At 47.8% G+C, this 121,896-nt stretch overlaps 17 protein-coding genes, 1 long non-coding RNA gene and 1 other non-coding gene across 25 annotated transcripts; 9 read left to right on the top strand and 10 right to left on the bottom strand.

The window, feature by feature from the left end:
- The first annotated feature begins 1,458 nt into the window (after window positions 1-1,458).
- Window positions 1,459-3,590, top strand: LOC112881650 (transcription factor MYB2-like). The gene is made up of 2 exons (XM_025946440.1): window positions 1,459-2,057; window positions 2,194-3,590. Exons 1-2 carry the CDS (start codon window positions 1,895-1,897, stop codon window positions 2,937-2,939), a joined length of 909 nt encoding a protein of 302 aa, XP_025802225.1. The 5' UTR covers window positions 1,459-1,894; the 3' UTR covers window positions 2,940-3,590.
- A 1,788-nt stretch (window positions 3,591-5,378) lies between these two features.
- On the bottom strand, window positions 5,379-9,678 carry LOC112882825 (importin subunit alpha-1b-like). 2 transcript variants are annotated; one of them, XM_025947974.1, is made up of 10 exons: window positions 9,303-9,676; window positions 8,677-8,773; window positions 8,509-8,600; window positions 8,303-8,428; window positions 8,038-8,220; window positions 7,772-7,935; window positions 7,585-7,663; window positions 6,372-6,500; window positions 6,087-6,214; window positions 5,379-5,990 (listed from the first exon to the last, which is right to left on the bottom strand). In XM_025947974.1, exons 1-10 carry the CDS (start codon window positions 9,597-9,599, stop codon window positions 5,588-5,590), a joined length of 1,698 nt encoding a protein of 565 aa, XP_025803759.1. In that variant the 5' UTR covers window positions 9,600-9,676; the 3' UTR covers window positions 5,379-5,587. The 2 variants fall into 2 exon arrangements, with proteins under 2 accessions (XP_025803759.1, XP_025803760.1); XM_025947975.1 differs by having other exon boundaries at window positions 5,758-5,990; window positions 6,077-6,214; window positions 9,303-9,678.
- Window positions 9,679-10,217: 539 nt separating this feature from the next.
- On the top strand, window positions 10,218-10,289 carry TRNAG-UCC. The gene has a single exon. It is a non-coding gene; the product is annotated as a tRNA-Gly (tRNA).
- Window positions 10,290-11,945: 1,656 nt separating this feature from the next.
- LOC112882826 (nuclear poly(A) polymerase 3-like) lies at window positions 11,946-16,702 on the top strand. Its single transcript, XM_025947976.1, has 10 exons — window positions 11,946-12,380; window positions 12,472-12,549; window positions 12,645-12,743; window positions 13,365-13,427; window positions 13,515-13,676; window positions 14,261-14,374; window positions 14,687-14,749; window positions 14,860-15,156; window positions 15,695-15,859; window positions 15,992-16,702. Exons 1-10 carry the CDS (start codon window positions 12,135-12,137, stop codon window positions 16,331-16,333), a joined length of 1,629 nt encoding a protein of 542 aa, XP_025803761.1. The 5' UTR covers window positions 11,946-12,134; the 3' UTR covers window positions 16,334-16,702.
- Window positions 16,703-16,968: 266 nt separating this feature from the next.
- On the bottom strand, window positions 16,969-19,251 carry LOC112881366 (subtilisin-like protease SBT4.13). Its single transcript, XM_025946024.1, has one exon. The coding sequence runs from the start codon at window positions 19,249-19,251 to the stop codon at window positions 16,969-16,971; it is 2,283 nt and encodes a 760-aa protein (XP_025801809.1).
- Window positions 19,252-19,620: 369 nt separating this feature from the next.
- Window positions 19,621-21,444, bottom strand: LOC112882901 (late embryogenesis abundant protein 1-like). Its single transcript, XM_025948091.1, has 3 exons — window positions 21,169-21,444; window positions 20,050-21,102; window positions 19,621-19,944 (listed from the first exon to the last, which is right to left on the bottom strand). The coding sequence occupies exons 1-3, from the start codon at window positions 21,442-21,444 to the stop codon at window positions 19,834-19,836; spliced, it is 1,440 nt and encodes a 479-aa protein (XP_025803876.1). The 3' UTR covers window positions 19,621-19,833.
- A 432-nt stretch (window positions 21,445-21,876) lies between these two features.
- On the bottom strand, window positions 21,877-25,153 carry LOC112882189 (short-chain dehydrogenase/reductase 2b-like). 2 transcript variants are annotated; one of them, XM_025947183.1, is made up of 6 exons: window positions 24,898-25,153; window positions 23,709-23,750; window positions 23,386-23,632; window positions 23,211-23,288; window positions 22,766-22,951; window positions 21,877-22,633 (listed from the first exon to the last, which is right to left on the bottom strand). In XM_025947183.1, the coding sequence occupies exons 1-6, from the start codon at window positions 25,062-25,064 to the stop codon at window positions 22,253-22,255; spliced, it is 1,101 nt and encodes a 366-aa protein (XP_025802968.1). In that variant the 5' UTR covers window positions 25,065-25,153; the 3' UTR covers window positions 21,877-22,252. The 2 variants fall into 2 exon arrangements, with proteins under 2 accessions (XP_025802968.1, XP_025802969.1); XM_025947184.1 differs by lacking the exon at window positions 23,709-23,750.
- An 830-nt stretch (window positions 25,154-25,983) lies between these two features.
- Window positions 25,984-28,524, bottom strand: LOC112881789 ((+)-neomenthol dehydrogenase-like). Of its 2 annotated transcripts, XM_025946655.1 has the most exons (7): window positions 28,168-28,524; window positions 27,939-27,983; window positions 27,608-27,854; window positions 27,442-27,519; window positions 26,879-26,911; window positions 26,726-26,782; window positions 25,984-26,605 (listed from the first exon to the last, which is right to left on the bottom strand). In XM_025946655.1, exons 1-7 carry the CDS (start codon window positions 28,221-28,223, stop codon window positions 26,330-26,332), a joined length of 792 nt encoding a protein of 263 aa, XP_025802440.1. In that variant the 5' UTR covers window positions 28,224-28,524; the 3' UTR covers window positions 25,984-26,329. The 2 variants fall into 2 exon arrangements, with proteins under 2 accessions (XP_025802440.1, XP_025802439.1); XM_025946654.1 differs by having other exon boundaries at window positions 26,726-26,911.
- A 2,437-nt stretch (window positions 28,525-30,961) lies between these two features.
- Window positions 30,962-33,134, top strand: LOC112881788 (ETHYLENE INSENSITIVE 3-like 1 protein). The gene has a single exon (XM_025946653.1). It carries the CDS (start codon window positions 31,122-31,124, stop codon window positions 32,937-32,939), a length of 1,818 nt encoding a protein of 605 aa, XP_025802438.1. The 5' UTR covers window positions 30,962-31,121; the 3' UTR covers window positions 32,940-33,134.
- Window positions 33,135-35,524: 2,390 nt separating this feature from the next.
- On the bottom strand, window positions 35,525-45,500 carry LOC112880153. Of its 3 annotated transcripts, none has more exons than XM_025944646.1 (6): window positions 45,033-45,500; window positions 44,683-44,805; window positions 38,189-38,881; window positions 38,034-38,087; window positions 37,730-37,914; window positions 35,525-36,219 (listed from the first exon to the last, which is right to left on the bottom strand). In XM_025944646.1, exons 3-6 carry the CDS (start codon window positions 38,856-38,858, stop codon window positions 36,133-36,135), a joined length of 996 nt encoding a protein of 331 aa, XP_025800431.1. In that variant the 5' UTR covers window positions 38,859-38,881; window positions 44,683-44,805; window positions 45,033-45,500; the 3' UTR covers window positions 35,525-36,132. The 3 variants fall into 3 exon arrangements, with proteins under 3 accessions (XP_025800431.1, XP_025800430.1, XP_025800429.1); XM_025944645.1 differs by having other exon boundaries at window positions 38,189-38,885; window positions 45,033-45,499; XM_025944644.1 differs by lacking the exons at window positions 44,683-44,805; window positions 45,033-45,500 and adding an exon at window positions 41,093-41,217 and having other exon boundaries at window positions 38,189-38,885.
- LOC112880154 (L10-interacting MYB domain-containing protein-like) lies at window positions 41,234-43,793 on the top strand. Its single transcript, XM_025944647.1, has 2 exons — window positions 41,234-41,796; window positions 41,878-43,793. Exons 1-2 carry the CDS (start codon window positions 41,506-41,508, stop codon window positions 42,388-42,390), a joined length of 804 nt encoding a protein of 267 aa, XP_025800432.1. The 5' UTR covers window positions 41,234-41,505; the 3' UTR covers window positions 42,391-43,793.
- A 1,059-nt stretch (window positions 45,501-46,559) lies between the features above and the next one.
- LOC112880151 (kinesin-like protein KIN-7J) lies at window positions 46,560-50,881 on the top strand. Its single transcript, XM_025944642.1, has 15 exons — window positions 46,560-46,725; window positions 46,816-46,905; window positions 46,993-47,093; window positions 47,260-47,373; window positions 47,477-47,558; window positions 47,658-47,725; window positions 47,815-47,880; window positions 47,961-48,085; window positions 48,243-48,576; window positions 48,710-48,826; window positions 48,914-49,006; window positions 49,106-49,625; window positions 49,677-49,784; window positions 50,100-50,373; window positions 50,460-50,881. Exons 1-15 carry the CDS (start codon window positions 46,560-46,562, stop codon window positions 50,770-50,772), a joined length of 2,571 nt encoding a protein of 856 aa, XP_025800427.1. The 3' UTR covers window positions 50,773-50,881.
- An 828-nt stretch (window positions 50,882-51,709) lies between these two features.
- On the bottom strand, window positions 51,710-53,594 carry LOC112880152 (probable lysophospholipase BODYGUARD 4). Its single transcript, XM_025944643.1, has 4 exons — window positions 53,091-53,594; window positions 52,696-53,030; window positions 52,403-52,602; window positions 51,710-52,296 (listed from the first exon to the last, which is right to left on the bottom strand). Exons 1-4 carry the CDS (start codon window positions 53,515-53,517, stop codon window positions 51,972-51,974), a joined length of 1,287 nt encoding a protein of 428 aa, XP_025800428.1. The 5' UTR covers window positions 53,518-53,594; the 3' UTR covers window positions 51,710-51,971.
- Window positions 53,595-55,214: 1,620 nt separating this feature from the next.
- LOC112882991 (nuclear pore complex protein NUP214) lies at window positions 55,215-66,749 on the top strand. The gene is made up of 18 exons (XM_025948193.1): window positions 55,215-55,581; window positions 55,669-55,886; window positions 56,019-56,187; window positions 56,805-56,954; window positions 57,493-57,617; window positions 58,078-58,190; window positions 59,251-59,393; window positions 59,491-59,653; window positions 59,779-59,954; window positions 60,040-60,806; window positions 61,005-61,157; window positions 61,278-61,335; window positions 61,955-62,088; window positions 62,168-62,292; window positions 62,534-62,852; window positions 63,075-63,282; window positions 63,404-65,386; window positions 66,264-66,749. The coding sequence occupies exons 1-18, from the start codon at window positions 55,371-55,373 to the stop codon at window positions 66,371-66,373; spliced, it is 5,325 nt and encodes a 1,774-aa protein (XP_025803978.1). The 5' UTR covers window positions 55,215-55,370; the 3' UTR covers window positions 66,374-66,749.
- On the bottom strand, window positions 56,900-59,244 carry LOC112882994. The gene is made up of 3 exons (XR_003226743.1): window positions 58,566-59,244; window positions 57,134-57,243; window positions 56,900-56,998 (listed from the first exon to the last, which is right to left on the bottom strand). It is a non-coding gene; the product is annotated as an uncharacterized LOC112882994 (long non-coding RNA).
- Window positions 66,750-69,195: 2,446 nt separating the features above from the next.
- LOC112882992 (myb-related protein 1-like) lies at window positions 69,196-72,684 on the top strand. 2 transcript variants are annotated; one of them, XM_025948194.1, is made up of 7 exons: window positions 69,196-69,377; window positions 69,499-69,700; window positions 69,790-69,866; window positions 69,957-70,013; window positions 70,098-70,186; window positions 70,269-70,338; window positions 71,891-72,684. In XM_025948194.1, exons 2-7 carry the CDS (start codon window positions 69,499-69,501, stop codon window positions 72,413-72,415), a joined length of 1,020 nt encoding a protein of 339 aa, XP_025803979.1. In that variant the 5' UTR covers window positions 69,196-69,377; the 3' UTR covers window positions 72,416-72,684. The 2 variants fall into 2 exon arrangements, with proteins under 2 accessions (XP_025803979.1, XP_025803980.1); XM_025948195.1 differs by having other exon boundaries at window positions 69,197-69,377; window positions 69,957-70,014; window positions 70,105-70,186.
- Window positions 72,685-91,121: 18,437 nt separating this feature from the next.
- LOC112880439 (cyclic dof factor 2-like) lies at window positions 91,122-94,626 on the top strand. Its single transcript, XM_025945070.1, has 2 exons — window positions 91,122-91,281; window positions 92,865-94,626. Exons 1-2 carry the CDS (start codon window positions 91,198-91,200, stop codon window positions 94,230-94,232), a joined length of 1,452 nt encoding a protein of 483 aa, XP_025800855.1. The 5' UTR covers window positions 91,122-91,197; the 3' UTR covers window positions 94,233-94,626.
- A 1,293-nt stretch (window positions 94,627-95,919) lies between these two features.
- On the bottom strand, window positions 95,920-98,047 carry LOC112882033 (WUSCHEL-related homeobox 11-like). The gene is made up of 3 exons (XM_025946993.1): window positions 97,233-98,047; window positions 96,273-96,448; window positions 95,920-96,150 (listed from the first exon to the last, which is right to left on the bottom strand). Exons 1-3 carry the CDS (start codon window positions 97,792-97,794, stop codon window positions 96,136-96,138), a joined length of 753 nt encoding a protein of 250 aa, XP_025802778.1. The 5' UTR covers window positions 97,795-98,047; the 3' UTR covers window positions 95,920-96,135.
- A 20,886-nt stretch (window positions 98,048-118,933) lies between these two features.
- Window positions 118,934-120,698, bottom strand: LOC112883413 (thioredoxin-like 1-1, chloroplastic). Its single transcript, XM_025948709.1, has 4 exons — window positions 120,315-120,698; window positions 119,836-120,012; window positions 119,563-119,727; window positions 118,934-119,465 (listed from the first exon to the last, which is right to left on the bottom strand). Exons 1-4 carry the CDS (start codon window positions 120,525-120,527, stop codon window positions 119,196-119,198), a joined length of 825 nt encoding a protein of 274 aa, XP_025804494.1. The 5' UTR covers window positions 120,528-120,698; the 3' UTR covers window positions 118,934-119,195.
- Between the last annotated feature and the right edge of the window lie 1,198 nt (window positions 120,699-121,896).

Here is a 121,896-nt window from a genome sequence, read left to right as displayed (position 1 = left end):
TGCTGCCGTTGGGCACCATGCATCTGCAAGAACAGGACAAGTGAGTGACGAATGGCCCATTCCCATGCCGTGTAGATTCCCACCCATGCCCCGGTCCCGGTGACAGACACACACACACACACACACACACACATGAAGACAGAGGCAGACATCGTCGGCGACGACCCCTTAGCCTGCTTGTGGTCAACGAGCGCGGATCTATATACGTGCATACATACAGCCATCAGCAACGTATGCACATATATGAAGGTCCAGGGAATAATTTGACCTTTGCCACCCATTTCATGGACGATGGAGCAGGCGTTCGTGTCGTGTGCACACATCTCAATTCATACTAGCTAGCAGTAGCAGGCTCGACGATCTAGGCTAGGCATGATGCAGCAGCCGGAAGAAGACGTACAGATCTAGAGAGATAAACAATGGCGGGGACAAGCTGGCGCCGGCGACCTAGCTCCGCCACACCGGCCGGCCGGTTGGATGCGATGCGATGCGATCCAATACCATCGACGACGGATCCAGGTCAGGGTGAAGCAGCACAGCAGCTCTGAATTTCTAAAGGAGGACGGACAGCACGCACTTGGGTTGGTTGGACGACGATCGGCATCAGAGGGAAGACCCGAGTCTGCGCCTTTGACAAACAGGGCACCCATCCAGCATTCTGATTTCAACCCCCGGTGTGGAAGCGAGCGGACCACACCCCACCCCACCCCTATTTTATATATACATCCATCCATCAGTTTGATGGCAACTTGATGATGCTGGCATCTAAAGTAAATGGCTTCGTACGTGGATAATCCTCCAAAATCTACTACGCAGGGTTTAGCTGCAGCAGCATCTCAACGACAGATCCAACCAGACCTAAATAGCCAAGGATTTTTTTTATCTAGGCGTATGGGTGGCGGTCTGATCTACGGATTGATAGTCATCAGAGGCACGGTCTGTTTTCTCTCTTTTTTGAAAGGTTGTGGGTCGGAATTTTTTCGAGCATTGTCGATGTAACTATACTTAAATTTAATAAATTTTCCCTTTCAAAAAAATTGCTACAGTGACCACGCCGAGCAGAAAATCAGTCTCTGCTGCTTATTTGCTCGAGCGAGTTGACTGATTGCTAATAATTGAGGGCCGGCTAGCTAATCTCTGAATATATACCTACAGTAGTAGCTAGCTATCTTCAGTAGCTTCATGACAAAATTTAAGTTTGGTGCGGATATATATGCTCATCCAATTAGATCACGAATCTAATAATCTAAGGAATGAGAATACAGTAGGAAATTAAACCCCATTTTTATTATAGTGCATAGGTTCATTGTAAGTTTGGGATCATTGTTAACACCCTGATGCTCAAAAAGTAATCAGCACCATCTGACAGCAAGGTATTTGTACAGGCATGGCTGGCAGTAATAGGAGAGCACATACTGGTTTCTTCAGAATTTCAGATACAGAGATGTTTAGCAGCAGCCAGGCAGGCAGGAGATGAGAGGTGAGTCAAAGCACCCGTCAAAGTTGACGTGTTCGCGAGGATTAGCATCGCTAATTAATCTCGCCTGTGCTTTTGGCTTTTGGAATCAGTTCAATGATCAACAGCGATATGATGGCATAAACAATTTCTCCACAGTTGCGGCGTGCTCCCTCACATGCTGCTGCTTCTTCAGTTCTTCCTCTCTCCAAGTCCACGGCACAAGCCAACCCAACCAAACCCATCACCTCTCTCTATAAAAGCCTCTCCCGCCCTTTTCACCACAATCCTCCAAACTCCTCCTCTTCCATACTCGATTCTCGGCTACCTAGTCGCTTACCCAGGAGCTCATAGCTACTAGCTCGCAGGAAGCTTGAAGCTGCCACTTCGCCGTCCTGCTTGCTGCCAGATTATTGGCGAGCTAGTCGATTGGTGAAGATGGCGGCGCGTGATCAGCGAGAGATGAGCAGCGACGAGGAGTCGTCGGTGGCGCCGGGGGACCTCCGCCGCGGGCCGTGGACGGTGGAGGAGGACCTGCTGCTCGTCAACTACATCGCCGCGCACGGCGAGGGACGCTGGAACGCGCTGGCACGATGCGCAGGTATGCATCTACCGCTAGCCATGATCGATCAGTCGCAAGCACAGGCTTCATCAATCTTACTGTATTACCGATCGATCAACTCTTTGTCTGACCAGATATTAATTGAATTGACTCCTTATGATCGATTATATTGCAGGGCTTCGTCGGACGGGCAAGAGCTGCCGCCTGCGGTGGCTCAACTACCTCCGGCCGGACCTCCGGCGCGGCAACATCACGGCGCAGGAGCAGCTGCTCATCCTGGATCTGCACTCGCGCTGGGGCAACCGCTGGTCTAAGATCGCGCAGCACCTGCCCGGCCGCACCGACAACGAGATCAAGAACTACTGGCGCACGCGGGTGCAGAAGCACGCCAGGCAGCTCAACTGCGACGTCAACAGCCAGCAGTTCAAGGATCTCATGAGATACCTCTGGATGCCGCGCCTCCTCGAGCGCATCAGCTCCGGGGACGACGGCCGCGGCGTCGCCACGCCGCAGCTCCCGGCGTGGCCCGTCGACGACGTGGAGCTGTCCTGCACCACCGCCGCGTCGTCGTCCTCCGTGTCGACGGACGGCACGCAGCAGCAGCTCGTGTCGCCGCCGGCGCCACCGGCGACCTCCGCCTTTGGCGAGAGCGCGCCCAGCGGCAACGACGGATCCTATTCCTACAGCAACAACAGCAACACTGCTGCCATGTGGGGCACGTTGTGCCAGCCACCACAAACAGACTACCACTTATTAGTGGCGGGCGCCGAGGCTGCTTGCAGCTGGTCCGACGAGTCGCTGCTGGCCCCGGGTCTCTCCGGCGTCTACGGCGACATGGGGATGGGGTTGCCGGAGCTGGGCGACACCATGTGGGGCGCCGGTGCCGACGACCTGTGGTACACGCAGATAATGGGGTTGTGAAATATAAAGCAAGTCCGCCGCTTGGATCGGATTTGATTTGACCCCTGCTATCTAGTAGGCCGGCCGGTGCAGACGATGGCGAACGTCCACCGTGCGGGACGGGCACCGAGACCTTGAAATTAGTTAAGATCACAGGCAGGGAACGTACTCAGGACGGGCTAGAGGAAGGAGAAGGTTATTATTGGGGGGCTTGGGTTTGAAGATTAAAAAAATCATCTTCATATTCCACTTTGCCCGCCAATAATTTGTTCCCCAGTTCTTGCCCATCATCGCATCTCTGTGTCTCTTATACTACTCCACACCTGTGCTTTCTACTCTTAGTATGTATGTATATGTATATGTATGTATGTATGTATGTATGTATGTATATATATATATATGGAGTAGCAGTAGCGCACTAGCTAGCTAGCTTACCAATTACCATGAGGTTAACTATCTACACTACTAGTAGCTTGGTTGTTGTTTTCTACTTTTTATTAGTTACTACTGTACTGCTTTCCTCCATTAATTCTTTGTGGGTAAATACGGAGTGGTTGGTTATTGGTTTGTAACTTGGCGTCGTGCCTGGTGATCCTGGAAGACGATGGAAATAAAAAAGTTGAAGTGCCCCGGCCCCGCACTGCATGGGGCGTTGCTGGTTAGCACTAGCAATCTGAATCTGCTGAGTGCTGGAAATAAGCTTTGTTTGTTTGTCCTGAAAATGGTGATGATGGGCTGATGGCGACTGACGCACAAACTAAATATGTTTATTTATTACGACCAGTTGGTTCTGCAGTCTGCTGCACACCATGATGAAGAACGATTAGCATCATCAGACTCTGCGTACAATCATATATATTTTTCAAGGATATATGTGCTACTACTTATGTACCAAGTGGAAATAAACACAGCATATATATATATATACACGTATTTTGTGAGGAATAATAATCGATCTGATCGCATAATAAGCAGCAGTAGTAAGATACTAGGAAGATGCATGATTGCTGTTCGCTCGTACATGGCATGGGAAAAGGGAGGAGCAAAGAATGAAAAAGGAGAAGCCTTGCCTTTTTCTCTGTCAGGCCAGGCGGGTCTCGAGATGAGGGAGGGAGGGAATCTGGCTTATCAATTCTCATGGTATTCTCTTCCCCGCGGCGTCGTGTTCGTGCTCCTCGGTTCGCCACTGCTGCTATTGCTGCTGGCGCTGCTCCTGCGATGGCGACGGGCCCGGCCATCCACCGGTCGATCAGGCAGGCAGGGGTCACCTGAGGAAAGGGCAAGCGAGCGCAGCGCAGGCAGCGATGAACTGATTCCCTCTCCCTCGTTGGGTTTCGTGGGCGGGCCGACATGCGATGCAAACGAGATGAACAGAGAAGAAGAGTGGTGGCGCCCGGCCGCAACTGTCAATTCCCCGGCCTGCCAATCATTGCATTTGCATCCTCCATCATGTAGCTAGGGGATGGATAGGAAGAAACGAGTCCAAAGTTTCGTGCAGCTGCAGTTTGTGTGATGGCGAAGCGCATTAGCCGACTACGTACCTACACGTCTATCTAATCTAATCATCATCTGCCTTTCTCCACATTAATATCTGCTACCACCATACATGCCACAGGTGTCAGTCTTGCTGATTTAATTTTCCATACATCTAGCTGCAGATTCATCATGTGAATGGACCCAAATAAATCAAAGTGGGAATGAAGAGACCTTAGCTATCTAGTTACGATCAGAACAGAAGTAGTCAGTCTGCTTGTTTGTTGCTCGATCGGCGCGGCGGCAACAGCGACCGGCGCACAGAGACACAGGTCAGGTCGCCACCACCACGCCCACGCACATGACTGACGATGCATGACGGTGACTTGTGAACGCGCCGCGTGCGCTGCGCACACCTATCCCGATCCCGTCACCTTTTCTTTTCTGCCTTCGTTCCCACTGATGGCTGGATGCACAAGGCTGGCACGTACGGGCTTCACACTGGCGACTGGAGTGCTCTGAATTCTGATCGTCCTCTGACGATCCTAGCTAATCATCTGCTTGCGCTTGAAACATCAGTCGAGTTCTGGGTCGTCCATTAGCTAGGAAACTTGCTTTTGCTAATCAATATATTTCTTCTACACTACCAGTGCATTGTTTTCTTCTCTTGAGGGAGGCTAGCAGTGCTTCTGCACGTCATGCATGCATTCTCATCCTTTCATTTCAGACCCCAGCAGTAGTAACTGCATCTATCCCTGCTGCTATATCCATCACCAACGATTATCTCCGCTACATCTTTTGTAAAGAGAGAAGCGCATTGCATTGGCAAAGTCAAGCAAAAGCGGCCCTGGACGAGTTGAAAAGCGCAGAAAAAGGAAAAAGAGTTGCAAGCTAGCAACCTGTGCACCTCTCACTTGCGATCACGTACGCATGCTTTATTTGCTTTCTGAATGTGTACTATGTATATATGTCTGTGTGCTTGCTAGCTTAGTCCTGAATGATCAGTTCCTGATCGGTGGCTGCTTAAGTTGGTTGCAAATTGCAATACACCACCCAGATACAGGCAGGAACGTAATGAGGAAATTCCGCACATCACTACCGGACCTTCACACATTTCTCTCCACATCAACCTGTCCACAGCAATAAGAAAAGGATTCTGGATCTATCTGCGCCGATACAATAAAATGTGTCTGCCATCATTCAGCGTCATCTGCGCCGGAAGCCGGTTCTGGTGGCTGTGCGGCGTCTTCAGGTTTAGTTTCCACGGTATCTGCTGAGTCATTTGAACCTGGGACATCCGGATCATCTTCATGGGGCATCCCGCTTACTTCCTCCTCCCAGTAACTCTGTAACAGCTTCATGGCCAACTTGTAGATTCTGTCGCTGTTGACGTCCTGCAGATCCTCCAGTTTATCTAAACCCCCGCACTCTAGAATGAACTGTGCATACGGGTTTGTCCCAGATTCCTCGCCCTTCTTCCCCGCCTCGCCTGCCTGGAGTATATTCTCAAGACCTTCCAGACACGTATATACTAGGTCGTGATCTTTGCAGGAGAGGACGCTGCAGAGGGGCTCTAGGCATCCCCGGCTCACCAAATACCTGCACCCAGATGGTAAGCATACATTGCAAAGGATCAGGTGTAATGTCGTGAACCAAAGTACTGAATATACATTATGAACACAGGCCAGAACATACTGAATTTGTTCACTTGAAGCACTGGACGCAGCATTTGATAAAGCCCAAGCAGCTTCCTCTTTTATATCTGACTCTGATGTCTTTAGGAGGACAACAAGAGGACTAATAATGCTTGCGTCAATTACTGCCTGTTGGAAGGATTACGAGCCAAAAGATAACAATGAGATCAGGTACAGGATTTAGTTGACATGGGACAACATTGATGATGCTACATAGTATGTACATCCCTTTGATGGGACGAAGAGCATTTGTATAGGAAATGCAAAAGGATTCAGATTACAATACCTGAATCTGTTCCTTGTTGCCAGTGGTGATATTAGAAACAATTAAACAAGCTTGTTTCTTGATGTTCTTTGGGTAATTTCGCGCGAGCATTTGGGCTAAGCAATTGAGAATGCCATTTTCTATTAGGACCTGCATAACATTGTTGCATTTGTGTTCAGTATGACTTGCAGAGGTTAGGGCAAATCAAAGCAGAATATAGAACTAATTGCCTATGTATTAGACGAAGTATAAGAACTTTCTGATAGGCATGCAAACTTTTATCTCCCCCTTTAACAGCTATACTCCAGATACACAAATATTTTACAGTCAAGGCGTGTGGAGCCCCTCAGAGAGTTCATCAGACTAAGGATAACACACAAAGGAATAATAAGGTAAACCTGAGAAGTACAAAAGCAGTTACACTATTGAAAAATAGTCTGAAGAGGATAAAGCTGGCATAGTAACGGGTGTGATAAAAACTGATGAGCTTTATTGGCGGCATCAAATGAGGCCTATAACCTAATGTTATGGTAGTGGGACCAGCGCGGCACAGAAGAGTACGGCCATACTTTCGCTTGGTTATTGCGGATTTGATTAGTTGGTCTGTTAGTTTAGTCTTGGCTGCTATAAATACCTAGCCGCATCATCAGTTGTTAATCAAGCAAGAAGAACCCTAAAAGCAGTCAGAGCCTACAGAGAGGGAGGGTGACTAGCCAGTTCTTCTTGCTATCCCTAGTCCTACCATATCACATTAGTAGTGCAATAATAGCTGCAGTTGTAGCTATGAAATGTGAATGCAGAACATACAAGCTTTGGGTCATAAAAGACCAAAGCATTATCACTGCAGCCAGCAATTCCACAATGAACTTTTTTTATCATTGCATTCCTGGTTTTCGTAGTTGTCCTTGGATAGGAGCAGCACATGAAAATCAGCTATTAAAATGCCCGAACTAAAAAACAGGCTTTAGATCCCCTAATAATATCACTACTATTGATGCCTTACAACAACAACAACTTAGCCTTTTGTCCCAAGCAAGTTGGGGTAGGCTACATATATTATTTTCTTTTTTCTCTTTCTTTTCCATTTTTGTTGGTGGCTCGTGTTGGGTTACAGCTCTAGCCTACCCAACTTGCTCGGGAGTTGGGACTAAAAGTCTTTGTTACAGATCACCAGGAATTTGTATTTGTGAAGTAAAGGGCATGACACACAACAACGAAATAGCTATAAAGCTACCTGAACTTGAGCATCATCTCCAGCAGAAATTCTTGCGAGTGCCATAATGACAGGAAGAAGAACACTAGCTGATGCATGCCTAAAATCAGGAGAAAAGAAAGAGACCAGTTATTAATTATAAGGAATATCAGGTAATAACTTTACAAAACGTACAAATTTCACAATGAGAATGAATCTGGCAACTTACATCAAGAGATTTACAAGTTGAGGGCAGACCCCAGCATCTAATACATCTTGAATGGCATCATCTACACCACCACATATATAGTATACAGTCCAGCATGCATCTGCCAGTATCTTCTCATCAGCAGAATGAATCAGCTGGCTGACAATTTCCAGTATTGGTTTCACCTGCGATAAGCCAAAACATATGTCAGTAAACCCCTACCCTTTCTTCAAAAAAAAAATAACAAGGAAAAGTTCAGAAGATAAACAGCAGTAACAAAACCCTACTTGCACTTCGGCTGGCAATTTTCCAAAACAAATATTTGACAGGGCCCACATAGCAGTTCTCAGAACTGGAATTTTCATGTCATCTCTAAATTGAGAAAGTAATGGCGTAACAACACCATGATCAAAAAGAATGTCTCTGCAGCTAGGCAAGTCTGCAGCTATATTTCCAAGACACCATATAGCCTGTTTCACATGTCAAAGCCAAGAATATCAGACCAAACCGTTACACACAAATAATGGTCGAGTAAAAGTAAAACTGCTTCACCTGATGCCTGATGTTTGCATTTGGTGACCTTAAGAGTTCCACCAACCTTGGAACAGCACCACATTCTGCAACCAGCAGTGTATAATCAGATGCAGCTATGTTGGTAAGCACCCAGGCCGCCTCCATCTGCAAAAGGTACACGAGGTAAACCACAGAAGAAAACAAAGAAAAGTGAAAAATGAGGAGACAAAAACCAAGGAACATACTTGGAGCTGAGGAAGCCCATGTCTTGAAAGAAACTCAGCAAATCTGGGAAGGACATCCGCTCTAATGATTCTTATCACAGTTGAATTCTTCTCTACAGACATAGCTAAGATCAGATATATATAACAAAAAAGAAAGGAGTTGCATCTAGCATTAAACATGTCAAGTACCATCTGAAAGAAGTTTCCTGAACTGGACTGTGGCTTCCAGCTGACTGGTGGTGTCATCTGAACATACTTTGTCCACCAATTCTGACAGGCCTTCAAGCTAACTGGATACAAAAGACAGACTAACGAAATTTGAAAAGAAACACAAGAAGTTCTAGAAAAAAGCATTATGTTTTTCTCACACCTCCAAATACCAAAACACCATACTCCTCACATGCTATTCACCAATTCCGAAGTCATATAAGAAACATGGAAGTAGTACATAATTTCAAAAAGCAGTAAAATATAACTTTTTTTCTGCATCTGTCTACTAAGTGTTAACCTACTGACATGGTAGTGTAAACAAGGTTTTGCCATCTAATTATTTTCAGAATTTCTTTTGCCCATGAATCATGGGCTTCAAGAAATTATGAATGTTTCAGCTTCAAAGTATATTCACCATCTGAGTTTGAATTTGCTGGTTTCGAAACCTCGTGGAGGTATGACATGACTTACTAGTTGCACAAGAGAACGAGAATTGTATTGGCATCACTCAGGTCAACACGAGCTTTCGCTTTATGTAACTTGTTCTGAAGTTATTAAAAGTGCGAGAACACTCGAAATAAGTAGAAGGAACCCTAGGCACGAACCTCTGACTCGGCGGCATTCCGGGGAGCCGCTGGGTCCGGCGGCAAGGAGGAACCGGGCGGCGGACGAGCGTTGGATGCGGGTGGGGCTTCTTCGTCGGATGTAGGAGCGGTATCGGAGGCGTGAACGGCGGGAGCGGTTTCGTCGCGGCGGCGCTTGAAGAGGCCGGCGTCGCGATCGAGGCGGCGGAGTGCGAGGAGGCCGTCCTCGCGGCGGCGGCGCGAGCGGCTGAAGTCAACACGCGGCTTGTAGGCCCCGCGGCGCGCCTCGTCGGACGGCCGGCGCGGGGCGCGCGGCATGCCGGTCGCCGGAGCCCGGAGAGAGAGGGGTGAGCTCTGTTCCGGTTCAGGAGCAGAGAGCAGCCGCGGTTGCAAATTCGGGAGCGGACGGAGGGCAGTTTGGTCACAACTTCAAGTTTTTTTTTCTTTTTGGACATGCACAACTTCACAAGTTGGTTGGTTTAAGGCCGGTCTCAATTGGATTTCATCAAGATTTCTGTGCGCATTAAAAATATATTACATCGGCATTTTGCTAATATAGTAAGATAATTAAGAGGATAGATGCGAAAATATTTATATCATCACCATAAAACCTTTCTAACACAGTTACCAAACTTTTAGTTCTTGCACCGAGACTGACCCAACCATTCTAGCTACGAGCACTTAAACTAAATGTAGGGGCTGTATACTGCCGACCACTTTGCCGTTGCTAATCAACGGGCCTAGAGTGCTTGAACACTTTTCCCTTTTTTACAGAAATATTAGCAATTTGTGGCTTGCAACCGGAAGAATCACCACATCCATCTTTTCATGACACCAGGTCGAGTTATAATCCACTTCATTGCTGGATGGCTATTCCAGTAACCATCAGATTTTGCTTTAGCTCCGATATAAAACGAAGAAAAAAAATTCCAACAAGCGTTTGTAGTCCAACGGTTAGGATAATTGCCTTCCAAGCAATAGACCCGGGTTCGACTCCCGGCAAACGCAATTTTTGTTTTTATTTTCTTTTTTTACAAAAATACGACTGCTAGGATGCTCTTCGTAATCGTTTTTTAACAATGTTGATCTGCTAAGATGTCTTCTGTCCTATTTGGAATCGTGTGGCTGGATTTGATCGGATTGATTTGTGTGTGATCAACTTTGGTGAAGCCTGTCTAGAATCTTGGTTCTTGAACAGCCGCCATAACTCCCGAAACAGACAACCGGAGCAGAGAATGAAAAGAGATACAGTATTTCCCTCGCGTCTCGCGTTTCCAACCACGCTGTTGAAATCTCGTGTTTTCTATATTATTTGTTCGGGGCAAGTGAAAAATAAAATGCGATGATCGGTGAGATTATTTTAACTTCCCGCGTATAATAATTAAAACGAACGTGGGAACAAACAGGATCTAAAGTGGATTTGGGAATGTGGATTCTATTGCAACATCTGAAAAATATATGACTGTTTGGATGGTGTATGATTTCTAATTTTGGAATGGAGAGGAGAAAGTTCGTTTGAAATTTATACATTTTTATGGACATAGCTAACCGTAAGAAAGGCAAATAGAATCAGCAAATACTACCTTCTATATATAAAATCACTCCAGTCAATACAACAACAGCGAGCAATTTTCCTTTTAGAACCAGACCCGCCGCCGCCGCTCCTAATCCGATCATTTATGTACATTTCTACTCCAATAATACTACCAATTCAACTTAATGGTTATACAATGAAGCAACTTTTTGGGACCTCACAAGCAAAGTTAAAGAAGAGCATGTACAAAGGTACTTTTCACCAATCTAAACATTTAGACAATGACACAAAGCAAGTCTTCAAACCTCATTCTCTAGCACAAAAAATATGGACTGGCACCATCATCGGATTGTGTGAGCCTGCTATGGCACCAAAATAAAGAATTGAATCAAAGAGGGCATATAATCAGAATATGAGATGCTAAAGTAAGAATAATTTTTTGCTTGAAGTTGTTCAGCAGACCAAAATAGTAAAATTCACCATAATATGAAAAGATTACTAGAACCAGAACACAAAAGTGTTAAACCCCAGTGGATAAATTGCTTGTTGATGTAACATAAGTTGCCTAATTTAGTAGCACGTTTTTGCCTAATGAATAATAAAAGAACTGCTACTATTCCTATTACTGGATCTAAAATAAAAGGAATTGGGCATCCTATTACAAATGCATTTTAAATTGCCTACACAATCTTACTCCTACGCCTGTAGCTACCTCATCAGGTTAGCGGTGCCCACAGCTATATCATCTCGTCCTAATCTACAACTTGCTTCTATGCATGGTATTTCAATACAAAAATAGAATCTACCCAGATTAGTAGGTAGAGGATAAAGAAAATAAAGAAGATACACTAATAGAATATGGATTCTGTCGCCACATCTGAAAAATATATGATCTGTCTGATTTTGACTGTTGGACTATGATTTCTAATTTTGGAATCGAGAGGAGAAAGTTCGTAGAAATTTATATATTTCCTCTTTTATAATAGTCGTGGTAAACTTAGATGATTGGACAGCAACATTCATTCCTGTGGGTACATGCAACTTTATGGAAGGCCGTCTCCAAGTCCGCATCCCCGCCGCCGCACTGCCGAAGCCGGCAGCCGGCAGGCCCAGGAAAGAGAGCATCGAGCACGGACACGGGCCAGCCACCCACACGCAGCGGCCGACGTATATAACTGCCGCCTCGCTAGCTCTCGTCGCCTCCCCTCCCTCATCGGTCCTCGCTGCTCTCGGTTTTCCGCAAGAAAAGGGCCCGCCGGAGATACCTCTGCCTTCCTCCGCGCCCGCCGCGGCCATCGCCGGCGACGAGCGCGCTCGCCATGCCGTACATGGCAGCCGTGGGACCCGCCACCTGGTGGCCTTCCTCGGCACTGGCGCCTGCGGGGCTCCTCGCCGCGACCTCCCCATCCAGCAATCCCGAGCCCCAAACCCTACCGTTCTTGCTACCGCCGCCGCCAGCGGGGTACCCGCTCCTTCCTCCCCGGGGCACGATCGTCCTCCAGCTCCACCCCCACCCCGGCTTCCTCGCCGAGGTGGATCGCCGCCGCAGCTGTTCCCTCTTGCAGGTGAGACCCGGAGGTTCAATCTTGGTTGGTTGCGCTCACAATTCCGGCCGGCTTCTTTCGAGTAATATGTGTGCTTTCTACCGTGATGCAGCTCTTGAAGGATGAGGGGGCCGCCCCGTCGCCAGAGGATGAAAAGAGGAGGGAGCAGGTCATCCGAGAGCTCAAGAAGGTAATGGGGCTCGGGATGTTTGGTCAAAGAAAGAATCTTGCGAATTTGGTGCCCTGCCTGGATTCTGACATGCTCTGTTTCCGCGCTTCTCTCAGATAGTGATGCATTGGGCGAAGGTGGTGGCGCGTGAGCAGAGTGTGCCCCAGAGGCTAGCCACGGCTACGGTCTTAACATACGGTTCTTACTCATTAGGGGTAAGCGACAGATACGCAACTTTGGACTTCTGATTTTTATGAATTGTTGCGCGTCTTATGCTTCTAGTTCACGTTGTTGACATACATACGGTTCTTACACATGGGGTGGGTGTGGGAGAGAGAGAGGAGATTTTGGAGCTTTGGTGTGTCTGAATGTCACGCGGTTTATGCTTCAAATGTTTTGGCTGTTAAGCGGGCCTACTTTATAATTGAAGTGCATCCCTTGGTCACTACTTGTATAAAATGATCGTAGATGATCTGAACTCTTTTCCAAACAGCTTTACTGTGGCCACTGCATTGTACAAGTTACTGCTTAGCATATTTCTATTTTACCTTCTATTTCGACATAGTTTCTGCTTATAATGCATATTAAGTCCATGAACCGGAATAAATGAAAAGCACAAACAGTTTCAATCCCCCCACATTGTTCTTTTCCTTTTGAACGAATATACATTGCCCTTTTCTAGACTTGTGTCGCAATGTTTATAGAGGAAATGAGTTGCCATCATTGGTCTTCAAGCTTAGGACCTACGGATGGTAATTGTTACCTGCTTATATAAAGTAGAATCTGAGATGACACATCTCCACTGGGTTTGCTAATCCTTCTTACTCCTTTTCAAGGCTCATGGACCTGAATCTGACGTTGATGCACTTTGTGTCGGGCCTTGTATTGCAACACTGCAGGTGGGTATTGTTCTTTCTGTTTCATATCTTTATTCTGACTTGATATTATTCGGAATGCCAACACAATAACTTCTGTGTATTTTGTAGTACCATTTCTTTGTTGTTTTGAGACAAATTCTTGAGGGCAGGCCAGAAGTATCAGGAGTGCAAACTATTGAGAGTGCTAAGGTTCCGTTGATGCGATTTAGATTCTCTGGTGTTGCAATTGATTTCACATATGCTCAGCTTCCTGTTATTGATGCATCAAAGGCAAGTAGATTCCGCTGACGACATAACTTGTTGCATTTTCTTTTTGGTAACGCTTATACTATCATCCCATGTTATCTGTGTTTTCTAGTTCTCTTGGGGTATGATGTTGTGTGGTATTGAACATAGAAATATTGTTACATACCTTCTAAAGGACATAGAATGTGCTCAACCTAATGACTAAACTTTTATGTTTGTTAGCAATGTTGAATGGATTAACCTTTTAACTTTATGATTTCACTGTTACTGCACCTTGCCCTGATTGTTGATACAACTTTGTTTCTTATACATAAGAGGTATATCAGTTAACCACCATATGAACTTCATAGTATCCCCATCTGAATGTTCCAGTTACCGTAGTAGGTCGTAACCATTTGCAGTACTTCTGCATTTCTACTGGATTCTACACCCATGTGATTTACTTGATATTCTACATAAAAAAACTATGGTCTCTCCAACTGTTTCATGTTATAGTGTGCTTATACAGACTTAGAATCATATGTAAGTATCATGATGCCTCTTCTAGTTTGACATGTTCTCTAGCCAATACACAGTCCAAGTCTTAATGACTTTACTTGCTCCTGCAGGCTATAAATATGTTTAGCCCTCGGTTACTACAGAAAATTGATAAACGGAGCTGGAGGAGTCTATCTGGAGTTCGCGTTAATGAGAAAATTGTTCAGCTAGTACCAAATTCTGAGGTTAAAAACTAATCCAATTAATTTACTTGCATTGCTTTTTATCTGGTTCATTGAATCTATTGCGGGGTCAACATCCAGTTAGTCATGTTCTTGTGATATCCAGCCCATGACAGTTCTACAATTTGCTAATTCATTTTTCTTGGACTGATATTGTTGCCCTTCTAAGACCTGCCATTTTATTTCATTTGTTGTCTTGAATTGATCGATGACCATGACGACTTGCTCATTATGTATATCTGGCAGATGCTTTAAATTTTTTTTTCTCTCAAATTTTGTTCTTTTTTACCATACTTTCCCAAAAATGCAATGCAGAAGTTTCAAGTTCTGTTGCGATGTGTCAAACTATGGGCTAGGAAGAGAGGACTTCATTGTCATGTATGTGGTTTAATTTTCAATGCCAACTGTTCAGTTCTAGTGCAGCTATGTGAACACCATATCATCATTTGGTCTAACAATGGGATTCTTACTTGTGCCATGACATTCAGCATCTTGGCTTCTTTGCCGGGATTCATTTAGCGATCCTTGCGGCTTACATCTGTCAGAGATATCCAAATGCCAGTGTCAATGGTTTGTTCACAGTGTTCTTTCAGACTTTCGCTCACTGGCCTTGGCAAGTTCCAGTAAGTCTGCATGATGAGCCAACTGATTGCCTGCACCCAGAGGGGCGTCTGATGCCCATAGTGATGCCTTGTACCCCGCCAGAGTTTTGTGTGTCAAATGTGACGAAAAGCACCTTCAAGAAAATAAGAGAGGAACTTACACGTGGTTATGCTTTGACCAAGGTGAGTGAAATCTACATAACTTTTCGTTTTTTCCTTGATGTTCATGAACAAATCCTTGAAGTATCATCAATGATGCTTCTTATGGCTCTTAGTATTTCCTAAGTCAAGAGAAGTCCATTTTTTACCAGTTCGTTGGAGTCTGAATTCCAAACTGGAGGCATTTTTATTATTTGTTCCCATCCAGATCTAAATTAGAATATCTGTTTTAGTCTGGATGTTTACTAAAGATCACAGGGAATTGTTGCTTCTCAGTGTCGGCTTAAACCATTTTTTGTAGTCCATTCAAATTTAGTCACGTGATCATTTTCATGGACGTAAGATTACATTTTTAATTTTGTGAAATTTATTGTGGCCAGGGTATCCAATATCCTGCTTTAACGGTTGCAACTCGCATTAAAATATTTTCTATTGTGGTGCCGTGATGTCTTTTTCCTTTTCATGATTGGCACCCTTGTGCATTGTTGTGCACTAATGTTCACTGCTTGAATACTTGGGTGTTAATATGTGATCTTTTAATAAGTCTTTATCTTTATTTCAGGATCCATTGAGGCATGATTTTGAGTGGACTTGGCTTTTTGAATCCTTCCCATATGCTGAGAAACATCAACAATTTCTTCGCATTGCTTTACGTGCGCCAACATTTGCAGAGCTGCGTGACTGGGCTGGATGGGTGAAATCTCGCTTCCGTTTCCTTATTCTGAAGGTACTATTGGTGCAACTTTTTTGTTGTTTCTTCACGCTCTTGCTGCACAAATCGTACGGTTCTTTATTAATTTTTAGGAATCTTGAACAAAAAAAACATACAAACTCAGTCAAGTCTGCTTTGGTTCTGCAGTTGGAAAGGGCTGGAATTGGGTGTGACCCGTGCCCCTCAGAGGAGGTTGATCATACAGTCAAGGAGCCAAACATGGTCTTCTACTGGGGCCTCATCCCTGAAAAAATCATTCATGTGGACACTAGCTCTCTGAAAGAAGATTTCATGAAAGATGTCACCAATGATGTTTACGGCAAGGTGAAATGCACGCGTTCGGATGTGACAATATCTGTGGTTGGTCTGTCACAGCTGCCAAAGAGTATGTGCACCCATTCTGTTCACTGGCAATACTTGCAGCATTGCATGCTGGGCTACCAGTCCACGAGTGAAGACCAGAGTGCAGGTTGGCTAGGACTTGGTTAGGTCATCTAATCTGGGAGGGGCATGTTCCTGTCTTTCACGGCAATTGTGTACAGAATTGGTGAGGTGTTTTCTGCCCCTAGCGCAGGGATTCAGGATCCTGGGCTGCATGAGTGCTTGTGTGCTCATGAAAATCGGACCACTGACCAGTAGAAGAACAAAGAGTAGATAATATTAGCGGCATGTATAGAAAAAACATAGGTTTGTTGCGCTCGTCGGCAAAAGTGTAAAATTCTTCTGTGTTCTTAAATCGTAACTGCTGCTGGACCCTGATTCATTCTAATTTTGTAATGGCCAAATGTATATATAACTGGTTCTCTTGACTCGGTGGATGTAAAAAATTTTGAGTAGCATGTGTGGTTACTGTTGTTAGCTGTGAGCAGAATACTCCTTGACTTTTGACTTTGAGCATCCGTTTGTAACTGTAACTTGCTTGATTGTCTTGGTGCCTAGAGTTCGGATCTACGGCAGTAAATGTGCGCTTAGCTGGATTTCCTATCATGTAATTATACGCCTATTTTACTGTACTAGATGATGGTAGTTTAATGACAGTATCAAATAGTCCAATGCGATGGGATTCATTTATTGTGCAATATTTTCTTAAGCTGAACTAGACTGCTACAAAATCTACGCGTCGATCACCGTTCAGGACGACGTCCGGCGGCGGCGATGATCGGGCTTCTGACGACATGCTGCCCTGACACCCAGCTCAGGCTGCCTTCTAACACGCCGCCGCCTTGGCCGCTCACCGTCACGCTGAACGTCTTCTCCTCGCCGGCCTTGGTGAACACCAGCTTCCCGGGCGAAACGCGCACCGTCAGGGACTTGGGCGCCTCTACCTTCACCGTGTACGTCGACGCCGCCGGCCCCACGTTCGTCACCGTCCGCGTCACCGTGAACGGCGCCGGCTGCAGCGGCACCTTGATCGTCGGGTAGTTCAGCTCCGCCTCCGGCGTCTTGGGAAGCTTCCCGCAGCTCAGGCTCGAGTCGCGCGCGATCACCGCCAGCGCGGCCTCGCCCAGGAGCGCGCAGATGTAGCTGGCGTAGTCGGCGGCGCCGAGGTCGTACACCAGACCGGGGTCGGTGGCCCTGGCGGGGTTGACATGACCGGCGCCGGTCGCGTACGCGTTCGCATTCCTGTGCTGCTCGTCCAAGATCGGGCCGCCGTTCCTGTCGACGGCGTCGGAGGTCGTCATGATGGCCGACTTGATGGCCGCCGCCGACCAGTCGGGGTGCACGCTCTTGATGAGCGCGACGACGCCGCTGATGTGCGGCGTGGACATCGACGTGCCGGACAGGACGTCGAAAGGTCCGGCTCCGAGAAGGGTCTTCGGCGGGTACGCGGCGAGGATGTTGAGCCCCGGAGCCAGGACGTCTGGCTTGAGCACGCCCGGAGTGATGGTGCTTGGACCACGCGACGAGAACGAGGCCACGGTAGGAGATGGGCGGACGCCTAGCACCGTCCTGTGGTTGAACCTGACCGCGGTCGCGGAGTTCGACGGCGACGACGCCGCGTACTTGGTGACTTTGGCTCCGTCGGCTGCCGTCAACTGGACCACGTCGGAGCCGTAGTCGTAGAGAACGGTGGTGTACCCGTCAGCCTTGGTGTTGATCAGCACAACGCCGGCGGCGCCGGCGCTCTTAATGTCACGGAGGATGGACTTCTCCGACGTGTTGTAGGGTAGAAGGTTGTCGACGGCCTCGCAGATCACGATCTTGCCGGCGACGACTTTGCGTTCCTCGCCACGGTAGATGCAGTTGCGCCGCTCCTCGGAGTAGAGGACGGGAAACGGAGGCTTCGTGCTCGAGTTCGTCGCCTGGTTAATCGCCTCGCCGGCGACGCTGACGCCCTTGTCGAGCTGAACCTCCGCGAGGAGGCTCCGGTCCACCGAGCTTGCAGCGACGGTGATCAACCACGGAGCGTCGTTGACGACGGACGCTGGCTTGGGGCCGTTATTGCCGGCCGCGCACACCACGGTGATGCCCTTGGCCACCGCGCTGAACGCGCCGATGGCGATGGGATCGTGATCGAATGGGAACGTCGCGTTGCCACCGAGGGGCAGGGAGATCAAGTCCACCCCATCCTTGATCGCCGCGTCCATCCCGGCCAGCACGGCCGAGTCGGAGCACCCCTTGCCAGTGCACACCTTGTACATGGCGACGTGCGCGCCGGGGGCGACCCCGGCCGCGGTGCCGGCGGCCATGCCGTCTCTCGAGGCGCCGGCGATGAAGTTCCCCGCGGCCGTGGACGAGGTGTGCGTCCCGTGCCCGAAGTCGTCCCTAGCGTCGTCCCCGACAAGGGACTTGACGCCGATGAGCTTGCTGTTGCATCGGGACGCGGAGCCTGCGCACGTGCCCTTCCACTTCGGCGGCGGCGGCGCGAGGCCGTGGTCAGCGAAGGAAGGGTGCGCCCCGTAGATGCCGACGTCGAGGAGGCCGACGATGGCGCCCTTCCCGTACCCGGCGCCGTCTCTCCAGAACCCGGGGCCCTGCCTGAGCCCAAGAAACTCCGGCGTGTGCGTGGTCGTGAGCTGGAGCGTGCGGTCCGGGAACGCGCGCACGAACCCAGGTTTCCTGGCGACCGCGTCGAGCTCGGCGTCGGTGAGCCTTGCCGCGAAGCCGGTGAACGCCTCGGTGTAGGAATGCACGAGCCGCGGCTCGCCGGATTCGGTGAGGGAGGTGGGCAGGAAGGACTCGTGCCACAGCCGGTGGGTGAATTCGTCAGCAGCTGCTCCGGCGCCCGACGACGGTGGCCGGACGAGCACAATGTGCGTACGATAGGCCGAAGCATTCCCCTGATCGTCCTGCTCCTGCAGGTGGAGGTTTCCTCCCGGGTTGACATAGCACGTCGCGGGCGCAGGGGAGAGGCCGGCGACGGCGGCGATGAGGAATGGCAGCAAGGCATGCGCAAAGGATGCCATTGGGTTTGTGTGATGTTTGTAGCCACGAGATGGAGGTGAAGATGATGATGGCGATGCATTGCAGACAGAGGTGCTTTTTATACACCATGATGATTGTGCTGTTCTTGGTCAAGCTGTGAACGTACCCGGATGTTGAGCAGCAAAGATATACTAACTTGCTGCTAATTTTAGAAAGCATGCATTCAATTGTAGCCAAGGTTTTGATGGTACGCTTTCATGGTAGGGTGCGAGACAGCCAGCCAGAGCCACCCAGGGACATCACTTCGACAGATCGAATCGTGGCTGCAGCTTCCCGATCCAACGGTTCCAAATACTTCAGACCTGGACGTGCCCTTCAGCGGAAAGAGAGAGCACCTCCAACACGGTTTTTCTTTCTGCGGAAAGAGCAAGGCTAGATAAACAAGCTCAAATCTACGAGAGTCTAGAGACGACGCGTCTGGCCTATCTAGCTTAGTATGCATGCCCTCCATGGATCGGACTAGCGCAGAGCCATCACGTCGCGTGCGGTCGTCTTCTACTCTGCCTGCTACGGCTAACGCGCTCCTGTCCGCCGCTGCCGGCTGCACCGGCACGGCCCTTCCTTCACTTGCCATCCTTCCCGCGCCGCTCGCCCTCTGCCACCACCTGCTCCGTCCGCTCCCTCGTCGCTTCCAGCTCCTGCCGCGACAGTTCCTCCGTCGCGTCCGTGCTCGCCTGCAACATCATATATCGTCACCCCATTTTCAGGTCCATTATTCGATCCGGCAGTAAATTAAAAGCATCCAAGATCCACTACCGCCGTGCTGCTGCTGCGCTCACCTTGCTCGCGCCGGACTGCTCGTCGACCTCCTCCGTACGCAAGATCAGGTACTCCATGGCCTTGCGGGCCGCGTCGGCGGGCGACTGCTTGTACTCCTCGAGCTTCTCCTCCGGGGGTGGTCTCGTCGTGCCCTCCAGGGTCTCGTCGTCTCTCGCCGCCTTGCTCAACTCCTCCGAGCTGGAGCTCTGCTTCGTCTTCGACGCGGCGGCCTCCTTCGTCTCCCGTGCCTTCTCCGCGGTGGTGCCTTTCGCGTTCTTGGCCTTCTCCGCCGCAGCGTCGCGGTACTCCCCTACCTTGGCCTTGCCGGCACCCGCCGCCTGGCTCGCCTTCTCTGCCGTCACGTCCTTCGTCTCCTTCGCTGGCTGGGCGGCGCTGTCCCTGTACTCCCCGAGCCTGTTCGTCGCCGCCTCCGCTGTCTCGCCGGCCTTCTGTGCGGTGGCATCCTTCATCGCCGCAGCCTTGTCCTTGGTCGCCTCCGCCGTCTCGCTTGCCTTCTGTGCGGTGGCGTCCTTCATTGCCACAGCCTTGTCCTTGGTCGCCTCGGCTGTTTCACTTGCCTTCTGCGCGGCGGCGTCCTTCATCGCCACAGCCTTGTCCTTGGTTGCCTCCGCCGTCTCGCCAGCCTTCTGCGCCGCGGCGTCCCTCATCGCCACAGCCTTGTCCTTGGTTGCCTCCGCCGTCTCGCCAGCCTTCTGCGCCGCGGCGTCCCTCATCGCCACAGCCTTGTCCTTGGCTACCTCCGCCGTCTCGCTAGCCTTCTGCGCCGCGGTGTCCTTCATCCCTGTGGCCTTGTTCGCGGCGTAATCCTTGCACTCTCCAAGCTTGCCTTCCGTCGCCTCTGCCGCCTCGCTGGCCTTCTGGACGGCGGCGTCCTTCGCCCCCGTCGCCTTGTCGGCGGCGTAGTCCTTATACTCGCCGAGCTTGTCCTTGGTCGCCCCCGCCGGCTCGCTCGACTTCTGCGCGGTGGTGTCGCCCGCCTGGCTTGCCTTGTCGGCGGCGTAGTCCTTGTACTCGCCGAGCTTGTCCTTGGTTGCCTCCGCCGTCTCGCTCGCCTTCTGCGCGGTGGCGTCGCCCGCCTGGCTGGCCTTGTCTGCGGAGGAGTCCTTGTACTCGCCCACCTTGTCCTTTGTGGTGTCCCTGGCGACGCCGAGCGTGCGGCCGACGGCGTTCACCAGGGACCTGGCGCCCTGCTGCACGGTCTCCAGGATCCCGGCGCGGTGGCGCTCCTCGTGCCCGCCGGCGCCGACCACGCGTGCGCGCTCGGTGCGCTCGTGCGCGATCTCACGCGCCGCCTCGCGGGCGTGCGCCTCGGCGCGCGCCAACTGCTCGCCGGCGCGCTCCGCTTGCGCCTCGCCCTCAGCGCTCGCCACTCGCTGCTCCTGCCTCGACGACATGCTTGTCTTGCTCCACTCACTATCTGCGCTCGATCGTGTAGCTGGAATGAATTGCTCTCTCGTGTCGACAGGTAGCACCGGTGATTCGTGAACAGAAGGGACTGGTCGAGCCTGGAGCATATATACATTGGTGAAGAAATGGTCTCCGGTCGACACGTAGTTCTCAACGCAGGGACACGTATGGACCTGTGTGGATAACGTCACAGGGACAGCGGCACGTATACCTGTGACTCGACACGACGCTCTTCAACTTCTGACATGTAGATTTTCTTTTTTTTCCTTCTGATGAAGGCTCTGGCAATGCTGGAATACCAGCTCATTGTTTTGAGGTCAAAAGATGACCACTCTCTAGGAAAGTAAAAAAAAAACCTGTAAATATTGTTCAGAAACAGCACAGCACAACAACAATGCACAACTAGTTTTCCAAAAAAATAAGAAAAGAAGAAGAAGATACATGCTGCAATCGTTTCAGGGCCTGTTCAACAACTGAAACAGCTACCAGCTGTATCGGATATGTGACAGGCTCAAAGCATCTTATTACGGCCTGTCTGCCTCCCCAGTACAGTGCGTGGTATAACCAAGTTTTTAATGGACAATGTGCTGCACTTCACGGCAAAAAATTGTTACGAGCAGTCGTGTAGGGCAAAACAAAACTTAAGCTGAATCGATCGTCTCACACGGTCTAGCGGACGGCCAGGAATCAAAGCAGACCATGGGCGCTACGCCCAGAAGAAAAGCTCAGGCGGCCACTTCTCTGCGGGAAGGACGAACAAGCCCACAGCACCGAAAGGTCTCTCTCGGTCGTCGGTCACCAAGCAACCCCCAGTTCTGTCTGATCGTAGTAGCACCCGGTCGGGCCGTCGTCCGGGAGCAGCGCCAGCTTGACGGCACCCCTGGCGCCTTCCTCCGGCGGGATGACGCCAGTGTTCCAGTTGATCTCCGTCTTGACGAAGCCCGGGTGCACGCAGTTGATGCGCATCTCCCGGTGACGCCGCGCCAGGATCCGGGTGTAGAGGTTCACCACCATCTTGGACATGCTGTACGCCGGCAGCATCGTCGGCCACCCCTCCTCCTCAAGCCGCCCGTGTTTCAGGGCCTCAAGGAACTCGTCCAGCATGGCTTCGATCTGCTTTTCGTCCCAGGCATTGGCGTCGCGCAGCTCCTCACGCAGCTTCTCGTTCGGCATTCTCTGATGTTGCAGGGTTGTGCACAGAAATTAGGGTGTGTTTGGGGCCAACCAGACACATACGTGTTATCTCCTTTACAACTGCTGTAGAACTGGTTTTATATATATATATATATATATGCATGTGTCATGTACCTTCAGCTCAGACCGAAGGGAGGTGGTGTTCACAATCCTTGCTCCTGATGTGGATCGTTTGAGCAAAGGGAGGAGACCTTCTGTCACCCATTTGATTCCGTAGTAGTTGGTATTCAGACATTTTACTGCTTCATCATAGGTTTGAACGACCACACGTTCCAGCAGGGTGGCGGCTTTACCCGATAGCTGCAATCATAAAGGCATTGAACGACTGAGAAGCCCATCGCTGATTTGTTTCGGCACTTGTGACTACAGACCATTCTTAGGTCTTGAACACGAAACAAATGAAAGTTCGCATAAAGTATCAAAAATAATATATGGATACTCTGACATAAATTCATAAAACTATAGAGTAAAGATACATCTTAACGTTACACTGTCCAAGTCAGAGAAAGGCCATCTGAAGCCAAGCAAATATGTTTAAAGTCATGAAGAGTCTACATACCCATGTGTCAGGATCAATGTTGAGAGCTCTCAGGGCATCCTGGTCTACAACAACTCCTCCAACACCTGCATTGTTCACCTGCATCACCAGGTCCACATTCATTCACAGATTCTCAAACCAGTAGGATGGTGAGCTCAATAAGAACTAGGTTACTAGAAGAAAGACTTCATTTTACCAAGATGTCAAGCTTCCCATATCTGCTCTCAATATGTTTAGCTAACAAGGCAACACTATCACCATCTAAGATATCGAGAGGATGGTAGATAACCCTTGAGAGGTTACATTCATGGCGAAGGTATTCGACTGCATCTTTTCCTCTCTTCTCATTCCTTGCTGTAAGAATGACCGTTACACCGTGCACAGCAAGCTGCCGGCATACCTCCAGGCCAATTCCTCTGTTTCCACCAGTAACCACTGCAAGCCTGAATTGGCTACAATTTAACATCCTTTTTCATCTAAAGGAGAAGGGCATGGCATTTGGAGCACATGGTAAATCACCTTTCCAGTATCGTTTCATGGTCACGTTTCACTGCCTCAAGCCTGTGAAGCAATGAGTTTTTTTTTCTTTTGCATCAGATAAATAAAATAATAAAGGCTCATAAAACTACTATTAGGTAAGGAATGTAGTGTTACAAAAATACAAAAAAAAGGACAATCAAGAACCCAAGAATTATGTACTTTTCTCTCGCATAGGGGAGCTGCGTGTCATTCCATTAAAGAAGACGAGAGTACGACATACATTACCAAACACACAACCAGTACTTTGAGTTACATTTGCGCCATTGAACAATTTTAGAGCAACCTATGGGGGAACTATGGATCAACCACTCCTAGTTTATCCTGTTAGAAGGCTGTGGAGGTGTTGGTCTCCAACAAGAACCATATACTTAACACAGAAAGTCCTAGCAGAAAAGAAGGTGCATAGGCAAATATCTACTCGCACAGGGGTTTATAAATAGGAAAAAGTTTTAACGATGCAGTGCTTATTCATCACAGCTGCATGGGATATAAAACAACTCCAAGCCATAAAAGAAAATAAAGCCTGTTTTGCATTAAGAAAGAAAAAATTTAAAAACTAAGAAGAAAATAAAACTTAAGAGTACTCTAAATTAGTACCCAATGTCTGTGTTTACTGTTTACAAATTTAAAAGCAAATAAAGGTAAAAGTTACTCTAATTTGTAATAATTTAAAAAGGTACTCTAGTTTGTGCCCAATGTCTGAACGCTTACAGAAAACCATTGTCAAATCACAAAGATCATATTTTTTCCCCCATTGAGGGGAGTGGGATAACTCAAAATAATTTGGCGAAGAATACATGAAAAGTAATGGACACCACTGAGAAATGAGTCCTTTTAGGTTCAGTTTAACTAATGGTGCCTAGCCTGCTATACATGTGGCAGTATATGTATTGACAAATTAGGCAAGAAAGTACATTTATGTGGAATAATATGTTGGAAAAAGGATGAATGTACAAAACAGTTTCCCTTATTCATATCTCCAAACTACCCACCGCAATTGAAATCTAAACTTGCAAATTAACTTATCCAAAAACTGCGTTCAGAGTTCAGACATCTATACAGCATCATCTTGCTCAAACGAAAAGCAGACGCTCGCAGAGATATATCCATGGAGAGTTTAACAAGAGGAGAAGCCGCGCCTCGCGCGCGCACGGGGAGAGGACGAGACCTGTGGTGTGGAGGCGATGCCCGCGTCGCCCCCGCGGCTGCACGCGCGTGCACCATGCTAGCGGCAGGGAAGGTGACTCGCGGCTGGAGACGGGCGGGGGGTGATGGTGCCGCGGCGCAGGGTCGGACCCTAGAAGGCGAGCTCGGGGACGCCCCGAGGTGGCGCATCTCGGGGTCGTCGTCTTCTACCTCTTGTCTTGCTTTCGGGTGGGACGAGAGGGTGGCGGCCGCGTGTGAGGGCGTGGTAGGGTAGGCAATGAGCAGCGGGTTTAGCCGCCCCAGTGTCTAATGCACTGTTTAGTAACTTTACGGTTATATCGACGTCTGACACTGATTAGATGATTAGAAGTATTAAATATAATTTAATTATAAAATTAATTGTATGAATGGAGACTAATTCGCTATACGAATCCATTAAATCTACCTGTCTAATTAGTTTATGATTTGATCTTATACTAAATATATGATAATGGTGGATTAAGTAGACTTAATAGATTCATTTAGCACCAACTTATGCAATTAATTTTATAATTAGCTACGTTTAATTATTTTATCTAGCCTCCAAACATCTAATTTGAAAATTAATATCGGATCCAAACACCCCTAAGTACCCTGGCTTCCTTTTTAGCTCTCTACAAATCTACAATGCGCACGCCGGCGCCGGGGCTGTGGGCTCCGTGCGCAGCCACGTGCCGCCGCCGGCGTCCGAGGCGAGCAGCGCTGTGGACGGCAACAGATCAGGGGCCCACAAGGCAGTGAACCAAGGGAGGAGGAGCTTTGGCGAAGGTTGGTCGACTTTCCAGTGGAATAGAACAGGTAATTGGCGTTGAACCGTCAATGTTCAGGGTTCTAAGAGTCACCGTTCCTGTATCTTTCCTTTTTCTATCCTTTTCCAGACTAAATTACAATGACAAAATACCCAAAAAGGCACAAATACGATAACCAGAGAAGTGCGACATCTACGAAGCAACTACGGATTCCCTCTTATTGGCTTTTCGATTAGCTCAACTCTTATTGGTGTTTTACAATACAAATTACAAACATAGGAAAAATTTAATCCAAGTGAGAACTGGAGAGAGGAACAGCAAAGACCAAGAGCAAACAACATAGACTGCTCCAACGAATCATAACATACCCGCAATTTTGTGTTTATTTGATCATGATGCCACAATCGGATCTGAAGATGTTGTTATCAGTTTCCTATGCAATCAACTGATCAAACTATTGTAAGACTTGACTCGCCCTTTCTTAAATAATATAGCAATGCTCCTGCTTTTATTTATTTTCAAAAAAGAACATCACACAAACTGGGAAACAATGGGCCATCCATCCGTTGATCACCAACGTTCACCATTTCTGTCTGATCAAAATAGCACCCAGTTGGTCCATCGTCAGGGAGCAGAGCTAGCATGACTGGCGCTCTTGCACCTTGTTCAGGTGTGAAAACCCCAGCTGATGTCAGTCTTGACGAAGCCAGGTCGCACACAATTGATGCGCATCTTCGGATACCTTCTTGCCATGATCCTAGTGTACAGATTGATGAACATTTTCAATACAGTGTAGGTTGGTAGCATCATGAGCCATCCGGCCTCTTCAAGCCGCCCATTCTTCAGGTCCTCCAAGAATGTGTTCAGCACTGCTTCTATTCGGTCCTCGTCCCAGATGCTGATGTTGCTCAAATCATTTCGAAGCTTCTCATTTGGCATTCTCTGGTAACAAAATCAAATACATGGGCTACGGTGAGTGCTGGTAATATCACTAGCTTCTCAGTTTGTGTGGAAATCTAGGGATTTTAGGGGTGAAAAAAAAAGAAAATACAGATGATGCACCTTCAGCTCTGACACAAGGGAGGAGGCATTAACAATCCTTGCACCTGATGTAGATAGCTTCAAAAGTGGGAGAAGAGCCTCTGTTACCCGTTTGCATCCATAGTAATTGGTATTGAGACAGTTGAATGACTCATCATAGGTATTCTGGAATACCTCTTTGAGAAGTTTAGCGGCCCTGCCAGATGTCTGAAACACAAATATTAATGGGTGACTGAAGCACATACCATTGGTTGTAACAACAACAGGTTATTCATAGCCATACCCAAAAAGGAAAAAAAACTGTCATAAAAAAAACTACAGACATCAATACAAAAGTTCCCTCAAAACATGAAGTAGTTAAATCATGCATTGAGATTCTGGCTCCAAAAGACTGCAGATGCATTGTGTGTTAGAATTGATCTTGTTGTCTAGTGTAAGTGTGGACTTGAGGAGAGTGCCCTTTCACATGCATAAGTTACTTGAAGAGTCGGGTAGTAGATCGAGGTCAATGAGAACTCCAGAAACAAGCTGATTGCGTGAAGAAGATGCTATAGTGTGAAATCAGCTAGATGTTCACCTATATATAGCTATGTAAGTTGCTTTGTAAATATGAGAAACACACAGAGAAAGTGGTGGCAGTTGTGCTGCACCACAAAGTAAACACTCTGAAGTCTGAACCTGTAGTAAACAGCACAAATAGATAAGCTGCCGAAAGTTAACGAACAATCTTTAAGTACCCATGTCTCTGCATCCATGTTGAGAGCTTTCAGGCCTTCCTCATATGCTACAATTCCTGAAACGGCTGCATTGTTCACCTGTATCAACCATTGTATCGTCATTTATTTATCCTCAAAGACACAAGGTGATGTCATTTAATACTAGGAATAATAGACTGCAACTTACCAAGATATCAAGCTTCCCGTATGTGCTTTCGATATACTGGGCCAATGAGGTAACACTATTATCATCTCTGACATCAAGCTGATGGAAGATTATGTTGGGGAGTTTGGATTCAGAGCGAAGGAACTCAGCAGCATCTTTTTCTCGTTTCTCATCCCTCGCTGTAAGGATAACCGTGACACCCTGACAAGCAAGCTGGCGGCATACTTCCAGGCCAACTCCTTTGTTTCCGCCTGTGATCACCGCAAGTCTGCGTATTTACCAAATATTAGCATCAATATTCATCGACGGAAGAACTCAAGAAGAGCATTGCTTTGGAAACTATGAAAAACACCTTTCAGGAATCACTTCAGCACGGCCATGTCTTGCTGCATCAAGCCTGTGGAGGAACGTGAGTTTTGCTGCATCAGGTAAAGCAGTAGAAGCGCCTAAACATGCAAAAATGGGAAGTAGGAACAGAAATCTTGATCTGTGACCTGTTAATCCATCTACAGCATCAACAGATGCGCCCTTTGAAGGGACCAGGCGGATCGATCAGGCAGAAGGGGGAGGGGGCGCTAAACCTGTGCTGAGGTGAGTCCTGCGTCTCGCCGGTGGCAGCAAGTGCGGCTTTCTCCATGAGGTGGGATCGGATCGGACACGCGGTTGTTGTGAGGGGAGACGAGTGGAGTTCAGCGGGGTCGGACACTGCAAGAAGATACGCTGACCAGTGGGCGACATTCCCGCGTGGTGAAGCGCAGATTAACCCTAATCACTGTAGTAATGTACCAAACTTCACTGACCTTAGCTTTTCCCCGTACAGCTAGTGCGGCCCTCTCCTGCTCCTGCTTGCAGATTTCGTCTCCCGCTCGCCGCTCGGGCGTGCCATTGCTCCGCCGTGGCCCATGGCCAGCGTCGGCGGCGGAGGACGGTTGCTTGGTTTTGGTTGGGATGGTGGCAGGGCCCAGCAGGCGGTGAGAGAAGAAAGGGCTGATGCGTCTCTCTCTCTCTCTCTCCCTCACTTTCCCAGCGGGGAAAGGGCCGAACGGCTGTTTAGCCCGTTGACGTTGTATGGGCTGAGACGATATACTTCGGGCCCATATAACGGCCCAGTATGACACCACCACGCATGCTTAGCACAGCCCAGCCTCTTCCTTATCTTATCGTGTATTATCGTATGTATCTCGCTCCCATCTGCTCATTTTGCTACCACCAACCGTGCGAATTTGATGCGCAAGTCAAGTGCACTACTGCTTTGGACCAAGGGACCAAAGACCTGCATATTGATTTTAGCCTAAACCGTTCTTCTTCAGTGTCTTCAGTTCACTGCAGAAGATTTCATATCATTCGGCAGGCAAAGAGCTCATGAACCCGAACAGCATACAGGTGCTTATTGTATCAGGCCATTCAGAAAAGCTCACCACAAGCTATCTGAACATGGACAGACAGGAGATCATTTGCCACAGAATCCAAGCAACTTCTAACTCCGACGCTTGCACGCCTGGCCATTGGTCGTTCAGCCGGCCCCGTGCAGTGAACTGAAGTTGCGAAGCAAGCGACTGAACACGACGAGCTCCCAATGCAAAGATGTGCTCCTCATATCATATCGATCTCCCCACAGGATCCACGCAGATCCTCGCTTGTCTGACGCCAAGGGAGCACGTCCCTGTCACTGCCAATCATTTGCAGCCCTTGTGATCCGCTTTGCCGCTGTCTGCGCCATCCTACACATGCCCGTTCCTCCGTTGTTCAGAGAACCTGTGCGTTTTGGGGAGGAAGAAGGCGCCATGTGCCCGGCGAATAAGCTTATCTGTGCTTGGAGCACCGAGCTGAAGTTTACTGAACTGCATCGGCCAGCGGCCTACATACATGCATTCAGTGATCCCTCCCCGGAAACAGGGTGAATTATATTCATTCGTTGACAATAATGCTAATAAGAAATGATAGATAGAGCATCAAGTTGTACTAATAAACAAAACAAATTTTGTGGTACACATGTTTACAGTAGAATATCGATGGGAGGAGAGATCAACGAGAAGACTAATAAGTAAAGCATTGACCTGATCATTGCTGCCATGTATTTATGCTTACAGGTTGGGGCAAGTTGCTGGATAGTTGACTTGCACATAGTATAAAGGATGAGCAGACCACGTTGGTGCAAATCTTCTCCCTTCTCTCTCCTCTGATCTTGCAGAGTATTTTTATGCAGTTGCATGACAGCATTGTTCATCTCATGTTCTCATGTTTTGTTTTCTAAGCCCTGAGGTTAGCACTTGTGCTGCATCCAGTGCTTCAGGCAACTGATGGCTGGCTCCTGAAAGGGATGTTACTTCTGCGTTGCGTATGCCCAGCACAGCTGGCTGACCTGCCGACACCTAGACTTTGAGGAGCATGTCCACGTCGAAATGGTAATAACGAGGAGATGGAGGTATTATTAGGTTAGTGGGCCTGCACTGCACTGGAAAACAACCGAATAATAGCCGTGGCCGTCAGAGATTAAGCCGAGTTAATGACGCGTGTGGCCTACCTGGATGGAGGTCGGCCTCCTCCCCCAACCAATCCTGCAGGCCATGAGACGCATGTGGGTAGGACCTGCCTAGCTAGCTGCTGCTCATTTTGGACCCAGAAGAGAAAAAAAAATAGTAGTAACACTTCTTGCAAGCCATGAGTGATAGCTCTCTGCCACGTGTACGCGCTCTGATCAGGAGCAGGTCATCAAAGTGCGCATGGCATGTTCTTCATGTAAAGATTTTTTAGAAGGTCTTCTTTCATGTAATGTTACAAGGAGAAAATGGTGTCCATGATAAATTTCATCGTAGGATAAGGGCTTCTCCACTGTTGATTCCTCTGAATCCATCCATGCTTTGGCACTGTTCTGCAGATCGAAGTTTGGACAGAACAGTTGAGCAGTGCATGTTCAGTCACTTCAGGAGAAAAGAAAAGGCTTCCATTTCTGTTGCTGAACATTTCCTCCCTTTTTTCTGTGTGTGTGAGCATGGTCTTGTCCAAGGAGATGGAGATCTTTGGGCGGCCGGTTGTCTTCTAACAATTCGAGTTCCTGCCCAATTGCGATGTCTGTCGGTATTTGCACCAAATTGTAATCTTCCTTTTTTTTTCCTTCCCTTGTTTTGTCCTTTCTCTATGACTTTGGTCCAATTTTCCAGTGGTACATGGGTGCGTGTTCATATGCCACCACCTCTACTCTACTCTACTCTACATTCTCGTAGGAACTACTCCTACAACGAAATAGTACTAATGCGAAATTTACATGCAAATTCAGGAACGTCAGTTACTTCACACGGTCCTTGCAAAGCTGTCCGGCAAGCTTGAGCTCACGGCTCACGTACTGGGTTTGCGCGTCCTGCTCTGCTTCCCCCTGCAAGCAGCTGGACAGGTATATAGCAGCCACCTCTCACTCTCTCAGCCGGCGATACTACTAGTCACACTAGCTAGCGTCTTGCGAGGGGTGGGTGGGTTGCTCCTGCCTCCTGCTCTCTTCGCTTGCCACCTCCCGTCTGCCTGCCTCTACGCCGCCGGGATGATGGGAGGAGGGGCGCTGGTGCTGGATCAGCGCATGCCGGCGGACGACAAGGCCCTCTTCGGCTTCGGGCCGGGCGAGTGCTTCCTCGGCGAGGGCGACCTCGTCAACCCGGCGCCGGCGCGCGACGACACGATGAGCTTCCCCGACGGCGACGAGAGCGACGACGACGACGTGGGCGGCATCGAGGAGCTGGAGCGCCGCATGTGGCGCGACCGCCTGCGCCTCAGGCGCCTCAAGGAGCAGCAGCAGCAGCAGGGCGGCCGCGGGGGCAAGGAGGCGCCGCCGCGGCCGCGGCAGTCGCAGGAGCACGCGCGCCGCAAGAAGATGTCGCGCGCGCAGGACGTCATCCTCAAGTACATGCTCAAGATGATGGAGGTCTGCAACGCGCAGGGCTTCGTCTACGGCATCATCCCGGAGAACGGCAAGCCCGTCACCGGCGCCTCCGACAACCTCCGCGCCTGGTGGAAGGAGAAGGTTCGCTTCGACCGCAACGGCCCCGCGGCCGTCGCCAGGTACCAGGCCGACAACGCCGCGCCGGGCGGGGGCGGCGCCGGTGGTGCCGCCGTGGCCGCCGCGCCGGCGGGGCCGCACTCCCTGCACGAGCTGCAGGACACCACGCTGGGCTCGCTGCTCTCGGCGCTCATGCAGCACTGCGACCCGCCGCAGCGCCGCTTCCCGCTCGAGAAGGGCGTGCCGCCGCCGTGGTGGCCGCAAGGCGCCGAGCCGTGGTGGCCCGAGGCCGGCGTGCCCGGGGAGCTGGGCCCGCCGCCGTACAAGAAGCCGCACGACCTCAAGAAGGCCTGGAAGGTGGCCGTGCTCACCGCCGTCATCAAGCACATGTCCCCCGACGTCGACAAGGTCCGACGCCTCGTGCGCCAGTCCAAGTGCTTGCAGGACAAGATGACCGCCAGGGAGATCGTCACCTGGCTCGCCGTGCTCAAGCAGGAGGAGGACCTGTACCTCATGCAGCACCCGGGCGCCCTCCCCCCGCCGTCCTCCAACGCCGCCGCCGCCGCCGCCGCGCTCCCGTTCAGCGCCAGCTCCGGCGAGTACGACGTGGAGGGTGCCGACGACGGCGAAGAGACCGGCCGGAACCCGAAGCCGGCCTCCAACGATGCACCAGCGTTCGTGGACCTTTCGTCGTCCATGGATGCTACGGGCAATAGCAGGTTCCTCATGCCGGCGGCGCTGATGAAGGAGGAGACCGCCGACGCCGAGTACTTGCATAAGAGGAGCGCGCCGGCCGGCGTGGAGCCGGAGCTGATGCTGAGCAACAGCTTCCGCGCGTACACCTGCGGCAACGCGCAGTGCCCGCACAGCAGCAGCGTGCACGGGTTCCTCGACCGAGGCGCGCGCAACGCCCACCAGTACACCTGCAAGTTCAACACCCCCGCCGATAACAGCAAGCTGGCACCGTCCGTCTTCCCGCCGCCAGGTCAGGCGGTCGGCTTCGACTTGCCCGTCGACGGCCAAAGGTCGCTGGCCGAGCTGATGGACATGTACGAGGCCAACGTGGGCGCGCCCCGTAGCCTGAGCGGCATCGACACGGCCGCCCCCGGCGGCGTGCGGGTGTCCGGCCCATTTCTGACGCCGTGGCTATTTGGCGGTGCCACCACCGGCGTGATGCAGCAGCAGCAGAGCGCGGGGTTCTACGTCCGTGACGATGCACTGCCGTTCGGAGGCGACATCGCCGCCGCGTCGCCGGAGTTGAGGTTCAGTTCAGGTCTGAACGTGCCAGGAAGCACTGCACATTACGGTGGTGCATCGCAGCTGCAGCAACCGCACAAGCCCGCGGGATCCAATTGGTTCTACTGAGTACTGACTGCTGCATTAGAATCATGGACATGGTGGAGCTTGTTAGTTTCTTTTGGCATTATTAGAATCCAAGATCGTTCTGGGTTTTCAGCCTGCCTGTATAAGGTTTTGGTACTGATGAGGATGTAGCTGCAGACGGCTCATGCCATCCAGCCATATGCCTTTCTTAATGGGAACTTCCATCCATCTTGTCTAGCAGTTTCCCCCGCCCCGAAGAGACTCTATCCAGACCATCAACTTTTCACAAATCGGTAAAACCTACCGAGAGGGGTTCGAAATATCATCACCATCAGTACATGATAAGTAGTGCATGGGATTTCTCCATTGGAAACGAGCCGAGCTTAACCAAGCAAAGGTTGGGGATTTCAAAGCCAAGCTCCGAAGACTGGTTTTGGAGCCGCGCCAACTGGCATCTTCGTCAGTGAGCTACTGTGATATAAAAATTCCTGTGCAGCAGCTCAATGATTGATGAAGTAATACTTGTTTTTATAATTCCTCCAGCTCGTGAAAGGTGCCTTTCCCTGATCTAAAAAAGTAAGGTTGCCCTGCCCTTTCATAAGCACAAAAGGCTTCCGTTCCTCTTCTAATGTGCTGGGTCGCCGGGGCTAGTCGGGACCTAGCCTCGCCTCCCCACTATCAGAGAACAGCGAGGTGGCGGTGGACCGGTGACGAGGACCCTTTAACCGACCTGACTGACAGGCCGTGCGTTTGGTTCAGCTTTGTTTCTCAACCTACTTTTACTTTCAGAAAATAGGAGCTCAACTAAATATGTTCAGCTTTTCTGTAGCTGTTTTGAAAAAGCTATTTTTCTGTAGTAAAAATTTGAAAGCAGGTTGAACCCTGCTTTTGCAGTTTTTTTAAATTTGTGAAAACTACACATCTAATATTGATCACATATATACTCTTTCAATTCTTTTATATATATAAGAAAATAAAGATTTTTATATATAGAAAAATAAAAATAAAAAAGAATAAAAAAAAGTTAACTCCAAATATTTTCATATATATATAAAAATAAAGATTTAAACGAAAAAGAATTTGGTCATCACCAAAAAAATATTGTATACTGTCAATTTGCATAAAAATAATATATAACTTTTTCACAGTCAACAACTCACAGCAGTTTGAACCAAACGACTTTTAATTTTTTCACAATATGCATCTCACAATAGTTTTTTCACAGCATACATCTGACAGCAGCTTTTTCACAGCTGAACCAAACGCACCCTTAGGCTGAGTCCAGTGGCGGGGGAGATATCTCCCCGCCACGTCAGGTCTCACCCTCACTCTCACCCCACTCTCACCACACCCTTCCGATGCATAGGCTATAGTGCCAGCTCTCACTTCTCTTTCCTCCACGTCAGCTTTTTTTCAGATTTAATTATTTCAACCTCCGTGTGGACCAATAGAAACGCGTCACGTCACTCCTGCCCCACCCCTCTCGCCCAACGCCAGCGCGCCGCCTCACTCCCGTCCGCCTTCCGCCCCTGCACGCCTGCCAACGCGGGCGAGAGCGGGACGATACTCGTCCTGCGGGATTGCTCCCGCCTTCTCTCTCCCTCCCGTCCGCCTCTCGCCTCGCTCCCGCCTGAGCCGGGCCGACAGGGGGCGGTACCGCCGCCCATTGGCACTAGCCTTAGCATCACAGTGGCGCCGCAAAGAAAGATGGGATGGGGCATGACACGCTCAGAGATACCTAGATGCTTGCTAAATTCCAGAACAAACCTAGTAGGCTCGGCTGCATGATGCATCGTACTATTTTCAATTGGAACTGCATGACGCATCATGCATAAATAAAAACAAGATATAAACAGCTTCAGTGGAAAGCTTTTGAAGAAGGCAGACGCAGAATTCTTTTGATGGAACAAAGCATCTACAAATTCAATCACATCATCCTTAAATGCACATGAAGATCAAGAAAAAAAATCTAGAGCTGAAGGCGCATAAAAAACTCGTGGCACATCTCCACAAGCACCAGCACACTACTCCGACACTAGCAGCAGCAGTTTGACACGGAACACCGCCAGGAGCCAAGGACAAGGGCTGGACCAACTCCGGAGGGGGTGCGGCGGGCTGCTCCCTGAAAGCAACGGCCGCGCGGCTTGGAGATCTCGGCCTTGCTTTGATCATAAACAAATTCTAACTTTTTACACTCTCTCTCCATTACATCAATTTTGAGATATATGAATGAAGCAGTAAATATATGTAAAAAAAACTAATTGCACAGTTTAATTGTACATCACGAGACGAATCTTTTGAGCCTAGTTAGTCCATAATTAAATAAAATTTGTCAAATACAAACGAAAACGCTACAGTCGCACTGTTGCAAATTTCTTGCAATCTAAACGGGGCCCTCATCCACCGTGCGCCGCCGGTGGGTGGCTGCACACCCTGCAAGTCCTTGACCGGTGGTCCTTGCAGAGCTCCACACGGCACGTCTCCAGCCTGTGATTGGCCACGACCGGCCACCCCACGCTGCGTTCACACCCTGTGCTATGTGCCTTATGGAATCGGAACAAAAGCTGGATTGATTGATTGATTGATCCCGACCACTGTTCTGTTTCTGTCTGAACATGCCATGGTACTACAGTATAAGTGCCAACACGTTGCCATAGTTCGACGAAGAATTCAGAAAGGCATGCAATCGGCGATGTAAGTAGAACGCAGCTTAATAGTCCCAGAGTGCATGATTTCAGAATTAGGTGAACGATTTCAGCTCAAAACTAGCTCAGTCGACCCTTGAAGTTCGAACAGTGATCGATGACTGGTCGAAAGCAAACACCTTGGCACCTCATCCTGACTCCTGAGCAGTCTGGAACTCTCACCTCACTCAACCTATTTGGCGATGTCGAATTTCCTGAGAAACGTACTCACAGAGTGCACGCAGCACAAGCCCCTTGCCTTTTCCAGTGCACAAACTCTCCAACATATAAAACGTCACTCAACCATCAGAACCAAGTAGATGCCTACGTCTCTATGAGACAAAACATACAGTTCCTAACTCACCATGGAGATTTTTACATCAGCTACAGACATTCTGGAACAATGCTCTATGATAGGAGTAATCACTACAGCCAAAGTCACAAAGCGATGGTAACCACCACAATTCCTAAGTAGACACTTGACAGCCTATGTCAATGCACACCTGATCAAACCGAGCCAGTTCAGCAACCGCAACGCCACCATGAAGTGCTCATTTTCCCAATGAAGAACTGCTTATCATTTCAAGATCTTTCTTGCAGTTCTCTCTCAATTCCTTTAACTTCACAAAAGCTGAATGCTGAATAAAAGGAATTTTTACTATTAGGACACGGCCACTGATTGAAAATGCAAGTTAGTGCTGTAACATAAGCATGTCACAGGCAATGTAAAGCATGCAACAGGCAATGTATTGAGTGCACCATAATCTGGACCCTGTTGGCACATCTCCAACTCCAAGAATTTTTGGACAGTAAATTGCCCCATGGGTAGCACAAACTTGCACAGTGGGCAATTTTGTCATAGATTTTTGGGTGCGATTAAGTAATCCATGCACCAGCCTAAGCAACCAAGCCCACGTATTGGGCTGCCAGCGTGGCGGCGTAAGCACCTTGACCAACATCTAGTTTGGGATCTAATCAATGGAAAGCTCAAACCTAGACTTCCAGACAAGAAAGGGGGAAAAATATCTTTACTAGCCACCATCACAAACTCCAGCAGTATACCCCAGAATAGAAATGTCTCTTTATAGCATAGAGCAACCAAATAGGACCAGTATACTACATAATGGAAATGTGTCTTTATAGAAATGTACAGAGCAACCAAATAGGACCAAAGCAAGCGCTCAAAAACAAAAATGGCTATATTAACCATTCGCACAACTCCATTTCAAAGACTATGGACAGGTTCTCAGACAATTGAAAGGCACAACAATGGTCAAGTAATTTACTATCCAATACTATAGTTTAGAAAACAAAGGTAGCATATAAAAAAAGGTCACATAGTATGTCATACCACTTTCCCAACTAACAAAGACAACAATTATGATTTAACAAGCACAGGAGCTTGGCAGCAGAACCCTGAAGTGGATAACACAAGATTACTAAAAGAACTAAATTCTTTAGGTACCCCCTACAGATTCCACCAACATAGGCATTTTCATCTTCAAGTATTGAGCTAGTATTCCCATCTTATAGGACGAATACGTTTTTCACTTTTTCTAGCTGACTGCACAGTAAATTTGCAGGGAGGAACTTAGAGCATTTCTAGCAGTCACCCTTTTCCCGATAAACTGTCACTATTGGGAAAAGATATCCTCCAGAAGTCCCCTAATACTTCTCCCGTTTCCCAATAATTATTGGTGTGTCCCAATATTTTAGGGGGAGTTTCTGCTCTCCCAATACAGTAGTTGTATTAGGATGAGATTATTGATCAACTATAAAAACACCTCCCACAGGCCACAATAACCCAAAAAAGTAGTGTTGGAACATCCCCATAACACCTTATTGGGAAAGGTTTATTGGGAGGCTGTTGGAGATGCTTTTATTTGCATAGTCTTAGCCCCAAATAAAATGATTTAAAGACCTAAAATGGACAAAACATGAGTTCAAATTCTTATAAATCGCCCTCACAAAGCAATGATCCTTCCAGCAATCCATTTGTATCAACATGTGCAAACAGATGCATCTATGCTGAAGAAACTGTGCCACAAATTTTCTTTTTTCACATATAACCACCAGCATAAATCCATGGCAATACACGAGCCACACAATTTTTTAGTAAGGAGGGTAAAGATGGATAAAACAACTTACAAGCTGCGTTGACTCGCGAACAAGGGCATTCTCTGTATAAAGAAAGAGTGATCTCCGTTGTTGAGATAGTTCAAACTCCATCTCCACAGCTCGTTTTGACTTGTAGCCGGCTACATTGGCAGCATATTCATTGCCTTTGCTTTTTGCCTCCAACGACCTAGCAAACTTTATGCTTTTCTTCAATACTAAGGAATCAGAAAAGATTAATTGGCATCAGTAAAATGATCAGTAGTCACATAAAATCAGAAGGTACTTATCCTTTCTCTTATGAATAAGATAAAAGGAGTTGAGTTTGCGGTCATACCAGAAAGTCGGCTTCTTGCATCTTGATAATGGAGATCTGTCCACATAGAGGCAGCTATTTGGGGGGCAAGGAAACAGAAGTAAGGTATATGTTTACATGCCATCAAGCTGATATAAACAGATACATCAGAAAGGAACAAATGCACATGATCATACCCTTAAGACAGAACGAACAAGCACAAGACTTTGTGGGGACAGCTGCTTCTGAGCCACTGGTTCTCATTGAAGCGTGCTGAACACTAGAACTTGGCATGTCACCGCCTGTCGTAAAGTCCAATGAACACAGAGGCTTCTGATTTCCTGATGATCCAACTATTTCCTCTTGAGTCAGGCACTCGCTGTCATTAGCAGCTGTTTTATTAGCTAGCTCTGAGCTGATAAAATGGCCTGGCAATTCACCATCCATCTCATCATCATCTTCATCATAGTCACCTTCAGATTCCAGCGAAGAATCCTGCTCCTTATCACTGAGATCACATGGATATATTGATGCACGACGGTTCCGCAAGTCAAGGTCCTCCTTGGATAACAGCCCAGCTGCTTCAGCAGCCATGTGCTGGACCTTAGAGTTCCGAAAAATAGAAGGCCCTTCGAAGTTCTCTTTGGCAACACCATCAAACAAATGCCCATATACAATTCCTTTCCCTCTACTACTGTTTTTCGCATATTCGTCAAACTCTTCCCAAGTCCCAGCGTCCTTTTCAATCCGTCTAATCTTTATTCCACCCATACTCTTCTCCAGGTCTGATGGGGCTGGTCGCTTGCAAAGGACATTTGTCAAGTCCCCAAACACATGGCGACCACTACCATGAGTGCTTTCCGCCATTACTAGGTCCACAACTTCACCAACTGGCTATATTAATTGTGCACAAACCCCAGACCAAAATGTACCGGCCAATCCACAAACAAAAGACACAGTAAGCAACATGTTCACATGTGTTTAGGTAACAGTAAAAGTATAACTCCGGCAGCATGATGTCGACTCAAACAAAGGGGTGGGTTTTGCAGATCGTGGAAACAATTGGATCTGGCCTACATAGGAGGCAAAACAAGTACATGCACAGGGTGCTAATTGACATTTTGAGCAAATCCAAGTGCCCTTGCAGCATACAGTGTAAGACACGAACATACAAAAAATCGAAGGTCATCTAAGACAGTAAGACATGATCCTTCCAATTTTCACCCAAGAAAAATGAAAGATCAATGCACAGTCAATTTTGTTGCAGTCAATGGGCCTGTTTGGCGCCGCTTATAGGGCAGCTTCTGGACAAGTTTAAGCTGCGGGGTGGCCAAACGGTCCGCTTCCGGCCCAGCTTCCGCGAGCAGCGCTTCTGCACGGCCCTTCTATCCGCGCTTCCTCCCGCAGCAGGACCGGACCAGCTTATCGCGCTTATCCTCCATCCGTGTCTTCCTCGATCCCCAATCCTCCCGTACCCGCCCCCGCGACGCCGCCCCCGCGCCGGCCGGCGCCCCCCGCGCCGGCCCCCGCGCGACGCCCCAGCGCCGCCTCCCGCCGGCCCCCGCGACGCCGGCCCCCGCCGGCCCCGCGCGACGCCCCAGCGCCGCCCCCCGCGACGCCCCAGCGCCGGCCCCCGCGGCGCCGCCCAGCGCCGCCCCCCGCCGGCCCCCGCGACGCCGCCCCACGCCGGCCCACGCGACGCCCCAGCGCCGCCCCCGCCGGCCCCCACGACGCCGCCCCGCGCCGGCCCCCGCGACGCCCCCGCGCGACGCCCCAGCGCCGGCCCCCGCGGCGCCGCCTAGCGCCGCCCCCCGCCGGCCCCCGCGACGCCCCCACGCGACGCCCCAGCGCCGCCCAGCGCCGCCCCCCGCGACGCCCCCGCGCGACGCCCCAGCGCCGGCCCCCGCGGCGCCGCCCAGCGCCGCCCCCCGCCGCGGTAAGAATTCCTTACAAATGGCAATCTTAATTCGTAAAACCACTTCCAAATATTTTGGTGTTTAGTCATATTTTGGTGAGAGGTTTGCTGAATGATTTCAGAGAGGGAGGTGTTGTGTCTCTGCAATATGCAGATTGATGATGCTTATTTGAGGAGGGATAAGGAAGCATAAATATCACTTAGTGAATTGGCCTTCTGTGACTATGTGCAAGGAGTTTGGGGGGCTAGGAATTCCAAACTTAAAAGAGATTTGAATATATATGTCTTTTGGCTTCTTGGGTGAAAAGATACAATCTTGATAAAGACAAGTTGTGGAGACAGCTGATTGACTATATAAGTACCATATAGATAGACCACGTATCTTGTGCTCTAGGGATGTAGGTGCCTCTGAATTCTTCAAAGGAGTTATAGGGAAACCCTTCATGTAGACAAACTTTCAGGCATTTGCATTGTATATGACAAATGGCAATCTTAATTGGTAAAACCACTTCCAAATATTTTGGTGTTTAGTCATATTTGTCTAAAGCATGTTGCAACAGGAAATATTGTTCCGTTTCCAATAGCAGAAAATATGGCAAGGTCACATAGAAGAAAATAGGAAAGGATCAACCATTAGACAATAAATTTGTAAAGCAACAGTCTGATCTGCTTAAAAAATGCTAGATTTTCACAACTCCTTTTTCTGTTCAAAGAAATGAACATGCAAAGAATTTAGATAATTTGACTGGTGCCACAACATAACAATTAGCCGATAAAAAACGACAGATAAGTATTTGCGTGTATATTCAAATTCAAAAGGTTAGTGTATGCATTTGGTTTCTTTCAAAGAAGTGCTTTAACTTATACTGGTACATGTAAACACGAGGTAACTATATGTGATTCTTTCTAGAACCAGTAGAAACTATATATATAGAGTATCCTTTTCAGTGAAGAGGGAAAGTATAGTAGATATCCCCACTGATTTACCAAGTCAAGTCAGGCAATTCACAAGGTGTAGAGGGTATTGATAGTTATATTGTATAAAAATTGCTAGCGATACAATCCACAAAGGGAAGAAAAGGGAATAAATTTATAACGCAAGCGTATAGACACTGCTACTGGATTCAGCATGTCACACTATTTTATCTGGGCAGGAAGCAAGCAGCATTTACATGTCACACTGTACCTGCAGGGCTTCCTGATATACTGCTCTCTCATCAGAATCCAAAATAGGTGTGGTCTCAGTTGTTCCATCCACAGAACAGACAATTTCTAGTCTTAAAATGCTTAGCCACATCACCAATTTTACCACTGCAAGAGTAGCAATAGAGAAAGAAATTCTCTTTAAACTGTGTTCTTATGGAAATGTTTGCTGGTTGTTGTTGTTTATAAATGTTGTTTTGTTACTAGCTCACCAATTGAATGTTATTACCTCCTAGCGAACATAATTAAATGACAACCTATGGATACGCACCATGTAATCCTAATCTCAATCAATTTTTATGTTTCGCGAACTTGAGAGTGAATTCCTTTGTTCAATTTGATGAATGCATAGATGGAGAATTTGCCAATAACAAAGACTAGGAAACCCAATGCACAATGGGATTCAAATGCCGCAAAAATTTTAATGAGATATGTGTGGAACAAGTCTTGGCAAATAACAGACCACAAGGTTGTTTGAACAACAAAGGCTACGCCAACCTTATTAGCCAATTCAATGAACGGACGGGTAGGAATTACACCCGTGTTCAAATGAAAAACCGATGGGATGCATTGAAAGCTGATTTTACCACATGGAAGACACTACTTCTTAGTGCGTCTGGACTGGGAAGAGACCCGAAGACCGGTACAATTGCGGCTAGCAATGAATGGTGGGAAGAAAAAATTGAGGTACCTTGTGTTTGATTTTGTTGTGTATCTCTTTATGTTGTTGTATGATAAATATAAACTTGTAGAGTTTTTGTGTTTCAGGCCATGCCGTTGTGCAAAAAATTTAGATTTGCCCCTTTGGAAAATGAAGAAGATGTTGAAATCATGTTCAGTGGTGCGTCCTGCACCAATGCAAATGTTGTGGCTCCAGGTGCAAGAGAGGGGTCAGCAGATAATGGTAGTGAGGATGTCCAAGAGGTGCATCCAAGTTCTGCTGAAAAACAACCTGCGAAAAGAGGTGCTGCTTATAAATCTCCAAAGAAGCCAAAGAAAAATTTTAGAGATATGCAGTTCAAGCGTTTTGTGGACTCATTTGTGGAGAAAGCTAGTTCAAGCTCTGCAACTTCTGCACCCACTGATCATGTTAGGCAAGAGATAGCAGAAATGTTGCAATCAGTCATTGAAGCTGGGGCATGTGAAGGAAGTGATGAACATTTTTATGCCACCCAACTCCTGATCAAAAAGGAATTTAGAGATGTGTTTGTCACTCTTAGAACCCCTGAAGGGAAGCTTGGATGGCTTAAGAGGACTTGGGAGGAGAGGAAGAAACGTTAGAGATTACTACTGTATTGTATTGTACCTTTAATTTAGTTTAATTTGTATTGTACCTTTAATTTAGTTTAATTTAGTGTGTTGTATGCTGAACCAGTTTTTAATTTCGAATCTATTGACATATGGTTTTCAGTTATCTGTACAGATGGCTTTCACTTCAAGTGAGTCTAATGATTCTGAAATGGCAAGTAATTCAAGTGAATCAAGTGGTTGGATGTATGAAGCAGCAGCAATAGCAGCTTATGCAATGCTTGATTCTGGGATATCTTCATCCGAAAAGAAGCCAAGAAAAGTGCCAGAAGAATCAGGTTATCAATTTGTTCAGAGACAACTTAGAAATGAAGAGAGCTGCTATACCATGTTCAGAATGGGAAGGTTAGTGTTCTATAACTTGCATGAGGAATTAGTTAACAATTATGGTTTGACATCCTCGGATGAGATGTGCTCGATCGAAGCACTTGGTATGTTCTTATGGATGTGCGGTGCACCTCAATCAGTTCGGCAAGCAAAGCATATTTTTATACATTCATTAGAAACTGTGAGTAGGAGGTTCAATGATGTCTTAGAAGCTGTGAATCTTTTGGCTGCCAAAACTATCAAACCCGTAGATGAGACCTTTGCTGTGGTGCATCCGAAAATCCGAGAGCATAGATCCTGGCCTCATTTCATAAATTGCATAGGTGCAATAGATGGAAACACATATTGAAGTCATTGTTCCACCATCTGAGCAGGCAGTGCATATGAATCGACATGGTTATTGCAGTCAGAATGTTATGGCTGTTTGTGATTTTGATATGAGGTTCACATTTGTGGTAGTGGGATGGCCTGGGTCCGCTCATGATACTCGCATATGGAGGGATACTGTGTTCAATAAATACAAAAATAATTTTCCACATCCTCCCGACGGGAAGTACTATCTTGTTGACTCAGGTTACCCAAATAGAAAGGGCTATCTAGCATCTTATAAAGGTCAAAGGTACCACATCACAGAATTTCAAAATGCTGGCCAACCAATTGGGTTGAAGGAGTTGTTCAACCATGCTCACTCATCGCTTAGAAATGTTATTGAGCGTTCATTTGGGGTGCTCAAAATGAAATGGCGCATTCTTTTAAAAATGCCGAGCTACCCAATGGAGAAGCAATCAAAGATTATAATTGCTTGCATGGCGTTGCACAACTTTATTAGAGATAGCAATTTGAGTGATAATGACTTTGATACACTTGCATCTGATGAGACATATGTTGATGGGGATACGGGAACTAGTACTAGTAATGTTGGTGATGAACAAGATATGGGAGATGTACGAGATGCTATTGCGCAAGCATTGGCTGGAGGATATTGATAATGTAATTTGCGCAAAAAAATGATGTAATGACACTCTATTATCTAATTTATAATTATGTTATCTAATTTATCATTTAGTTATCATTATCTTATTTAAGAGTAATTTATGATTAATTGTTTCATATATTTATGTTCTTAATAATTCTATTGTTATTCTGTTATAAAAATAAATAAATATATATCTGTACATAAGAAATACATGTATTCAGTAAACAGCAAGGGTATTTCAGTCATTTCTAACTTCATACAGGATTTCAGCCCATTCAATAAGCAGTCTGTCAAACAGATAACTTCTCAGACCAGCTGCTTCTTTAACAAGCTGCTTCTCAGGCCAGCTAGCCACCAGCTGGCTTCAGAATAAGTTTCAGCTGTGCCAAACAGGCCCAATGTCATAGCATGCATAAAAAAGGAATGCCCTATGTCTGTGTTTTAAATATGAAAAAAATACAATTATTAAGTATCCCATGCTGGCTACAACACATTGTGTATTCAAACAAAAAACAAAGGTTGCAGCGCAGTAGAACCTACATATCGTATCGTTCCAGTGCAGTGTGGCATAACTAGTACTGTGATTCAAAGGTGAATAATAGTTATCGCTTATCGCACATTATCTGTTGCATTGTTTTGGGTACAAGAACAAACACTGCAAGTTCATACAGCCATTACAGTGGGTGATTAAGTGCTGACAGTAATTAAAATACAACTCATACAACATCACAGATATGAGATATGTATATCGGATACAACCATTTCAAGCGTAGAGCAACACTAGCATGCATAGTCACCAGATCGACACAACTAGCAATACATGGTACTACCACTACTACCACATCAAATATTCCAATTCATTCGATACGTTTCGACCACAACAACCCACAATAAGCAACCAGCATCCTTAAACTTGAAAGGCAGTGCACGGCATTTGGAGTAAACGAGGAAGGCTTTATTACCTCAGTTGGATTTGAAAGCAGGCAGCGCAGGGGAGCGTCGGGCAGGCTCCTCCAAGGGTCGGTGTCTCCTCCGGCTCTGGGGTCACGAGCAGTGGCGGACCCAGGATTGAAACTAGGGTAGGTCTGTCAAAAAAAAAATTAAAGTGCAATCCGGTGTAATCTAATAGCACTTCAATAACAATACGGAATATAGTAACCAAATTTACAATAACATAACTAAAAAGGTCCCATATACAAATGGATGCATCAATTATTCAATTAATCACTCAATTTCTGAATTCAAAAGTGAAATCGAGATGCAATCATGAAATGGAATGAGAGAGAAAGCAGTACACATCAGAGGGAATTACAATCGGGCAATGGATGCTGTAGGGCTGGTGCCCGTGCCCACTGCCGCTCGCGTCGGGGCGGCCGGGCGGGAGGCCGCGGGTGCGGGCCGGTGCGGGGCTGCGGGCCGCGGAGGTGGTGCGCCGCGCCAGTGTCAGGGCGTGGCAGCGTGGGGCGCCGGCACCCGGCGGGAGGCGCTCGCCCGCCCAGAGACCAGAGCAGGCCAGCACCAGAAGGGCTGCGGGAGTCGAAGGGGGCGGGCGGCGACGCGGCCGCACGCGAAGGCGCAGGAGTCGGGCTTGTGGTGGAACTGGCGGCTAACTGGACTACCCTTTAGACCCGCCACTGGACTCACGGGCTCCTCCAGCTCCGGCAGGAAGCACAGACGGGAGCCAGCGACATGGATGGGGTGGGTTGGGGGCAGCTCGACTTGGGGGGGCGGCGGCGCGGGATTAGGGCGGCGATTGGCGTTGGCCGGTGCGTGGGGGCGGGTGCAGAAGTTTTTTGGGGGTTTTTTTTCTCCTTTTCTTAGCGCCGTTTTTGGTCACGCGCGCGGCAGGCGGGCCGAGGGCGGCTACTTTTCGCCCGCGCAGGCCTGCGACGTGCGCGCGCGGCAAATAGCAGCGATCCAGCGCCAAAACTTAATGGCGCGGAAGAAGAAAAATAAAACTAACACCACTCACGACTCACACATCATTTCGTAATTTTTGATGATGTAAAAGAGATCAAAATGTGGGTGAAAAAAATCTAAAGTCCAAATAACAACTTTAAAATATTTATAGGATTTTAAAACAATAGTAAAAAAATGCTTTGAAGGTTTTCATATCTAAAGTCCGAACAACCACTTTAAAATATTTAAAAGATTTTAAGGTAACTGTAAGAATTATTTGAAGGCTTTCATATATAAAGTCCGAATAACCGCTTTAAGATATTGATGGTGTAGTCTTCAAACTATTTTTTGATAAGATTTTGTAGGTCAAAAAATTGCTTTTGAAGATTTTCATATTTCAAAATATGCCTTACTTTTGGACGAAGCAAGATCCACAATTCGAATTCAAATTGAGATATGATCAATTGATGTTTGCGCTTATTTTTGTTGGAAATTTAATTATATTTCTTGAAAGAACTTGAAAGAATTGGTTAACGGTTATCCAGATGTTAATCAAATTCGATGCAAAAGGAAAAAATTTTGGCTTATCAAACCCACGTTCTCCTCCCTGAACGCGACGCGACGGCCGGCGACTCCACCATGGAGGACAAGACACCAGCTGCCTGCACCATTGCTGATTTAGCCTGCCATCCTTTTTTGACTGCAAAGAGGCCACCGCACGGTTGAAACAGTTATATTTAGCGGTTGCATGTCCTCGCACCGGTAGCTAGCTCTTCCACCGTCCATGAAGGGGAATATCGCATTACATTCGGCCACCGCCACCGCGTCGCCGCACATAGGGGACATGCGGTGCTGACCGTCGGCGCGCCGCTTTTGGCCCCGCGCTGCACGGCCGCCGCCGCAGCCTCCGCGCGCGCCGCGGCCATCACCGGTAGTAGCAATGGCGGAGGAGGAGCGGATCCTGGTGTCGGTGCGGCTGCGGCCGGTGAACGCCCGGGAGGCGGAGCGCGGCGACGGCTCCGACTGGGAGTGCGCCGGTCCGACCACGCTCATGTTCCGCGGCAACATCCCCGAGCGTGCCATGTTCCCCGCCACCTACACCTACGGTGAGCACTCTGCCAGCTGCATGCATGTTCTTGAGTTCTTCTCGCCCTCATGTCAATCAAATTGCTCTTGCTTCTCGCCCTCATCTTCAGACAGGGTGTTCAATCCGGAGTGCAACACGCGGCAGGTGTACGAAGAAGGGGCCAAGCAGGTGGCCCTATCGGGGCTCAGCGGCATCAACTGTATGTACGCCCGCATTCAAGTAGCAGCACCAATTTTCTTTTCACGACACTAAAATGCAAATTTATTATTTTCTGTATGTGTTGCAGCAAGCATATTTGCGTATGGTCAGACGAGCAGTGGGAAGACGTATACAATGGTCGGCATCACGGAGCATAGCATGTCAGACATCTACGACCACATTGACGAGGTTGATAGATAGATAGATAGATAGATAGATAGATAGATAGATAGATAGATAGATAGATAGATAGTCCCTGGCTGAATTTGTCTTTAAAGCTATCCATTCATCAGATTTTGTCTGAATTCATGCAACACCTCTTCAAGCTCTAATCTATCATGATCCCTGCCTGCAGCATCCCGAGAGGGAGTTCGTCTTGAAATTTTCAGCGATGGAGATATACAATGAAGCAGTGAGGGATCTCTTGAGCCCCGACGCAACACAACTAAGACTTCTTGACGATCCAGAGGTCAGCAATTGTTGATGGTCAATTGAATACATAATATTTGTTTTTCTCTCTCATTTTCCGTACAGTTCTTGTTTATTCATTGCCATTTGTTTTATCTGATCAGAAAGGAACTGTGGTAGAGAAACTCACGGAGGAAACTCTTAGGGACAAAGGTCATCTCTTGGAGCTCCTTGCAGTTTGTGAAGGTATGGAAACTGAATTTTGTTTTTTGATTGCAAGAAATAGGCAGCACCTATTGGTTTGCTTTTCTTCTAGTGCGCTAATCCTTTTGGTTTGCGGCACAGCTCAAAGACAGATTGGGGAAACTGCTTTGAATGAAACAAGCTCCAGATCTCATCAGATACTCAGACTGGTTGGCACTTTTGCAATACTGAATGACGTGCAAATCTTTCGCCAAGAATTATTTTTTGTTCTTAGCCTAGACATGTATGCACACTGCAGACCATAGAGAGTTCGGCAAAGCAGTTCATGGGACGAGGCAACTCAAGCACACTTATGGCTTGTGTGGTAGGGAAATCTCTGCTGTGTTTTATCTCATTTCAAGCATTACATTGCTCCTTTGATTTTTTCAAATTTGTTCTGGGCAGAATTTTGTTGATTTAGCCGGAAGTGAGCGCGCCTCTCAGACGCAGTCAGCTGGTATGAGGCTAAAGGAGGGCAGCCATATTAATAGAAGTCTGCTTACACTTGGAAAGGTCATTCGGCAACTCAGGTCCGTTCAACTGATCCTGTCATCTATCTTTGGCATTGGAGAATTAGACTTCAATAATCAAATTACTTATGCAATGCTGCAATTTCTCTTGATTTAAACGCCCTTTAACGTTGTCGATGCGGGATCTCTGAATTTGGACAACTCACTCCTGCTGCAGCAAGGGGGGAAATGGCCATATACCTTACAGAGATTCAAAGCTCACTCGAATCCTACAGTCATCTTTGGGCGGCAACGCAAGAACTGCCATTATCTGCACGATGAGCCCAGCACAATGCCACATCGAGCAATCTAGGAACACACTTCTGTTCGCAAACTGTGCAAAAAACGTAGTTACTAATGCAAAAGTTAACGTGGTGATGTCAGACAAGGTGTTGGTGAAGCATCTTCAGAGAGAACTTGCAAGGTTAGAGAACGAGCTGAAATTACCTGGATCAGTCTCTTGCAGCACTCACGCTGAGATTTTGAGAGAGAAGGATGAACTGATTAAACAGGTACTGTTACTCCTAGTGAGTCCGTTGCTTTAATTTACTCATTTATGATCATCGTACTGCTATATCCTTTGTGCATTTTCAACATTGTATATTGTCCTGTGATCTGAAAAACATAACTGTTATGGATGTTAAGCTGGAAGAACAGTTGAAGGAATTGATGGAGCAAAGAGACACCGTTCAATCTCAACTTGACAATTTTCGCAGGGTTGCAAGTGAGGGAAATATCAGTGACCGCACAACAAGGCGATGGGTATTGATTCTTATATATTGCTGGAGTCCTCCTAAACATCATGCAACTATCTTCTTAATGTCCAACTAATTATCCAACTTCTGACAGGATGAACATAACCGGTCTTCAGACTCCCTTCCACGTAATGTGTCTGAAGACTTGCTTTCTTCTTCTGATACTTATGATGCAATCTATGAAGATCAAGACGATATTGGCTCAAAAGCACTTGATGCGTCGCATGTTTGCAACGATCATCATCATGACCCAGAGATCCCCAAAGGAACAACAGAGCCACATCAACAAACGATGGATGAACATTCAGTGCCTAATTTGCATCAACCAAGAGGCCACATTTCTAATAGCATAGAAACATTTCAAGCAAACATCATGCCTTCATCTGAGCTAACTGAGGAGCATTGCAAAGAAGTCCAGCACATCGAGACAAATGAGCTCATGAGGAGTCAAGCATTCTTTCCTGCTGATCATGATGGCACAAACAATGATGAAGGGAAGCATGGTGAAAGCATGGTAGACACAACAGACAGTGCCATCAAACTCTATACATGTGATTCTGACCCATCTTCTGATACTGATACTGAAAAACCTAACAATGACGAATCTTTGGCCCTGAAGAGGTGTGTTATAAGCTCCAGGGACAGTGTACTGACTAGAAGTAAAAGTTGCAGAGCTAGTTTCATGGTCATTCCAAATAGTTGGTTTGATGATTCAATGGATATGAAAATAACAACACCAGGTGACATTTTCAAATATGCTCCTATAAGGCCAGAGAAGGTAAGGAGGAGCTTGTATCCTGAAAACGGTGACTGCCGAAGTGATCTTTCATCAGACTGTTCTATGGCCTCTGGAAGAGTTGCATCTGACACAGTTGTAGACAAGAACACTTGCAATGACGAAGAGGAAGGCTCCATAAATGACATCAGCTGCATTCCAGAAGTGAAAGAGAAGATAGAAGAGTGCCGTACATCCCAACTTGAGGGGAATCAGGTACAGGTAGTTTCTTTATAGCAATGGTCTCTCCATAGGCTCTCTGCTCGTCAGTCTAAAACCTACAATTTTTCGTTACACGACCAGCAAATTCTACTTACTAGAAATAGGAAAAAAAGCATCCGGTTCAGTTACTTGAATGGAAATCAGCACAAGAAAATGACTAGAGCTGTACTATGTGTACATAAGACGCAAATATCTTTCCTAATACCCCACCCTTTTTACTCCATCAATCTGAATGCTTCTGATGTCTGTATATAATTGTTTAAGCAGTATATCACTACTGAAGATTTTTCGGACATGAAAAACGCCGAAGATGTTGGCATCGCAAGCACTGTTGACTCTCCTTCACGGTGGCCTATTAATTTTGAGAAAAAACAGAAGGAAATCATTGAGTTATGGCATGAATGCAATGTCTCTATAGTACACAGGACATATTTCTTCCTCCTCTTCAAGGGCGACAACGCAGATAGTATCTACTTGGAAGTGGAGCATAGAAGATTGTCCTTCATTAAAGGTTCTTTCAGAGCTGGGTTTGAGGATAGTGCTACCGTTGCATCAAGGTAATTACTCAAACCAACCAGTTTCAGCTCCTTTTGTGAAGGTTTTGTATATAATGATGAACTGCGTGCATCCCTGTTGTTGGCAGCCTAAGAAATGTCCGGCATGAAAGAGACATGCTCTACAGGCAAATGCTAAAGAAACTGCATCTTCTAGAAAGAGAGAGCCTTTACACCAAGTGGGGGATTGATCTGAATTCTAAGCAGCGAAGGCTGCAGCTATCGCGTCGCGTCTGGACACAGACTGACATGGAACATGTGAGGGAAAGCGCAGGTCTTGTCGCAAAGCTGGTAGATCATCTGGAGAAGGGGCAGGTCATCAAGGAGATGTTTGGGTTGAGCTTCACACTGAACCCACGATCTGACCGGAGATCTTTCAGCTGGGTTGGTGCACGCTCCTAAGTCCTAACTGAGCATTGCTGCAATGATGATGATGATGATACGATGACTCGATGTCCGCATAGTGGATAATATCTCTTATCAGGAGAGGAGATGAATGAACTCAACCCAGCATTGATTTTCACTGATGCCCATGTGCGTGTGTGTGCTTCTCTTTACAGCTAAGCTGGTGAATTATCAAAATGAGACGACGTGATGAGATACCAAGTCCTTCGCGCCTACTACGTGATGTATATATCGCTGTTCTGAAATTTTCTTTACATTACATCAGTGTACATCTAATTTACCTGATTTTTGCTAACTGATGCTCCGAATGCAAGCCTTTTTTTGTATGCCCGGTTCGTTCCCTCTTCTTCTACTGTACCTGCAAGGGGCGCATCATGCTAACCTCTGACCAAAATCACTCAAAAAGCTTCGGTTATGATCGATTCAACTAAAAATGGGGAATATCCAGCCTGTTTCAGCCCCATCCAGGAACCTGTCAGCTACTGGATTCAAACATTTTTAATCGACTCGGAAAACACTTCCAATACTCGAACCTTTTGATAGATAGATTGCCGGGCGAACACTACAGCCGCGCGCACCACCACATCCCACCCCAGGCTGCAGGTAGTCGTATCCGGATCGAATCGCAGCAAGGATTGAGTGGATCGAAAAACAACAGATTTCTATCCTTTTTTTGGTTTGGTGGTCGCGCGCGCGCCATGGGTGGCAAATTGGAGGAGGGATCGTGGTCCTCCTCTTCCTCATCTAAGCGGCGGCGGCGGTCGAACGACGACTGCGGAAAGCTGTGTACCTGCTGCGGACATCGGCGAAAGCAGCACCTGTATCTGGCGCTGGATCGATGACTGGAATGGCGGATACAGCATTTACAAGCTTGACGTCGACGACATCCTGCACCAAGAACCCGCTGCTGCTGCTGCTGCACGAAGAGGAGACATTTGCTGCAAAGGCCTTCATCATATAAAGTATGGATACATTTGCTGCTGCCCAGTTGCGTCCCGCAGCAGCGCCACCACACGGCCGCCGGAGTGCATGATGCTCATGGAGAAGCTGTTCCGTTCCGCCGCAAGGAGGAGGACCCAAAGCACTGACCCTTACTGAGGGGCGTATTCCAGTTTTGGCTAGCTGAACAATGTACATGTTACAATCGACAATCGAGTCTTAGTTGTGCTAACAAACTAGTAGTCAGAACATGTAAATCAGCATCCTCCATGAACCCGCCAGAACGCCGCGAGCTCCTCAGCGAATCCCCTTTCCCTACCCGAGACCACGGTCGCGTGGTCACACCCGGCCATGAGGCGGAGCTCCGCGTGAGGGAGCTTAGCTTTCAGATGACGGCTGCACTCGACCGGAACCACCGGGTCCCTGCCGCCGTGGATCACCATCACCGGGATGCCGGCCGCCTCGACGGCCTCCAGGTTCCTGTCCTGCAGCCTCGCCCCCCCGCAGATGACGTTGTGCATCGTGTGCCACGCGGAGTGGTGGGTGTGCCTCGTCAGATCCCTCAACCGGAAATCCACATCCCTGCACGCACGCACACGACAAGCAGATTATAAGACTCTAGAGCGCTTCGGCATTTTTCAGTGTCTGATCGAAACTAAACTCTGAACCGTGAATCCGTGATTATTACCTGTTTCCGCTTGTGAGGAGCCTGACGAGCCACTCCCACAGCAGGTGGTTCCTGCAGAGGAGGAAGCAGACCGTCCTCCCGATGTGCTCGTACCACGACATCACCGCCGAACCGAACAGCAATGGCGGCCACAGCTTCTTCTCGGCCAGCCTGCTCAGCGCGACCTGGCTCGCCTTCTGCTCGCACGGCAGGAAGTACGGCTGCAAGCAACCAATTAACGGAGGAGGTCATCAGCATCAACTGACGGATCGGCAATCCCAATTCAGAGCTGCGGAGTATCTCTGCTTGCTTACTGGTGCGACCAATGTGATCGATTTCACCCGGGTTGGGTGCTTGGCAGCCAGCGCGAGGGCGATGATGCAGCCCATGGAGTGGGCGACCAGGTGAAAGGAGCTCAGGTTCTGCGGCTCGATAAGGCTTGTCTCGATCGCCTCGACGTGGTCTTTCAGTCGGTACATGCAGTTCGCCGGCTTGGGGCTCTGGCCGAAGCCCAGGAGATCCACCGCGAACAGCCTGCCGTTGAGGATGGAGGATTCGCGGAACACCGTCTCGGCCCAGAAGGAAGACGACGACGTGAAGCCGTGCACGAAGGTGGCATTCTCGGTACCATCAGTTGCTCCTGCTGTATCTGCAAACCTACAAGCGTTAAGAATTATTGCAGAAACCGCATGCTATGCTACTAATTAACCTTTGGGCTCCTTGACGACGACGTGCAGCCGGCCGCCGCCTTGGCTGCCCCGCCACGCGACGCACGACTTGCACCCGCAGTCCGACCACCTGGGGCTGCGCCACTTGCACGGCCCCTTGTCCGGCGCCGCTCTCCTCCTGACGACGAGCCCCAGGAGCCCCAGCAGCGCGCCCCTGACGGCGCTCCTCCGCGCGTACAGCGTGTCGGAGACCTCCTCCTCGTCGGCGTCCGCTGCCCCGCCGCCGTGGCTCCTGTGGCAGTAGCAGCGCACGGGGCTCTCCTCCAGGATGCCGTCGAGGAGGGCGTACACGAGGCAGAGGAGCACGTCGACGACGTCCAGGAGCGCGAAGACGGCGGCGGCGAGCGCCGTAGACGCCGCGCCGGCGGCCCGTGTGGACCACCGGCGGGGGCTCGCAAACGTTGGCATGGTTGTAGGCCGGGTCGAGAGGCGAGGGGCTGGATGGATGCGATGCGATGCGAGGGGTGAGAGGCTGGAGGATGAAGAACGTGCGCCGATGGGGTTGGCGCATGTGCTGGCCGTTGCTCCACGTCACGACGTCGGTCGGTGGGGTGGGCAAATGGCCGCAGGATCCGCGTCCGGTTCTCCATGGCCTGTTCGGTACATTCGAAACTTGTTGGAAGCCAGCCGGTGGTGGGCTGGTCAGACAAGCAGCTTGTTAAAAATAAGCAGCTTGTTAAAAAAGCAGCTGGTCACAGAAGTTAAATATTTGGCAGACTGCTTATTGAATGGGCTGAAATCCTGTCTGAGGTGAGAAATAACTGAAATACCCTTACTGAATACATATATTTCTTATGAATACATATATTTCTTATGTACAGATATATATTTATTTATTTTTATAACAGAATAACAATAGAATTACTAACAACGCAAATATATCAAACAATTAATCATAAATTACTCTTAAATAAGATAATGATAACTTAATTATAAATTAGATAATATAATTATAAATTAGATAATAGAGTGTCATTATATCATTTTTTTACGCAAATTACATTATCAATATCCTCCAGCCAATGCTTGCGCAATAACATCTCGTGAAAATTATTCGTGAAAAGGGGCAGAGACAAGACGACGTCGTCCTCGGACGGCGCGGCCAGCACCCACGGTGGCAGCTCGCCGGAGCTTCGCCGGAGTGGCGCTCCCGGCCTCCGTTCTCGGAGCCGAGGGTACGGGAAGAGAGAGGAGGGTGAGGGGATTCAGTTCTGGGGACTCCGGGCATGGGAAACGGGGTGGAAGGTTGTCCGCCCCGAGCAGCCATGGTTGCAGCTCTGGGAGCTCGTGGGGAGCTCTACTCCGGTAGGGAAAGGGAAGGCCGGGGGTTGGGGATGGTAGAGGATGGTGTGGAGGTGCTCACCACGAAAGTAATTGGACCAAGATGGTCTGGTGGGGGAGATCGACGAGCGGTACGTTCTTGACGAAGAACAGAGAAGCTGGCTACCATTCGATGGCTAGAGCATGGGGATGGAGAGCTTCCGGAGCTGCGCGGCTCGGGGAGCTGGAGATGGCGTTGGAGTTGCGCGGCTCGGCGAGCTAGAGATGGCGCTGGGCGGCGCGGGGGCCGGCGCGGGGGGCGCCGGTGGGGGGGCGGCGCCGGCCGGCGCGTGGGGCGGCGCAGGGGGTCGGGCCGCTTAGCTCGTCGCCATCTTCGGTCACGGGTACGGGAGGAATTGGATTGGGGAAGAGAGATGGGTGGAGAGGGAGGCTGACCGCATAAGCTGCGCGGAAGCTGGTCCGCTCCCGCTGTTCGTTCCAGCGCGTTTCCTCGGGCCTGTCCGTAAGCGCTGGTGGGGAAGCTGGCCCAGAAGCGGAGCGTTTGGCCAGCCTGCGGTTTAAAATTGTTCAGAAGCTGGTCCATAAGCTGTCCCAAACAAGCCGCATGTGTCGAGATCGAGCGGCTTCCATGACAATACTCCAGGTGCTGTACATACAAATTTCAGAACAATAAATTCTCCTTTTTACATTTGCGATGCAGATGGGCCAAATACAAGGCCCATGGGCTACTGGCCTGGCTAAAGCGCAGCAGAAGGCCCGCATCAGAAAGCCCAGCTCAAATGGTCCGTTATTTCGTGGCCCAAAGCCAGTTCAACCCACCACCATCATCGCCGCCGGGGGGATCGATCATCCTTCCTCCGCCGCGGCGGTCACTCTGCTTACAGACCACGCCAAATCCAGCTACGAAATCCGTCGCGTTCCCCTCCCGCTTCCCGCCCAAAAAACCCTAAGCCACGACCGCCTCCACGCGCACGCCGGTCATGGGGGCGCCGCGGGAGCTGGACCTCTCCGACGAGGTCGAGGGCGACCAGGACGGCACCACCGACTTCGTCTTCCGCCTCGCCGGCGAACCCATCCCGCTCCTCCCGACCGACTCCTCCCCCCTCCCGCTCTTCGACCTCCAGTCCCCTCCCGCGCGCCCGCTCGCCGTCTCCGACCGCCACGCCGCCGTCTTCCTCGCCCACCCAAACGGTATATTCACCGAGCCGAAGGGTTGCCCCGCTCGGCATTCCCGCCTCTATCTCACCGACTAACTGGGGTTTCTCGCTCGATCCCCAGGGTTCATGGCCTCAAGGACCAAGGAGTTGATCGAAGCCAGCAAGGAGGCGCGCGACAAGGGCAAGGCCAGCACCCGCTGCGCGGAGGACTGCTGCATCGCCGACGTGCCCCTCCCCGGTGTCTCCCTCCTCGCGCTCTCCCATGACGACTCCGTGCTAGCCGCCTGCACGGACACTGAGATCCACTTCTTCTCCTTGGCGTCTCTGCTCACTCACAAGGCCTGTATTGTGCTGTTTACTGATCTGATTTCTTTTTAGTTCATTAGCATGTTTGCATGTTTATATGTCAGAGAAAGTGTTATTGCTTTTGTCATCAAGATTATAACGATTCTTTGTAATTGTGCAATACAGGATGTGGTACCTTCCTCATCATGTAGCCTGGGGCGAGCTGGCACTGTGAAAGATTTCAAGTGGTTAAATCATGCCTCCGCAGCATATGTTGTACTATCGAATGGTGGTTTGCTGTGTCATGGGAGTTTGGGCGAAGGTCTCAAGGATGTGATGGAAAATGTTGATGCAGGTTCATGTCTTTTTCTCTAATATTATTCCTACTACATTTATATTTGAGGCATGCATCCTGAATTCTACTGGAATATTCTTAATGTGTGAAATATGGCGTACACCGGCATTCTAATATCTACACCATATAACATACTAATTAGTTCCATTTAAACTCAGAAGTATGAATTGCTCCTGTTTTTTGACTGGAGAGAATGTTCTATGATGATTACAGTTGATACGGGCAAATTAAAACACGTCCATTACTTCCACATACTACATTCCAAGGATCAAAATAAAGAAAATTGCAATCACCGCCAATAGAGTAATCCCCTGATATATTTTCTCTAATGGTTACTCTTAACAGTGCTTCAACAACAACAAAAAAAAAGCCTCTGCTCTTAGCAAGACTGACTACATTAAATTTATCAGAGGTCTGTACATCAATAGTGATGCACAATGTTATATTAATCTTGAATGCATTGCTAATTCCAAGGTCATTATGCATTCTCCTTTGAAGCTTTAGCTTTATTGTTAAGTTAGTTCTTTAACAAACCATCATTGATAGGATGCTGTAACTGAAGTTAATCATTACTGTTTCGGTTCTCAATCTGAAATATCTGTTTTAAATTTATATAGTTGACTGTTGCAAGGAAGGAAATCATATTGCCGTTGCAAGAGAGAACAAACTTACCATATTATCATCAGATTTTAAGGAAACATGTTGCATGCCCCTCTTGTTCCAGTTGTGGTCTGATGAAAGTGATTCAGAGGGCACTACCATCAAAGGTAACCATACACCTTTTTCTTGTGTAGTCTATATTGTAAAATCCCTAGATACAGAATGAAATGCTCTAATTAGTGGAACTGTTATTTTCTGAACAAAATCCCTAAATACAGAATAAAATGCTCTAATTAGTGGAACTGTTATTTTCTGAATATATATTTTTCCACATAGCCTACCCAACCTGCTCGGGACTAAAAGGCTTCATTGTTGTATATTTTTCCTCAGTCATCCTGTACAAATATCGAAGAACCAATGATAAAATTTTGGAGCCTTAGGAAACTGTGAGACATCCTGTACAATTACACACAATCATCATTTTCAGATTGTACAATCATTCGAAGAACCAATGATGTTGGAAAACTGAGTTTGTACACTTGCTCCATGACCATTGAGATGTATACATGGGACATAGAGTCATCATTTTGTTTTTTACATTACCGGTTTTACTTGCAGCTGCATGATTGAACTATATGAAATCGTGTTTAGTATGTAGTATGTACTATTATTGTTCATTGTTGATGATTTTCCATTTTTTACCAGTGGATTCCATTGGCTGGATACGTGATGATAGTATTGTTATCGGTTGTGTTCGATTGAATGAAGACGACAACGAAGAAGGCTATCTTGTTCAAGTTATAAGGAGTGAAGAAAACACATTTTGTGAGGTTAATTGGTCCTCTAGATGCCTTCTTTTCTCTCATGGGATTCATATCACATGTTATGCTTTTTTAGCAAAAGTTTCATTTGCAAATTTTAAGAACATGCTCGTATGAAGTTGCTTCAATAGCTAGAGATATGGTTTGGCCATGACCGTATGCATATGTCGCGGCAAATGGCAAATCATGTTCCTAGGGTATATTTTGAGTGTTGTAGTCTTGTCATTCATCAAAGTTAATATGCTTGGTTGGAATTTCTGCAAGTTAAGACCTTTTCTGTGCTTTGGTCTTGATAACCCATATGTTAACTCCAAGAACTTGGATAACAAAACATAAACTCTAAAATTGGTTGATTCTCATATCATTTATTGGCAAGGGTTACAGAATGTATTTATGCAATTTTTGTATTCCTAACAAATATATCACTGTTGGTTGAACTGAGCGATTTACTTTTGCAATGCGCTTATAGAGCCCAGGCAAGCCAGTTGTTTATACCTATGTGGATTTATTCAACGGCATGCTGGATGATGTTTTACCATCTGGAGTTGGACCTAATCTGTTATTGGGTTGTCTGCATCGCTGGTATGTGAACCTAGGCCTTGAAAATCTCTATTGAATATTTCGGAATGTATGTTTGAACTTGGAAGGCAATTATTTGGACAGGATTTTATCAATACTGATATGGGAAAATAATTTCCTGCATGTATTTGTTGTGGTATTAAACAATATTTACACCAAAAATCTTGTTACGCCTACACTCTATCATGAAGGGGATTGGTTCCAGGAAGGAAATCCTTGATCCGTACATTCATCCATTTAGATGAAGTTACTGTTTGTTGGCCATTTATGGCAGCTCTTTACATGAAGTTAATGGTGTATGCTAACTTTATTGTTGTCCATAACATGAGGCGAAAGGATATATAAGTTGTTCAAACAAATCTTGTAGAATGCACCGACCTCTGCTGTTCCTATATGAACATAAAAGCACAATGGCTATGCCTTTTACACCCTCCCACTTTAGTGCACATGGTCCAACTCCAACTCCATCCCATCCTGTCGATTGTATCTTATGGATCCTAATTTCTTTATACTTTCTCTTCCTCCTTCCAACAGTTGATAATTAATACCAATGATGTGGTCCCAATCACCAACAGCTCACCTAATTAAAGGCATGCAGCTGTACACAGTACTAGTCATGTTATTGGCCCCCATTTACCGCGTGATTTTTCAACTTCCATTAGATAAATCCCCTGCAGAAATCAAGGGGGAGCATATAATGAGTATTTTTCCATCTACTACCCCTATAGCAATAGATAAGCATGATGACATGAAACAATTAAATGTATATGTTAGTAGGGTTTAGCCATGCAACCTTTGTCTTCTCTTACCTTGATTAGACACTTCCTTAATATGTGTCGAAAGTGCAATGGGGCCTTAGAGTATTAGCCTTTCCTTCTTCTTATGCTGGTGTCGCTTCTGCCGTTGGACTTCGGTATCACTAATACATTAGACACTGTCGGGTAAGGTCCTCCCCTTTGCGCCTATCTGCTGTAACATGGTGATATTTATTTACTTGCTAGGTTCTGTTTGCATTTCGTTTCTGTGATTGAAACATGTGTGTGTGGATTTTCGCAATTTATAGGGATCTCGTGGTGGCTTCGAATAGAAAGAGCATTGATGAACACATTTCCCTTCTAAAGTGGCCGTCCACACATGATGAGGAAAAAACTGTAAAACTTCTTGAAATGTTGGAGGATAAATACAGTCCTAGGATTGATTTGCAAGGTGAATCCTATACCAGAAAACGATGGCTTTTAGAACCCACTGCGCTTTTCTTTGAAAATGAAGTCTAAACTGGTTTGGTCCTCTTTTATGATTTCAGAGAATGGCGATGACAATGTCATACTAGGGTTTGGTGTTGAGAATGTTTCATTATTTCAAAAGATCACTGTAACAGTTGGACCTGAACAAAAGGAGGTTGCCCCTCAACATATTCTACTCTGTTTGACTGGTGAAGGCAAACTAGTTCTATATTATCTTGCCAGGTAAGTATTTTTTATTGATTTTGCGTTGCTATATAGTTAAATATTTGGTCACTTTAACTACTTTAACTTCTGAATATTGAACTTCTGTTGGGGACACATTTTTGTATTGACACTATATTGTTTAGGATTTCGGACCCTTCTGATTTACCTCATACTACTCTGTCTACCAATGAGGACTGTGGTGAAAAACAGATTTCACCTGCAACTGTATCGGAAAAGGAGTTGACTCCAAGTGTTACAGGTTCGGTATCTAAGAGTATTCCTACAGAACATGGTGCTGAACCCTCTAGTGCACAAACAGGTAAAAGGCTGCTACCCAAGAGGTTCTAAGTTGCACTTTGCTTTGGAAACTAAAGTACCCTTCTATACTTGTTTATACCTTGCAGGTAGCAACCAGCAGGAATCAATGGATGTGAAAAATAGTTCCTTAGTTTCAAAAGAACAGGAAACAACTGGCAATTCGTTGCTTACTTCTTCCGATAAGAAGCCATTAGACACCAAGCAACTGAATGTGACTGCCGCACTCACAACCGCACCTAGTTTAGCACTAACAGGAAACACAAAACCTGCAATGTCTTTCAGCTTTTCTACTGTCAACAATGAAGGCAAGAATCCAACAGGAAGCAAGGCACCTAGTGGATTAGCTCCTTTCTTCCGACCAGGCAGCAGCAGTTTTGGAAACAGCCAAAGTGGTAAAGGAGGCCTGGATTCAACCCAATCAGTGGGAACATTTGGTGGATCTCAGAACTCCAATAAAGATGGTGGTGGCTATAGTTTCAAATCATCATTTATCGCCTCTAGTGGATCAGTCCCTGCCAAGATCGGAGAAAGAAATGAAGCTTGTTTTGGAAATCCTTCGCCGCAAACCAGCTACACTGCTGATGGGAAAGTATTTGGTCCTCCAGTTGCCTTAAGTCCTGGACCTTTACCATCCATATCACCAGCTAAACCTTCCCTAATTGGATCTTCATCAAGTGGGTATCGGGCAGGAAACTCTGAAGCACCTCACTTGTTGCATGGATCACCTCTGTCACAGCAAACTATGGGCAAATCACATAACAGCAGGACGCAAGCACCAGTAGACTATGCTAGAAACTCCAAGATGAGCGCAATATTCGATTCTCAAGAAGACGTGTCTAAAAAGTTTTACAGTGTAAGATCACTGAACGCGTTTAATTATTATTTATTTTTCTCTTTTACTTGTACCTACGAAATATTATCATCAGTGCAAGGAAAATTTCAAGTAATGAATGCACCTATATTTTGTTGCCTCTTGGAGCATCACCCTAACATCTTTACATACTTTGGCATCTTCTTTCTTGGAGACTAAAGTTTTTCCCCTTCATTACAGATAAATGAAATGACGAAGGAACTAGATGCCCTACTAGCATACATAGAAAAGGATGGTGGTTTCAGAGATGCCTGCATAACCTTCCAGCAGCGTCCTCTTTCTATGTTTGAGGATGGTTTGCAGAACTTTTTGGAGTTGTTGCAGGTCTTCAAGGTATATCATAATTGCGAGCGCTCCCTACTCTTCCTCCCTCAATGGTCTCTTTGTTGTGTTGTCTGTTATTCTGTTTCAAAAATTGTTACTAAATGTGTATGTGCTTGTTTCAATCCCCAGAACAAAGTAGAGGGACAATGTTCAAAACTTGAAGATCTGAGGAACAAGATGTTTCAAGGTGAGCCTTTCATATGTTTTTTTTGCTAGTTTTGAGTAAGTAGTTAGAACAAGCTACATGATTTCACTTATTTGTTTTCTTTCATACCTTCACATGTTAAAGAATTATTTGATCAAATAGTATGCTTTTGCAGGATAGATAGTTTATATCATTTTTAAAGTTGTTTGTAGTATATAATCAGCAAAAATACATTTGCAAATGATTTGCCTACATGATCTACACGATTTTACCTGTTGCTCTCTTTCATACCTTCACACGGTAAAGAATTATTTGATCATAATAGTATGCTTTTGCAGGATAGATAGTTTATATCATTTTTTAAGTTGTTTGTAGTATATAATCAGCAAAAATACATTTACAAATGATTTGCCTACATGATCTGACCATAATATTGAAGAAATATAAGTGATTATTCTTGATTAATAACCAAGTTTAATTTGCTGTATTGGTTCATTTGCAAATGAGTAAGCTACATTTCCTTGTGGTAGACTGGTAGAGAAATCGATGTGTTGATTATCTCTAGATCTTTCCACCAGAAAAAAGACTTGCCTTCAAGTTATGTATATTTTTAGAAAAAAAAGGTGTGCTGATATTTTACCTTATTCTTTGTTCTCTTCAGTTTCTGCTAGGCAAGCTTACATGAAAGGAATTGTCAGCCAATCTTCAGATACTCAGTACTGGGATATATGGAACCGTCAGAAATTGAGTCCAGAATTTGAAGTAAAGAGGCAAAATATTCTCAAAGCTAACCAGGTATCAACATCTGACATTCTGACCTACTTCGTTTGTTTCTATGATATCGGAGGAGAATAATAGATTCTTTGTCATACAGAATTTGACAAATCAGCTAGTCGAGCTAGAGAGGCACTTCAATAATCTGGAGATGAACGGATCAAGTGAAACAGGAAGATTGGCTTCTGGTCGTAGAGCCATTTATTCTAATAAGTCAAGGTCGAGGTATTCGACTGTTATACCATCTTGCTACAAATTTCATATGTACTTTGTGAGTATCGTCAAATGGATGGCAAACAAATAGCCTTTTAATGCTTTGTTCCAATCAAAGGGATTACGTAGAATCCCTTTTCTTTACATACCCTATATTCCAATCATATATGTGTTTCGTGTACCTTTTCTTTTTCTTTTTGGATCCTTTTATGAGTATGATGTTTTAACTGATATTTTGCTTTTACTTTTTCAGTTATACACAATTATCCAGTGTGTACAATGCACTGAACTCGCAATTGGCAGCAGCTGAGCAACTATCTGAATGCCTCTCAAAACAGATATCTGCATTAAATATAGGTTCTCCTACTACGAAGCGAGGGGCAGTGACCAAAGAGTTGTTTGAATCAATTGGTTTAGCCCACACAACTGATGCGACCAAATTTTTAGGCAGCACTCCTTCTAAGTCAATTAAGCGGTTTCCGTCAGTGAATGTGCATTCAAAGGGAGTATTAGGGCCTTCCAAGAGTGTTGAACCTGAGACTGCACGAAGGAGGAGAGAATCACTGGATATGGTAAATTACTGAACCTAGTAGACCAAAAACATTACATTTGTCATGTAACATGCATGTGACTTGGAAAGAAGATGGGGGTCTTTGTTTTTTTATTACATACTATGCTTTCCTGCATCCCCCCGCCCCCTCCCCCTCCCCCTCCATCTTATTTTCTTGTTTTCTTGTTCTTCATTTGGCGGATAAGCAGTAAATCTGACTACAAATTATTTGTCAATTTTTTAGAGCCTGGCTAGTTTGGAACCTCAGAAAACTACTGTTAAAAGAATAGCACAACAACAACGCCTCAAGATCAGCAGTGATCTGCCATTCAGGTCAAACAAGAAAATATTTGATTCTCAAATGGCAGCTATATCGCAGGAAAAGTCAAGCGGTAGCTCCAATTCCTCTATAGTAGAATCATATGCAAGCAGACTGCGTTCTCCGAGTGAAGGTAAGTTTTTACATGTCGACTTCAATTTCTGCGCTTTTTATTAGTATCATGGAGATTCTTATTAAATCATCAGTCTTCGTTACGACTTTCTAACTTCGAACATTTTTTTTGATGATTTCAGATGTAAAAGCAAAACCATCAGGATCCCAACAGAACCCGTTGTTCAAATGGGTAAAGGAATCAACTGGGCCATCTCAAAGCTTAGAGCAAAAACAATTTGAGTTACCAGGGCAAATGAAAAGCACTGCTCAATCTTCAAAACTGGCACCATCTTCACCAGCATTTGGTTACACACATAAGGGTGCACAAGATGGTATCAGTTCATCCAATGTTTCATCTTTTGGAGCAACACATACTGTGCCTAAGTCAAATACTTTAACCTTCAAAACCACTATAACCCCTAAAAGCAATGCCAACACGGAGGCTCCATCGATGGCGACTGCGAAAGCACCTCAGAGTCCACTGTCTGTGAAAACTCTAACTGGGGAGTCTGGAGATTTGTCTACATTAACTATGAAGAACAGACAGGATAATCAGGCAATGCCATCTTTGGGGAACATAAAAGGATTGGGTCCTTCTCCACAGAGCAAGGGTGACATGTTTAGAGATCTTAGCAAATCATCTTTCACTTCTGAAAATTCCAAGCCTGCTGTATTACATGAGAAGAGTGGCCAGCTTAATGGGGTTAGTGATGCTGTGCATAACACTGTGAAAGAAACACCCAAGGTGGCATCTCAACCTCCTGCATTCTCTCCAGTGTCTGTTACACAAACCAATTTATATTCCATAAAGCCGACTGTTTCCTCTTCAGCTACATCATCCTCATCAGTTATGCAAGCATCAGCTGCAAAGACTTCGGATATTTTATCTAGCTCAGTGCAAAAATCAACGCCAAAAGTTTCTTCATTAGTAACTGGGGATAATTTGTCTAGCTCCGTACCATCAATCCCAACACCTGTTAAGGATTTGTCGTCTGGCTTGTGTAAAAATGCGGCCAAACCTGAAACGGTTACATCAGAGGTAACTAGTACCATAGTTTCTGCGAGTAGTTCAGTCATATCGACCACTGAAGGCAAACCTTCACCGCCTCCAACAACTGGTTCCAGTTTGCCTTCTACTCCAGTCTCTGCTCCTAAAACAGCTCCAACAACAGCAGAATCAGCTGTCACTTCTACAGGAAAAGATGTAGGACCAAACAACATCTCAACCGATGAAGATGATATGGAAGAGGAGGTGCCTTCCGCAAGTGCCGAACTCAATTTGGGAGCCCTTTGTGGGTTCGGTCTCGGGTCTCAGCCTTCTTCAAGTCCTCAAAAGTCTAATCCTTTTGGGACCTCCTTTGGTACATCTGACAATAAAAGTTCAGGCACACCATTTACTTTGACAACCAGTCCAGGACAGCTTTTCCGGCCAGCATCGCTGAGCATTCCTTCAGCCCAGCCAGCCCAGCCATCTCAGTCAACTAGCTCCAGTGCCTTTTCCAGTACATTCTCAAGTGGGCTTACTGGATTTGGACAGCCTGCTCAACTTGGATCTGTCCAGCAGTCAGGATTTGGGAAGCCTGCACAGATTGGAGCTGGATTTGGGCAGCCAGCACAAATTCAGTCCGGTTTTGGTCAGCCAGCACAAATTGGATCTGGGCAGCAGTCAGGATTTGGGCAGCCTGCACAAATTGGGGCTGGCCAGCAGTCAGGGTTTGGGCAGCCTGCACAGTTTGGTGTTCAACAAGCGCTTGGATCAGTGCTGGGTTCTTTTGGACAGTCGCGCCAGCTAGGAGGTGCAGGTTCTGGAGGATTTGGTGGATTTGCTAGTGCTTCTACATCTGGGGGCTTTGGTTCTTTATCTTCAAGTAATGCTGGATTTGCTGGTGCTGCAGCAGGTGGGGGCTTTCCGGTGCCTGCTCCCTCTGCAGGTGGCGGTTTGCCTGCTGCTGCTACTGGTGGAGGTTTTGCTGCTCTTGCCTCCAAAAGTGGCGGTTTTGCTGCTGCAGCTTCATCTGGTGGCGGTTTTGCTGCTGCTGCTTCATCTGGTGGTGGTTTTGCTGCTGCAGCTTCATCTGGTGGTGGCTTTGGAGGTGCCACCCAGGGCGGTGGCTTTGGCAGTGGTAAGATATCTGATGTTTTATACTTAATTTTGGAAGTTTTGGATAAATGCTAATGTGTGATAGCGTGTATATCTATGTTTTGCACTCGTGCCTTTGTGTTGAGACACGTCACCGAGACACTAATTAATTTTTTAACCTGTGGTCTTCAATTTTAAGTTTCATTAGATGTTGGCAGTTAAATAGACCTAGACTCATTTCATTGTTCAGTTGACTATTTGTATTTGGATTTGAACTGCTAGGTTGTGTTACGTTTCTTCTAGAAAGAAAATGCTAGCATATAATGGCTATGCTCCTCCAGGCTTTCAAACAATTTTGTGCTCACTTGTCAGGAATAATGGTCTACTCATTTTGGCTATCCAAAAAAATATAATAAGGTCTTTAGCTTTAGGAATACTATGTTGATTTCAAGTCTCCTAGGCAATTTTTCAAGCAGTAATCCTTAAACCCGTTTCAATCAGTTTGTAGTATTCATTACCCGTTTCAATCAGTTTGTAGTATTCATTGTGTAGAGTACTAAATACTAATTATCAATCAGTCTCCATGACCTTCCTTTGGAATATGTTCTAACTCAAATGTTAGGTTTGTGATCTGCAAGTACACTCTGATGTAGTCTTGGAGCTCAGGAAGAGAATGTCTTAACATTCTTTTACAGATGCTTTTGTGTTTCTGTTGGAATTGTATTTAAACTGAAAAAAATTATCTTTCTTGGTGATATTTTGAAGCTTTGCCATTCTTGATGTTATTTCAATTTTCTCTGCAGCCACTTTCCTTAATTTACTTGCGCACACTCCTTTTTTTCCCTTCTGTCTTGGAGGCTGATGCTGTCAGCTGCACGTTTCTGGCAACTAACACTACCTGTTTGGTTTGAACTTTGAAGGTGGTGGATTCGGATCCTTTGGTGGTAATCAAGGGGCTGGGTTCTTGGCGTTTGGAGCAAGTGGACCTGGAAGACCGCCAGCTGATCTTTTGACACAGATGAGAAAGTAGGCCCCAAGCAACCCCCAAATTCCTTGTCTTCAGCAGAAGATTCAAAACATTTGTGGCGCATAGTGTATGACTAGTTTTTGTGGCCCGATTATGATGTCGGAAAGTGAATTGTATTGTATGTACCTGTATAGACATTTTAGTTACTCCGCCAGTCCTGCCCGTGTATCCCTGAAGCGTTTTGTCAGTATAGCCTAGTAGGCACAGCCATTAGAGCTACAGGCCTCAGCTTAAGCGCGTGACGGCATGATGCTCTGGATGTGGCATGTCTTTGCTCATTTGCAGTTGGTGGCTACGATTTGGGACCTTGTCTTGGTTAGGCTCTTTAATTTGTTCGCTGTTGCACGGTCCTGGTATCGTTCCCATGGCTCATTCTGCATCTGCTGGCAACTATTAAGATTTTTGATTCGTCTTAGCGCTGCTTTATTTTTGCAGCCCATAGGCATTTGAGCATCAAGATAAAAACGGAATACAGTTTGTGCTGCTCACCTGCAGCATGCCGGTTTCTGTCCAGCAGCTAATACTAGCTCATTCCCTCCATGAAGCGCACGCATGCACATTCCATCTCATCTCATCTTTACAAAGGCGCGCGATTCTGATTCCTCCTCCCTCTAGCTTTGTCAATACCCGGCCGCTTTCCCATATTCCTTGTCACGAGAGCCTGCCCGGCCGCCTCCCCTGCCCTGCACAGGATGATGATGCATCAAAGCGAGCTTAGCTTTCCAGACTCGTGAGCTTTGCTTGCAAAGAGACGGGGGAGAAACAAAAGCATACGATACCAAACACTTAACAAGTAACAGCCGAATGTGTCCGTGCAAACTGCACCGTGCCCAATAATATGCAACGGAACCCGGGAAAAAAAAAGGGAGAGCAAAAGTTACGGTACCAAATCATAATTTTTTTTTCTATTCTCTCGCTCGCCCGCGAACCAATGCCCAAGGAATATATACGTGGTTTCAGTTTCTTGCTATGATCATTCATGATCTTTGCTGACAGCTGAGAGCCAATGCTAGCTCGAGGAATCCTGCAGCTATTCGGAACGGAACAGATGCAGCGCACACCTCGCTTCAATTCTTGTATTCTACAGTGAGGTACAGGCATGGTATAGATGCCGCCATCTCACTCAACTCAGGGGCTCCTTCACCTTGCTTACCAACTTTGAGCAGAGTTCAATGGGTCCACGTAATAACAGAGCAACGAGAGCATAATTCGAAGAAAGCGCAGGCCAGCCACACCTCCTCCTTTTTGCCTATGCAAGCTCGTCAAGCTTTTTCAGTACTCGAGTGCAATGTGCAATATGGAGTTGGTTATCATCCTTGGTGCACGTGTCGCCTCTTTAACTTCAAACCTGGAGCAGCCGTGATGCAACAGTTTCAGTTATCAGTTATCACACCAGGTTCACTGCTGGATGCATATCATTATATTAAGGTATGAAAAGAAGTTAAACAGGTACGGAATAAACCCAAGAAGAACAAAAGAATCAAGGAAAAACAAAATGATAACGATAAATCAGGCACATCGTACTATTATCATCAAAGATAGAAACAGATTACTAAGTTCCGAGAAACATCAGAGCCTAGAGATGCCGCAGCATGCAGCTAACCCTTTTCCTTTTCTTCTTCGATGATCTGGTCTTTAGGAGGACTAGAAATTACGCTGATGCAATCATGCGTCCTCACGACGTATGCATCATAACTAGGTAGTTCTGTGGGGGCACAGCCATCTGGAAGGCAAAGGCGATGCAGTTTCTCATGTAAGAAGCAATCTCTGCATGGAGGACGACAAATCATGGTCAGAACAAGTGCAAGCATAAAGCAAAAGGAGGATACATACAGCGCATTCCGAGAACTAGGGCTTCATTTTAAGCTGGCTTTTGGATGCCGTATGTAGAACAGTGAAGTTGCAGCACCGGCTTCAAAGTTCACAAGGGATACAGCCTATGAGATTGCCTTACCATCCCTTTGCCCTAGTAGCTCAACAGGTGCCAAACTTACCAAAGGAGACAAAGGGGAATTCTATGCTTATTCCGTTATTCCATTCGTTGCCTTTGTGCAGTCCCAAGAAGGCATCAAAGAGTGTTACACAATGGCCACCTTCGCTTTATCTCTATGCAAAGCTTTATGCAATTCTTCTTCGCGATGCCTGCAGTCAAAAGAAGGGAAGTTAAGCTTTGTCCACATAACCGATATCCTTAGGCCGTACTGTGTCTCTCGCTTCAATTCTGATGAATACATACAACCCAACAGTGCAGGACGAAACAATATAATTCGTGTGATCACAGACGATAAGCAGGGATCCTAGCAAGTACTGATTGACCACCAATGTTGCCCTTTCATTTCAGCAAACTAGAGGCAGGGAACGCATGCAGTGGAAACTGGAATTGGTTCTGCACAACTAAGATATATCATTGAGGAATCTGAGAGAAGAGGCTGGCGAGTTCTAAGACATCAGATTGCAGACCACAGCCCAAAAGGTTCTCATGAGAATAAGGTGCTCCATTCCCTCCAGTTTTTCAAAAGAAAAGAGAAGAAAAGAAAAGATTGTGCTTCGCTTTCGCCCTTCTCATGTGGCAAGTAATTTCAACCAAAAGCTGGTACAAGTGTGTATATGATCAGAAGAGAAGAGAACTGCTGGAATTGACAAAGAAAAAGACTGGTGGGGATAGGGTCCACGGGTACCCCAAGGGAATAAGGATAATATCTCTTTTCAGTTGCTGCAAAGATTGGGCAGCCAGGCTTGAGTGCTTGTTCAGATGATTCGACATTCTCCGTCTGCCTTATAAGACGGGACTCGGCGTGAGATCTTGGCAAGAGGAGAGGACAGGAGGTAGGTAGTTTAGTTTGAGAAGCCAAAGGTTGTCTCATTCCCGGAAGACCACAGAACAACTCCTTGGTTACTAGAAATAGAGGCACTGAGACTGAATACCGGTAAAGCTGCCAAGGATCCCAGCAGTCAGGAATGTGCAGCCTGCAAGCAGACATTTCAGTACAAAACAGGAACTGAACGGGTCAGATGTGCTTCTACTCTTTTGTTTATTTCGCTGAAGGAAAGCAAACTCTGTTGTTCACCTCTATGATGCATAGTACTCCATGTAAGCAACGTCCTAACATGAAATTCTTTGGTGGCAGATGTATCATCAGCAACAGTTCCACGGTCATAACCAACACCTGTCCTTAAGGTCTGGCATACCTCCGGAGAAGCAGTTTCTCCTGCAAGGAGGAGGAGATGCAGGTCTTGTCCTCTCCACCGACGCTAAACCTCGGCTGAAATGGACACCCGAGCTGCATGAACGTTTTGTGGAGGCAGTACATCAGCTAGGAGGGCCAGACAGTAAGTACATGATCAAAACATATTATCTATCAACCATACATAGCAGAAACACAATGACCTTCTAAAGTCCGCATGCAAAACCCTTGCAGAAGCTACGCCTAAAACAATCATGAGGATCATGGGGATCCCTGGACTCACCCTGTACCATCTTAAGAGCCATCTCCAGGTACATATGGAGTTCTAAACTCCTGCTGCGTAGCATGAATAATGGCTTGCTATCACCATCACAAACTTACACAGATTACTTTTCTCATAGAAATACAGACTTAGCAAGAATCTCCAGGCTCAAGCTAATGTTGGCAGTGCAAAGAATGGTATGTTACATGTTTCTTAAAGCTGAAGTCAGTAAAATCCCAAATGCGCAGTGAGCGAGATACTAACTTGCCTTTGTGTCTCCGTGTTAGGCAGCAGAACAGGAACAGACAAACCATGCGAAGGGAATGGATCACCAGCTAGTCATTTGAACATAGAGCCCCAGATAAACAGGTAAGAATTAAGTTAAATTTGTTAACTATCAACGTTCTTATCAAATTTTCAAAAGGTGAAGTATTTCCTGAAATTTTATCAGGTCGATGCACATAAGCGAAGCCCTCCAAATGCAGATAGAAGTTCAGAGACAGCTGCATGAGCAACTAGAGGTACAGAAGCATCTCTGTGATTAAAATCCCCTGCATACTTGTGCCTAAAGCTGTAATATAAGCATAAGCAATGCAGCAGCACTAGCGCAAAGCATCGAAGTCCATTAGCAGTCGATTGCCATTTTGAATTCAGCAAAGCAGTAATTTTGCATGCCCATCTATGGCACCTATAGCTTCTGGTCAAGCAAATTTAAACTGCAGGGTGAAATCAACATCTTTAAATCATGTCATAGACTCATTGTCATTAGTAAAACCACAATCCAGAAATTGCTACTTGCAAAATCATCCAAGCCCATGGGTATGGTAGGTGTCGAATTCTCACAAACCAAGGAAAAAATGGAAGGAGCTAAAAGAAAGTGACAAGCCCTCTGATTGGATCCTGACAACGAGACCTTGAGGTGCAGAGAGTGCTGCGGGCGGACCGCCAGCAAGAGGCGGTGACGCGCCAATACTACAAGTCGCGCGTGCGGGTGCGAGTCAACGAGTCGCACGGGTCCCAGTTACGGCCTACGGCCACCGCTCGCCGCGCCGCCAAGGTAGGGGAGGGGGAGGGGGAGGAGGTGGAGCGGCCGCTGAGGGTGGGAAGTAGGGGGAGCGGCCGGCGGCATCGCCGCCTGCCGAGGTGGTGGTCGAGGCGGCAGCCTTTAGGGTTTCGGGTTTTCGGGGTTGGCCGGTGGGGACGGCTACAGAGGGGAGGTTGAGGGCGACGGCAGTTTGGCTGGTGGTGGTTCGGCCGGCGGCGGAGGCGAGGGCTGGGGCTGAATCCCTGGCGGGTGGTGGCCGGCGGCGAGGCAAGAAGAAGGCTGGGGCGAGAAAGCGAGTTAGTGTCGGCGGCGGCGGAGACGCCGGGCGAAGCCAGAGCCAGTGGAGGTGGAGGAGCACAGCCGGCCCACGACGGTCCACCGCCCCCACGGCGGTGGAGCTTCTACGAGGGTTCGGCTCCCAATCGCACCTGCGAATGCGAATAGCCCCCAGTGACGGGTGCCGGAATCGGAGCCAGCTGCCATGCTATCTTGCGGTTAATACCTGCGCCGTCCGATCTTTCTACGGCTCAGATTCAACCAGAAGAAGGCCGGCGGATGGATATCCGATGGGGTGTTGGGCCCAACGTACACCTATTTCAGCCCAGGAAATGGATCGCGATCCAACTTTGACCCCCCGCGAGTTTAAAGCCCACTTTTCCGTGTGCACGGCTCAGCTGGGTTCCGCCGACGCTCGCCCAACCCAACCCACCACTTTAGGCCCAGTGTTTGCCCATCCTGATTTAACTCTGAGGCCGTAGAATTTGCCCATCCTGGGATCCAAATTGGGCTCGCCTTCAAGGCTTTGAGGCCTGGTCTGTCTGCGCGCGCGCACCACTCACAGTTGGGCCGGGCTCGGTCCCTGCTCTCTGGACCATAACCTCCGCTCTGGCCTCACCATTTACAAGTTTTATTTATTTTCCTTCTTTTGGCGTATCTGCCTTCTTTTTACTGCTTTGTAAATTGTAATTGCAAGTGGAGTGATGCATTGCATGATGATTGATGGATTATGAATTTGTTGGATGCAACAGGTGCAGAGGCACCTGCAGCTCCGGATTGAGGCGCAGGGCAAGTACCTGCAGTCGGTGCTGGAGAAGGCGCAGGAGGCGCTCGCCAAGCAGAGCGTCGATCTCGACGCCGGCGTCCTCGGCGAAGCTGCTGCCGCCGAGACGCAGCAGCTGTCGGAGCTCATCTCGAGGGCCTCGGCGACGAAGCGCGTCCAGCTCGAGCACCTCCACCACCAGCATCTCGGCGGCGTCGGGGACGGGTCGGTGGACAGCTGCCTGACCGCGTGCGAGGGCTCCCAGAGGGACCATGACATGCTGTCCATCGGCCTGTCGCCGGCTCCGACTCCGAGAGGCGGCTACCCGTTTGAAGCGGCGAGGTCAGGCGGCAACGACAGAGGAGGGGCGAGCACGAGCTACGAGGAGTTCCTGTTTCTCGAAGAGCCTGGCAGGAGTTCCTCGGATGAGCAGCAAGAGCTGGACCTGACCATCAACACTCGACGGCCTCGCCACTGCGAAAAGATTGACCTGAATGGGTCGAGCTGGAACTGATGATCATTTAGGAAGGAGTTGAGGCGTCAGGCAAAACAAGGCTTCTTCTTCTTCTTCCTAGCTAGCAGCAGAGTGAAAATGGGCGGATGTTCCTATGGGTGATCAAAGCGGGATGCACTGTGCATTTTCATGTCCTCGAGTCGTTTGTAGTAAGATCTGGGTAGAGCTACTATAGCATGAACAACCTGCGTGTTGTCGGCCACGCATCATGGATTCATGGTGCAGCAAATAAGCAGCGACTGAGATGAGGATAAAATTCCCTTTCGATGGGGGCATTGTTGGATTGATCTCCTGGAGACCATCGGACCCCAACGGGTCTGATGGGCCTCCGCTCATCTGCGCCTTGATCGGGGGCGTCCCAGCTCGTTCTTAGCTGGTGGGTGTGGCAGAACCGATCTGAATTATACCGGCTCAAGTACGTGAGTCCATTCCTGAGAGCTCCAACGTGCTTCAAACGGTATAATCCCTTGGTCTGTCGGGTAACGTCCCGATAAACCACCGAACACAGGATCAAATAAGGTTACTTCACACGAAAGTGAGTCCAGAGATACAGTCACCATCATATTTTACATCACAGGGAATTACACTACAAGAGTTTCTAAAAGTAGTACGAAGTTTCAAATTTAGAGAAAACATTACAAACTGTTAAAGTTATGGTTTTTGGCAGCGGAAAAACATACGCGATGATTTACAACACGTCGACAAGACGGATGTCATGCTAAGCCCGGGCACGACATCACTCGGTATCATCAATGTTGGTCGGGGACGGATCTCATTTCACGGACCAACCATCTAGTAGAAGAGCACAGGGCCAAGACAGGGGAAGAGTAGGATCTTCAAAGGCTTTACCTGAAAAACATATAACTAATAAGACTGAGTATACTAATACTCAGTAAGGCTTACCCGGGTTTGGGTATACTTTAGCCCATAACTAGACTCATGAAGGCATTGTAAGGGTTCTGGATTTATTTTCAGCTGAAAAGCAACAAAGAATATAACCTACTTTCAAGTTTTAGCTTTCAGATTCTAGCTTGATTAGCCATTCTAGGTAAGCACCTGTCAGACCCGGGGCCACCGGGCTGGGCACATAACGTAGTTTAAAGAGATTAAGTCCGTCTTATCTCTTGTTCATCTTGTTTATCTCTTATTTATTCCGTTTAAATAGGAGATAAGGCTAACCGATAAAGGAGGGATCTACTCGGGATATGTTCTGGTACGATTCCTTAGCTGGTATTGGTTGGTATCTTTGTAACTCTGGCCTCTCGGATATATAAGGGAGGTCAGGGACCCCTCTCAAAAAAGAAGATCATTAGGTCATTCTACACCAAAGGGAATACAAACCATCATACAGGACGTAGGGTGTTATGCTCTGTGCGGCCCGAACCTGTCTAAATCTTGTGTTCCTTGCACCTTCGAGTTCCTGATCTCGGCGTCTCCTCACCCAAAACTTACCACCTTGGGTATATCCCTCGGTGGGCAGCCGGTTAAACACCGACAGCTGGCGCGCCAGGTAGGGCAGCGCGTCGAAGATCCGTCGGCGAACTCGATGTCATCTTTCGAGTTCACCAGGTGGTGGATTGCTACCTTCATGCATGTGCATCGACGGATCGATTCATCGAGTTCGAGATCGGATCCTTCAGGGAACGGCTACATCGATCTCGACTATTTGGCTCGACTTCACCTTGCGCTACAGCGTCGATGCACCGCGGCCGTCGAACTCGACGACCCGGCTCAACTTCAGCTTGTGCCGCAATATCCGCGCGCGGCAGCAACGTGTTCGACTACTTCGACTTCGCTAGGACGATCGGCAGCTCGCCGACGACTACATCAACTACTCGTCTCGACTTGAAAACTAGTCGGAATCGGTTCAAACTAGTCGAGCTTCATCAAAAAATCGTCGCAGCTTCATCAACGAGCTCCACGGCTTCGTCGACATTCGTCCACGAATCAAGCTAAGTGATTTATACCTTTTCCGACTTGTTCTTCATAAGATCGGCTACCTTTTTTGGTACGCCTCTCGACGGGCATGAAACCCTCAGGGGCTACACCATGATCGATTACTTGTCCGTGTACGACTCTCGATGGGCACGAAACCCTCCAGAGCTACACTTCGCCGACTATCTTTGCGCACTGCGCATCCTCTTTGTCGCATGACGACTTCTTTGTCTTCTCTTAACGGTTGCTAAAGTACTCGGGTAGCACACGCCTTAATCCGTGAAACCTCGACTCTTCTGTAAGCCTATGCTCCTACGCGTGCATGCGGCTAAGCTCCCTACGCTATGGTCTACGGCCATCAGGGATCAGGTGCTTAAACGTAATAGGCTAACTGCCCGGGGAAATTACATGGCCTAGCAAGAGCAAGACGCGAAATTTTTACATCGAATAAATTTTGGTGTATTTATATTATTACTAAGTACTATTCGGTATCTTCGCATTATGCTACATAATGTGTGCATTGTCTTTTTTCAGGTCAAGATTCAGCAACAACCCTCCAGGCAGCGCGGCGTGCCATCGCAGTTTCGCTAGTTCCCAGGCTCGGGGGCCGGCGATGCGCACTACTCGACATGACTCATTCGGCTCTCCTGGCTTGTAAGCTCGGGGGCTGGACGCCGTAAAACTACTCGAAGACGACTCATGTGAAGACTGAGAGTGCAGAAGAACCTCTAAGCCACCGCACGGTTAAATAAACCAGCGGGAGGCTTAATTTCACTATGCAGAGGCGAAGAGTTTTTCTCAGAATTCCAGAGTAACACTAATGCCACGATTTTTAGATCCTTATCTCCATATTTGTGGGATTTGGATTTAAGGCTCGGGGGCTGCGGGGTACGTGGCATCGACTACTTATTTTTCAAATTTCTTTGAAAGATAAGGAGGATTACAGACTAATGGGACTCTCAGCCTGATTCTCCGATTCAACCTAAGGTTCGGGGGCTACTCCATATGGAGTGCGATTTTTAAAATCGCACACCACAACAAAAATTCGGGGCACGAGCACCTCATAGCTTCGATGCAGCCAAGCAAGTACTCGAAGAAGAACTTCAAGACGAAGCTTTAGAAGAAGTCGAAAACTGCTTCGAAAGTACTCGATAAGCCTGCAGTACTCAGCTACGAAAGAGATTAAGTCCGTCTTATCTCTTGTTCATCTTGTTTATCTCTTATTTATTCTGTTTAAATAGGAGATAAGGCTAACCGGTACAGGAGGGATCTACTCGGGATATGTTCTGGTACGATTCCTTAGCTAGTATTGGTTGGTATCTTTGTAACTCTGGCCTCTCGGATATATAAGGGAGGTCAGGGACCCCTCTCAAAAAAGAAGATCATTAGGTCATTCTACACCAAAGGGAATACAAACCATCATACAGGACGTAGGGTGTTACGCTCTGTGCGGCCCGAACCTGTCTAAATCTTGTGTTCCTTGCACCTTCGAGTTCCTCATCTCGGCGTCTCCTCACCCAAAACTTACCACCTTGGGTATTGCCTCGGTGGGCAGCCGGTTAAACACCGACAACACCTATACTAAACAAGCAAGATAGAGATTATCATCCATCAAGATTATTCCATCAATAATTACACTTTTTACTCGATGTGGCAAAAGGGATAAGCAGTCTCAATCTTCGTGAGAAGCGGACGATTCTGAATCGAATTTAACCTTGCAAGATAAACCTAACTCACACGCTTGGAACGTCCAACAATAGTTCCGAAGCAACCGTTTGCCTTTCATTCCGGGTCGTGGACAGGGGCACCACAAGCGACTGCAGGACCATACGCACACCCTATATGTACAGGACGTATGTCTGTAGCGCGACTACATGACCACACTCCTGGTTGCCCTGCAACACGTATTCTCACACGTCGAATCAAGTAACCATAAGAACCAAATACATGTGGTGGTCGGTATGTCCACTTGGCGGGCCGATTGGTTATTAGGCTTACCGCTTACCATATTTCGCGGTATGTGGTTAGTACTTTCAAACGCTTAGCCACCACTACCACATGCTGCGATCTTAACCACTTTTAACAAAACAGACAGGGTAAACCCTCAGGTCATGATGCAACACACGACCCTGTCCATCATCCTTATAGTGGTTACAGAATTGTAAACAAGCAACTCCTATATCGCGCGAGTGACAGGAAATCACTCGACTTTTACCGGTCCTATTTAGCAGAGCATCTAAACGATATGGACTCGGGCACAATACATTGGATTCCTAAGATATCATGCAACTAGGGTTTCACTCCAACTCCTAGACTTAATGCAAGATATAATATATAAGTATAGAATTGCATAATGTAGTAAATTGAAATACTGGGTTATGCACCGGGGCTTGCCTTTACTGGTGGGGCTGAAGTTAGTAAAGTTAAGATCTTACGAGCTTTGGTTCGGGGCTTTAAATAATCCCTTGGTGACGTTCACTTGGTCTTCAGGAATATCCTCTGCAGACTCCTGGGAGATCTCGTAGGTACCATTGTGGAAGTAGTCGTATCTACATGCAATGCAATATTACATTTAAAGTGTGCATATGAAACTATTTTACTTTACAATAAAATTGCACTCCAACACTCATTTAACATACTACTCACATAACACTCAAAAAGATCAGAAATTAACTTGGGTAGAGCTTTAGTTGGACAACTGATTAAGATTGGCTATTTGTTGAAAACTACAGCAGAGTCGATTGGAAACAACCGGAGTTCAACCGATAGAATTGGCAAAGGAGGGAGCTATCTACTTTGCCTTAGGAAATCGGCTGATTTCCGTTTGAAGGAGGAATTGGTAGAAACGGTCTCTGTATATAAGCAGAAGAGGTTAGTCGATTTGAGTTCACCTGGGGTCAAATCGGCTGATATGGGTAGGAATGTTAAAAATACAGTACTTTAAGAACAGACAAAGGAAGGATCTTGCTGATTGGATTATCAGCATGTTTTTGGTCTAACTGATGGTTGGTGTATTGGTCTCGGTCTTAGCCAATGAGGATGCATCTGGTTTAGCCGATTTATGTGCTTAGGTCGTGCCTAACAGAGGCGTGTCTACTGTGTTAGTTTACTGATCCAGGGTGGTGTACTTTGGCTTGTGTAGCCGATTGATAGGTACATTGGTTTTCCTAAAGCAGTTGTGTTTTAACTGAGATGTGCTTAAGTGTTATCCTAGGTAACTAGGTATGGTCGTATCGGCTCGATTACGTCAGCACAACAATTGAGTGACGTACAGCCGATGGGGTTGTGTTCTACAGATGTGTAGCCGGTTGGAGTGTGGTTGAGGGTATGTGATGGATAGATATATAGCCGATCTCTCAGCCGATAAATCGGCTGATAAAAGTATGTGGATAAGGATGAAAAAACTAAGGATTGATCGGCCATATTTGACCGATATGGAAAACAACTAGAATTGGCTTGGATCAGCCGATAGCAAGAATCTTAAGATCGTGTGTGCATCTCCGATACATTGACTATGCGCAGCCGATGTAGGACAGAACAAAAGAATTGTATCGGCAGTAGCCGATATTAGAAAGATAACAATCGTATCAGCTAACCAGCCGATGGTAGAAGCATATTAAAAGAAATGCATCGGCTGACAGCTGTTACACAGAAACATCATAGACTCAAAGGAACGTATGCTTAACGGCTGAGCTGATAGCCGTTGCTGAAGCATAGCTGCAGAGATGTATTGACTAAGCAGCAGATACACACGAACTAATAAGGATCCTTATACGAAAAGGACCTTAAGGAGATTGCAATCAAGACAAGGATAAAGTCTTGATGGCAAGGATATGAGCACTTGTATAAAAGGATTAACTAAATATCACACGTCTCTACTTAAGATATACATCTTAAGATTTACCTTTCAGTCACAACACATGCATATCATATAAGGTACAAATAAAGCACACATTCTCTAATATTTAACCTAGACCATAATTCAAAGACTTTTAATTCAAGAGCACAACATAAAACTTGTAGATTTTGATCTGAGGATTTAAACAAAACTGATTTTGTATTTTTATGAACTTCTTATGAAATTCTATGAAATGTAGAAGTTCACTGATTTGAAACAAAGAAGGTTCTGAAAATTTTACAGAGAACATCCTAGAACTTTCTAAATTAAAGCAATTAAGTCCCTGGTCGGGGAAAATAGAGAACAGGAAGATAACGACGATATTCCGGCAAAGGGGTCGCCGGTATTAGGAAGATTCAGTGGATCAGGGCAAACCTTGGGGTAACCTTAGTTGTGGAGAAGAACGGGTGGAAAGTGAATTTCCCGTGGCGAACAAGATCGGTGACGAGAAGTGCTCGACGGTGACGAGGTTCCGTGGGTGACCAAGAAGCTTGCCAGGGAATTGTAGTGGGTGGAGAATAACCGGAGAGGTATTCCTCACGGTGATCCGTGGCGACGATAGTCGGCTTTGCCACGGTGACGATGTTTCGGCATACAGGGATCGAAGAGGCTCGATGAAAGGGTTCACGAGCTTACTCGAGGTGTTGTGGTCTCGCTCGGTGATCGACGAGGAATAGGAGTTGCTGGATGTCGTGGATCATGGGATGAGACGATAGAGCCGGATTGGTCCGCTATGCTGACTCCTCCGCGAACCTCAGGGTTTTCCTGCTCACGGGTTGAACTTCCTCTGCTCACGCACGTGTGCCACTGAAACACGGTCGGCACACCCACGTAGCCTCCTGCATGATCGCCACGCCTGGTCGCATCTCCTGCACACTGTTCCTGTACTGCTCTCACACCACTGGCCCACAACTTGCTCGCGCGTGATCTGTTGCCTTGCACACGCACTCGCTTGCGGAAACGAACCGAGCCGGCCACTGGCAAAACACTTCCGCTCGCACTCGCGAACGCGCCGGTTCAATTCCGCCCGGACCTCCGGGTTCTGCAACTCCGTCGTCCTCTCCACCTGTTGTGACGCTATCAGGGCCGGCCTACCACCGCTGCCGGTCTTGCGCTGCGCATCGAACCCGCGCCGCGTTACTTCTGCCCCGACCGCCTCGTGTCGCTGCGTAGTTTCTCCTTCTGACTCGCCGCCCCTCGTGCATCTCACGAGCGAGTGAGCTCGCGTCCTCGATACGGTCAAACTTGCACCACCCAGAGATCACCGTGGCGTAGGTGTACTGACTGCCACTGCGTTCCCGCATCTCGCGCAGAAGCCCGCCACCGCAACTCCTCCTGCGCGTGCGCGTCTGCGCGCTCCAGCTCCTGCGTCGCTTGCGCGGCTGTGCTCCACCGCGCGCATGCTCGCGCTAGCGTCTCCGCAGCTGCTCCTCTTCCACGCTGCTGCCGGACCCGTGGGCCCCGGCTTTGCCGCTCCAGCGCCCGTACACGCGCCGGTCCAGCTCCTGCGCCTGCTCCATGCCACCGGTCCCGAGCGCCCGCCGTCGCCTGCCGCGCGCCTGCCGCGTGCCTGCGGAGCCGTCGCGCCGCCAGCTCCCACGCCCACCTGCGCCGCGCATGCCGCGGCCCACGCGCCCGAGCCGCAGCCGCACCGCGGCTCCGCCTGCGCCGCCGGCTTCCGCGCGCCTCGCACGGGCCCGCTCCGCACCTGCGCCCGCGAGCCGCGCGCCCGCGCAGCGCCTCCGCACGCCCGCGCGCCTCCGACCTCCTGTGCGCCCCTGTGCCGAGCCGGGTGGAGTGTGCCGAGCCGGGTGGAGGAGGAGAGAGAGAGGGGGGTGGATAAGGATGGGGCAGTGCTGCCGGTGGGAGAAGCAAAGAAAGAAATGCCAGGGAAAGAATAAACAGAGAGAGAGAAAGAACAGAGGAGAAAGGGAATTGGAACTCCCCAAGGACTTATATGCAAATTCAGAAAATTGCAGGGATCTATCTGTAAAGCATAATTTCTCATTAATCTAGAACCCTAATGAAGAAATACCCAAAATGAAAGTTGGTGAGTTTTTCAAACTCTACAACATTGCTTTAGGGCTCAAGTTCAAAACCTCAAAGCTTATGTCTTTACACATTAAATTTTGAACAAAGGTTGGATTTGCATTACTTTTGTCCTAAAGAGTGTAATATCATAACATTTAGGACCTAAATGCAAGAATTTATGACACGTCATGATGACGGGATAGACACGTCATAATGATTGGATAGACATATCATGATGACTTGCACCTTTTACACTTTAGCCCTGAGTAACTTTGAAAGTTACTGTTGTAATTCAAAAACTTGCATAAAAGGACTTGTACTTTTACAAAATTACAAAAATACCCTTTTTACTTGCACTTTAAAGTTTTAAAAACTTCACATAAACACACACAAGCTTTACACTAATCAACACATACTTCACACTAACAAATTATGTGCCTAGCTTACAAGTAATTGAACTGTCACAGTGGACCCCCACCAACACCGTCAGCCCTAACCGATTTAAGGAGGCGCAGCAGCGGCGGGAAGTTCCACCTGCGGCCACTGTCAACGCACCGCCTCGACCCCGTGCCCGCGGCCGCGACCCGAGCCTCGGCCACCGCAAGCACCGGCGCCACCCCGACCATGGCGGGCACGTCTGCATCGTCCGCGACGCAAGGGCACGAAGGTATAACCTCGTGCCCCTTCTCCTCTCCCTCTCTCTGTTGCTCGGCTTGTGTTAATGTCACTCGAGTTCTTTCAACCTAATCACGCAGTAGCCGATCCCCAACTCTAACATTGGTATCAGAGGCCTAATCTACTCGCGTTGATTAGTGTTTTGGAAGATCCCACAGAAAAGAACCCAGAGAAACCCTAGGCAAAACCCTGCAGAAACCCTAGATTAGAACAACAGAAACCCTAACCCTAGCTAAAGAGAAAATGGGACGGCGGTAAAGGGGGACTTACCTCTTGCGCCGTCCGCCGTCGATGCACCCGGGATGCCGGCACCTCGATCCGATCCCGCGAGGCTTTGGGCCTCGCGCGGACAGAGGCCGCGCGAGCCGCCGCCGCGCCGCTCGTTGCGCGCCGGATCTGGGCACCACGGTGATGCCGCTCGATGGCGGCGCGCTCACCTTGCGGTGGACGCGCACGCCGGTGAGGGGGCTCGCCGTGGCGCCGCTCGGCCGCCGCTCTCTCGCTCTCACGGGGTGGAGAAGACGGAGGCGCCGGGGAAGGAGGAAATGAGCTAGGGTTTCACGGGGCCAGCTGCGCTGGGGGTTTTGTTCCGTCGAGATCCACGCGCGGCCGTTGATCTCCGTTCGACGGACGAGATCACGCTGCGCGCAACTGGGCTTCTTTTGGCCCAGGTGGGAACGCGAATTTGAGGCCCGGGCCCGGGTTGTCTTGCGGGCGGCCGCGAGCGCGCGCGGGCGTGAGGGCAGGTCCTTAATGGGCCGTTTTGCCATGGGCTGTGGCGCGCGCGGGTGCTTTTCCCCGCTGGGCCGCCGCGAGAAGGATGGGCCGGCTGGGCTAGATTACTAGAAGGAACAGTGCATCAGTGTTTAAATTTTCAGGAGTCCCTTTTCAACAGAGTTTTAGTGAATTTGATGTATTTCAAATTCAAATTTGATTGAACCTTGACGCAATGCTTCCAAAAGATAAATTAGACATATTTTTGATAGAATTTAAGTTTTCCGCTACAAAGATTAAATAGATTTATATTCTAATGATTAATTGTCTTGTCATTTAAATTTGAACCAACGGGATAATTTAATTTTTTGAGGCAAATAGATAATTTTTTTTGAATTGAAATATTGTTATTTTTGACCAACATTAACAATGACAATATTGCAATTACTATTGTATTATCTTTTGATAGATAATTTTTCATGTATTATTTCTATTTATGCCCAACGGTGTTTTAGACTTAATACAGAAAGAACTTATGCTATAATCTTTTTGATAGATAATTTTTATGTATTACCTCTAATTCTGCCCAACGGTGTTTTAGACTTAATACAAAAGGTTATTGCATGTTTTAAATTCCGACCAACGTCGTTTTAAAATATGCTACACTATATTCGAATTTATTTTAATGTTTTCACCACTCATGTATATTTTTTCAGGAGGGTTATCAATGATGATTTCCATCAATGATATTCCTATCTTAAAGGGAGACAATTACCATGAATGGTACAGAAAGCTAGACCTGTATTTTATTATGGGGGAACTGGATTGGGTTCTAGCTACACCGACACCCATAGAGCCTGTGATTCCTGTGAGGAAGGACACAGACACAGATGCTTCTTGGAAGCAAACAGAGCTTTCTTATAAGAAAGAAAAAGTAGATTATGAGAGGCTTTATGCTAAATGGCTCCCTGCCAACAAAAAGTGTATGGCAGTGGTAAAGAATACGATTGAGCCTGCAATTATGGGCTCAATCCCAGATTGTGCTACTGTAAAAGAGTATCTTGAGAAATTAAAGAACCAGTACACTGGTTCTTCAAAGACTTATGCAACCCAATTAATTAAACAACTGGTTTCAGAAAGATACATTGAAGGTGGCATCAGAGAACATATTCATCGCATGGTCAACCAGAACAACAAGCTTAAGTCATTGGACCTTGCCTTCAAGGAGGATCATATTGTCCATTTGGTTTTTGCTTCGTTGCCTAAAGAATTTGACACTTTTGTTATCAATTATAACACCCAACCACATACTTGGGATATAGAAAAACCATTGCGATGTGTGTTCAAGAGGAGGAAAGGATAAAATCCGCCACTAGCGGATCTTTAAACTATGTGAACAAGAAGAAGAATGCCAATTTCAAAGGTAATTTTTCTTCCTCCTCTAAAGGAAAAAGCTCTCATCAACACAGACCTCAAGAAAGACTGGTTCTAGTAGAAAAGGACCAGTGTCTCTACTGCAAAGAAAGGGGTCATTACAAGAAAAATTATCACAGATACTTAAAGATGATCATGGAAAAGAGAGGTGAGAATATTATTTCGTTCGTAAATGAATCCTTATATATAGAATATTCAAAAACCACTTGGTGGATTGATTCAGGAGCAACAATTCATGTTGCAAATTCATTGCAGGGATTCCGTTCGATGAGAACCACTCAAAGAAGCGAAAAGCAAATTAAAGTTGCAAACGGAGCCCAGGCAGATGTTGATGCAGTGGGAGATGTTCATTTGGAACTCGACACTGGCTTCATCATAGTTCTTAAAGGTGTTTTATATGTACCTTCATTACAGAGGAACTTGATTAGTGTGTCTTGCCTGGACAAAGATGGTTATACCTGTCTTTTCGGAGATGGCAGGTGTTTGATAGAATGTAATGATACAGTTATTTCCATTGCATTAAGAAGAAATGATCTTTATTTAATATCTTTACGAGAAAGTATAAATTCCATATGCGATAACAACGCGAATGTATTCTCGTCTATACTCGCGAATAGAAAACGGAAAAGAACTCATGATGCGTCGTCGAAATTATGGCACTTTCGTTTAGGCCATATTTCGAGGGGGAGAATAGAAAGATTAGTTAAAAATGATATTCTTCCTCCATTAGAGTTCTCTGACTCAGAACAATGCATTAAATGCATAAAAGGAAAATTCATAAAGAAAATAAAAAAAATGCCAAGAGGAGCACAGATGTATTAGAGATAATTCACACAGACATCTGTGATCCGTTCAATGTAAAGAGTGTGGATGGTTATGACTCGTTTATAACATTCACAGATGATTATTCCCGTTATGAATACATTTATCCGATTAAAGAAAGATCTGAAGCTTTGGATAAATTTAAAATATTCAAGGCTGAAGTAGAAAATCAACACGATTTAAAGATTAAAATCGTAAGATCCGATCGTGGAGGGGAATACTATGGTCGACATACCCCATATGGCCAAGCTTCAGGACCTTTTGCGAAGTTCCTGATGGAGCAAGGCATAGGGTCCCAGTACTCGATGCCGGGCGAACCTCAGCAGAACGGAGTGGCTGAAAGACATAATCATACCCTGATGGATATGGTGCGAAGCATGATCAGCTACTCTACGTTGCCAGTGAGTTTATGGATGGAGGCTTTGAAAACCGCCATTCATATTCTCAACAGAGTTCCTAGTAAATCGGTGCCGAAAACACCGTATGAGATATGGATAGGGAGAGTACCCTCAGTGAATCACCTGCGGGTGTGGGGGAGTCCTGCTGAGGCAAAAGTATTTAACCCGACCATTGTGAAACTAGATTCCAAAATAGTATCTTGCCATTTCATTAGCTATCCAGAAAGGTCAAAGGATTTTCGTTTCTACTGCCGAGACAGATCCATAAAATATGTAGAAACGAGACACGCAGTCTTCCTTAAAGATCAAATGATCCGGGGGAGCGGCATAGCTAGGAAGATTGATCTTGAGGAGAAGCGGGTGTATACACCTAATCCTGCGATTCAGGAATCTTTCTTCTCGCTGCCCGCTGTAATTGCACCGCCAGTGCAAGTCACGGCGATGCCAACACCTGCAGTGGCTCCTCCTGTGGTAACAGTGAATGAGGAAGTGGAACCTATTCATCAGGTTCATGACGAGCCTATTGCCACACAAGGATGGGAGCCACATCAGCCCCAAACAGATGAGGCACCGCAGGCTCAAGCCCATGGGAGATCTCAAAGAACAAGGAAATCCGCTATTCCTGATGACTATGAAGTCTATAATAGCGAAGAAATTCAAATGGATGATGATCCCACTTCATTTGAAGAAGTCATGAGAAGTGAATACTCATCCAAATGGCTTGATGCCATGAAAGATGAAATCAAATCGATGAGTACCAACGAAGTTTGGGACTTGGAGGAAATTCCAAAAGGAGCCAAGACAGTAGGCTGCAAATGGGTCTACAAAATAAAATATGACTCCCAAGGGAATATAGATAAATTTAAAGCACGACTCGTGGTAAAAGGATACACACAAAGAGAAGGAATTGATTACAATGAGACTTTTTCTCCAGTCTCATGTAAAGATTCTTTTAGAATTATAATGGCCCTTGTTGCTCATTATGATCTAGAATTGCATCAGATGGATGTGAAGACAGCATTCCTGAACGGGGACCTAGTTGAAACCGTCTATATGGCACAGCCGAAAGGTTTTGTCATGAAAGGTAAAGAAAAATTGGGATGCCGTCTGAAGAAATCTATTTACGGACTAAAGCAAGCTTCAAGACAGTGGTATTTGAAATTTGATAAAACAATAAAAGAGTTCGGGTTCAAAGAAAATGTTGAGGATAATTGCGTTTACGCAAAGTTCAAGAATGGGAAGTATATCTTTCTAACCCTGTATGTGGATGATATCCTATTGGCAAGTAGTGACGTCAGTCTGCTATTAGAAACGAAAAGGTTTTTATCCTCACATTTCGAGATGAAAGATCTTGGTGAAGCTAGATTCGTTTTAGGAATCGAGATTCATCGAGACAGAATGAAAGGGGTATTAGGATTGTCCCAAAAGATATACATAGAAAAGGTTTTAAAGAAATTTAATATGCATAAATACAGTGCCTCACCTGCACCTATAGTTAAGGGCGACAGATATGGGGAATTTCAATATCCCAAGAATCAATATGAAATTGATCAAATGAAAATGGTACCATATGCTTCAGCTGTGGGAAACTTACAGTATGCACAAGTGTGCACACGCCCTGATATAGCTTACGTTATCGGGTTGCTTGGCAGATTGCAGAGTAATCCAGGACCAGAACACTGGAAGTTAGTAAAGAAAGTTCTGTGTTATTTGCAAGGAACCAAAGGCCTCATGTTAACATACAGAAAAACAGAATCTCTGCGTATCGTAGGATACTCAGACTCCGATTACGCAGGAGATGACAGAAAATCCACGTTAGGATACGTGTTCACCCTTGCCGGGGAAGCAATATGGTGGAAAAGTTATAAACAAACCGTCACTACATCGTCCATAATGTATGCCGAGTTTGTTGCATGTTATGAGGCTACAGGGTAGGTGAACTGGCTAAAGAAGTTTATACCCGGTTTGAAAATGGTCCACGACATATCTAGACCATTAAAGCTGTACTACGATAACGAGCCCGCAGTAATGTATGCACACAACAATAAGATAAGTGGTGCTGCCAAACATATTGATATAAAGTATTATGTTGTGAAAGATAAAGTCCGAGATCAGATTATAAATCTCGAGTATATAAGCACAGTAAAAATGCTTGCAGATCCGCTAACAAAAGGCTTACCACCCAGCGTGTTCAAGGAACACGTAGCCGGCATGGGGCTAAGGGATAGCCTGTGATCTTCGGACTACAAGAGCCCAAAAGGTTAAAGAATCCGTCTCTGAATATAAGCATGTATTGTAGCCGCTAAATCTATCGGCAGATGATCGTGACGATGAGGCATGCTCTATGCACAAATCTATGACGAAACGCGAAAAAGTAAAAAGAAAGGAAAAATAAAGTACATGGTGAGATCAAGGGGGAGATTGTTGGATTGATCTCCCGGAGACCATCGGACCCCAACAGGCCCACCGCTCACCCGCGCCCTGATCGGGGGTGCCCCAGCTCGTTCTTAGCTGGTGGGCCCTCGTCGCGCTGCGCTATAAAAGAAGGTGGGGGCCAGCGGCGCACGATACAAGGTTCGTTGCCGCCGCCAGCCCACCGACACCGTCAGCCCTAACCGATCTGAGGAGGCGCAGCAGCGGCGGGAAGTTCCACCTGCGGCCACCGTCAACGCACCGCCTCGACCCCGTGCCCGCGGCCGCGACCGCGACCCGAGCCTCGGCCACCGCAAGCACCGGCTCCGCCCCGACCATGGCGGGCATGTCTGCATCGCCCGCGACGCAAGGGCACGAAGGTATAACCTCGTGCCCCTTCTCCTCTCCCTCTCTCTGTTGCTCGGCTTGTGTTAATATCACTCGACTTCTTTTAACCTAATCACGCGGTAGCCGATCCCCAACTCTAACAGGCATGTGAGAAGAACCCAGATGTTCTTCCTCTGCCATCTGATTGACTCTAGCTCTGTAGATCGATGTGTATGATATATGCTAGTACATTTATTTGTCATACTGGCCACATATTTTTCTTCAGTTTTATCTGTTCTCACTTTTTTTTCAGAGTTTTAAGACCAGAGGCCCCAGTCTTACTGCATTAGCAAAAAGACCGTAATTACAGCGTTCAACGAATCATGCGTTCTTAACCGACCTTCGCATTTTATAAGGCTTATAGTGTTCTTATCGGATCAACAAGCGGTGGCCAGCACCTGCAACCAATTGGGGAATCCTACGAACTAAAAGGCTGCGCCGCGGCGCAGCATCTTGCAGGAGGATGCGCCGTCCTCTATATTCAGGTAAATGATGAATAGACAGTCTCTTTATTCAGACTGAAGCTGAACTGTCTTCCCATACGGCATTTGAAACTTCAGATTAGTCTAGCGTATAGGGTGAACGACCACCTGACTTCTTGCTGGGATGAGACTGTAGTGAGCAGCGCCACGTGATTGTGCAAGAGGCCTTTTGAGCCCCCAAGAGGTGAAGTAGTGAACTGTGGCACCTTGTTCAGACTTGAGAAGAGGTCAGCGACTGCTTATTGGCAGCTAGAGCCACCTGTGTCAATTTGTCAAGCAGAGATTGAGATGGATTATTCATCTTGGCTTCACTCAAATCTACCTAGTTTATTTCATCCAGTACAAATTCCAAGAAAGCTGTGCGCGTGAATCATGGCCACTTTGCAAACATGGAAACAGATATAGAAAGTGCCCTATATGCTGCCACTCTTTTCTGCTCTCTTTGGAATGGTCTAGATCTTTTCGGCAACGGACAAGCGCAGAGCGGATGCACACGAATGTAAATTATTCTCTCTCACTGCAACTTGCATTTTTCCAAATCCATGCTGCAGCCTTGCCTGGCTGTTGGTTCATCAGTCAGTACGCTATTCCCCAAGAGGAAAAATCATTTTATTATTGATAAAATAGGGTGCGTTTTGGCAGTTTCTTTTGGAGTGGCCTCGTCCTCGCTCGGCCAGATAAAAAATATCCAGCGCTGACACTGTTGCATGCATGCATACTTCTTGTTGTTTGTGTTTGCGGTGGAATTGTGTTGTTTTCTCCATGGCCACCTTCCCTCCGCTGGTCTCTTTCTCACCCTTTTTCATTTTTCGGGCATTGCTTCTTTGACTGATAACTACTCCCTATAATAAAATAGGAAAAAAAAAGTCCGGTTTACACATTTGAACTATAGCAAAAGTTCGATTTTCAACCTTAAACTATAAAACTGGATAGCATAGGCCATAACAACTATCAAAACCGGACAAAGTTGACCCTTAGGGTGGTTTTGAAGGTGATTTTGTATTTAAAAAACTAAAAAATTCTAATTAGATCTAAAAAATTAAAGCTAATTCATTTTAAATTAGAAAAATATGAAACTACTACCAAATTTTTTTAAAAATATAACCAATCTATTATTGCTCTATTTGAATCTTAATTATTCAAAAATAATAGGTATAACTACAAGTAACCAAATATTATGAATATAAAAAAATTGGATTGAATAACTGACAACTATCGTGCATGCCAATAGATAGGTTACATTTTTAAAAAACTTTTGATACTCATTTCATATTTTTTGATTTAAAATGAATTACTTTTGAATTTTTAATTTAAATTTGAATATTTTTAATTCTCACAAAATGAAAAATCACCTAAAGGGCTAAATTTGGTCGGTTTTGATAGTTGGATGGACTTTGTTATCCAATTTTGTAGTTGAAGGTTAAAAATCGGATTTTTATGTTAGTTGAGGGTGTAATCAAATGTTTTGCTCCAATGGTGTAAAATTGTTGACTATTTAGGGAAAAATTTCGGTAGTTAGACTTACGACAAAACTAAAATGAACTATACGTTGAAACATGAGAAAGTACTATGCAAGGATGCCATGGATCCCTTGACTTAAGTGGCACTACGTAGTACATGGCCTTATCTTTAATTTTTTTTTTTTGCTCGCAAAAGTGTAAAGATGGACCACTGAACGAACCATGGTCCATGTGAGTATGTGATCAGTACAGCTGCAAGTTGCAAGGTGGAATTTGTATATATGATCTTTATATTTATAGTGTAACGCCCAAGCCGAACAAATGGCAGCACAGCAAAAGATCTTTATTGTGTGGCTGCAAAGGGTTGCCAGGGTGGATGTGTGGATAGATATCATGTGTAGGCACAGTCAACGACTTGTGCCAAAAAGGTCTGAAATGATTTTGCATGGAGCAAGGAGAAAGGCCGTCCATCTGCTCTGAAACTGAGACAGGCGTGGCCATGTCGGCTACTTGTTGTTGTTGCACAGGGTGGAGCTCAGAGGGTCAAAGCTGGAACGAGCTTATCCGAATGAAGGGCCACGTATATCTAGATAAAGAGCTTGCTTGGTTTGCTACCAATTTTTACCATGCCAAAATCAAGATATGCCACCAAAATTTGGCTATCAATTGATTCATGCTTAGAAATTGGTTATTTTGACCAAAATTATGGCAAATTTCTAAAAACTTCTTAAACCTTAAGAAAGAAGAAATTATTGGTTGGCACCGAACCAAATGAGTACCTAAATTTCTTACAAATACTTTGGCATGCCCTTATTTTGGTAAGCCAATATATTGGCTTGCCATAATTTAAGCTTGGCAAAAATTGACATCCAACCAATCAAGCTCATAATCAATGCCTGATAACCTTGACGAGCATTGCATAGACGTTATATTTGGGGAGGTTTTTTAGAGCAGGAGTACATTGTCGAATACTAGAGCATTAAGATAAAGGAAGAAAAAAAACAATCTAACATGGTGAGCATTTGCCATGACATTCTATAAGCTCTCTTTTTTTTCATTGTTTCTTAGTAGGTAAGGTTTGTATATCACATAACTAGTGCTCATGAGACAAATAAACTGCAAAGAGAGGAAAAGGAGCATGAGGGCAAAGAGTGGCCCATGTGTAGCTCCCCATAACCAAAAGCACTAATAAAAGCGGAAAGCTCCTTTTGCCGGCCTCCATTACTTTTCTTGCCCAAACCATACCTGTCAACCCCCACAGGAGCACCATCCCGCCCCACAGTCACAGACAAGTGGGCCAGCCGAAGGTCCGGACCCACCTGACATCGACGTGCGCTTTCCCGGGGAAGCAACGGCTTTAGCGGACGGGGAAATTTGGCCGGCCGCGGAGCATCTGGTACGTGCACCCGGCGCTCGTACACCGCCCGCAGAATCACCGGGTGATTTGGCCCGCGCGGGCCCCGCGCTGGGTGAACTCGTGGCCCAGGATTGCTCTCTCCGCGCGCTGACTAGGACCCGACCGGCCGAGCCGGTCGCTCGGAACCGGCCTTGCCGGTAAAGTAAACCACTGGCATGTCTTTGATAAAACCACCCCTTGGCAATTGCATAACTACATCCATAGTTGTACTTGTACGCCCCTTGTCATTTGTCAAATCCACGAGATGAATTTACTGATCACCTGTCTCGATTCTGCCCTAAGTAAGAACCCGTTCTCTAAATTGCTAATGCCCTTCAAATGCTTGTGCCTTTTGTCACCCCATTTGCCTCATTTTCATCAAGCTTCTTGCACACCATGTTAGAGTGGTCGACTTGTAAATTGACAATATCATCATAAGCAGACGCTACTAATTAAATAACCGAAAAGGGAAAAGAACATATATAGCTTGTACCCCATTTCAGCATCTTTATTTGATCCATACTGCTCCCAAAGAAAAGGGATAATATTTTATTTTGAGAAAAAATATTAATAAAAAACAAACATGATTTGGGTCCGACCCGTTAGGAAACAGGACCACTGTGCAATTCCAGGGATAGTACAGGGACGTTGCTGCACGAACGTGTGACACAAATTGGGCAAATCTTTTTCCCCTTTCTGGCGTCGCCAACTCCACTTGTCGGATCTTGCCCATATGGTATGGAGCTCGCCGGAGCCGCGTCCCCTCGGTCGCCGGAATCCCACGTGGCGCCGCCCCTCCCGCCTCCGCAGCCGCCGGAGAAGGTGAGCTCGCGCGCGTTCGCACCCATGTCTCTGGATTTCTCGTCAAAACCTACTCTGTTTCCCCTTTCAGTTCATCGTGTTCTGTACCGTTCCTTTCGACGATTTGATTTGAGGAAAAAGTCACTGTCTTTATATTCCAAGCATACTTGCAAAGTTTTCTTCTCCAATACTTGTAACTGCTGCAATTGATGGAGTTGTTAGGAATCGCATCTCTGTGCTGCTGCTCCTGTTCTTGTCAGAAAGTTTACCAATAGTCCTAGTAGTACTGCAAGGTATGGTTTGATTGTCCCTCTAGCTGCCGACTGTTGTTGCTGATTCTATGGAGATCAAGTTAGGCTAGCTAGTCATCATGGCAAGCTACTTTTGGATTAACCTGGCTGGTGGAATTGCAAAAGGCTGATTTTCGGGGTTGTGTTTTGCGACAACGAATAGCTGTAGGATGCTTCAATTTTGTCTCTGAACAACGGATGCTTCAGTTTTGGGTTAGAATATTTAGACCGGAGATCACTTAAGTGATTTCTGCAATGAGTGAACCTTTTTTTCCCTCTCAAGTACTCATTAAGTGATTTCTTGATGTGGTTACCCATCCGGTTCTGTAGAGCGAGAGTATTTCTAAACAGCTCGGATTAGGCAGGACTCGATTTTATCCAGATGGAAATCCCTCATCGAGTTTATTCTTGGGATGCAAAATTGCTCCTCCTGTCAGTTTGTATCTTGCAGTTTCTTGCTTTTGTTGTTGGTAACCAGTCTTGGTCTCTTGGATAGGCAGATGGGAGTGTCCTATATGAAGTTTTTAACCTTGATGCATCTGCTTCTCCCAGTCAGAAATTTTGATTCCATAGAGCCAAAGCTGTTGTTAAATCTTGGTTTAGATCCACAATCATTTATGGGGCATTGGATGTAGTTGTCCCAGAGTGCTGATTAAGCTCAAATTCTCCAAAATACTCAAACAGAATGGCTCTAAAACTTCCACCCAAATTGTGGTTAGCGATGGCAAGCTGTGCCTGAGGAATAACGACCATAAGATTATACCAAATATTCCCTCTTTCCACTACACTGTATCCAAGCAAAAGTTATGTCAATGATACTGTACCATGGGGATTAGTTAACTGCAACAAGAGTAGAGTAATATAATCATCGCCCAGATCTTGATGGAATATGATACACCACTGAACTACTGAAGTATATCTGCTTTCAGCTCCAAAGCAAACTAATTTGTTCTCTGGGAACATTTGAACTGTAGCCTATTAAGCCATAGCTGTTCCTCTTTTACAAAATAAGATCAAGCAAACTAATCTGTTCTATGAGAACATTTGAACTTTAGCCTACTTAGCTGTTCCTCTTTTACAAAATAAGATGTTAAGGCTTTCTTAGCTTTCAAGAGCTTGCATTTGCAAGAAGGCATCAAAGATAATCACTGAATTTTGCGAAGAGGGTATCATAATCATGTGCTTTCTAGGCAAAAGATAGTCTAGTTATTGACCCTTTTTTTCCTTACAAAACATATTTTATGGCATCTTATAAAACACATTTGCTGCTATTCCTGTACAATTTATTTTACTTAGCCTTCATGTATTTGTCAGGACGCATGCGAAAATACAGGGGACACGGTTATCACTGGGGAAAAGCCATGCACACATCAGGAGTTAGACCTTGGTCAGACAAATAGTTCTAGCCTTAACAGTTCCAGTGAGTGTGAGAATCAGGCACCTTGCAATGACGAAATGACTGGATCAGAGTCCAATTTGGAGACAGCCAAGACTGAGGGCGATGTACCGAGTGGAGAGAAGGTCCTGAAGAAACCAGACAAGATCCTGCCATGCCCTCGTTGCAACAGCATGGATACAAAGTTCTGTTATTACAACAACTACAACATTAAGCAACCCAGGCATTTTTGCAAGAGTTGTCAGAGGTACTGGACTGCAGGTGGGAGCATGAGAAATATTCCTGTCGGTGCTGGTAGGCGCAAGAGCAAGAGCTCCAGTGCAAATTGCCGCAGCATATTGATTCCCGGCAGTAGTGCAGCCACTCCTGTGGGAGAGTCTACCCTCTTTCCATTGCCTTTGCCTATCAATAGAAATCAAGCAGCAGTTAACTTCGGTCCTGATTCCCCTCTCTGCAACTCCATGGCCTCGGTGCTGAAGATTGGAGGGGAGCAGAGTAATAATGCCAACCCTGCCTCAACAGCACAGCCAAGAAACGGAGAAACCCTGACGTGCCCACCTTCTACGACAACATCGGACGGTCCTCGGAGTGAATCTCATAAAGGAACAGTGAGTGCACATCAAAATGGAGTTGTTGGGCATGGCAACGGGGTCACTTCCATGCATCCTATACCATTCTTCCCTGGCCCTCCTTTTGTGTACCCTTGGAGTCCAGCATGGAATGGCATTCCTGCCGTGGCAGCACCAGTATGCCCAGCCCCAGCAGAAGCAGCGAATGCTTCAGAAAATGGCAACGGTAGTAGTAATGTTCAATGGAATGTTCCACCAATGGTGCCGGTACTGCCACCAGGATTTTGCGGTCCACCTATTCCAGTTCCGGTAATGCCATCTTCAGTTTGGCCATTCATTACGCCTTGGCCTAATGGAGCATGGAGCACGCCATGGCTCGGACCTGGCGTGTCAGCATCATCTCCCACAAGCAGCAGCACATGTTCAGATAGCGGGTCACCTGTCCTGGGGAAACACTCAAGGGACTCCAGACCTCAAGGTGACGAGAAGGCAGAAAGATGCCTGTGGATTCCGAAGACGCTGCGGATCGACGACCCCGATGAAGCTGCAAAGAGTTCAATCTGGACCACCCTTGGGATTGAACCTGGTGACAGAGGCATGTTCAGACCATTCAGATCCAAAGCTGAGAACCGGGAGCAGATATCCAGCACCGCCAAAGTCCTGCAGGCAAATCCAGCGGCTCTATCACGCTCACAATCTTTTCAGGAGACAACATGATATTATTAAACCTGTGTGATATAATTGAAAGACGCTATATTAAGAAAAAAAATTAATATTCTGTGTACAATGATTGGCAACGTAGGTGCTGCTAATGTCCAAGGTAGCACACACCTGTACTGTTGGAAGAGCATGTGTCCTCCCATTTTCCGTGATTTGCTCGTAGAGCATGCGCCAACATATTGGGGGTCATGGTAAGGTTTCCAGCATGTGATTGGTTGTACGAGAATAATTGTTAATAGCTTCCCCTGAATCATTATGTTACCGCTGATCCTGCAGTAGTGCAGTATACGGCCATGGTATATTTCCTGTTTATTAGGGGCAGTGTTGAGAAGAAAGCTCTCCCTGATACGAGGTTTAACTCTGAAGAAATATGGTTAGCCGTTCCGTACTATAGACTGTACTTTGGTGTGTAATTGTGTATTGTTGTTTCCTCCAATTTTTTTTCTTATTATTTTTGGGCTTGTGCCTGCTGAAGGCTGTGATTTCTCAACCTCACCTGTAATGAGTGATGAGCACTGAATTGGTAGTATGCTGCCCTGCCCCGGGTCGTGTAGAACTACCAAGAGGCTTCCATTGCCTTTTGTGAGACTTGTGTGGCGATTAGTTGGGATGCCCCTGCCTTTTGCTCCATTGTGCTTTCCGCCTCCTTTCTATCAACATCGGTGTACTCTGTAAGTCTCAAGTCTCAAGTCGTAAAGCTACCTTTGTGATTCAGTACCGTCTTTGCAGACGTGACAAGTGACTGGGTGCAGCGAATGCCGTGCCCCTTGTATGCGTGCTCGATCACGCTCCACCATCTTTTGTGCTAATAGGGTTTACGTTACATTAGATTACATGAGCTGCTCTGCCACTGATGACCCAAACGGATCGTTTGGCTTTGAGCTCGTTAGAGCCCCTCGGCGCGTAGAAAAATGCTTGCTTGCTTGCTTCTTCTGCAATGCAGTTGCAGATACTGAACTCTCCGGCAAAGACGGTGCTCGGCTTGCCTTTAACCAAAAGGCTGGTTGTTCCCTGAAGAACTCTCTCTGAAGAAGTTACTAGTCTGGCACCAGAGCGTCGCATCGTCAGCGGGCGGTTTTTAAATTCGCAAGTACAGTTTAAGCAGGGGTCACTCACTGGATGAGCAGCCAGGTTTTGTTGTGGTCCTCAAGTGTTAGGCAGAAAGGTGCAGGACTAAGCAGGGGAGGGATGCAGAGGTTGCAGAGGGGCAGGGCGTGCCAGTGCCTGTACCTTCAGTCTTGTAACGGCAGAAAAGAAACCAAAATCATCCCATCACATGTGCTAATCCCGGCCGCAAAGGGAAGGGAAGCCGGGAAGTGAAGAGGAGGAGGGCTACGGCCTACGGGGCAGGCTTGGCTAGCGACTCTGCGCGGCAGCTGATTGGTGGAGGTGGCGGCCGAGGTCGGCAGCAGATCCAAGCATCAGGGTCGAGGGCGACACCACACCGATGCCTACTATACCTGGAGGCGAGGCAAGGCAGGACACGCGGTGCGCTCCTTTTGGTGGGCGGCGGCGGCGAGCTCGCCACTTGCGGTCGACACGTCCGGTGGCACCGCCCGCCGTGGCCGAGGCCGATGCGTGCAGCTAGCTGGCCTCACCGGCGACGCCGATACATTCATTCATGTTGAGAATTGAAGGAAGCCAGCAAGTATAGTAGTACAATTAACAACTCCGATCCGATAAATGTTTGCAAATTGCAATGATATATATATATATATATATGCTGTAACAGGTTTATATAATAAGTAGCTCATATCCTGCCGGCGACGCACTGCTCATATCCTAGGTATAATAGGTAGCTTGCAACCTCCTGATCGGTCGATCGTCTAATCCACGGATCACTGGCACGCAGCACTATGCATGCGTGCATCTAGCTCCGGAAATGTGCATGCGGTGCTAGCTAGCCCCTCGTGACCTGTCGAGATTTTTTTGGTTACGAAACCCAAAACAACAAATCAGTGAAGAAATGCTTAGTTTAATTGCATCATCAGGTGTTATCACTGAAATAAAGAACTAGCTAGCAGTATAAATACTAACCAAGAAGTAGCTCTCGCCCATCTGCAGGCTCTGCATGAGGATTCCATACTCGTTGACGGGGAGGACGCCGGCGGTGGAGTGGACCAGCATCACGTCCTGCCCGAACATGGACCGCAGGTCGATCGGGCCCCGGGGCACCTCCGTCGCCACGCCATTGATGAACACCGTCATGCTCCCTGCATGCCGCAGTCAGTTAGTTGCAAAATACTCCATTAATAATTGGATCGGAACAAGAACTAAATCCCTTCCCTTTCACAACTTATACAAATATATCCCTATATGTATATGACCAGCACAGGCATGCATGAGAGGCACATGTTATTTGGTGGCATGCTAGCTAGTAATAATACTATTTGTATGTACCAGTAGTAGTATATTGCATGCACGTACGCATGCTGCGTTAAGCTCCTCATCATCACTAGCATTATTATTGTATACTAGCTAGCTCCTGCTGCATAACAGTACATGCAGTCTTGTCTGAATTAGCTAGCAGATATGACATGATATGACGAGAGAGCGAGAGCGCTTCCGTTCCGGCGGCCGGTCTAATTAAGAAAATAAATGGATCATGTCGACTACACCATCATCATCAACCCCGGCCCTAGCTTCCTCTCCAATTAACTTCCTGTGCTGTCACCTGTGATTATTGATACCACCAGCAATACTCCTTCTTCCCACTGGGGCGCCCAAGGTAACAAGTAGTACTCCATCGAAACAAGATCGTATATGTATATCTGAACTCTGCATGCGTAGCAAATCAAGGATCACGCACGCCACTAGTTATACTATGCGATATGATGATGATCTCATGATGCCTTGCATGCAAAGCAGATCCGAATTCAAAGAATCCTCCTCGCAATTGTAGAGCCCATGATGACCACGGAACCTCGATGAAAACCAGGCATCGATCCATGGAGATTGAGTGGCAAAACATGCATGCATGCACGGCTCGGCGCTCACCTGGCTGGCACGAGTAGTAAAACTGCTGCTGCTGCGACGACATGGCCGCCGAGCCGGAGCCACCGCCGTCCGCATAGCCCATCTGCCGCGATATGGCGAACAGGTCGTCACCGCCCCCGCAGTCCAGGTCCCCCATCATCCCCGCGGACGACGGCGGCCACGACGCCGACGCGGACGACGAGCCGTACGCCGCGCCGTGCGCGAACATCCCCATCGACGAGGCCGGCGCGAGGGCGGCGCCGCTCGTGGGCGGCGATCCCGACGAGGACGAGGAGCCTGCTGCCGCGGCCGCCGCTGCCGCCTGCGCCTGCGCCTGCAGCTGGCGCTGACGCCGGCGGGAGCGGGAGCGGCGGTTCTGGAACCAGTAGAAGACGTTGGCGTCGCCGACGGCGCCGAAGCGCTCGAGCAGCTTGCGGATGCGGACGGTCTCGTCCTTGGGCGGGTTCACCATCCCGCTGTTGAAGATGGACTCGAGGATGAGTATCTGCTCCGGCTTGGGCGTCCACCGCGACCGCACCGGCTCCGCCGCCGCGTGCCGCTCGGGGCTCAGGCCGCCTTCCATGTCCTTGATGGATGGATCGATCGATCGGTAGTTGGGGCACCGACTGCTGGAGGTTGGAAATCGATCGGATGGATGATGATGTGATGTCGTTTCGTCTGGCTGTGAGCTGCTGCTTGCCTGCTTTGGTCTCTCTGCCCAGTGACCTACGCTAGGCTTACGCTACGTATGAATGTGATGCAAGCAAGGAGTGACAGAAGACTGAAGAGGCCGGAGCTAGACAGTGTTTGCTTCCACACTAATGTGTTGCTGCGAGTGGGAAGCTCTCCTACTTATAGGAAAGGAGATCCAATGCAAGGGCCTAGCGGCCTCATAGATGAGGGAAGTGCAATGGAATGTCCCTTTTGAGAGGAATTTTATTTTTCTGGTCATGCTAAGGTTTGTAGCATGCATGGTTGTTTTTCCTTTTTTGAGTGAAAAATAGTACAGTAGCTAGTATCTGTCTCTTTGATGTGGGTGATGTATTGTGGCGGTTGTTTTGTACTGACTTTCTCGGAGTAACTCCAGCATACCCTTTAAACAACCTGCTATTTCAAGTTCATGTACTTACGACTACTCAACCCTCTCCAAGTGTTTCCACACTAAACCCTAATAAAGAACGACGACGGTCAACGGAGCTTCGTTTTTGAACGTCAATGTAAAGCCTGTCTCAATGCATAATATCATTGTACAGTTACCAAAAGTAAAAACTTGGTAACCGAACCAGATGGATGTTATGGGGATGAAATTTTCCTCTCATTCCATAAAACTCTCCCTTCTCATTTCTCATAATGATCTTATCACGTCTGCAAAATTTAGACTATGTTTGGTTTCTCTAAATACTAAACTTAAGTTTAGTATAAGGATTAAACTTAAGTCTCATCCTGTTTGGTTGTATGGACTAAAGTTATTTAACGTGGCTGTGCAAAGACCCTTATACCCTGATTATTTAATGGGGTGTGGAAGGGAGGGGGACTGAAGCAGCAATAAATGAAAAGATACCCCTATGGAAAGCATCTTTTAGCTCCTATAAGCTACAATTTTAGAACTTATGGACTTATGGACCTTTAGTCCCAATAAATCACTATATTTAACACTTTGAGGAGGACATATTAGAACTAAACTTAAGTCCCTAAACATAAGCAAATACAAACAAATGCAAACCAAACAGATTCTTAATGCCTATAACTCTTATAAAACTCCAGGAGATTAACCTAAATGAGTATCTTGCACGCACCTGGACAGGTGAAATAAAACTTGTTGGATTCCGATAGCTTCTCAGTTCTCTAGGCGGTGGTGCGAGTGTTGTCCAGCTAATAAAATTTATTTTCTCCAAATACTAAAAGATTGATTTCTTGGGGCAGGAGAAGCCCAAAGACTACTGCTGACCTGAATTAATGCGATTAGGTTTGGTGATGGCCGATTTGTTTGTTTCGTTCCCACACAACACAACACATCTAGACGATCGCTCCTTGGAGGAAGAAGCTAAGCACCGGTGGTGTTGCCGCGCATGCGTGCAAGTCGATCTTGTGCCGTAGTAGGCAAAAGGGGTCAAAAGATGAGCGAGCCCTTTGTTTTCAGAAACAGAGGGCAGCAAGATAAGGCTTTTCTTTTCTATACGTACGGATGGGGTATTTGCGTTTGTCGTGACCTGACACCGATCGATCAATCCTGGCTTGGTTGCTTAGGGCGGAGGTGCTACGATGCTCCACAGTGCGCCATGCATATGCAGGGACGTACGCACAGTGAGTGCAGTGCAGGTGCAGGTGGTGCAGGTAGAAGAAGAAGAGAGAGCGTCCAAGCAAGGCACATGTGCTGTTGCTGGTAGAAGGAAGGGAGGCGGGGGAACACATGTGCCCCACGGTTTGGCCTACTTCTTCCATTGACCTTTGGCCGCACCCGCACCCGCAGGACAAGGGCCAAGAGCTTTTTCTTTCCTTTTCCGCGTCTAATCTAGTCTAATCTAATGTAATAATAATGAGCGAGTCCTAGCTAGCTGATCGTCGCCGCTTCCGGCCGGTTGGGGCCGGTCGGCGGCGTGCACCGGAAGCAGAGCAGCAGGCCACGTCGCGACGCACGGAAGGAGGGGTCCAGGCGGCCCCGGCGGCTCCCCCTGGGCGCCGGCGGAGGCGGCACCGGAACGTGGCTCGCCTACTGCCCGGGCGTCACTGGGTCCATCCATCCCTTGGTTAGACGGTGGCGGGTGACCCACCAGCAACACCTGAGAATGAATTCTTGGGTTGGACCTTGATGTCTGTCTTTCTTCTAGTTACCGTGCCATTCCACTGCGACATCTGTTGTTCTTCTAGTGTGCTGTGCTGAAAGATTCTCTAGTATTTCTCTCCGTTGTTTACCAGTCAGTCAGACTTGTGGTCTGCGTGTGTGGACACTAGCTAGAGTGCTAGACTGCTAGACTGTCGCGGCAGTAGGCAACTAGGCAAGGGCATCTCCGCTCCGCTCCGGCCTGAGCAAGCGAAGTAGCAGCAGCGCCCAACTCATTCGATGGGAATGAGAAGTTACCTGATTGGCCAATGGTTCGGTTCCGCCCAGCCGTTTCCGGGCGATCGGTTGTGCTCTTGCCGGCTCCCTGACACTCGGACGGCTTTACATGCGGATGTGCTGCATCACACTACTATGAAATCCACGTGTTTTTATAGGGTTTTCTAAATTTTCCTAGCGAAAGACTATTCTCCTAGAGTTTACTCCGAAGCTATCGATTTTTCTAGAAATCTAACCAGTTTCCTAAGCAAATATTGGATCTTTCCTAAAAACCTAACCATATTCTTAGGGAAATCACGTGCTCTGTATTCAAATTAATCTCATCATCCCCTCACTCCTCTCTCTCTTATCCTCTCATCCCCTCACTCCTCTCTCTTATCCTCGTCTTCCCAGGGCGCGAGGCCGGCGTTGAGGGGTGGGGATGCTCCGCCCTAGGATGAGAGGAGGCGCTGGCGGTCACGAGCTCCGCGCGCCTGTTGAGGGAGGGGGCGCCGGCGGCGGCCGTCGACGGGAGGAGGCGCTGGCGGCCGCGAGCTCCGCGCGCCCATCGACACGAGGAGGTACTAGCGGGCCGTGAGCTCCGCGCGCCCCCGTCAAGGGTAGGGGGCGTTGTGCACGAGGTCCAGCCCGCACGGCGGCGGCGGCGGTACGAAGCACGGCGGCGGGGCGGAGCACGACGGCGGCGCGTGGGGCTGGCGTGGGAGCGCGTGGAAGGAGGACGGCCGGGGGCCGATATTTTTTAAATTTTTTTCTATGCATGTTCCTAGGATCCAATGTTTCCTAGGGAAACTTATCTAGAGTTTTTTGTCAAAATCGTAGGGCAATTCTTATTTTCCGTTGAATTTGTCCCTACAAGTCTTTCCCCACCAAAATTTCTAGGGAAATACTTTCCGTAGGATTTTTCGATGATTTACCTACGGTTTTGGCTCTAGGGAACAGGTTGGTTCCAGTAGTGTCATATGCTCGGCAGGTGCGCAAAGGATATTCTCGTCCCATGCGCCAATTCATCCTCCTAGTACCTAGTTGCACTGCCTTTTGATGAACACAAACAAAGTTACCGATGGATAGATCCATCGATCGCCGCCGCCGAATGCATGCATATGTGGATCGGAGGAAAGCTGCCGATCCTTTCACCATTCACGCACGCACCAGAGATAACAGATGCTGCAAATATAATGCTCTTAATCATTGCGCACTCCCTTCTCATCATACTGTAATTGTCGACTCAAACTGGAACCACAACGTGTCCTCGCCAACAGAGCTTTGGGATTGGGATACTATGATTGCAAAAAAGGAAAAAAAAAGGCCCATTCGATTCCTGGAATGCATGCATGCAGCAGTCACCGGCCGGTTACGTGCATAATACGATGGGCAGGCAGTCTAAAGTAGCAGCCGGCGGCATCCATCACATCTATCGGTCTGGTCGGACGGATTTCGGCGCCGACTCCGTCCTCCTCAGCTCAGTGGAGACATGGAATGGAAATGGATTATACGTGGACCGACCCACCCAGGCACCCAGACAGACAGCGGCCGGCCTCTCCAGCAGCCACCGCAACTTGCACGCTGTCTACACTACACTCAAGTGTCTCCCTAAGCAAGGAGTAGTAGTATATGCTCCGATCCATCATCTTCTGAACCCAAATAAATACTACGTACTCCATCGAGATCGATCTCAGCCAAAACCAAACCAATCATGCACACCTGCCTAACGCCTCTCCTTTCTGCTACTACCACGCACGGATTTAGGGATAAGGTACGTGGTAATAATAATCTATTATTCACCATGGCCCTGGAAACAAGGGCACCAGGTAGATCAACATGATGACTATATGTCTCTTCATTCTCTATAGCTTCTAGACATCCAGGGGCTTACATTTTCTCTAATAATTATGGTTTTAAATTGCCGGCTAAAGCGTTTAGCGGCAGGGCTGCCGTTACGACGTTTAGCATACTACAGCCGGCATTTAGGAGCTATAACCGGTTTTAGCGGGTTAAATACCATAGCGGCTACCATTCCTAGCAGTTATAGCCGCTATTTGAAATCTTACTAATAACACCTCATTAGTCGCCTAGTACTACAGCGATGTCCATGCAATTGTAGCATTTAGGCTTGGTCAAATTCTCAAGTTAAATCTACCTTAGCTAGCTTAAAAAAATTAATTTGCATCGAAAATAAAAGCTGCAAACTGCCTAGCTTGGTTGTCCTTTGTGCCTAAGCAGCAGAGCTTTTACACGTCAGATTTATTTGTCCTTTTATTCTGCAAAAGCCCAACACAATAATGGTGGTTCATCAACTAGCTAGGTTGCTTTTGATCATATCCATTGTATTGTATCATGTCAATGCAATTGGAGCTATATATGCAACTGTCAGGGATAGATCCCCAGGTACCGCAAGGAAGCTATCCATGAGGAAAAAGAAATCTGATTCCTACTAGGATTTCACTGTAATCCTATTAGAACTCATACCTTATAATCCTATTAGGGCTCCTACCTTATAATTCTATTAGGAATCTCGTCACCTGAGATATATAAAGGAGGGCAGGGATACCTAGATAGGCAGAGAAACAACAGGGAGCAGCCAACAGGCAACTCAACACCCAAGCGCAGGACGCAATATACAACACCCCAAAACAGGACGTAGGGTATTACGCTACTCTAGCGGCCCGAACCTGTCTAAATTTGTATCTTGTGTCCTTGCGTTCACCTTCAAGTTCCAGATCCGGCGATTCCTCACCAAATAATCACCTACCTTAGGGTATCCCTAGCTAGGCCGACGGTAAAAACACCAACAGCAACAGCATAAAGTTTTTTGTATGTTGAGTCGTCTGAACACGTACACAGACTTTCCATGATACATGCAAAAGCATAAAGTTTTTGTATATATGTATGATGCATTGTCCCAATCATTGGTTGCCTGCAACAGTGTTAAAAAAAACGTATAGCAGGAAAGGTAGCATGAGCTTAACTATATATTGTTCCAGCAACTACTCAACCTCGTGAGACATCTTCGTGATGAGCCCCTATCAGCTAATATAAAACAAAGTGCAACGCTTAATTACCGACATATTTTAACGCCGTATCAACATGTTGCAACTTTGCAAAGCACATACCACTGACCTAAAGGTTGGGCAGATTGATTATTAATTTAGGCACCAACCAAATTTGTTTAATTTAGTGGTAAAGATGGACGCGCCAGTAGTGGAGTTGCCACCAACTTATGTGCATGACCAAGATGAAAACGGGGAGGAGCATGCATTATATTGGCTTCATGTTAGTTGGTTAGTTGTAGCTAGTAACCTGGTAAAACGAACAATGTTTCAATTCAGGCCGTCACTTGCATGTACATGCGCAACAGGGGGGGGGGGGTGCATAATGATGTTAATTATTCGGAGCAATCAGTGCCTTTTAGGTAGGCAGGCAGCTAGATAGGTTTTCTGCTAAAATTTGAGCATTTTTGTATTGACATGTGTTGATGTTAGAAAAGGACCGAAGGCACTAACTCAAAGAAGCATCCGTCTCCCTCGTGTGTCATGACAAAGCCAATAAGCCAGGAGACAAGTAGGAAATATTTAAATATAATGTGCACGCACCATGTCGTGGAACTGCCCAGCTCAATAATTCATTTGAGCACTACATACTAGGACATTTTTAAGAAGCTAGCAATGCAAGCAGCTCTGCCGGAACCCTAAAGCCGCAATTTAGAATCTGCTTTTTTTTAAAAAAAAAGTACTTTGTTTAAGATTGTTTTCTTAAAAAAGTATTTGAAGACAGCACATAGGATCCAATGCAATTCGGCCGTGCGCACGGATAAAGTGAAAATCAGCTGAGCAGACAGAAACGTTGTAGAAAACGGAGCGAATCTAATATAAGCGCGTCCGTGCGTGCACAGCGATGAGCAACATTAAACAATATTCCCTCCAGCTCTTTTCAAGGGGTGCCAGCTTCTATTCCATGTACCAAGAAGCACCATTTTATCAACTGGCATGTAGAGTTATTATCAATTTGCATGCATGCATGCTATGAACTTTGTGCCTGACTAAGTTGGAAGAACAATGGAGCCAATAGTTAGGTCCATGCAACTGAACTTTAATTACCTACCTACGCCCAAGCAAAACGTTTTGGCTTCCGTGCAACTTGAATGACCAGCATCAAAATATATCGGTATCTACATCAACGCCTTACGTATCGGTTAAAATAGAAAATAAAAATACGCCTCAATTGTAAGAGTCCGGTATATATATAGCATTTCTTTGCATTGTTTGGATCAAACTAATAAATCAATAAAGATTAGTATGTAGTAATGAGCAATGTGACAGGATGGATGTTGGCATTGTTGCAGGGTCGTCGAAGGACCCTGCAGGAACGTGAAGGCAACAAGACAGGCGACGGGCATCGCTGGGCATGCAAGGGGGCGGGCGGCAAGGGGCGGACACGGCACGAGGCCATGTCCACGCACGCATGCACTGCACACAAGAAGCCAGAAGGCGAGCGAGTGCGCCGCGGAGGCCTAGAAAGTAGAAAGGCGTGGCACTACCCACCGCCACCGGGTGCTCGATCTGCGCCCCAAAAGAGAGACCGGCCGCCCGGTGCCATGTCTGGAGCGAGCGAGGAAAGCAGCTGGGTGCTGCGCTGCGCATCGTGGCTGGGTAGCTGGGCTGTTCCCTCAAAGCGGATGGAGTAGACTGCTTGCGCATCCAGTCCAGACAAATCGAATCGAATCGGAGTACGCATTCTACTACTGTATACTATACTGGTACACTTTTGCAGCTAGCTAGCGTTGCTGCTGCTGACCGAACGCTACCTCTGCCTGGCCTAATCTGTGCCGGAGTCTGCCTGACAGTCAGTCGATCTCTCGGGAGATCCATCCTTTAATTTTCGGTTGACGTGCCTGGGAACGGGATGACATGCATTGCAACGGGGCGCCATGCATTGCAACGGGGCGCCAATGGTACAGGCAGGCAGGTAGGCAGGCAGCGCGCATCGCCTTACCCGGAGGCCGGAGGGACAAAGATAAGGCCACGTTGGATCCTTTAGTCCATATAAAGTAACTATTAAAGATTATTAAAGCACTACACTAGTAAAAAGACCTCCTACTCCTGGTTTGCTGCCCATCCATTTATTTTTCTGCCACTCCTCCCTTCTCCCACAGCCATCTACACCCCCTCCCACCCCCACCTCACCCCCCTCGTCCCTCCATTCCTCCACTTCACTCCTCCCTTCTCCCACAGCCATCTTCACCCCCCTCCCACCCCCACCTCACCCCAGCCCACCCCCCCTCTTCCCTCCATTCCTCCACTTCACGCCGCTGCTCCGCTCTGCCCCTCCCCTCCCCCACGGTTATCTTCCCCCGCCGCCCCGTCCGCTCCTCCCTCCCCTTTCCCGCCACCCCTCCACGTCTGAGGGCGGTGCCGCAGCAACAGCAGCGGGAGGGCAGCTGCCTCCTCTCTGCGGCAGCACAGCGGGTGGCCGGACGCGCGGCTCTAGCGCAGGCAGGCTCGCGATGCGGACGCGTCGGGGAGCGCGTGGCGGCAACATGGGGTGAGGCGGCTAGGTCCCCTCACCTTCTCGCCTCCTCCCCTCCACGGCGGCACGCGGACCTACGTGCGGGCGAGCGCGTGGGGCCGTGGCAGCGGGGCACGTGGAGCACTGCGTGGGACTGCGATCGCGGTGGCGCGCGGAACAAACAGTGGTTCCCGATCCATCCGGCGGGGGCAAGGAGCTATTGGAGGCGGCGGCGGAGCAGAGAACCGAGGGGGGGGGGGGACGGCAGTGGCAAGCGCGCGAGGAGCGGCGACGGCGGGAGCAGAGGAGTGAAGCGGCGGCGGCGGCGGGACCTGCGAGCGAGGGGAGAGGCAACAGCATGAGTGGATAAGGTTGGGGGAGGTGCAAGAGGTGGGACTTTTAGTCCTTTTTAGTCCCTCACAATTTCCATCCCTCTCATATGAAGAGATCAGTAGGAATTGAGTCTCTAAACTTCCTTTCCCCATTCCACATGAACTCCCTCTCCTACGAAACAAATAAGAGAATTTTAGTCTCATATTTCTAAACTCCCATTCTCTTATACCAAAATCCAAACAAACGAGCCGTAAAGAGTTTTGGAACCTTTTAGTCTATATGTTTGAAGCCTTAGGGACTGAAAAGTACTAGCTAAACTTTAGCCGGGATGATCCAAATAGAGCCTAGCGCGCCTGCACGCACGCCACGACCACGACATACTACGTGTCCAAGCAAGCCCGGCCCACAACGACATCCATGCGTCTCGTCGATGCTTGTTCTCTCTCTCACTCTCACCCCGCACCAGCATCAACGTTCACCTCACTACCCCCGGCGAGGCAAGCTCAGTGCCTGGTTGTCACTCGAGCCGTCGGCGCAGGATCGGAGGCTCCGGGTGATACGTACTCAGCATCCCGCCCGATCGCTGTCTTGCCGTCGCACCCTGACGATCACTGTCTGCTGGCCTCCATCTTCACCTCACCTGGCAACAACGACTGCTGGCTCTGGCTGACAGGCTTGGTGGTACACCAGAGAGATCGAGCGCCACGTAGCTAGCTAAGCTCCGCTCAGGAGTCAGGACGACAGGGACGTCGCCCGCGCAGAGCCTGCAGACAGATCTAGAAGCACGGAAAGCGAGGCGAGTGTACTGGATGCCGGCGAGCAGAGGTGCAGAGCAGATGTGCCGGGCGGGCCGGACCCCGTATGGTTGTGGACATGCATGGATTGGGCTTGGACCGGCCGGCTGCAGGTAGCGCTAGCCACTCCAATCCGCTAGGTACGCTCTTGCCGTGTCCCCGCCACGACCAACACACAAACAAAGACATCCCGTTTTCTCCCTTCTTCTGCTACTACTCTACTGACTACCAGTGGCTCTAGTCTTGTAGAGACAAAGGTAAGCCTCGCGGACAATTTCTGTTCTCGACTGGAACAAATATTTTACCACTAGTAGTAGTAGTGAGTCGCACGAGTCGAGTGAGCCAATAATCAACCAGTGCCGCGCAGGGGGGCAGGCAGGCAGCGCAATCATGCGTGTCGCAAGACGCCGCCGTGTCCTTCCACTTGCCGAACCCTCCCTCCGCTATCATCTTTACATTATGTTGCCCAGCGTTCTGTTCAGGAGGAGGAAAAGCAGAGCAGAGTGCCGTGGTGGTGTCGGGCCCGTGCAGAGAGTGCGGCTTTGGCTTTGGTTCGAAACTTGGAAGCTTCATCTGACCGCCCGGCCGCCGGTCAAAGCCGCGCCGCGCCGGTGGATTCCTGCCGTCTTTTCTCTTTTGCTCGGGTTGGGTCGAGCGCGGGGAGGAACTAGGAAGCCATTCCCATTTGTTTTGTTCCTTGTCACGGCAAGGAATCTTTGACCGCAATTGCAATCCGCCGCACCGGGCCGCCGGCTAGAACTGCCTCATCCAACCCGCGCAGTGTACATGGCCTTTTGGCTTGGCAGTGGCCCTACTCGAGCCAAGGGCCGCTTTCAAGTGCAGTCCACATCCAAGTGCGGTTTCGGCCTCTGTTCGCCTTTGCTGGGCCGGTCCATTGTCCACCCCGAGAAGCTAGCTTCTTTCTTGAGGGCCCAAAATAACCACAAATTTCCTCCTTTTTTTTGAACCTCATCTAGCTCTAGCACTTCCGTAGCTAGTCATTCTTTTCTCCACTTGATAATTATTATTCCTCTTTCTTCAAACTGGGAGTTTCTACTTACCGTCCCAATAAATCTTAGGAACAAGAGTCATGGAAGCTATTACTCCATGGCCCATGCTCGCAAGTTACATGACTTTGTCTTTCTTTTTTTTTAACGATAGTGCTAGTTTCTACTGATATAGGCAGTGAAGGGAAAGAAAAGAAAGGAAAAAAAAAGACTCGCTGGGATGGATTAGGACATCGATGTGGATAAACCCTCAATTCAACCCAAAACTAGCTGGATGGATTGGGATATCAACACGGCCGCAACGCACTCTTCACACAGCAGCAAAAACGCGTTGCAACACAGCTCGTAGCGGCGGCAAGCCAAACCCGCAACACCTCCCAATAGCCTCACACTCATGCAGTCATCGTTGCCTCCACACGTGGCTCCGAGTTGACAGGGAACCAAGAGAAATAGACAGCACCGCACCGAAAAGGCCACCACCATGCAGGACTTAACGCCGTAGTGCCGCTGCAACACCACACACCACCGATAGAGTGATAACACTAGATCCGGACCTATCAACACGACACACGGGGGCCTCGCCACATCCGCTGTTGGACTCCACCTCGCTCTCTTCGCCTCAAAGAAACACCGCAAGTGGGGGTCTTGCCACGTCCACCTCAGCACTCCATGTTGCGGATTTGTTCCTTTTGTCGCCATCAGAAAGGTGAGCAAAGCCGCCCCGCTTCCAAGGTCCCCGTCAAACCGCCCAGCCGCCACCGCAGGTCAACTTTTATAGGTGTTTTACCACCACGCCCACCGAGGGATATCCCCGAGATGGTGAGTTTGTAGGTAGGGTGTCGCCGAGATCCGAAACTCGAAAGTGTAAGGAACATAAGGTTTAGACAGGTTCGAGCTGCTGAGAGCGTAATACTCTACGTCCTGTGTGGTTTGTATTGTCTTAGGTGGTGATCAGGTGATCTCCTATTTTGAGGATGTTTCTATCCGCCCTTGTATAGTCTGGGGGGTAGGTTTACATGAAAATCCTAATCAAGTACAAGCCCAGAAGTCCTACCCGAGTACTTTGTGGGTAGTTTTCTACCATGCCCGACTAGTTTTACTACTGTATGAGTAGTCCTACTACGTTACGAGCAGTTGCAGATGTAGGACATGGGCCATGTTCCATCCCGTATCCTAGGAAAAGTACGCCACGTGCACAGTACCGTATGCCGGGGTCTAACAAGCCCCCGAGCTCTTCGTAGTCGAGTACTGCAGGCGTCCAAATATTTCTAAAGGCGTCTTTGAGTTCTCCCGAACTTCATCTTGAAGGTGTCCTCCGAATACTTCCTTGGCTGCGTCAAGGCTGTGAGGTGCTCATGCCCCGAGTAGTTGGCAAGTCTTCTTTTATATTGGGTGCGATTGAATTCGCACTCCATATGGAGTAGCCCCCGAGATTTAGGTTAACTCGTAAAATCAGGCTGAGGGTCAATTTAATCTTGAGATTTCTATCCTTATCTTCCAACAGATTTGAAAAATAAGTCGCTATCGGAGGAATTCCCCAGCCGGGTGGCGGAAAGCACCCGCCTAATCTTAGTTAAGGATGGGTTTGGAGGAGACTTAGGAGCGCTCGGTCGGTGGGCGGATGAACACAGGAAAGACACGAAGATTTAGAGTGGTTCGGGCCGCCGGAGCGTAATACCCTACATCCACTTTGGTGTTGTATTGGCTGCGTGAGCCTGAATGGAAAGCTTGTGTGTGTGTGACCTGGAACTTTTTTGGCGTGAGTGTTTCTGATCGTTGTCTTCTAACGAGTGCACTCTCCCTTTTATAGTCCAAGGTGAGTGCTTACACTGAGCGGGGCCCCGACATGTGGGTCCGGCCAACAGGAGCTTGTTCTGCGAGAGGTATGGAGATCATCTCCTCGAGCTCCTCTCCGTAGTCCTCTCTATCGGGAAGTTGATGTGTGTATCCACAGTCTGGATACGGCCGTGTACAGCCTTGTCTTGCACAGTATCCAGTGTCAGCGTTGTCCAACAGTGAAGTCGTGCTGTCTCTGTTGGGACGGGACCCCCTGTCAGGCGGTGAAACAGCGCTGTCCCGCTGCGTGCGCACTGTTACAGTGCACGCCTTGGCTCGCCTATTATAGGCCATCATCACGCGCGCAGCGCCGTGACGGGACTGTACGCAGTCCGCGCATTGTGCACGGTGATACGACGCGCCGCCTTCAGATCAGGCAGGCTTACCGTGGTGTCAGTCTACCTGCCCCGTGCGTCAGTGGCAGGCCGCACTTTTTGACTTGGGCGCGCCCAGCCCAGCTACCGCATTTAATGCTGGTAGGTGGGTTGGAGACCCGCGAAGGGCCTTCAGCCGCAGGCACGTGGCAGGGCCAGCCCCGCTCCCTCTACAGGACGGCACGTGGCGGCACCGGACCCCTCCTCGGGGGGAGGAGGGTCCGGGCCCTCGAGGCCGATCGGAGCGGTCTGGCCTGTGATGGTCCGGCCATCACACGTAGCGGCCCCGGACCCCTGGGGAGTCCGGGACCGCGGGAGCAACCCGAGAGCCCTCCTGCCCTCCTGGGTGCGCAGAGGCCCCGGACCTCTTAGAGCTCGGAAGGGTCCGGAGACCGTGGTCCCAGCTGACAGGCCTGGGACGTATGCCACGTCACCCAGAAGGCAAGGGGGAGATTATTGGTTTATGAGACGCCAAGGGCCTGGACACCCTAGCAGGAGGCACCCCTGTATGTATGTACCGACAGTCGCTGATGACACGTGTCCCGCAGGCCCCGAGCCTTGAATCCAAATCTTCAAGGTTTGGAATAAAGGATCAAAAGAATCGTGGCATGCGATATATGATAGGAAAAATTTGATGGTTAAGATGGGCAAATCGGTTCAGTAAATTTGAAAACCTCTTATTTCGGGAAATCCTGAAAAAATAGTTAAACAAATAACTTCTTCAACAAACCTCAAAATTACCTCTCAAATCAGATCTTGTTCCCTGAGTCAATGACTAAATAAGACCTCTAGTTAATAATATGAAAAAACCCCTTATTTTGGAATAATATCCTGAAATAATGGTTAACAATCATCTATCCAAGATAAATCTTTAAAAGCCTCTTGAATCGGATACGTGCGAGTAGGTTTACAACATCCAGCGTTAAAAACACAAAGCTGTCCCTGGAAGTATGCTAAGTGCCTTATCACATCCAGCCTTCGAGCCCAAGAGCTAAATGAGTAGCATAGAATATACCCTGCAGTTGGTGGCGCCAGCCCCTGAGCTCAGGCATCGGCGAAGTAGCCGTTGAATCTTGAACAGTCGATGGAGCCGTCTAGTCGGAGTCGATCCCGACTAGAGTTGTAGGCGAGATGAATAGTCGAAGTAGTCGAACAGATGTAGAACTAGTCGTAAACTAGTAAACCTCTTGACATGGGAGCGAGACCCCTTCAGTAACATAGTGTATTAGTCGGAAACTAGTAATCTGTTACTGGAAGTATGGGAGTGAGGCCCCTTCAACAAACTTGCACGTAAGACCAGTCGTAAACCAGTAAAACGGAGTTATACTGGAAGTATGAGCACGAGACCCCTTCAGTGACATAGAATACTACTCGGAAACTAGTAATCTGTTACTGGAAGTACGGGAGCGAGGCCTCTTCAACAAATTGCGCGTATACCAGTCGTAAACTAGTAAAATGGAGTTTTACTAGAAGTATTAATCTCCAGGCACCAATAGAAAATGTCACATTTGATCAAGGATGAAAATGGCCTAGATGCTTGATATTTCAACAATTAGGAACCTCCTGGCCATCAGGATACTGTAACAATACGATCCAGAGCCTGTAACCTTGTGGACGATGAAAAGCTCTTCCTACTTGTATAACCCGGTATCATCCTGAATTTATCGAAGAACCATATCTCCAACATTGAAAGAGCATCGTTGAACGTTCTGGTCGTGATAACAACAGACTCCTTGTAAGTAGCGGGCCAACTGGAACAAGACGTTGCATCTAATTTCCTCAGCTGAGTCGAGCTCGAGATATCTTGCGGTGTCAGTATCACCTTCTTCAAACATCTCCAGTTGAGGAGACTTCCACATCACGTCAGCTGGTAATATAGCTTTAGACCCATATATGAGGAAGAAAGGTGACTGTCCCGTGGCTTTGCTTGGTTGTGTGCGAAGCTCCCAGACTACTGATGAGATCTCATCGATCCACTTGCCGTCCTTTTTCCTGCTCTCATCATAGAGCCTTTTCTTTAATCCATCAAGAATCAAGCTATTGGAGCACTCAACCTGGCCGTTGGCCCGTGGGTGAGCCACTGAAACGTATTTGACTTTAATGGAACTGCGTTTACAGAAATTCCAGAACTGATGCGAGTGAAAATTGGATCCTAGATCCGTAATGATGGTGTTGGGGAAGCCAAAACGGTGTAGGATGTCGCAGATAAAAGTATCCACTCGATCTGCAGAGAGCATTGCAATTGACTTGTATTCGATCCACTTGATAAACTTGTCAATGGCCACCAAAACGTGTGTACCACCCGGCACGGTAGTCAGAGGCCCTATCATGTCCAGACCCCAGCATGCAAACGGCCGTGAAGGTGGTATGGTGATGAGATTGTGAGCTGAAATATTGGGCTATTTGCTAAAGAACCGGCAGTTTGTACATCGGCGAATGAGTGCTTCGGCGTCTGCCAAAGCAGTCGGCCAGAAGAAACCAGATCTAAAAGCCTTGCCGACTAGTGTGCGAGGAGCCGTGTGGTTCCCGCACACGCCTTCGTGAATCTTTTGGAGTACCTCTTTGCCCTCCTCTGTGAAGACATACTTAATGAGTATGCGTGACGCTGATCCACGCTTGTACAGGTCACCTCCTACTAGAACATACCCTTTATTGCGCCTTAGGATGCGAGTAGCTTCAACACTTTTTGGGTCAATGCAGGGGGGTAGTTTGTACTCTTGGATGTAGTCGATGAAGGTCACCCTACAGTCGACCTCGAACATCAAGATCTCTCGGTCAGGTTCCTTTGGACTCTGAGCGATGGAGCTTGAGTCTGGTATCTTGATGGAAGGGTGATGCAACTCGTGAACGAAAACTCTCAATGGAATATTAGTTCGATCAGAACCTAGTTTGGAGAGCACATCCGCTTCCACGTTCTTGTCGCAAATCACATGGTGGATTTCCAACCCCGAGAATTTGTTCTCGAGCTTGCGTATCTCCGTAACATATGCATCCATGGTATCCTTGTTGACGTCCCACTCCTTGTTGACTTGTTGGACTACTAGTAAGGAGTCACCGTAGACGAGTAGTCGCGTGATGCCCAGAGAGACTGCTAGGCGTAGCCCGTGCAATAATGACTCATACTCGGCTTCGTTGTTAGAAACCTCGAATCGTATTTGGAACACGTACTTGAGTTGTTCTCCTCTCGGACTGATGAAAAGTACTCCCGCGCCACCGCCGCCGAGTTCAAGAGAGCCATCAAAGTAAATGACCTAATGCTCTGGCTGGTTGGGCTGGGGCTTCCACTTGGTTTTCTCGCCACTCCACCATGAAATCGACTAGTGCCTGCTACTTGATGGCCGTCCAGGGTTTAAAGTCGAGGGTGAGGGCTCCCAGCTCAACTGTCCAATTGGAGATACGCCTGGTGGCATCCTGATTGTGGAGGATATCCACCAATGGGATGTCGGAGACCACCAAGAAGTTGTATGCGTTGAAATAATGGCGAAGCTTCCTGGAGGTGATGAGTATACCGTAAAGTAGTTTCTGAATTGTTGGGTAATGAACCTTGGATTCAAAAAGGACTTCGCTGATGAAGTAGACTGGTCGTTGTACCCCGAAGGCGTGGCCTTCCTCCTGGCGTTCCACCATGATGGCCGTACTGACGACGTGAGTAGTCGCGGCGATGTAGAGTAGCAGATTCTCGCCTGGTTGGGGAGCCGTCAGGATTGGGGGCGGTTGCAAATGGTGCTTGAGATCTTGCAGCACCTGATTGACCTCCTCGGTCCACTGAACTTGTCATGGCGCTTGAGCAATTTGAAGAAGGGTGGTTCCCGTTCTCCAAGTCGGGAGATGAATCTGTTGAAGGCTGCCATGCAGCCTGTGAGCTTCTGGACGTCCTTGATAGTCTGTGGAGCATCCATGGCTGTGATGGCGGTGATCTTCTCCGGATTTGCTTCAACCTCGGTGACAAACAATAAAACCGAGTAGTTTTTCTTGTGGCATGTTGAAAATGCACTTTATCAGGTTAAGCTTCCATCAAAACTTCCGCAAGCTGTTGAATGTTTCCTCAAGATTAGCAATGAACTCATCGTGGGATCTGGTCTTGATGACCACATCATCCACGTAAACTTCAACGTTGCGAAGTAGCTGGTCCGCAAGGCACAATTGGATAGCCTGTTGATAGGTGGCTCCTATGTTCTTCAATCCGAATGATATTGTTGTGTATGTGTATGCTCCAAAAGGGGTGATAAACACCATTTTGATCTCATCTTCTTCCTTGAGAGCTATCCGGTGGTAGTCTGAATAGCAGTGGAGGAAGGAGAGCAGGATGCAGTCAGCCGTAAAGTCGATAACCTAGTCGATGCGTGAGAGCGCGAAGGGATCCTTTGGGCAGTGTTTGTTGAGATCAGTATAATCCACACACATCCTCCATTCATTTTTATTCTTTTTCAAGACTAGTACAAGGTTAGCTAACCACTCGGGGTGGTACACGTCTTTAATAAAACCAGCCGCGAGTAGTTTTGCTACCTCTTTCTTGATAGCCTCCCTCTCGTCGGGGGCGAAGCGTTGTAGTTGTTGCTTCTTCGGAATGGCTTTAGAGTCAACTTTTGGGCAATGCTCAATCAACTTCTTGGGCATCCCTGGCATATCCGCTGGCTTCCACGCGAATATATCTCGGTTAGCCCTAAGGAAACTGACGAGCGCGCTTTCCTATTTGTCGTTCAAGCCGCCTCCGATCAAAGTAGTCTTGGACGGACTGCCTTCTTGCAGCTGGATGGCCTTGATGCCGACATTGCTGGGGTTGGGTTTAACCCTCGACTGGCAAGGCCGCTGGCTGGAGATCTCCATCTCTGAGTCGGTGAGCTTCTGCGCGGCCGCGAGTGCTTCCACAGATGGGTAGTAGCCGACACCTTCTCCCACGCCGCCTGCCGACACCTTCTCCCACACCGCCTTCTCCCCGGACCACCCCTTGCCGCCACTAGATCCGGTAAAACCTAGCCCGGACCCGTGGCCTCCAGCTCCGGCCAAAGTCGGCGCCGTCGTCGCGCTGCGCCTCCTCCCCCCCCCCTACGACTGCCGCCTCACGGCCACAGGCGCCGCCCACCCGCCTGCGCGCCTGGCGGCTTGGGCCCACGCATCTGCGAGCGCGCGAAGCCACCACGGGACCAGGCGGCGCCGCAACGCGCCCCCGAGGCCGAGGCCAAGTGCTGTTCGCACGTGCGCGGCTGCCGCTCGGTCGCCGGCCGGGGCATCTCCTCCGCCTCGCCTCGCACGCGCCCGGCCGCACAGCCACGGATCCCGCCGTCGTAGTGCCGGATCCGTGGCCCTCGAGCTCCGTCATCATGGAGCGCCACCCACGCTGATGAGCCCCCTCAAGCGGCCGTGCCCGCCCGCCTAGATCCGCCGGAGGATGGGGAAGAATCCCCGCCGCCGTCCTCATCGCAAGCCGCATGTGCTTCCGGTAGCGTGGTGAGGGACTCGTCGGGGTAGCAGGCAGCGGCTAGTGCTTCTGCGCCGCCCGAGTCGCCCACGCGGGGGCGACGCAAGCGTGATGACTCTAACTCTGTTGGCCGTATTTGTGGTTCTCCGTCCCTTCGCTCCCAAGAAAAGCAAGATGTGTACATGCAGCAGCAGTGTCTTGGGCAACAATAATGCAACCTGTTAGATAGTTAGGGGCAAGCAGTTCTAGATAGGACTGAAAACTAAAAGAATTTTTATCATGTTGTCCGCGGCAGGTATCCAAAGCAGTATTTGCACGAGTGAATATGGCATTTTCTGTCTGTTCTATAGTCTACACGGACCATCCCAGGCCAGAGGGATGTGTGCTAGCTCTCTGATGCACCAATCCTGTCGCGGTCTTACCGACACTCATTGACTAAGGAACAAGCTTTGTGGTTGCTTGAGGCATGATCATGTACTATTCGCAGCGCGGCAATGGCCTATGATAGTCGTCGCCTGAACTCTTACCCTCGGCAGCAACGGCGGTGCCGATGAGAACGCGCCTCGGCATTCACAGGCACAACCGGAAGGCACATCGATCAGCGATCGAGTGTGCCGTTAGCGCGGCGGAACGAAGCTAGCGCGTTCTCTCCCCGACTCCGGTCAGCAAGCCGGCGGACGGTGTCAAGAAGGGCGGTGGCCTCGTGAGGGGAGCGGCGCATCAAGCCTGGACGAACAGGTGGACGGTATTTCATTTACCGTCCATCCCTCGGGTCATGCATGGAAACTGTCCGATCGGAAACGAGCGGGTAGGATCCGATACGACGGAGGCGAGCGGGTGCGACGCGTGGGCCTATTGGGGCTATAGGCGGATAAAATTCAACTAGGTCCAGCTCAATGATATGGCAAGGCCCGGAAAACCAGTTGCCCAACCATTCCTCACTTTCTCGCCGTCGCCGCCACGCCATTCGTCATAGCGGCGTGCAAAGGTGGACGTGCGCGCGGCGCCGGCCGTGATCCCGTGCCCGCCGTGCAGGATCCAGCAAAATGGAGGTGGGACGATCGCGCCGCAGGCTGCCGGCCTAGGAGGAGGCGAGGCGATCATGCTGCAGGCAGGCACCGTGGACCGGCCGGATGAGCTCGAGCTCGGTCGACCACTGATTGCGGTGACATTCTTGCGGAAGGGAGCTTTACTGTCGTCAAGAGGCAGACGGTGGCGGGAGGGGCAACGTCCGCGGCGACGGGGAACGGGGGTGGTCGGTATTTCATTTACCGTCCACCCCTAGAGTGTGTGCCCAGTTTAGTGCCTCGGCCCAGAAAAGACAATCGCAGGCAGCTTCATCTTCGCGGCCAGCCAGCGCGCGGTGGCGCGGTGCTGGTGGTAAGCCGTAACTGTAAGCCCGCCGACGTCCAAGTGCAGCAGAGGGAGGGGACGAAGGCCATCAAGTATTTATTCTGTATGACTCTTGTGTGTTTCCCAAAATCAGGTGTCGATAAAATCTATTCTTTTTAAGATTACACAGTACAACTCAGGTCCTCTCGCCGATAAAACCTACTCCAAGACAGGTAATTGCATAGCTACGCTAATGATCTACTAAATGTCCGTGATATCGGTTCATCTCAAAAGTATGCCAGCTCCTAGGCTATGATATCCTGCTGTTCCCTTTAGTAGAAACTAGAAAGGCGTGTGGTTTTGCTGCGCAGGGTCTGTATTTTGTGTCATCGGATTGCAATCGATATAGACTTTAGTTCATGCACAGAGTAGTAATTATTGTATGTGTAGGTATCATCATCTGCAGCCCGTTATTTTACTTGGTGTATATTTTGGGCTCTCTATTGTCATGATACTACTATCTTAACTAGGCTATTATTTTTGTATGGAAATGGAACTATATTTTTTAGTTATATTTAGTGTTTTTGGTTATAGTGTTTTTGGTTGTCATTTATTTTAAAAATTTGTTGTGTAGCAAAGCTTTTGATTTTGAAATTTTGAGCAATTTTTGTATTTAAAATTTTTTTGACATAAAGACGTTTCGGTGTCCGAATTGTAGGTAGAATGGATCTTATGTAAATATTTATGCGGATAAATTGTAAAAGCATTTTGAATTTAAAATTATACTATATAATAAAACTGTAGATTTTGAAATTATGAGCAACTTTCATATTGAATACTTTTTAATTTGAAGATGTTTTGGTGTCCATATTGTATGTACACCGGATCGCATGCAAGCATTTGTGCAAACGAATTGCGAAAGTGTTTTGAATTTTGAAATTTACTCTATAATGAAGTTGTAGTTTTTAAATTTTTGATCAAATTTTATATTGAACAACTTTTGATTTTAACATATTTTCTCAAAACTTAACGTTTTATTTACAAATTTCTCTGAACCGGGAAGGTTGGACTGCGGGGTCGATTTTGAGAAAAGTTGTAGTTTTTTTCAAAAAATTACTTGAGTGAGGAGGCCGCAGACAGGTACGGTTGATTTATCTAAAGTACGAGGATATTTTTGCAAAATGATCTAAACTCGCAAGATCTTTGCCATCCGCCGGGTCACCCGGCCAGCCGATCCGGCGACTGGGAATGGTCGGCAACGTGGCCATGCTGGGCAGCCAACTTTTGGTGTATGAATCCTATTAAAAATGGGCCGTCCGCCCGGCCAATCCGACGGCTGGGAATGGCCGGCGACGTGGCCATGCTGGCCGAACAGCTTTTGGTGCATGAATTCTATCAAGAGAGGCCTCCCCGTGACATAGTTCGGATATTCTCAAGTCAATTTGTGGGCGTCTCATGGTTAGAAGCCGATGTGCCACGAGTAGAGACAGCCCAAGCATGAAGCCATCAACTGTAAAAGAATCGACACTGAACTTTGCAATCGGATAGCTCTTCAGGTTGTTTGTCTACCAGTTGAGATATTTATCCACTGCATCTCAAGTCCTATTCCATCGCTGTTACTAAAATCACCTTCTGAAGAGACGGCTTCTCTTTGAGAATGTGACCATCTCATGTCGTCTTTGTGATCGGCATCAAATGGTAGACCAGACCTACTCTTCAAGTAGCGAATCCCTGATTCTTACAGTTCAATATCATACCAATGCCACAGCCGGTTGCTTCTCCCATGGATATAGAAACTAGAAGACAGGAGCCAGAGACTATCCTTATCCACGAGTCCATAGATCACGCCCAACTGATGGAACAGAACAAAGACAGTTAGGCGTTTTGTATAAAAGACATTATCTTGTATCAATGGCATCCACATATCCATGCCAACAGGCATATTTTCCAAGACAAGGTTATACAGAGGCAATTCCAAGTTCAGATGAAAGAACAGGTAGGACAATTCAGGTTCAGGTACCTGATTTTTCACCATGAACCCTCAAGCTTGCAGCAAGACAAACTGGATGGAAAGGGTAGCTCAAACATGAATATTATCAGTCATGCCGGAACGAATTCTCTGTGCAAAGACATGATTCAGACAGGTTCATCAAGCAAAGGATTTCCTGCTTGAGCAATGGCTAGATGCTACAACACAGATACAATAGTCAGCAGGCTTAAAAACTAAAAGCTTAAGCCTGCCGCATCTGCGTCTCAATATGTCACTCAAACACCAGACTAAGAACGAATAAATCTGTACAGAAAGGAGCCATCTTGATGAAACTACGGTCTATCTTCCAGATGACAGCAAAGAATTCTCTGATCCCTGAGTGAGCAACTGCGTTGCGGACACAGGCAAAGGAAACCAGGGGCCTCCTGGTGCAGCAGCCTCCTTGGCAATGGCTTCTGCAAGTGGGACAAGGCCCGGCTTCTCGTAGGTGAATTGCAGGTCTTTGTTTGCAGCCAAGGCCATCAGCTCCGACTCCTCCAGCCCCCGTGCCGGGCCGAGGCTGCACCTCTCAGGCCCGTGCTTCGCGAGGGCGTCCTTGAACTTCTTGATCTGAAAACGTAAATGCAACAAACATATTAGCAAAAGGAGAATTTCAGTTTCTGTTTCTGATGACTTGAAAAGGCTAATTTAGGGAGGGAAGGCTTACAGTCGCATTCGTGCAGCTGAAGCTGCTGACCCGTCCCTCCGCTCCCCTGTAGAACCTGAAGAAGGGGAGGACATGGACATGGAGGCTGTAGCACATGGACTTGTGCGTCTCGTAGTTCACTTGCAGGAACATCACATCTGGGTTCCTCTCGGCAAACTGGGCAATCTGCGCGGCAGAGTTCAGCGATCTTCATCAGCACACAGCAAAATGCAGTATTTTCTACGAAGTTCTTGGGATCAGAGTAGGCAGTTCTCCGCTGTGAGTTGGGCGTACCTTGGGATGGAGGGCGCGGCAGCCGCCGCAGCCTGGGGAGAAGAAGTCGACGACGACGAGCTTATCGCCGGAGTTGAGCAGGGAATCGGCGAGGTCCTGCGCGGACTCGATCTCCCTCATGTTGGGCTGCAGCCCCTTCTGCCACCACCGCATGGCCTTGGGAAACGACAGGTTCATCTGTTCGGACGAAAAGAAAGAGCCTAAAATTTTAGTATCTGATGAATCCAGCACAACGCAGCAGCCCTTCATTTATCAGGCAGAAAAGAAAAGGAAAATCTCAGTCCGAAAAGGGGGTGATTTGCGCGCGCCAAATTCCAACACTAGTAGGAAACTGAATCTAGGAAAAGAATATTTTCGTTGAATCTTTCAACTGAAACAAGAACAGGTTTTTTATATAGGAAAAAAGAAGGCAAGACGAACACCAGGAATCAAACTGGAAGAGAGGCCAGGAAGAAAACGAATTCGACTGACGAACGGACCTGCCCAGGCGCGGCTTCGACGCTCCGAGGCCCCTGCCTCGCCTTCCTGTCCGTCATCGCCATCCTCCCGGCGGAGAAGGAGCTCTTGGTGCTGTATCCGCCGATCGGCACGGACTCCGCGAGCGCCGCCGCGGCGCCCCTGACCCGGGCGGCCACGCCCACGTCCCCGGCGCACGGCGACGCCACGACGCCGTTGCACAACGCCTCGGCCATGTCCTTCCTGATCGTCGCACCGGATCGAACCCTTCCGCAGCGCGCGAGCTTGGTGGAGAGAAGGGAGAGCACGCGGAGGAGGATGGGATGCGGGGGGAAGAGAGGAGAGGAGAAGGAAGGCAATGGCGGATGGGGCGATGCGGCGAGGAAAAGCAGCGGCCTTTTAGAGACGGGTGGGAAAGAGTCAAAGAGGGGCGCACGCCTTTCACCTTGCCCGCCGCAACGGCCTGGGCGTGCGGTAATTCCAGGCTCGCGCGCGCGGGGCTGTTGGATTCGCTGGACGGACGGGCGGATGGCGCCAGCGGGATATGGGGACCGCCGTGAAAGGAAGAGGGCCGAAGTGGATATAGTAGGAGTGTGGATAAGAAGGTACCAGCACGCCACGTCGTCGCCGTGGCTGTCTGTTCATTGTTCAAAGAGCGGGTGGGGCCCACTACAGCGAAAAGTGAGTGGGATTTGCCCTTTTCTGGGGCCTATCGCGTGCTGCGAATCTTGGAGTCGTTTTAAGTTGCTGTGATTTGCTCGTTGAAAGAGTATTTGCGGTGCTTAGTTTGAAATGAGAAGAATGATTACTCTGATGATTCTTGCGATCAAACAATTTGTTGTCAGCGCACTGCAGATTTCGTGTTCCGGACCGTTGACTGCCTCCAGCTAACAAACCACTCCGATTTCTCCTGTCAAAGCTTGTTTACGTGTAGTTTCCACGTTTAGCATCGGGGTAACACACAGGCAGGCATCTGGTAAACGCGGCATGCATGGCCTAACTGTAGAGCAGCTGCTATCCGCTGGCGGTTAAGTTGGTTGACAGCAAGGACCAGCGCGCTTGCGATGTTGATAGTCCAAGCTTAGGCAGGGGCGGTAAAAACCGTGATGAAGGTTTTGGCAGTCTGATTTCCGGCGGCAAGACGAAGACGACGATGGCTTGAGATTTCTTTTTTTCCGAATAATGGCTCAATCAACTGGTCCAGGCCAGGGCCAGGGAAGAAATGGAAAGAGGCAAGGAGTGCAAACACGAACGGCATGGTACTCTGTCTGTCTGCAGAATGCAGATGGTGAGATGGAGTGAGACAGAAGAGAGCGGAGCAGCACGAAATGCAGATCTGCCGGTTATTTCTGGTACTACACTTGTTATTTTTAAAAATAAAATGGATACTGTACTATACTAGGGAAAACAAATCTTGTCAAAGGACATGGTCGTCGCATCTCATCCAGCCATCCGTCACATGAGCGAGGCCGTCTGGCCGGCGGTGGGCCTGCGTGTAGCCAGTTTCCTCTCTCATCGTCAGCACCAGACAGGCGTGCCAAAACCGGTGGGCGCCGGGATTGGATCCGTTGGACGATGATGGGCGGAGAAGGGATGCAGCAGCGA

Source organism: Panicum hallii, chromosome 2, assembly GCF_002211085.1.
Source record: "Panicum hallii strain FIL2 chromosome 2, PHallii_v3.1, whole genome shotgun sequence".
NCBI lineage: Eukaryota > Viridiplantae > Streptophyta > Magnoliopsida > Poales > Poaceae > Panicum > Panicum hallii.
Note: the sequence above shows the minus strand (reverse complement) of the source record. Positions and strands in the feature narration are given on the sequence as shown.

Coding starts and splice junctions, on each gene's coding strand:
- LOC112881650 (XM_025946440.1), top strand. CDS start 1,895: ATGGCGGCGCGTGATCAGCGAGAGATGAGCAGCGACGAGGAGTCGTCG. Junction 2,058..2,193: donor CGCGCTGGCACGATGCGCAG/GTATGCATCTAC, acceptor ATTATATTGCAG/GGCTTCGTCGGACGGGCAAG.
- LOC112882825 (XM_025947974.1), bottom strand. CDS start 9,599: ATGCCGCGCGCCCCGCGCCGGCCGTCCGACGAGGCGCGCCGCGGGGCC. Junction 8,221..8,302: donor ATGCAAACATCAGGCATCAG/GTGAAGCAGTTT, acceptor CATGTGAAACAG/GCTATATGGTGTCTTGGAAA. Junction 5,991..6,086: donor GCTTCAAGTGAACAAATTCA/GTATGTTCTGGC, acceptor ATCTGGGTGCAG/GTATTTGGTGAGCCGGGGAT.
- LOC112882826 (XM_025947976.1), top strand. CDS start 12,135: ATGCCGTACATGGCAGCCGTGGGACCCGCCACCTGGTGGCCTTCCTCG. Junction 14,750..14,859: donor AGAGAGGACTTCATTGTCAT/GTATGTGGTTTA, acceptor CATGACATTCAG/CATCTTGGCTTCTTTGCCGG. Junction 15,860..15,991: donor TCCGTTTCCTTATTCTGAAG/GTACTATTGGTG, acceptor TTGGTTCTGCAG/TTGGAAAGGGCTGGAATTGG.
- LOC112881366 (XM_025946024.1), bottom strand. CDS start 19,251: ATGGCATCCTTTGCGCATGCCTTGCTGCCATTCCTCATCGCCGCCGTC.
- LOC112882901 (XM_025948091.1), bottom strand. CDS start 21,444: ATGTCGTCGAGGCAGGAGCAGCGAGTGGCGAGCGCTGAGGGCGAGGCG. Junction 21,103..21,168: donor GGGACACCACAAAGGACAAG/GTGGGCGAGTAC, acceptor ACCGCGCAGAAG/GCGAGCGAGACGGCGGAGGC. Junction 19,945..20,049: donor AGCAGTCCGGCGCGAGCAAG/GTGAGCGCAGCA, acceptor ATGATGTTGCAG/GCGAGCACGGACGCGACGGA.
- LOC112882189 (XM_025947183.1), bottom strand. CDS start 25,064: ATGCGCCACCTCGGGGCGTCCCCGAGCTCGCCTTCTAGGGTCCGACCC. Junction 23,633..23,708: donor CATGAAACGATACTGGAAAG/GTGATTTACCAT, acceptor TAGCCAATTCAG/GCTTGCAGTGGTTACTGGTG. Junction 23,289..23,385: donor ATGGGAAGCTTGACATCTTG/GTAAAATGAAGT, acceptor CTGGTGATGCAG/GTGAACAATGCAGGTGTTGG.
- LOC112881789 (XM_025946654.1), bottom strand. CDS start 28,223: ATGGAGAAAGCCGCACTTGCTGCCACCGGCGAGACGCAGGACTCACCT. Junction 27,855..27,938: donor GCTGAAGTGATTCCTGAAAG/GTGTTTTTCATA, acceptor GTAAATACGCAG/ACTTGCGGTGATCACAGGCG. Junction 27,520..27,607: donor ACGGGAAGCTTGATATCTTG/GTAAGTTGCAGT, acceptor TGGTTGATACAG/GTGAACAATGCAGCCGTTTC.
- LOC112881788 (XM_025946653.1), top strand. CDS start 31,122: ATGATGGGAGGAGGGGCGCTGGTGCTGGATCAGCGCATGCCGGCGGAC.
- LOC112880153 (XM_025944644.1), bottom strand. CDS start 41,203: ATGTGGCTAAGCATTTTAAGACTAGAAATTGTCTGTTCTGTGGATGGA. Junction 37,915..38,033: donor TGCAAGAAGCCGACTTTCTG/GTATGACCGCAA, acceptor CTGATTCCTTAG/TATTGAAGAAAAGCATAAAG. Junction 36,220..37,729: donor TTCGCGAGTCAACGCAGCTT/GTAAGTTGTTTT, acceptor CCTTTTATTCAG/CATTCAGCTTTTGTGAAGTT.
- LOC112880154 (XM_025944647.1), top strand. CDS start 41,506: ATGGGATTCAAATGCCGCAAAAATTTTAATGAGATATGTGTGGAACAA. Junction 41,797..41,877: donor GGTGGGAAGAAAAAATTGAG/GTACCTTGTGTT, acceptor TTTGTGTTTCAG/GCCATGCCGTTGTGCAAAAA.
- LOC112880151 (XM_025944642.1), top strand. CDS start 46,560: ATGGCGGAGGAGGAGCGGATCCTGGTGTCGGTGCGGCTGCGGCCGGTG. Junction 47,559..47,657: donor GCTCCTTGCAGTTTGTGAAG/GTATGGAAACTG, acceptor TTTGCGGCACAG/CTCAAAGACAGATTGGGGAA. Junction 47,726..47,814: donor CTCATCAGATACTCAGACTG/GTTGGCACTTTT, acceptor TGCACACTGCAG/ACCATAGAGAGTTCGGCAAA.
- LOC112880152 (XM_025944643.1), bottom strand. CDS start 53,517: ATGCCAACGTTTGCGAGCCCCCGCCGGTGGTCCACACGGGCCGCCGGC. Junction 52,603..52,695: donor CGATCACATTGGTCGCACCA/GTAAGCAAGCAG, acceptor GGTTGCTTGCAG/CCGTACTTCCTGCCGTGCGA. Junction 52,297..52,402: donor CTCCTCACAAGCGGAAACAG/GTAATAATCACG, acceptor GCGTGCGTGCAG/GGATGTGGATTTCCGGTTGA.
- LOC112882991 (XM_025948193.1), top strand. CDS start 55,371: ATGGGGGCGCCGCGGGAGCTGGACCTCTCCGACGAGGTCGAGGGCGAC. Junction 59,394..59,490: donor TCCTAGGATTGATTTGCAAG/GTGAATCCTATA, acceptor TTATGATTTCAG/AGAATGGCGATGACAATGTC. Junction 59,654..59,778: donor GTTCTATATTATCTTGCCAG/GTAAGTATTTTT, acceptor TATATTGTTTAG/GATTTCGGACCCTTCTGATT.
- LOC112882992 (XM_025948194.1), top strand. CDS start 69,499: ATGTATCATCAGCAACAGTTCCACGGTCATAACCAACACCTGTCCTTA. Junction 69,701..69,789: donor TCAGCTAGGAGGGCCAGACA/GTAAGTACATGA, acceptor AAACCCTTGCAG/AAGCTACGCCTAAAACAATC. Junction 70,339..71,890: donor AGCTGCATGAGCAACTAGAG/GTACAGAAGCAT, acceptor TGGATGCAACAG/GTGCAGAGGCACCTGCAGCT.
- LOC112880439 (XM_025945070.1), top strand. CDS start 91,198: ATGGAGCTCGCCGGAGCCGCGTCCCCTCGGTCGCCGGAATCCCACGTG. Junction 91,282..92,864: donor CTCCGCAGCCGCCGGAGAAG/GTGAGCTCGCGC, acceptor TGTATTTGTCAG/GACGCATGCGAAAATACAGG.
- LOC112882033 (XM_025946993.1), bottom strand. CDS start 97,794: ATGGAAGGCGGCCTGAGCCCCGAGCGGCACGCGGCGGCGGAGCCGGTG. Junction 96,449..97,232: donor TTACTACTCGTGCCAGCCAG/GTGAGCGCCGAG, acceptor TGCGGCATGCAG/GGAGCATGACGGTGTTCATC.
- LOC112883413 (XM_025948709.1), bottom strand. CDS start 120,527: ATGGCCGAGGCGTTGTGCAACGGCGTCGTGGCGTCGCCGTGCGCCGGG. Junction 120,013..120,314: donor TCGAAGCCGCGCCTGGGCAG/GTCCGTTCGTCA, acceptor TCGTCCGAACAG/ATGAACCTGTCGTTTCCCAA. Junction 119,466..119,562: donor TCAGCTGCACGAATGCGACT/GTAAGCCTTCCC, acceptor TTACGTTTTCAG/ATCAAGAAGTTCAAGGACGC.